Here is a 144,179-nt window from a genome sequence, read left to right as displayed (position 1 = left end):
TAAAGAAACAAGCAAGGTAAATATTTGAGTTAGACATGCCTTGCCTTCTTTTGGTATGTAACATAAGAACTGCTATTCATCTGAAAGAATATGAGACAACAGATTCTCAGTTAATACAAATTCTATGAAATATTTTTTCTGTATAAGGGCTTTTAAATATCTAAACATTACATCTTCAAATGAGTATGACTTATGCAAATGAATAATACTGAGTCACTTATCCACCCAGAGGATGCTATTCTAGACAATATTTGATCCTTCATATAATTTTATTATGTTTACTGAATACTTACTATGTGCAAGGTGCTATGCTCTATACTGTAAGGAATGCAAACCTGAGAATGGGACATGTAAAGGATATAAAAATGAGTAAAGCACAGTCCTGTATTTCTAGTGTGGAGGGATTAAGACAATTGAATACAAATGTGGTCTCTGAGCATTGCAGTCTACACAATATTTAAAGGACAAGAAAGCAGTTTTAATGATAATGATGTGATCTTAGCTCATGGCTATGATAAAGAATAATTATATATTCAAGATGCAAATTATGTCTGGTTTAATTGTCTCTGTCAGTTTGAAGAAGCAGACATTCAGGTGTGCAAACAGATGCTAATACTCCTTTGGGAGAACTTGTGTCTTTTTAGGGGGTTGAGGGATGCCCACTGATTTCAATTGACATGATATTCATTAAGAACAATGTGGCAGACTTTTTCTCAGTCTGTATTCAGTTATGTTTGACCTCTGCCTGAATGATCTTCAGCAGCCACAAAGATGGCCTAATGGATAACAAAATCCGCATCTTCATGTCAAGCTAAATTGGGGAACATTTCATCATTTAGCTTCCCAGTGTGAAGGACATGAATAATTCAGTGGTTTGTATACATTTCCATTCATTCCCCTCGGGAAGATATTTGCACTGAATAAGAATGCTACAGGATGGAGGGGTTGGCAAGACCTGAGTCCTGGGTTGGGATCATGTTTGTGGGGTGTTCCTTTGGAACCCTGTCCCTGTGCCCCCTCTCCTTCCAGAATGTCTATGGCCATAGCAGCAATGGGGTAAACATCTTGTGGAAGGAGTGGTGGGCTTGTTAATATCTATGCCTCTTACTGATAACATCCCTCATGCTAGCTTCATCTGGGTCATTAAATAATCTTTTGTAAAAAAGCTTCTTTTCTATAATTTGGTGTTGGTAAGAATACAGCTTAGTTAAAATTTATTTCTTCTGGATTGAAACAAAGATTTTTTAAAATGCAGATTATCTGAGGGAAGATCCCAGGGATTAGGTCTCTTGGGAACTACCATCTGTGAAAAAAAATTTCTGTGGGCTATAGTCCTGGCAATTGCAAAATGGACTGCCACTGTAAGCCATTTATTCTGTCTCACTGGATAGAATAAATTGTTTCCTAATTGGAGTTATGTCTTGACATGGACTGTAAAATGTGGTAGCAATAATTTATTGTCAGTTTAAAGAAATGATAGAAAATTGTTTGTTTTTCCAAAAAAAATTTTAAAAAAGCATTACTTTTTTCAACTGGACCAGGAGATAATGTTTAAAAATATTACTATTTTTAACAGTAATACATATTTGGTAATATTTTTTTTGTGTATGTGTCTGTGCTTTCGGAAAACATCATTTTTAATAAATAAACCAGAGTTTCTTGAACAATCTCATTTATATTTTATGTCCTATAGACAGAGACATTATTTATTGCTGCCTTTGGGATGAATTCTTTTGGTATAGGAAACTTGCCTACCAGATATTAAAATATATGTAGTAAATACATAACCATGTAATATCTCAATATTAAAAAATACATCAATAAATTTGATAATTTAGTAACTGACAGTTGTAGTATTTCATAAGATAGGACAAAAAAAGAATTATTCCAAATGATGTTATAATAATTGATAATATAGCCTATACTTTTATTTATTTATTTATTCTGGTACCAGGGATAGAACTAAGCAGCACTTAACCACGAGCCACATCCCCAGCCCTTTTTATTTTTTGTTTAGAGACAGGGTTTCTCAAAGTTGCTTATAGCCTTGCTAAATTGCTGAGGCTGGCTTTCAATCTGTGGTCCTCCTGCCTCAGCCGCCTGAGCTGCTGGGATTTCAGGTGTGTGCCACTGGGCCCTGCTATACTTTTTTTTTTAAACTTAAAAACTATAAAAATGCTAGAAAAAAAAGGAATGAAACAAAATTTTATAATTTGGGGATGAGGAAAGATTTTCTCAGTGTAATAGAAAACCTAGAAGCCATAGAGAGAAATGTAATATAGCAAAAATTATAAAAACTGATTCATTTGAAAGGATAAAAATAAAGTTAAAAGATAAGTGAGAATCTGGGAAAAATGTATGCAGCATATGTGGAAAAAAAAGGTTAATACTGGAATGTTTTACTAATCATTTAGAAAAAATACAATCAGCCAGATAGAAAATTGACAAAGAAGGAGCATTTGCCTAGCACATGTGAGGTGCTGGGTTCAATCCTCAGCACCACATAAGAATAAGTAAGTAAATAAAATAAAGGTATTGTGGAAGAAGTGGTGGGCTTGTTAATATATATGCCTCATATATAAGTTCATATAAATATATAAAAATCGACAAAGAATACAAATGAAAAATAAATTCAAGGAAACTGGGCTATAAATGTCCAATAAGCTTCAGATAAAAGGATTCATTTAAATAATAAATAAATGAAAATTAAACAATAAAAATTACCAGTTGGCAACATTTTGGTGGACTGATAACATCCTCAGTCTTTGTAAAGGGAAAATGGGCACTTTCATATGGTATTGGTGGGAGTGAATATAGGTGTAATTTTAATGAGGCAAATTGACATTATCTATCAAAATAAAAACAATACATATGGCCTTTGACCCAGCAATTTCACTTCCAGTATCCAAAAGAAGTACTACTTAAATATATAAAATATTTATGCCTCAGGATGCCTTGCAGTGTTGTTTACTAGTCAAAAATTGAGGGAAAATTCAATTGAGAGAAAAATGGTTGAATCAATTACAGAATATTCATTAAAGGAAATTCATGCAGCAGCTAAGTAGAAAAAAAAACCGATTCATTCACAGTGGTTTGGAAAACCAGATGTTGTAAATACAACAAAAAGCCCTCTGCAAAACCATATTCATAGCCTGATTCTATTTTCATTTGGGAAAATAAAAACAACAAAATGTTTATTACTATACACCTAGAATAAAGGCTAGAAGAATACAAAATGATCTCCTAATCATGGGGGCTAGAGTGGAGGCCAAAGAGTCAGGAGAGAAGGAAAGGAAGAGTTTCTCATTTCATATCTATAAGAAAAAGTGAGATTATGAGTGATACAGGCTTTTTTGTCTTTTCTATTTAACATCCTGTTAGACATGCATAACTTTTTATTTGAAGAACAAATGTCATCTTGACAAGATAATTCTTGAAGGAGGGATTAAAAAGACAGAAGGACTGGAGTCAGGAAGACAACTTAGAAAACTTGAAATGATCTTGGAAAGGGCCTTGAGGGATGAACCCAGGGCTGAGACAAAAGAATGGAGGAGAGGGACTGAGGCAAGTGGCTGGGAAGTGGAATTCAGAAGGGAGGCCAGCTCTGGTACCAGCTGATGACTAATCTGAAGTTGGAGCCCCAACTCCCAGGCCACTGCTCTTTCACAGTTCTTTCCAAAGGCCCACCCAGAAGAGGTATTTATCCCCTCACACAGCTGGGTACCAAGCCTCAAGACCTGGGACTGGGTGTGCGCACATACACACAGCACATTTGTGGAGATGAAAACCATGTTGTTGACTCCTCCTGTGCAGACGAGGGTTTCAGTTTTGATTTCCCATTACATGTTTCCACATGGGACCCGGTAAAAGCAACATCATTTTGCCAAGGGCCCCTTGGGCCATTCTCTGCAGCTTGGTAACCTGAAGGTTATAATGTCATTACATCAGCCCCCTCCTCTGGGACAGGCAAGCAGTTCTCCAGCTCTCTCTGCAAAAGCCAGAATCTCTTCCTTCCATCTGCTTGAAGCCTGGCTGTTGTATGCAGTCTGCACAGCCCTTATAAATCTTTTGGTTCCTGTTTATAAATATGAGACTTAACCCACATGAAATCTGCTGTAAGTCCAGCATCCTTGTCATCCTAAAGGGTCAACCTGATTATGATTGCCTCACTCCTGAGCTCCCTCCAAGCCCCGGGCACACCCTCTGATTTGTAACCAAATGCTCAATATTGGTAGGCAAGGGCACATGATGGATGCTCATTTCACCAGGAACACCTCTGTCAAGGGCCTGATCCCTTTTTATTTGTTTACTCAGAAACAGATGTGTAAACATCTGCTTAAGTACTGTGAAATCTTTCTCAAATTGAACCTTTAGTTCTAGCAGCTTAACTGAGAAAGCTTGTGTTTACTAAAGTGGAGGCAAATTGTATGGTGAAAAGGGGAAATAAGTGGATCTTTTGTAGTATTTCTAAGATCAAATATAATATCAAAAAAAAAAAAGATTTCATGTATTTAATAGGAAATAACTTTTGCCTATTTGAAATTTTCAGATTCATTAGTATGCCATTACCTTGAATCTCTTTTTCATTTTATGGATCTAGTATATACTTGGATACATATAAAACATGGAAAAAAATTTTGAGTATACTTATAGTATATCAGAGAGCTCTGGTATGGTAGAGAATAGTCCTTTTTCTTCTCTAGCAAAAAATTGGATAAGTGTTCTGATTTTAAAGTTATTATACGCCCACATCAACAACATCTCTAGGGAGATGCTTGCTGACCTATGAACATGCAAAGGAACAGTCCTGATGTTTTGCTTCTGTAATGCAATAGAAAAGCATTTGGCTTATACAATTAAGGTAACCTGGTTATATCACAGACCTGCCCTATTTTGAATTTGAGTGATTTCTGTCTAGTCACATGGCTGAAAATAAAATTCTGCCTGTCTTTTAGCAGCAGATAATTTGTAAGTTTTGTTGCTGAATGGCTGACTCTTAGAAGGGATTTTGAAATTGAAACTTAAGACTCCTGTCATTTTGCATATGATAATTGATAAGATTTACTGGAAGTTTTTTTTTTTTTTAAGCAGAAGCATGTGACTAGTTGAAAGTAGAAATCCAGTTAGTGGTTGGCTTTTATTGTTTTCAATCACTGGTTTTGACCAAATTTTCTAATTGTTTAGGCATTTTGTGGAACACGATGGTAATGAAGAAACTATATCTAATTCAATCTGTTATTTTACTGGTCCAGACCACTTGATTTTACTGGGCTCAGTTTGCTTTAGTTATTCTCTCTCTCTCTCTCTCTCTGTCTGTCTGTCTCTCTCTCTCATACACACACCCCCCCACACACACACACATACACACACACACCCACACACACATACACGTACACACTGCTACACTCACAATCAGAATGAAATAACAGACATTGTAGTCTATTTTAGTGAAAAATAAAAAGTCATCATAAAATGTTATTAGAACCCTCTCTTTTGTTTTAGTGAGATGAGAGGCCAACATCATGATGCTTAACTGGTAGCTTGAGGGGTGACTTCTACAATAAAAATGCTTTATTACTCTTTCCATGCAGATATCCAGTGACCCTGAGTCCTAGTTTAACTCTTCAGCAGCTGCAAAAAAAAAAAATATGTATCATCAGATGCAGTTGACTTGAAAGACCTACTCATCTACCATTAGGTAAAAACATAGTCTAGACATTAGGTTTCCTGACCAAAATTTTAAACTTAAAGACCCTGCTACTTAATATTTTTCAAAAGCTATTTACTTAGAGGAACAAAATGAATAAATGTTAAAATCTAATATTTAAATTAAAGAGTAATATTGACATCTTGTAAGTATCTAATATTTATAGATATGTATACAGTAGCCTCACTCCTGGGGAGGGCCAGAGTGTGAGAGAGCTACACCCTGCACATCAATCAGTCTTTTGCTTTGACTGCTTCAGTCTTGGGGCTACAACATTGACCTACCATTCCAGATCTAATGTTCTCTGATATTGCAAAATTTAGTGTCTGAGAAACCTGGACCTCTTCCTATCCTAGGGCTTTTAGAAGATTCCTAGGAGAAGCCGCATTCCAGAGAAATTCTCTACATTCTTTTGGTTTTAGGTCACTCTTGTAATAGGCTCTGAGATCCAAGTAAGGACACCTGCCTATTAGTAAATGTGCCTACCGTGTCCCTGAGGTCAGCAATGAAGTGTTGAGTAACAAACAGGGGATGAAGAGTGGAGGAATCATGAAGGACATTTTCTTACATGGACTTCACTGGAGAATGTGGTTTTTCTTGAAAAATGAAATAGTTCCTATTATGTCTTTAGGGAAATTACACAGATTTTCCTCTGTACATACCTAATTTAGACCAGGAGGTAGGGAGCAAACACTGGTGCTGTAAGCAGCTCGATTATACCTTTGATAAAAATAACTAGGTAATTACTTGTATTTCTTTTGTCTCTAAAACCATTGTCTTCCTCATAGGTCAAACTTTGTTTAGTGGTCAGGGAAAATTTTTATTGAAAGGCTTTTAATTGCATCCATGACCAGTTTGTTCAACTTTAAACATTCTTTGGAAAAACAAAATACCTTCTCCCACCCCAACTCCCAATAACCCAGTTAACTGACATAAAATGAACGTCATTCTTATCTGGTCCCAGAAAAAGACTCTATTTATTTCCTGGCTTTTCATAATCAACAGAACTAACGTGTGTAGCTTCCAGTTATCCATACAATTTCCCAGTTATGCATGCAAAGGGGGAAGTAGTGATGTTTTGCTTTGTCGAAACCGAGTGGTTCCTTTGGTTCATTTTCTAAATTCTTCTGCCAGAACAAGCTGGTAATTCTGGGAAGACTGAACTGCCTACAGCCATATGCACCCATCTGTTCTCTGCAAACACCTTTGTCTTTTGCATTCACAGCCAATGGTCCTGGGGACATCAGTGCAGGTGGACAGGCCAGGTGGGCCACAGTCAGGTAGCAGAGCATTTAGACTTAAATGTGTAATGATAAGAAAGGCATGAAATGAAGAGTTTGCTGTGGCAGAGTTACCTTCTGCCCCTGCCAAGGGTTCACAGTCCTCTGCTGGATTTCTACTCTCAATGCTTTTTATACAAATTGTTTTCTTGTCTTGGGTGGATGTCAAAACAGCTTGTGTGTATGCTCTTTGCATCGCAGATCTAAGGTCGCATCTGTATGTAGTTGTCTAATTTTTTTGCCAAGGACATCAGCTAAGTATCACCCTTCTGTTTTTGTTTTCTCATCTGACTTATATTTCTAAAACTCTTACTGGAAAACATACCTGAATTCCTAGAGTACCCACTACTGCTGGATCACACAGATAAAATCTAGAGACATATATAATGGTATATAAGGAAATTATGTTTTTTCTTTTTTAATAACAGGTCCCAATACTTCTTTTCACTTAATTTATTTCCTTGGTTGTTTTATCTCCAGGTCTTATAGAAACTATATGTGGATTCTAATATTGATTTCCTTTCTACATTTTATTTTGACTAAAAGTTATAAATCTTGTATGAAATTCACCATAATAGGGGTTTATTATAAAGTAATGAGGACCCAGGCTTAAAAGTCATAGAATCTGAGAATGGGAAGCAAGTTATATAGTCCCTTGATTTACTCCCTTCATGTTTCAGAGGAGGAAACTGAGGCTCAGAGAAGTTATGTGATTTAACTTAATGTGCAGCTAATAAAGAACTAAAACCTGGAGAAGAATTCATCACTCAGTGATGTAGGATATTGCATTTGTCTGTTTGCTCAAATATATAAATGACAGTGACTATTTAAAAACAGTTCTGGTGATGTTTGCTATACATGTTATATTTTAAGGGTTTCAAATTTATTCAGATGCCTTTGTATGTCTTGAATGTTTTTATGGCATGAAAAAATGTGTGTGTGGATATGTGGGTGTGAAATTTTTCACAATTTTTAGTGGGTTTAACATTCCCTGAGTCATAAAAATATGACTTAGTTTTACAGTTGAGAAGAATTTTGCATTCTATTGTCATGTATAACTAATTAGAACAAATAAAAAAATTGAAAAAAAGGAAAGAAGAATCTTAAAACTCTTAAGTTTGGTAAATAGATGTGGGTATAAAGATTAAAGATATTCATAAAGTATGTTCATTTCATATGGCTATAAGTTTTGATCTAATTAAGAAAAGTAGATAATAGATCTGGAAAATTCTGGCAAAAAAACCCAAACTATATCAAATTTACCATTTATTTCCAAAACTGAAATTGTTTTGGTTTTTACTTATTTGTAGATTTGTTTTGTAAAATTTCCCCCCACAATGCCTAATTGATCATAATCTCTGAATAAATTATTAAACTCTATATTCTGCACTTCCTCTAGAGATACAGTCATTATATACAGATCTCTGAAATTTAATGGTGTCACTTTCTCAGCAGTTCTATTAAAGTGATTAAGCTATATCAAATTATGTTTTAATATGCTATTGTAAGGTTTAAGTACTTTATAGGACACGGGCCTGTAACGATTACCAAGATTCATGGTCTGAATGGAATTAATATTTTTCTACCTCTGCATTCTACTACATAAGTTAAAAGTTAATTTAATGTAGTAGAAGGCTTGATGGAAACTGGGAACAACCTTTTCTTCCATATATTTGTATGACTCCTGAGTGTGATGTGTCTCTTAGCACTGGCCCTCTGCCTGCCCACTGCCTTTACTAGGACTGTGCTCCATGCAGGACTTTTCCCATTTCCTTCTCTGTGCCTCAGCCTCTTTGCCGTGACTAGCCCAAGAACCCGCCCAAGTTCATGTAGGATGACAAATGATCCCCCAAATATGTCTATGTCCTCATGCCTGAGGCCTGTGAATACATTATCTGAAATGGTAAAAGGTACAGCACAGACGTCCTTAAAGATTTTGAGATGGGGGCCCCATGTCATTGTTCTTTCTAGGAGGGAAGCACAAGAATCAAAGTCAGAAAAAGAAGATATGAAGACGGGACCAGAGGTTGAAAAGATGCCCTTTGAAGATGGAGAAAAGAGTCAGAAACTAAGGAATGTAGGCAACTTCTAGAAACTGGGAAAGAAAGAGAAGGAAACATTTTTCCCTGAAAGCTGCAGAAAGAACCATCCCTGCAAACACCTTGTTTTAAGATTTCTGACTTCAAGAACTGTAAGAGAATGATTTGTATGGTTTTAGGCCATTCAATTGTTATAGGAGCAATAGAGAACTAATACAATCACTCATGAATATAAATATATATGTGTGTGTGTATATATATATGTATATATATATTCGTATATATATATATATAAAATTATCTCAAGATTATAATATATTAGTATTCACAGTAGAACATCATAATATGTTTTATGTCTTTTTCCTTAATACTGTGTTTAAAAATTAAATGTCTTTCTAAAAGTGTATTTTCAAGTTTGTTTTAAATATTTCTTAAAAATATTGTACCATTTCTGTATTTTTTTAATATTTATTTTTTAGGTGTAGATGGACACAACACAATGCCTGTTTATTTTTATGTGGTGCTGAGGATCCAACCTGGATCCTGCCCATCTAGGCAAGTGCTCTACTGCTGAGCCACAATCCCAGCCCCCCATTTCTGTATTTTAAAATTAACAACTTTATTCATTCAGTTTATAATTATTTATTAAACATTTACTATGTGCAAAGGAGTATTTGTTGATGACACAGGAATGTTTAGTACATGAACTTTGATTCCAAAGAACACATAAGGTGAGGCCCTAGGAGTTAAAATACCATATATGCATATATAAATATTGCCCAATGTGGCACACTGTATTAGTTAGGTGAGGCTGCTAAAACAAAGAACCTGACTATAAGTGACTAAAACAATAGAAATATATTTTCTTATACTTCTGCAGACGGAGGTATCCAAGATCAAGGTGTCCATGGGGTTGGTTTCTTCTGGGGCCTCTCTCTTTTGCTCGTGGATGGCATTCTCTTCCTGTGTCTTTATATGGTCTCCTCTCTGTGTCTTACTCCCCTCATGTTACAAGGATACCAGTCATATTGAATTAGGGCCTACCCTACTGACCTTATTTTAACTTAATTATCCCTTTAAAGAGCCTATCCCCAAGTAAATACACATTCTGGAGATTTTGAGGGGGGATTAGAATTTAACCTATGAATTTTGAGGCAATACACTTCAACCCATAATACATACTAAGGGAAAATACATAATACATAATGCATACTTTGGGAAAATTCAGAAAAAAGTGAAATACTCCAGTTAATTGCTAAAAGTAGAACTCACTTAAAAACCAATCAATTAACAAGAACCTCTTTGCCATATATAGTTATTTATATCAAAACATGCTATCCTTTCCATTGCACCCAGAGACGAAATGGAGCAATCCTGAAGAGACATAGGAATTGTAAATAGAACACATTAAGTCCCTTCAAGAAAAGCACTGGAAACTGAGTAAAGAAATCTTTTGGCATGATTCCTCTGTTCCATTCCCAGGTGACAAACAAGCCCAGAGGCTAATGAGTCTTCTGATGACTCTGACCTTTCAAAGTAACCAAATTCACTGTAGGAAACTTCACTGTGCTCCTGGGAATGGTCTCTCCCAGGCTTACAGATGGTGCTGTATTTCATTTGAGACAAATAAAAAAAAAGAGATTGAAAATTTATTGTTCCCATAAAAGAGCCTATTCTAATAGAAAAAGCATGATATATATTTAACATGTTAGGTATGCAAAAGATGCTAAATTCCTTAGGGTCCTAATTAATATATTTACTCTGGAATATATTAATTATATTCCAGAGTAAAGCACCTCACCCCCGCTCACCCAAGTAAGCTAAAATATAATCCTGTTACAAAAGCAGACAACGCTCACATTAATCCTTTCATTTCCTTATCAAGATGAAAATACTCAGATTGGTGGGAACTCATCGAAGCTGGTAATTTTATCAACCTAATTTGGCCTGTCATTGTTAGAGTTCTCTAGATGGAAATATGTGGACAAGGGGCTGATAAATTCCCCAATAGGAAATATAAGATATACATATAACTCACCCATTATAAGGCAGTATATGCAAATAAAACATCATGTAGGAGTCTGAGGATGGATATGAGCTCCTTTGAAATTCTAAGCACAAAAGAGAATAAAGAAATTCTAATTTAAGGTGATTAATCTGCTTGTACAAATATCGTAAGCATTTTTCACTCACCTCTATCATTTCAAACCAATAGTGCTACTAGAGAATTTTGAAAATAACTTAGTTTTCAAACCTCTACACTATTAGAATTGCAAAACAAATGTTTTCACGCAAAGAAATAAAATGGGAAAATGGGAGGATGCTTAGTCATGACAGCTAAAGTGCTGTTTATTCCAACACAGTATTGTTTTACTCCTAGAGTAAATGAATTCGATTGTCTAAAAAGTATTTATTTGCTAGCAACATGTGAATTTATTTAATGATAGTGTACAATTTTTAGTAGGAGTTACTGGAATTTTTCTTAGAATGTGGATTTGCCTCATATCACATTGTTTTCTGGATGCAGTCTGTTAGGTTTTAACAAAAACCTCACAGTTAATCACTGATAGGAAGCCATTGTGCCACACAACTGTTTTCATTGATGGTGTTGGTTTTTGTCTTAGATCAAGCACAACAATGCGCTTCTTAGCAACACACTTCCTGTAGTCAAGGAGACATTGTCACACGCTTAGAAGAAGAGATGGAATTATCCCGAGGGTACAGAGGGTACTTGCAGAGAAGTAACTGGCCTCTATTTTAATCAGATTCAAAGCAGTTTTAATCCAACTTAAATGATTTTTTTTAAAAATTTTTATTGTTGGTTGTTCAAAACATTACATAGTTCTTGATATATCATATTTCACACTTTGATTCCAGTGGGTTATGAACTCCCATTTTTACCCCGTATACAGATTGCAGAATCACATCAGTTACACATCCATTGATTTACATATTGCTAAACTAGTGTCTGTTGTATTCTGCTGCCTTTCCTATCCTCTACTATCCCCCCAACTTAAATGATTGAGGTCGGAAAAATTTTTTTTTGGAAAAAAATTGTTTTCTGTTGGTGAAGATGCCTAAAGTCAATTAGAGGACATGTTACAGATGGAGAATGAGTCACCCTGTGCCCGAGACCCAAATATGTATTCTTTAGAGGAATAGAACCTATTCCAGGACTCTATGCCAGAGTGATGGAGCAGCTTTCTAAATGGGATCTTAAGTGAATCAAGGAATGTAGGAAAAATTAAAAAAGAAAAAGGAAGGAGGAAACTGAAGGATAGAGTTTCGCATTCCCTTACTTATGGGGATCACATGAAGGCCCTCTACAAATGTGTGTGGACCTGTCCTGCTCTGCCAAAGCAGTAGAAAAGCATGTAAAACAAAAACAACTCTCTCCTTACATGTTCACCTAAATGCAGGGAAACTTCAAGAGAATCTAGTCTATTTACATTTTTTATATTGCAGCACATTCAGTGCAGGGGTTACAAACTAACATGTGGTTCCTTCTGGCCTGTTACCTATTTTTGTATGGTCTATGAGCTTAGAATGGTTTTTGTAGATGAACACTTTCAATTTATTTGATATAGGGCATGTTCATTCTGAACCTTAATTAAAATAAATGCTATTATAACCATTACATTCTTCTTTAGTAAGTATGTATTAATATATATATATAATATATTATATATATATAATATATTATATATTATCATCGTATATGTTTATATATAAATTATATATAATCATTATGTTTGAATGCTTTTAAGAAAAATTTTGTGAAGTTTGTTTTCTCCCTTGCTATAGAAGTATAGTAACCACATACTATTTCTCTTTTTTTTCTTGCCTGTTGGTCTGAAAAGCCTAAAATATTTCCTATTTAGGACTCTGCAGAAAATGTTTGCCAACCTCTTTTCTAGTGAAGTAAAAGGAGATTCTGTATGTCATTCCTGCATTTTCTCATGTCTCAGATCTTCCTTAGCTAGTCAGAAAATAATTGGTAACATTTGTTATCCCATCCAATTTAAATATGAGATGTCCTTGACTTTTCAATAGCTACGTTAATAATGAGCACAGCCCGGGGAAAAATTTCATTTTCAAATGGTATTGACAGAGGTCATTTGGGGGTACTCAAGTGGAGGGTGGCTTCTCTCATGTGTGTCCCTTTGGTGGGAGTGATTGGAAGGCTGGCTCAGCTGGAACTATTCACCATGGTGCTTATATAGGGCCTCCCCAGCATGATGGTCTCTGGATAGTTGGATTTTTACATGGCAGGTCAAGACTACCAGAGATGGTAGAAACTCCGAGAATTTTTATGACCAACTCTACGAGTCCCAGAATATCCCTTTGTCGTATTCTATTCTCAAGAATGTCACTAAGATAAACCTAGATCCAAGGAGGGAATTAGATTCCACTTCTCAGTGGGAGGAATAGCAAAGAATGTGTGACCATCTTTAGTCTGTGATGCCCTCTATTCTAGTTTTTTGAAAGAAAAAATTTTAATCACAAATAAGTGTTAAAAATTATTAAATATTTTTCTGCATCTCTGTTATTACATTATCTTTTTTATTTGTAAATCTAACAAATTGCATTCATTGCTTTTCAAATGGGAAACTACCTTTGAATCCTAGAAAAAAATCCAACTTGATCATGATGGACAATACTTTTTATACACTGGTAAATATTTGGTAGTATTTTGTTTAAGACTTTTTTACACCTGTGTTTTTGAAAGAGATTAGCTTTTAATTTTCTTTCTTACAATGTCTGTTTGGCATAAAAACTATGCTGGAATCATAGGTAAGTTGCAGCGTCCCATTTCCTTTATTCTTTGGAAGAGTTCATGTAAGATTGACAGTATTCTTTCTTACCCTCACTATTGAGCCCATTTGTACCTGGAGGGTTTTTTTGTTTTGTTTTGTTTGTCTTTTTGGGGAGAAAATATTTAGTTTTAGATTCAATTTCTTTAATACATATAAGACAATATTTTTTAAAATTTCTTCTTTTTTTTTTTTTCTTGACCCAATTCCTCCAGTATCCTCAAAGCTCTTATGGAAATTCAGGTTACTTGTTAAATAAGGGCCAACGTCTTGACACTCTCAGATTCTGGTTCTCTAGAAGTCGGTAACTGGTGAGTCCTCAAATCTCACATCTTTCCAGGATTGAGCAAAAACCTTAAAATTTCTTCTTGAATAAGTTTCAGTGTACTGGTTTTTTCCTAGGATCTGATCACTTTATTTAAACTTTCAGGTTAGTTGGGAAAATATTATTAATAATGTTCTCATTATTTTATTAATGACTGTGCTTTGTATTGATGTCTCCCTTTTCATTCCTGTATTGATCAATGTGACTTTTTTCTTTTTTTCTTAGACTAGAAGTTTATAAATTTTATTATTACTTTTCTAAGAACTAATGTTGGATACCTGTGTAGGATGACATTTCTGGGTATAATACATTGATACTATACCCACTTTTCTTAGCTTCTGCCTAGAATTTTTTCTTTAGAAACAGTGAAATATATTTTTCCCCCTATTAGTAAGTTCAGGTAAAACTTAAGCACCGGGTTCTATATCAACCTAAGACAGAGAAGATTCTACTTGGACCTTTTCTAATCACTTGCCTCCATTTTTTATAATTATATGTCTTTTCTTCCTCCTCTGAGCCAAACCCACTATGCCCTATTTCTATTACCTCTTTTTAAATTTCCTGAACCTCATTGCTTTCTGGAACTGCAATGTCTTCCCTTGCTTCCTCCTCTGCAGGTCACTTCCTCCTGGTTAGACTTCGCTGTACAACTTCAGAACATTGTCCTCTCAGGGCTCTCACCCCAGTATTATGGAAAATAGATAAAGGATCCACATTCCAAGTTTGCTTTTATTGGTTCTAATGAAGTGAATGTCTTTATTTCCAAAATGAATTGATAGGTTCAGACTTTTAATATTTTTACAATCTACTTGTATTTTTTTTGAACAGAGTAAAATTATTAATATAGTGCTGGGGTACAATGGGATCCTGAGATGCTAAGGAGCCCATGTGTGTAGGAAGTTTCAATAATTTTAATAGTTGCTATTGTATTTTTTGAAAATAAAATTTTATTTCTTGAATAGAATCAAATTTTCCTGATTTTCTTACTGATCTGGCCATTGGCATTCATATTCTAATTTATCACTAGCATTCATAATAGAGTAGGTAAGTTCAAATTTTTTAAACAAATCTATATTTTATTAAGATAATCTTAAAATTAAGATATTATTCTGTGAATTGCTTGAGACATTGTGAACTTAAGTGGCTACACAGTTACAAGACCAAATTATATATTATCAAATGAAATTCAAACATTCCTTTCTAAACAATATCATTGAGAAGGTCAAATATGTCTTTTGTAGTCAGACTTTTCAAAAAGTTTAAAATGAAAGAAATGTGTTTATTATTCAGGTCTTTGGAAAAACTGTGTTATGTTTGTATTATTTTAACATATAAAAAAAGGGTAGAAAAAACTCTAAGAAAATAAACAAAGAAAATACAGGTATATCTTAATGGGAATTCTGGACCTTTTTTTGAAAGAGTTTTGAACATTATCAGGTTTGTAGGATAGAAAAGTCTGTTGGAGACCCTGCGACTAATAGAAGAAAAAGTAGGCTCAAATCTTCATCATGTCGAATTAGGCCCCTACTTCCTTAACAAGACCCCTAAAGCACAAGAAATAAAATCAAGAATCAATAAATGGAATGATTTCAAACTGAAAATCCTTACTCAGCAAAAGAAACAATCAGTGAGGTGAATAGAAAGCCTGCAGAATAGGAAGCAAATTTTTATCACAAGCACATCAGATGGAGCAGTAATTTCCAGGATATATAAAGAACTTGAAAAACTTAACACTAGAAAAACAGATAACCCAGTTAATAAATGGGCCAAGGAACTGAACAGACATTTCTCAAAAGATATATGATCGATCAATATATATATATATATATATATATATATATATATATATATATATATATATATATATATGTTTAACATCTCTAGCAATTAGAGAAATGCAAATTAAAACTACTCTAAGATTTCATCTCACTCCAATCAGAATGGCAGTTATTAAGAATACAAGCAACAATAGTATTGGTGAGGATGTGGGAAAAAGGCACAATCATATATTGCTGGTGGGACTTCAAATTGGTGCAACAAATCTGGAAAGCAGTTAGGAGATTCCCTAGAAAACTTAGAATGGAACCACCATTTGACCCAGCTATCCCACTCCTTGGCCTATACCCAAAGGACTTAAAAACAGCATACTACAGTGATGCAGCCACCTCAATGTTTATAGCAGCACAATTCACAATAGCTAAATTGTGGAACCAACCTAGATGTCCTCCAATAGATGAATGGATAAAGAAACTGGTATATATACACAATGGAATATTACTAAGCATTAAAAGATAATAAAATCATGGCATTTGCAGGTAAATGGATGGAGTTGGAGAATGTAATGCTAAGTGAAGTATGCCCATTCTATAAAACCAAAGGCTGGTGGAATGTGAAGGACATCATTATACAATATATGTATGAAGACCTGAGTTGGGTGTCAACATACTTTATATACAGAGATACAAAAATTGTGGTATATATGTGTATTAAGAATCGTAATGCAAAAAAAAAAAAATAGCAGCATTACCTTATATTAGGTAGAGGGAAGTGAAAGGAGGGGAAGGCAGGGGATGTGGTGATAAGAAAGATAGTAGAATGAAACAGACATTATTATTTTATGTATGTATGTGACTATATGACCAATGTGATTCTACAATATGTACACTCAGAAAAATGAGAAATTATAGCCTATCTATGTATGATATGCCAAAGTATATAAGTGCATTCTACTGTCATGTATAACTAATTAAAGCAAATAAAAAAATTTTAAAAACCCAAAGGCTGAATGTTTTCTCTGAGAAGTGGATACTGATCCATAATGGGAGTGAGGGGGAGCATGGGAGGAATGGAGGAACTTTGGATAAGGCAAAGGGGAAGGAAGGGAAGGGAGAGGGCATGGGGATAAGATGGTGGAATGAGATGTACAGCATTACCTGAGGTACATGAATGGTGTGCCTGTACGTTGTGTACAACCAGAGAAATAAAAAATTGTATTCCATTTGTGTACTATGAACTGAAAAGCATTCTGCTGTCATATATAACAAATTAGAACAAATAAATAAATTTTTTAAAAGTTTCTGTTGACAGTGACAAGGGCTAAAACCTGTCTTGGCAGCAGATAACTCTCAGCTATATGTTAGTTATAAGAAAGAAGAAATCTTTGTTAGAATTGTATATTAATGTATTTGTTAACAATGCCTATCTCTCATAAAGCCTAGGTAGAAATTGTCCTTTTAAGATTTATTATGGGTACACTTGTACATTGCTGGTGGGACTGCAAATTGGTGCAGCCAATTTGGAAAGCAGTATGGAGATTTCTTGGAAAGCTGGGAATGGAGCCACCATTTGACCCAGCTATTCCCCTTCTTGGTCTATTCCCTAAAGACCTAAAAAGAGCATGCTACAGGGACACTGCTACATCGATGTTCATAGCAGCTCAATTCACAATAGCAAGACTTTGGAACCAACCCAGATGCCCTTCAATAGACGAATGGATTAAAAAAATGTGGCATTTATACACAATGGAGTATTACTCTGCATTAAAAAATGACAAAATCATAGAATTTGCAGGGAAATGGATGGCACTAGAGCAGATTATGCTAAGTGAAGCTAGCCAATCCCTAAAAAGCAAATGCCAAATGTCTCCTTTGATATAAGGAGAGTAACTAAGAACAGAGTAGGGACGAAGAGCATGAGAAGAAGATTAACATTAAACAGAGATGGGAGGTGGGAGGGAAAGGGAGAGAAAAGGGAAATTGCATGGAAATGGAAGGAGACCCTCAGGGTTATACAAAAGAACATACAAGAGGAAATGAGGGGAAAGGGAAAAATAATACAAGGGGGAGAAATGAAGGTCAATAGGGGGGGTAGAGAGAGAAGAAGGGTGGGGAGGGGAGGGGAGGGGGGATAGTAGAGGATAGGAAAGGTAGCAGAACATGACAGTCACAAGTATGGCAATATGTAAATCAATGGATGTGTAATTGATGTGATTCTGCAATCTGTATATGGGCTAAAAATGGGAGTTCATAACTCACTTGAAGCAAAGTGTGAAAGATGATATATCAAGAACTATGTAATGTTTTGAACAACCAACAATAAAAAAAAAAAAAAAAAAAAAAAAAAAGATTTATTATGTTTTCCAATTCAAAAAGTTCCTATAGCCAAAATGTCACAGATCTGAAATATCATGCTTTTGCTTTCTTTGCTTTTTCCAATTTGCCAAGTACTCTTTGAACCTTGCCAGACTTCAACAACTATGTCAAGATGATGACCTGCTGCTTCTAGTTCTGATTCTGTTAATTCTAGCGGATCAAAAGTTCATTGTGAAGATGTAAAAAGTATTCTCAGTAGATATATGCAAGTTTTTAATAGTTATTGTTCTGTGTAATTTTATTAAAAGTAAAATTGAAAAAAAATGAAGCTAAGAATTTTCTGGTATGTCATAAATTTCATGAGCACTGGTCTTTCCTAAAGTGCACTCATTATTAATTTTACTTTTGGGCATTCACATCATCCTATCTGTAGCATGGTATCCTTTCTCTAGATTAAAAAACTAATTTCAAAAGCTATTCAAGGATTACTATGGGGAAAAAATTAACAATATATAATTATTCATCCTAGAAGCTCAAGTGGTTGAAAAAAATGGAAGTTTTAAAATATTGAAGATCTTTTGAATGGCAAGACTTAATTAAAGTCTTCAGAGTTTATTTTACAATTTATACTTTAAGATGATACAATATGGTGTATTATCAATGAAGTCAGGTTTTCATTTCCAAAATAAATATTGTAAAACTTAATTTTCTAGTGTTTTAGTTAACTCTTTTTTTTCCTTTCTGGTAAAATTCACTTATGTCTTTTTTTTTGGGGGGGGGGAGGGAGGGGTGGGTACTGGGGATGGAACTCAGGGGCACTCAATCACTGAGCCATATCCCCAGCCATATTTTTTGTATTTTATTTAAAGACGGGGTCTCACAGAGTTACTTAGCACCTCACTGTTGCTGAGGCTGGCTTTGAACTCATGATACTCCTGCCTCAGCTTCCTGAGCCGCTGGCATTACAGGTGTGCACCATTGCACCTGGCCACATCTTTAGCTGTAAGAAGATATTTCTGTACTATATTTCTCCCCTGGGTTGTCTAATGCCAACCAAACCTACTATTATCCCCCTCATTGCATTCATGCCTGGTGTTTTTATTTGTTTGTTTGTTTTTGTTTGTTTGTTTGTTTGGTACCAGGGATTGAATTCAGAGGCTCTCGACCACTGAACCACATCCCCATCCCTATTTTGTATTTTATTTGGAGACAGGGTCTCACTGTGTTGCTTAGTGCCTCGCTTTTGCTGAGGCTGGCTTTGAACTCGCAATCCTCCTGCCTCAGCCTCCCAAGCTGCTGGGATTACAGGTGTGCACCACCGAACCTGGCTTTGCCTGATATTTTTATTTACTCTGACACCCTGGCTTCTCTGTCTATCTGTGTTTCTATCAGTTTTTTAAAAAAATTCTTTTTATTGCTATTGGGACCCAGGGGAACTTAATCACTGAGCCACATATCTAGTCCTTTTTATTTTATTTTGATGCAGGATCTTGCTAAGTTGCTTAGGTCTATCATCTTTTTTACAACAGTAAGCAGTCATATACTGATTCAGTCAACATTTATTGAGCAGCTATTAAACCCCTTTGAATTCTTTGAGGTTGGTGTTGTGTTTTCCTCATAGCACTTAGATCTTCCATAAATAGGTATTAAAAGTATCCCCCAAACCCCACCTGCCCAGCAAAGCAACTTATTGTTATCAACTATTTCCTCTTCATTCTAATGTTTGTATGCAAAGTTCTGGGACTATTCCATGTGTCAATCAGTAAAATATGGGACAACAAATATTGTTCTTAGATTTTCAAATGAAATTTACTACTATGGCAACAAATTTGCCTGAGCACAAGGAACACATAATGTGCAAAAATTGCTTTAAGGCTTTCCTTGCTGTGTTGAGCCAGGTTGTACCTGCAGCCTTTGGTTGAACTGCTGGTTTTCTGGTTAGGGTGCAGGTTGAAGATAAGTTGTAGATAAATCAATCTAGCTTAGGGGACTGAACCTGAAATATGCCTTTTATTTTGTAATCTAGAGACCAAAAAATTAAAAAATATAGAATGTACAACAAAATTATGTTGTGTATCCAAAAGCCCTGCAGTATAATTATATGTATTCATATTGCAAATGAAATAAGATGTAAGATATGTAAAACACATTTGTAAAATTAATTTTCATCTCTGAATAAAGTAATACATAAATATTTTAAGGCTTCAGAAATTCATACCAGAAAAAAAATATTATAAATACTCCCCAATATTTCTTCTGTGAATAATCAAAGTTAAATTGAACTGAGATGACATGTACACATTCAATTTTTTCAATTACTTCCTGACCTTACAAACTTAGCTTAATATAATTTTCGTTTTGGTCAGACTAGCTCATGTAAGTCTGACCAAACTATCTCATTTGTACTTGACATAGTGAGCTTGTGTATTGTATGGCTTTGGTTCATGTTCTTTTGAAATCCCTAAAGTCTCATTCATTTTTTTTAAATGTTTTTATTCTTTTTAATTGTTTTTTTTAAATTTATTTTTATGTGGTGCTAAGGATCGAACCCAGTGTCTCACACATGCTAGGCAAGTGCTCTGCCTCTGAGCTATAGCCCCAGCCCAAGTTTCATTCTCTGTTTTGCCTAATTTTCATGTGAAGAGTGAAGATCCATACTGATTTTAATAAGCCTGCATTTTTTTCTTCAAGATAATATATGATTTAGTCTTCATGCTCTGCACAATTTTGGCTTTTAAAAGATCAGACTAGTTCAATGCCATTTACTTCCTTCCATTTGTTTCTTTTGTGAAGAGATTGTCCTTTTCAGGAGCAAAAGAATTGATAAAAGAAAACTCTCTAAGTCAATTATATTTTGTTTACTCAAGGTGGATAGGTTTAAGAGACTGGGAAGAGAAAGAAAGAAGAGGGAACTGGAACAATCTAAAGAACAAAGACTTGCAACTTGAAATTAAAATATGTCTAAACTATCTTTACATTTCTGACATAATTATCATTATTTTGACCAAAGTTTGTGATCCATAGGAATAAAAATAAATTAAAAATATCATTCAGTTCAGACTTCCACTGAAAAAAAAATTTGTCAACCATCTTCTTATTAAAATGTTTTAGAACTAAATCCACAGCAAAATTACATTTCCAAAAATGTGATTAAGTTTTCTGAAAGAACATCAGTCTACTCAGAAAATGAGCTCAGCATTTTTATGCACGTGTTCACATAGACGCTTTTTTCCTCTGGGCACATGAAGTAGTGAAAAGAAAATGAGATTCTGGAATTAGAATTGGGCATGATTCCCAGACTCTACTAACAGTCTTGTGACCTTGGATAAGTCATTTAATCTGTCTCAGGCTTGTTTTTCTTGCTACCAAATGAAAAATAAATTATGTCCAGCTTTCAGGTCATTGTGCATATCATATAAATAATATATATGAAAATGCTTTGTAAATTGGGAAGTATCGTGCAAGGAGTAGTTATTTTATTTCAGACTAACTCAAATATTGCTCTAAAGTGACATATGCCCACACAAAGCAGATGACTGCCAACACCTACAGTAGCCTTAGTTCTATCTACGAGTTTAAAAAAATTTTAAAGTCATTAGTTATTTGAAATAATTCCATAAAAATACATAAAACTCCTTTAAAGAACATGCTTGATGTTGAATTGTATGACCTTTCTTTCAAATTTGTCTCATTATTAGATTTTAGAACTAACTCTTTCCTCCTTCGGAGAAGTCCCTCTCAGCTGTAGGTTGTATAAGTGAGAAAAATGTATATGTGAGCACATGTGTACTCAGGGACAATGTACTCATCAGACACAGTGGGCACAGTGCCAAGTGCCCATTGTATTTAGGTGTCCACAAAATGTTTTAATTTCTGTTGAAATAGGACATAAAAGCCCTTTTAGGCCCAAGTAAACATTTTTAAATACAACTGTCAACATACTCCCTTATTCCAACAAGTTTTAAAACATAAGTTCTAATATTTATGGTAGTCCTGGGTAATTCAAGATGAATTACTTGAGAAGCCCAATCACCTGCAGTTCAAACCACAACCAGGCACTATTCCAAAGCAGCAGTGCTGCCAGGAATCACAGATGTGGGATGATCAGTTCTATCTCTGAAAGTAGAGAAGACTTGGTAATACCCGAATAAGCAGCAGGTCATTCTAAGAGCTAGTGACATGTCCAGAACAAAGCAAAGTATCCTCTGTATCTGCCACAGGGTAATTCAGACAGAAAAGAAAGAAAAGGAGGAAAGAAGAATGGAAGATGGGCCTGCCAACACACTTGTTATTCTTTTCAAGTTCAGAAAAGAATATCCTTACAGCTAAATCAGATAATCCGGTTCAACTTAAAGGTTTGATATAACCCCCCCCCCCCAAAATCACTGGACTGATTCCATCATTTGTCAGGACCTCTGGCTGAATATTCAGATGATCTAGCACCAAATGTGCAAGCTTTCTGTAGTTCTGCAGTTTTAGTTCTGCAGTAACTTCTGTGCCTTGCTACAAGATTGTTCTTAATAGTGTGTTTCAGGTCTAGAAACTATACCTTATAGTGTTTCTAAAAGCAAATCCATACATTATAGCTTAGTTCCATGGCCCTCTTCCCTTTTATTAACTTTCCTTTACTCTTCAACCTACTTTTCTCCTTATCTCTAAGCACCTGTGAGCAGGGCTGAAGATTCTGTCCCACACAATGCATCAGACATGTCATCTACACTGGAATCTACCCTGATGTCTTGAGACCTGCTTCCAGTGGGCTGGGTTATCCACTGTGAATGGTTGGTGCCTGGATGTACCAGTGGCTACATATTGTCTATACCTTTCCCGCCCATAATCAACATTTGGTTTGATGTCTGGTAGCATCTTTAGGATTTCAGTATGAAGACAGTAAATGATGATTCTTCATGTGGTAAACCATTAGCTCTTTTCATCCTCTAAGGAAGGATAAGACTGGAATTGTTTGTTCAGCAGAAAATGTTATTTTCAACATTGAATTTAATTTCTATCATTTAAAGAGGCAGCCATGCGTGGCTTTAATCAGAACTGTTGACTGATTAGACTCTCAGTATAGGCATGCTAAATGTGTTCAGAGGACAAATATTAAGGACAAACTAGCCATGGTCTGTGCCTGCAAGGAACTTAACAATGTGGGCAGAACCAGGAGGTTCTATCACTTATAATTTTATTCAGAGTCATTCCTCTTTATATGTTTTACTTAAAATTGTGGTAGAATTTGTTGAAATTTTGAAATGTAAGTGATTAATTAGATTTAAATCTGTGAGTATCACAATACTCTTGAAAGGTTCTTGGATAGACCCTCAGAAAAATCCACTCAATTAATCTCTCAAATATTTGTTCATTCATCCACCCATTCATTCATCCCCTATCTCACTGGATTCATCCATTGGACAGGAAATGGGCCTGCAAGTAAAAACAAAAAACCAAAAAACACCCAAAAGTTTTTAGGCTAGTGCAGGAATAAATACACAAATCAGTAATTTCAGTGCTGTTGTGCGTGAACCAGTACAAATTCCAAGTGATATAGTGAAAATGGTCCTAGATTCTGAAGGATTGTACATTTGGGTTTGAATTCTGGCTCTACTGTCACTAAAGTTGAGGCTTTGAGTGAGCAGTTTGACATCTCTATGCCTCCTCATCTATTCCATGTGTATAATGTCTCTTGCCTGACACATAATAGTTGCCCATGTCATCTACCTTCACACCATCTCTCTCTCTGCCCTTTCCTTCATCTCCAGACTTAGATGTCCTTATCTCAAAAATAAAAGTTTAATTTGATTGCTAAGTTATCTGAAGTTCTGTGATTTAAGAATGATTCCTCTAAGCCAGAAAGAAGCATATTTATCACTTATGTTCAAATGTGCAGCATGGTCTGTCAATATAGTTAACCTTAATTAATAACATTTGTTAGTCTCTTTACACAGGGAACTCTTTCTTCATGTCAGGACTTGGCACATCTTGCATCTGTGCCTGGGGGTCTCTCTCCCCTGTGCTTACCTAGCTCACTCCTGCTGATCCTCCAGATGTCAATCTAGAAGTCACTTTTTAAGGGACTATTTCCACAGATAACTTCTAGGAATTCACCTCTAAATTCTTTTTTTTTTTTTTTTTTTTTTTTGTGGGGAGTGGTGAGGTGGGATACTGGGTCAACAAGCATGGTAGGTATAGTTGGTTGAGTGGGAGAGTTAGTATTTTTTAATGGTTTTTGTCTAATATGGTCCGTTAGTTCTCATGCTTGATCAGCAAAATGCTTTATTTTTATGTATAGAATATGTGACTTAATTGTTTTTTTTTTTTTTTTTTTTTAAGAAAAATAAATGCAGGATTGGGGGATTCTAATACAGGCCTTATGCCTGATGTCAGTCATAATGACCAAGTCAAACCTCTAATTTTTTATTATTTGTTCCAGGCAAACTGACAGAAGAAATATGTGCCACCAGAATAACTTCCCTGGCTGCAGAAAGCAGACTGTCAGCCCACTTGGAGTGCCAACTGCTTCCTGGCACTTTTTAAATGGCCTTGGCTTTGGTAATGCTGATCCCGTTATTTCAGGCGGGGGAAATAAAGATTTTCTTCAAAACTGTTAGGCAATAGTGGGTTTTTCTTTGCCACCACCCCCCGCCCCCACTTTCCTCTTTTGACTTTTACTTTTAAATCTTAAATGTTAATATTGCAGGCCATAGGCATGACAGCAATGAGCAGGTGAAGTACCAATGGGAAAGTAGTCAAAAACTCCTGTGTTAGCTAACAGGCTTCTGAATGTGCTGCTGTGGTCCACAGAGAAGGCTGGAGAAGGTAGAAAGGAGATGCTTCTACAACCTTAAAACAAAGTTGGTGTCTCTTTGGACTTAAAATTGTTTCTATGCAACTTGTTTTATTTTTGTTTAACCAAATAAACAAGTGAGTTTTTCCATGGGGGGGGGGGAATAAATAGGTGTATAAATAAAGTAATTTATAAATGATGAAACAATGATTTAAGGAATTTAAGTAAATCGTTTTCACTTACACATATTACTATGTTTTCTAAATATTAAGACATTATAGATTATAAAAATAAAATTAAACAAGGCAAAAAAAAAAGCAACCAACCAAAGCCTCAAAAAACAACCACCAAAATGTTATTGGCTTAGTAGTAACTTTTTAGGGAGAGAAAGAAACATAACCTTCTGAGATGGATCTGAGTGTCAGATGTATTAGAATTGAGGGGTGGTTGGGGCAAGTTGAACTCAGGACTGAGTTCAAAATTTTAAGCATTACTCTATACAGTCAGAAAATCAGCGCTCAATTACATAGTGTTTATCTCATGAAGTGAAGACATTTTTATTTTGAGAATTATGAAAATAAACCTAGGGAGAATATAAATGCAAAAACAAAACAAAACAACAAAAACCAAACAACTTCAAACAACTCGAAACTACTAAATTCAAACTTACCAGCAACATTACATTTGCAAACTTTAAAAACAGTGCAAATTATATAGAATATTTATTAATGTATTAGTCACTTTACTAAATAATGTATTTTATTTAGTCCTCATACCAGTTTGTATAATATAATCCATGTTTTTAAAAATATTTTTAGTTGTAGATGGGCACAATAAATTTATTTTATTTAGTTTTTTTATGTAGTGCTTGGGATCAAACCCAGTGCCTCACTCATGCTAGGCAAGTGCTCTACCACTGAGCTACAACCCCAGCTCTATAATCCGTACTTAATAAATGAGAAACTGAGGTACAGAACATATCTTGCATCTGATACTAATAAAAGGTGGAGTTTGTATTAGACCTAGAGAGACAGATTCAAGAGTCCACATATTATGTAATTGGTAGGAAATTCTAGTTTCCTAGATACTCAGTATGCAGGAACATTTTCTGAATACTTACTAAAGTTCCTAGAGAACACATACACACATACGTACTTATGTATAACTTGGATACACACACACACGTATATATATATATATATATATATATATATATATATATATATATATACATACTCATACATACACACAGAAATATGCACAATTCCATACACAACCATACATACATGTTCACAAATATGTGTGCACAGACACTTTCACATATGGTTTGGATGTGAGGTGTCCTCTAAAAGCTCCTGTGTTAATGCAGAAATGTTCATAGATGAAATGACTGGATTGTAAGAACTGTGTTCTCATGAGTCCATCCTAGTTTGATCGGCTGAGTGGTGTCTATAGGCAGGTGGGGCATGGCTGGAGGAGGAGGGTCACTGAAAGTATGCTCTGATGAACCCAGCCTAATTCCGTCTCAAGATTGGGAGCCACCTCGTCACAAAGCCATGAAAAGTTAATTTCTGTTGTAATATAAATTACTGTGATTTCTAAACTTGTTTGGAATTCCTGCCCATGCCTTGAGCTCACCCATGCCTGGCTTCCCCTGACCAGATAACAACCCTCTCTAAAACCTTAGTGCCGCCTCATAAACCCTGGCTCCCCCTGACTAGATAACAACGCTTTCTGAAACCTCAGTGACGCCTCATAAATTCTGATGTTGGGATCTAAATTTATTCCCTTCCTTGAAATGTTAAATCATGTAGATCATCAACCTACTATTTGCCTTTGTATTATGCTTGTCAAAATCCTGTTATCTGTAAGTTCTCCCCCTTTGCAACTTTTTGTGCTATAAAACCTTGTTCCTGGAAAGCTGGAGTGCTGGTCTCTAGCCCATGTTAGGGGAGACAGTCGCTGATCAGCTCTCTTTGTGTACACAAATACAAGCTTGCTTTAATTTGATTTAAAGTTGGAGTTGGTGGCCTTTTCTTTGCATTGGGGTTCAACATACTCTGGAGGGGTTCATCTTCCCTGTGGCCCCTTTCTTTCTGTTCTCCCTCTGTCTTTTTCATCATGCCCTTGCGTCATGTTGTTCTGCCTCACTTAGGCCCAGAGCAATGGACTTGGCTGACCATTAACTAAACCTTTGGAACCATTAGCCAAAATGAACTTTCTTTCCTCTAAGTTGTTTTTGTCAGGAGTTTTGGTCACAGTACTGAAAATGTGACTAACAGAAATTGGTATCCGGGAGTGGGGTTGTTGCTGTGACTAATCTTACCATGTGGTTCTGGAGCCTTTGGAAATGGTTTGTGGGAGGAGTTTGGAAAAGTTTGGAGATGCAAGCTGGAGAAGTCTGAAAATGTTGTAAGCAGAGAATAATGGGTGATTTTGGTGGATGCTCAGAAGATCAGAATATAACCAATGAAGGTCGTGCTCACGAGGCTTCAGAAGTGAATAAGAATCCTATTTGGAATTGAACTAGAGGCCACTCATGTTATCTTCTGGCAAAGAACTTGTGTACATTTTGCTAATGTGCTGAGACTTTGTGTGAGGCAGAATTTAGGACTAATTATTCTGGCAGAGGAAATTTCAAGGCAGCACCACATTCAGCCAGTGGCATGGATTTGCCAGCAGCTGTTATCCAGGTGCACTGTGAGAATTGGGAGCAGAAAGCAGAGCTGAAGAATTTTTAAAACTTGCAGTTTGACCAGAAATGTGCAGGTAAAACATGGGCCAACAGAGGTGTGATTGTTAAAGAGATTAGAGTCACTAAAGACAGGCTGGCTACTTCAAACAGAGACAATAGGATGCATGGTTTGAGGGCATGTCAGAAATTTGCAAGACCACACCAGAACAGAATGGTATGGTTTGGATATATTGTAGGCTTAAGGATATAGGATGAAATTTTCCTGTTAGAAGAGATTGTGGCACCTTGTTTGCCCAGGGGCTGCCTAGGAAGTTGTTTCACGAAGCTTAGCTGCCTAGGCATCCAGAGGGTACTTGCAGCTATGATTCCATGGGTCTCAGCTACTGCACAAGCTGGAAAAAGATCTTGGCCTCAACTATGTGATGATGGTTCTGCAGGAATTCAGTATGCTGGAGTTAGGGTGTTATGGAGGCTTCCAACGAAATGGAAGGCCTGGGAAGTCAGACAAAGCATAGCAGCATCAGAATCTCTTCTGGCTGCACCTGAGAAGGTGATGTGTGAAGCTGTGAAGGTAAAGCCAAAGCTGGAATGGAGCCTCCTGAAATTTAGAGATGTCAGTAATGTGGACTGTCTCTGTAAAAAACTGCTAGCAGCCTGTGGAGAAAGCAAGGCTAACAGAGAGCCCATGTGCACTAGAACTGGCAAGGCCAAATGGGTAAGACTGCCCAACCACCTGGGGAGAACGTCTCACCACCATGTGTCCTAGATGCTGTACACAGAATTATAGGACCTATTTTCACAGCTGGGTTTTGGTCTTGTTTTGGCCCCATTTCATCTTTCTTTCTTTTTAAAATTTATATATTTATATATTCTAATCAGCTATACATGACAGAAGGATGTTCTTCAATTCATTGTACACAAATGGGGCAAAATTTTTCACTTCTCTGGTTGTACCCAAAGTAGGGTCACACCATTCATGCAATCATACATGTACCTAGGGTAATAATGACCATCTCATTCCACCATCTTTCCTACCCTCATGCCCCCTCCCTGCCCCCCCTTTTCCCTATCCAAAATTCCTCCACTCATCCCATGCCCGCCCCCTCCATTGTGGACTAGCATCACTTATGAGAGAAAACATTCACCCTTTGTTTGGGGGACTAGCTTATTTCATTTAGCATTATATTCTCCAACTCCATTTACCTGCAAACACCATAATTTCGTTCTCTTTTGTTGCTGAGTGATAGTCAATTGTGAATATATACCACAGTTTCTTTATCCATTCATCTATTGAAGGGCATCTGGGTTGGTTCCACAGTTTAGGTATTGTGAATTTTGCTGCTATGAACATTGATGTGGCTGTGTCCCCGTAGTATGCTGTTTTTAAGTCCTTTGGGTATAGACCAAGGAGTGGGATAGCTGGGTCAAATAGTGGTTCCATTCCAAGTTTTCTAAGGAATCACCATATTGCTTTCCAGGTTGGCTGTACCAATTTGCAGCGCCACCATCCATTTCTTCTTTCTATACCCCCATTCCTCCCTTTTGGAATGGAACTGTTCACTCTTTGACACTGTGTGTGTGCGTGCGCGTGTGTGTATCAAATATATTGTTCTTTATCTTTATAGGTACTCACAGCCAAGAATCTCAGGTGAAGATTTCGATCTGAACATTTGGGCAGTGCTGAGACTGTTAAGACTGTGGGTCTCTTGGAGTAAATGTATTTTGCATTATGAGATGGACATGAGCTTTTGGGGGCCAGAACAGAATATCATGGTTTGGATATAAAGTGTCCCCAAAAGTTTCTGTGTTGCATAATGTTTGGAGGTTAAGTGATTACATTGTGAAAACTGTATCCTAATCAGTCCATGCCCATTTGAATGAACTAAGTGGGTGGTAATGGGAAACAGATGGGGGATGATTGGAGGAGGTCGGTCACTGGAGGTGTGCCCTGCAAAGATTCATCTTTCTACTGAACCTTGCTTCCTGACTGCCATGAATGAAGTAGCACTCTTCCACCAAATGCTTCTGCCATGATGTTCTGCCTCATCTTGGGCCCAGAGCAATGTACTTGGCCAATCATGGGCCAAACCTCTGAAACATGAGCCAAAATAAACTTTTCTTCCTCTAAGTTGTTTTTGTTGGGTATTTTGGTTACAGCAACACAGATTTGACTAACACACATGGACACATATACATAAACGCACATATGCACACATAATTATACAGGCCCCTACATATATATACACATACATAAACACATGCATTTATGTATACACACATGCGTATGCATACAAATTGATAGATATTCATATGTACACATACACATGCACACACACGTACACATGCACATGCATGCATACATACACATACATAAACACACAGGTACATATAGATATATATGCACAAAAATATTGCTTCTGTGCTATTTAGGATTTTAGGGGCAATTTGATTTATAACAAGAGATGTAGGAGTTCTGTTAGAATTACTGACTCTCCAATATCCTTGACTAATTGCAAATGATCATTTCCCAGGAAAAGTACTAATTTCTGAGGAAAGGTTATTAAAGCTTGAATCTAAAAACTCCATCTCAAAATTTTAGGAATTAAATCAACATAACTTTCTTGACCAATAAAGCACAGTTAAAACATTTTTGTTTTGATAGTTCTGTTACCACGTCTCTTAGAAGTGATATTTGTATTTACTTTTAATAAAGACCACAGACCAATGTTTTGATTCATTTCAGAAGTCCTCAGATTAGAATGCTGATTCCTTGTTCCCAAAACATTCAATATTGTGATCTGTGGTGAGGTGTGTACACCTGTAAGCTTGGTGGCCCAGGAAGCTGAGGCAGGAGGACTGCAAGCTCATAGCTAGCCTCAGCAATTTAGCAAGGCTTTCAGCACCTTAACAGCTTAGCAAGACCCTGTTTTTGAATAAAAAATAAAAAGAACTGTGTACAGGGCTCAGAGATTAAGCACCCCTGGGTTCAATTCCTGGTACAAAAAAAAAAGTGATCTCTGTGATGGATATCAATACCTAATGTTCTTCACTTTAATCCTGGTGTTTCTCATTCATTAAGCCCAAGCAAATAAATGGAATTCTGATGAAGAAACAGAGAACATGTTCCCTTAGTAGCTCTGAGGATGATTTGCTCTTTGTGGGGATGAGGTCTGTGGATAGAAGCTGGCTCTGGTCTCTTCAATGGTAAAAAGAGGCAGGGAACACTGGTCAGAACTATATCGTGGGTGTTACTGAGGACCCCAGCAAGTATTTGGAAATGAAAGTTAAACCTAGTTCCTGGATTGTGAATGTCTACCAACATTGAGCATTCTCTGATTATTAGAAACTTTAGCCAGGCACACAGTATTGCATCATTTAGTCCCAGGTACCTAAGAGGCTGAGGTGGAAGGATCATTAGTGTCTACAAGCTCTATCCCAGTGTTGGCAACACAGTGAGATCCTCATTCCCTCTCCCCTACTTAGAAAAGGAAAGAAAGAAAAGAAATCTTAACTTGCAGTACCTTTAAAATGGCATGGCTTCCAAATGTCAAGATACTTTTTTCCCCAGGCCACATTAGCTTGGCTTTAGCAGGTGCAAACACTGGATTAGCCCCAAGTGAGGCAGTGGGAGGACCAGAGAACAACAGAGGATTTGGATATCTGGGAAACCATACTGAGGTGTAAAAAATGGGCTAGGGCTCCAAAGATGTGCTCGTGAGTCCTAGCTTTGCTGTATGGGTTTAGGTGTGTTGTTTAGTCTCTCAGAGGCTTTGTTTTCTTCATCGGCAATAGCCCCTGCCTTAAAAAGGCTGTTGTAAAGATTACATAAGTCAATGCATGGAGAGTACTTAGTACAGAGTGCCTAGATCATGCTCAGTGTTTAGTAAATTACACCCTTTTCTATTGTGGCAATATGGTTGGTCCTGGAAAATTTTTATTGGTCGGAAATTACCTTCCTATATGTTGATTTATAAGTCCTAGGATTAGACAGAATAAATAAAACTTTGGAAACTTTTGAATTTGGGCAATATTGTCAAGGATAGCCACCAAATCAGCCTTAATATATACTAAATTGTCTCCAGTGAACTTCACTAGAGATATGCTAAAATAAAAATACTAAGGATAATACTTATTTCATGGGTTTTGCTTATTCAATGCAAAATTTATTTGCCAAGTGCTATTAGTATATGATTTTAAGTACTTATAACAATGGCACAAATTAAATATCATTCATGTTTTATGAATAAAGTAGCAGCAAAGAGATTAAGGACTATCTTCAAAGCCATATGGCTAGTCAGCAAAAGACCTGAGTTTCAAACCCAGGTCTGTTTTCTTCACAGCCTGTATTCTATTATATCTGCTGTGTGCTCAGATGGGGTAGGAAATTTGTCCTAGGAACAAGTGAAGTAAGAATCAATAGTTTGGTTTTTTAAAAGTAATTAATTAATTAAAATTAGGTATATATGACAGCAGAATGCATTTTGATTCATTGTCAATAGGTTGTTTTATCATTCTAGTGAACACCAAATACTTTGCTGTCAATTTTGCAACCTCTCAGGGAGAACCATCAATTCTTCTGTGCTGGAATTCAGAATCCCTTTAGCTGATGAAATTATTTCCATTGATGTGGATTTCAATTCCATCTAATAGCAACAAGGCACTGGCTTGACAAAGGATGTGCTGTTGTTAGGAGTTTTCCTGGAGGGGTTTCTTTTGGAACTTTTCAGTTAGATGAATTTGGAGAATACAATTATTAACATCTGTCCGGTTACTCCAGGAACTGATTTTACTTCTAATGGACCTTGTCATGAGATTGAAAAAAAAAAATCCCAAAGAAAAGAATCAATCACAGTAATAGGAGAATAGATCACAGCATTAGGAGGAGAGATTAAAGATAAATAAGTCATAAGCAATTAGGAGGAAGAAACAGGGCTAGAACATAATAAAGAGGTTAGAGGTACCAAGAGAAATAAATACATAAATATAGTAGGAGCTATGTGAGAAATAGAAAGTCCAGCGGTAGTCCATTTTCAAAATGTAGTATTTAATTTGAAAGTAAAATTACTTGGGGATGTAAGAAAGGCAGCTGGAGGGGAAAGCAGAATGAAAAGTTATGAGCAGTTAACACCAGAGTGTAAAAATTCACAGGTGAGAAGAACCCACTCAGAACCAACTAACAGAGACAAACTGTGTACCTTCCAAAAGGTACTCAATCCAAGGGGACTTTCCCACCACAAGAGAACAAAGGGAGGTGGGGACAACTAAAGGCGTATTTCTTTATATAACCCAATAGGAGACAGTAAAACCTAGGTGACATTAAGGAAGACTGTACATCTCATAATATCAGATAATGAGGAACAGGGGGAGGGATCTTGTGCTGTAGGGATGAAATGCTGATTGTACTCACTCTGGGGTATGCTTGATCTCCCCACAGACACTCTATCTTGTAAGATTGTCAGTAAAGCTTAGCTTTTTGCTATATCTTGTGTCTCTTAGTCTACTCTTTGGATTTGGACAGGTGAGCATGCTTCTTACAGGGAGCGAAAAGAAATGGTAAGTCTATTCGGGGGATTCAGGAAATTCTTTGCAGAGTTGAAACTTGTTGAATTGGTCCTTGAAAGGTGAATAATATGCTTTGAAATGATGGAGGAGAGGAAAGGTATATGCAGTGAAGTTAGATTTCATTTTTTTTAATATTTATTATTTGTCATTGTAATTGGACACAATACCTTTATTTTATTTATTTATTTTTATGTGGTGCTGAGGATCAAACTCAGGGCCTTGCACATGCTAGTCCAGTGATCTACTGCTAAGCCACAACCCCTGCCCTTAGAACTCAAAATATTGGACCACGTGGAGATAGATCAATAGAAATCATTCTAGTGGGGCACAAAACAGAAAACAATCGAAAGAATAGATCTGTTGTGTTGTCTTTTCCAACACCTACCAATTTTCCATTCTTCTATATTAACGAGGCACAGCAATTCGTTCCTACATTATCTATGTGAGTTAGTGCCAGATCCCATAAATTAAAGGGCTTAGTCCCACAAGTCTGCCTCTATTTTGTTTACCAGTTGCAAGTAGGGTCCCCATGCTACCTACACTTCTCAATTAATTCAAAATTCAGGGGTTCCCATGACCCCCCTCCTCAGGTTCAATAATTTGCTGGAATGACTTGCAGAACTCAAGAAAGCACACACACAACTGCTGGTTTATTGCAAAGGATACAACTCAGCATCTTCCAAATGGGAAGGATGCAAATAACAAGGTAGAGTGAGTGGGCTGTGGGAGTGTGGTTATAGCACATCCATGTATTCATCAACCTGAAGCTCTCTTGAATGCTATTGTTCAGGAATTTTCATAATAGTTTAATTACATAGTCATGATTGATTATGTTGTTGGCCATCGATAACTGAGCTCACTCTCCAGCTTCTCTCTGTTTACTGGAGACCGAAGGAGGCTGGATGAAGCTGAAATTTCCAAACCTCTAATCAAATGGTTGATTTTCCGGGTGACCAGCCCCCATCCTGAAGCTATCTGGAGACACCTCCTCACCTGAAGTCATCTTAGCACACAGAGAAAACGTTACCATTTAGAAGAGTTCCCAAAATTTGGAACTCTGTGTCAGGAATCAGGAACAAAGACCAAATACATATTTGTTATTATATTCTACCTATATCCAGCCATATTAACAATTACATTAAGTGTTAATGAACTAAACTCATGTAACCTAATATGGCTGCAAGGGCCACATGTAGCTACTTGAATTTAAATTAATTTAATTTAAATCTGATTTAAAACACAGTTCCTTGCTTGTATGACACAGTTCAGGTACTCAAGGGTCATGTGTGAATGGTGGCTATCGTATTGGATAGTGAAGACAGAGAATATTTCATCTCTGAAAGTTCTGCCAGACAATGTGGCAAACACAGAAAGTGCAAATGGATTTTAAAAAGCAAGACCCCCAATATGTATTGTCCACAAGAGTTACCTATAAAAATAAAGTTATAGAAAGATATACCATACAAATAGTAAGCATTAAAGGAATGCTAGAGAAACTATATTAATGTTTGATAAAATAGGCTTCAAAACAAAGAACATTATTAGAGATAAAAATGAGTATTTCATCATGATAAAAGATTCATTCAACAGGAAGTCATAATAATAATAAGAGCTCATATGCCCAACAACAGAGAATCCAAATGTATGAAGCAAAATTGAGAGGATTTAAGGTTAAATAAATAATTCCACTATCATATTTGGAGATTTAAATATCTCTGTGTTACTAATCAACAGAATAAACAGACAAGAGAATCAGTAAGGACACAGGATTTGAGCAACACTCTCAGCTATCATGACCTGATTGGTATTCATATAAAGCTACATCCAACAGTAAAATGCATGTTCTTTGAAAATGTGCTTGGTACTTTTTGTGCTAGGCTATAAAACAAACCTCAATAAATTTGAGAAGATTAAACTCATAGTTTATTTTCTCCTAACCACAAGGAATTAAATTATGTATCAATAACAGTGACATATCTAGGGAAGCCTGTTTTGGAAATGAAACAGATTTATAAATAACCCATGAATCAAAGAAGTAGTGGAAAAAGTAGAAAATACTTCAAATGGAATGATAACAAAATAGCAACCAACGTTTATGGGAATGCAGCAAAAGCAGCATTTAATAGAGAAATTTAAATCTTTAAATGATCATATGAGGAAAGAAGGAAGATCTATAAACAGCGATCTAAGGTTCCATCTTAAGAATCAAGGAAATGCAATGCAAACTGAAAATAACTAGAAGGAAGGAAATGAAGCTAAGAGCAGAAGTCAAAAAAATAGAAGAACAGTAACAGAGAAATGTAACAAAGCCAAGGGTCAGGAAAGAAGCTGAGTATCAACTGTGAGGATCATGGGTCTGAGGGGCAGAATGCCCCACAATGTCATCATGTCTTTTTAGCAAGCACCTGGTCATGTGAGGGAACTTGCTGACATTATCTTTCTTTTGTGTACAAATGGTGTTGTGAGGCTTGTATTATTTTTAATAGTATTTTGAAATTTAAAATATTAGCATAAACTGATTTGTTCAAGGCAGGGAAGTGGCTCACCACTTTCTTATGCTTCCTTTTTTTCTCCACATATTTTTATTGGTGCACTATAGTTGCATATAATGTTTTTACATATTAGTACATGCACACAATATAACAATACAGTTTGGACAATAACACTCCACAGCACTTTCCTGCAGCCTCACCTGACCCCTGGGTTTTCCTATGCTTCTGATTTATCTTTTGCCCTTATACCACTGTTAACAAGAACCTCTGCCTGATTTCTCACTGCCATTAGGTCTGCTGGTTCTCTGCAAAATGAAAACCCACATATATTCCATCTAAGATGTGGGATCTTTAGTTCTGGGTTTGCCCTTGGTACCAGGTATCCAGCAGTGTTCTACTGTTCTTGTTTCAGTTTAACATGCTGCTAGAATTTGCAAGTGGCATGCACATTGTAGAATGTTGGTTAAGGGTACATAGATTGAATAAGCTCTGGAGATCTAATTATACCATAGCAACCATAGTTCCTATTACCATATGTATATTTGAAACTTGCTAATACAGGAGATTTTTAAATAAACGATTTCTATTTGTCAACTATACCTAAATAAAGCTAGAAGAAAGAGGAAAGTTATAATTAATATATAGAAAATGGCAATTTCATCAATGAACTTTTGTTGTTAGCTCTCATTTGAATTTTTTGTTTAGTTCCTTTTCTTAAGTGGCATTTGTAAAACTAAATAAAAGTTTAGATAAGGTATACAGAAGCAATAAAATTTTATTTTTATACAATTTGATCATGACTTTTTTTGGGGGGGTACTGGGGATTGAACCTGCGGTGCTCAACCACTGAGCCACGTCCTCAGTCCTTTTTTTAATATTTTATTTAGAGACAGGGTCTTGTTGAGTTACTTAGGGCCTTGCTAAGTGCTGAGGCTGGCTTTGAACTCTCAGTCCTCCTCCTGCCTCAGCCTTCCCAGCTGCTGGGATTACGGGTGTGTGCCACCCCACTTTGTTGTGTTCATTGTGCATTATCTTTTTTTTTTTCTCACACAATTAGAAGACAAAACATTTATTTTAGTGGAGAATCTTGGTCTCCAGTGAAAACTAGAAATACTGGAAAACTTTGCTACCTAGTTATTTTTGAGGTATACAGATTTGACCATACCATATGTTAAATGTTATTCTCTGAAACCTAACCATATTTAATAAGAAAGCTTCACGGAAGATGATCTTTGTTCAGTCCACCAGTACCAGCATCACCTTAAGATTCTGTAAGAGGTGGGATGGGAGAGCAGAGTGAACATGTGTTTGAGTCAGAAAGATTTGGATTTAAATACCAACCTTGCCACCTAGTATTTTTGTAATTTTGACTGAAGTCCCTTAATGGGTTTAAATGTCAATATTCTAAGTACATACTTCACAAGGTTACAGTGTGCTTTTGGAGAAATTATGTAAAGTGCCTAGCACTTAGGAGGCCCTCTTTGACTTTAGAATGCAAGATACTATAAATACCAGGGTTTTTGCATATTCAGAGGACTAGTATGACAGGATGAAAAGAGGAAGGTCTTTAAAGTTGCACAAACCAAGCTTCACACTCTGTTGTCATGCGTTGGGGTCTGACTTTGGGCCAAATTCTTAACACATTTGAGTTTCCTTTTACCCAAAGAGGAGAGAAAAGAAAAAACGATTAATCCTCAATCATATCTATAAACACATGAGGATTGAATAGGTCAAGATATTCAAACATTTAAAACACTGCCTGACACAGTAAATGTTTCAGTTACATCATTATTGTGGTACTAAGTTTTTTCTATTAAGGTTTGGTTTTTTACCAGGTTCCCTTTATTTTCACTACGTTCAAACAATCAAAACCTCCAGGAATATGATTAACATTGTTGAGCTTAGATCAATTTCTGATTGAAATGCTAGATGTTTAATTTCATCAATGCCTCTGTTTATGGGATCTAGAGAAGTGAATCTCACTGTTCCACATGCTTCAGAGTAGAAAGATGCTCATGAGCTCATGGAGGTTATTTTTTATAGCTCCAACAACCATATCTTTATGATTGATGACTGTTGCTTTAAGATTTTTTATCTGTAAAATTCATATTTCAGATTATTGATTTCTACTGAACTTGCCTACTTTTCAATGCACCAGAAGCTATGACCAGTAGGTACAATGCAGTATTTATTTGATTAAAATTCCTTTAGCTTAATTTTCTTGTTGCTAGTGGCAACCAACAAAAGAATAGATCTAAAATGACAAGCAACAGTCACAGTGATTGCAGTCCATGTTTTTATCTTTCCCCAGTTGTGGTTTTAAAATAGCCTCTTCAGAGCTGGTAGTCATAAAACCAATTGCTGTATGTACCACTTTAGACATATTGACAAACCATCCACCTAAATAACCCTGTCTCTCTAATGAACCTCTTCCCAAGGTTTGGAGAATCAACCTGGGTCACATACACAATTCCCATACTAATAGTTACAAGGAAGATAATACTGTTCATATTATAGAAATTGTTTCCTAAATTGAATTTAACTTGTAAGTCTTGATAAGCATAATCTCATGTATAGCAGTAGTAGAATTTACATGGTTTGCATCTTTTTAAAAACCAGTTTTTTTTTCTTTAAAAAAATGTATGTAATTTGTATAAAAAACTGGTAGTTCTGGTATAGAGATTACTGAAGTCTCTAAAGGAGACTAAAAATATACCCTTGGCAGAGCTGTTAGACTGCATTCCAAGGGCAAAAGAAGAACATCTTTGTAAGCAAGAAAATATTAACTTTACAGAAGCATGATGCACCTTCAGTGTGCTGGTGGAGTCTTCCAAAAATTGAACCTGATGTGCAGAAAAAAGAAATCAACAAAACCCCACTAGAGCAGCATGCAGCATAATACAATTTCACTCTTCTTCCAACACCTTGTTCATTTGCAAGTCAATAGAGAATCTTCTAGTACTCATCTAATGTCTGCTTGCTCTGATGCCATCTGATTCCTGAAGTTTTATATTTACATGAACAGGACTTCCAGGGAGGTGCCGATTATCAAATTTCAAATAACTCCTGCTGGTTGAAAATCCCCTTTGGTGAGAATTTAGTGCACTAAGCTGTGTTTCTCCAGGCTTAGGAAAAGATCCCCACACACTGCAGGGTAAAGGGTCTGGCTCCTTAGGAGGAGCACCTCAGGCTGCACAGTTGTTGGTCAGAGCATTTCCGAGTCAGTTGGAGTTAATGGAGCCCACTCTGACGTTGGGATGCCCTTGGAAGCAAGACATGACACAGGAGTATGATACAGAGAGCCTCCAGGCTGGGCAAGGGAGGACAGGGGAGCCAGCCAAGAAGAGGCATGAGGACCTTCAAAAACATTGTGTCCACTTCATAATATTTCCTCAGGCTGAAATTCCAGACTATTTCTAATTTAAGAAATTCCTCTGAATGTAGTCTAGCCCAAATCACTAGATACTATAAGCAACTTCATTTCTCCCCAGGCAGTGAAGATCTGCAATTGCCAGCCCTGAGTATTGGCCAAACAGTGCTGCCAGGGCAAAGAAAGAATGAGTAAACCATCAACCAAATCCCAGTTTCTGTTTGTCTCTTTACAAATTGCGAAGACCAGAAGTAAATTAGAGCCTTTGTGTCTCTAGGGCTCATATTGGGTACAGTATTTATTAAAGCAGGGAATAAGTTAATCTCTGGGACTCTTGGCCAAGGCCTGGATCATCAGGGTTCACCCACTGAACATGTGTCCTCGGCAGCTACTCACTCTGCTGGGGGTTCCTTGGGTGTATGACTAGGTCTCTGATTTATTGGGGGCCTATGGGAATAAGTCTTCCAGCTCAGCTATTCCCATCCATGATGGTCAATAAAGCTCAGTCACACTTCTTTCATCGGTTTGAAGTACTTTCAGTTTTCTCTTTGTACTTGGAGCAACCACTCTCAGTATTCCTGGGACTTTTTCAACTAGAATCATTCTCTTGGGATTAAGGGAAACACTGGAGCTAAAGGTGGGGGATTTCCTTAGGGAATTAACTGCTTCTAGACAGGGGACCTTGTTTTTTTTTCTTTTATTTCCTGGTACTGGGGATTATACCCAGGAGCACTCTACCACTGTACTAACTACTCTCCAACACCTTTGGTTTTGTATTTTGAGACAGGGTCTTGCTAAGTTGTCTAAGTTGGCTTTGTTTATGCAATGCTCCTGTTTTAGCTTCCCAAGTAGCTGGGATTACAGGCATGTGCTACCAAACCTACTTTCCTTTTCCTTTTTTTTTTTTTTTTAAATAGAGTTTGAAAAAAATACTATTCAAAATAATTTAGCTCCATTGTCAAAGGTGAGAAAGAAGAAAATCTTGGCCTGAAATAATTCATTTTCTTGAAAAAGTAGAACCTTACACAATGAAATGGTAATGGAAATAGAATAGGGATGTTCAAAGATGCCTAAAGATCAGACGGCACTTCAGGGCTAAATAAATTTATGGAACCTTATAACATGGCCTATATTTTTTTCTTAACCACTGTTAAGAAAATCACATGACAAAAAAAGCACTTGGTAAATATTGTTGGATGAATGAATGAATAAATAAATGAACTTTTGTTTTGTAGTAACATCTCCTTCTCTAGAACCTTCTTATCCAGAGCCTACATTTATTTATGCAAAAATTTTTATTTAATGCCTACTTTATGTTAGTTACTGTCCTGGGTCATGGGTGTGGAAAAATGAATAAAACTTGAAACATTCCCTTAAAGAGATCATGGTTCACTATTTGCAATGCTCAGATCTAAAGAGCAAGGCTATTTGTCTGTACCCTTCATTCATTTCTGGTACATTTTTAGAAACCTTTTTATTTAAATTTAAAACGTATGACATTTCTCCTATCAGTGACCCATTTCTACAAAATCTTTATAAGCCTTGAATACTGAGAAACCTGAGTATTTGTGTGAACCTGCCAAATTAGGTTGCTACTCCCTTTCTTTCTTCTTACTTCCACACTGACCTTTTCAGACATGAATTGTGCATTAGAATCTGTGGGGGTGGGGGAAGTAATTCTTGACTGTGATGATCATGATGAGACTGTATCATTTTTGGACCTCAGTTTTAAAAGCTCAGTGATCTTGTACTAGATTTTTATTGCTGATTAACAAATTACCACAAATATAATGACTTAAGACAATGCAAATTTATTATCTTCCAGCCCTGGAGGTCAGAAGTTTGGAATAGATCTCACTGGGCTAAGATCAGGGTGAGTCAGGGCTGTGTTCTGTTTAAGAACTAACTCTAGGGAGGAATCCACTCCTTGCATTTTCCCACTTCTGGAGGCTGCTCTCATTTCTTCAGTGGTGTCTTCTTGCATCTTCAAAGCCAGCAAAGGCCAGTCTCTCTCTGTGTCACTCTGTTTCCATTATTGCATCTCCTTCTCAGACTCTTACATGTTTGTCTTCCTCTTTGATTCGTAGGACTGTTGTGATTACATTAGACCCACCTGGCCGATCCAGGATAATCCCCTCACCTCAAGACCCTTGATTTAATCACATCTTCAAAAATCTCTTTTGCCATGTGAAATAATACACACACAGATTCCAGTGAATGGGGTGTGAGACCTATTTGGTGATAGTCAGGGGGAGGTCATTATTTTGTTTATCATAGATCTAATTGGGCTCTTAGAGACAGGATTCTTACATTTCCTTCTGGTTGAAAGGTAAACTACAACTACTACATTCTCACTCTCTTTTTTTCTAAATTTTGGTCTAAATCATTGACTGATCTCCCCTGCCTTATGTAATACTTTTATGGAAAAGTAATTTACACTGTACACCAGAATGAATTCTTTATTTATACAAATGGGCAGTTAATACACATTTTGGGGATTTAAAAATAAACTTGGCTTTACAAAATGTCACCTTAAATTTGGGAATTTTTACTATTAGTTTCACACCAGTGGATGACTTTATTAATGCTGTGTGAGTGCTATTTTATATGCTGTAATATTTATCCTCAAACATTTTTTTAATAATTTTTTTTTGATATCAGGAATTGAACCCAGAGGTACTTAATCATTGAGCCACATCCCTAGCCTTTTAAAAAATATTTTATTTAGAGACAGGTTCTTGCTGAGTTGCTTAGAGCTTTGTTAAATTGCTGTGGCTGGATATGAACTTGTGATCCTCCCGCCTCAGCCTCCCAAGCTGCTGGGATTACAGGTGTGATTACTGGCTATCCTCAAATTTTTATGCTACCTCTTCTGTTAATTTTTTTTCCAGAGAAGATAGAGCAACATTTTACCACCTTGTTTTTGATGTAGGTTATAATAACTGAGCTGATCTAATTACCATTATTTTATTGAGGTTAGTTTTAAACCAGAATGGTTTATAAGATATAGCAAATCAACAACATACATTTAATATGTCAGTCTTGTGAGTCCCTAGGAATGAAATGTTACTCCTATCCTTGAGGAATCCAGTGTTTACTAGGAGGAAGAGGACATGCACAGAAGAGATAATTAGCAACTGTGGGAGCAGCACTCCTGGTGGGAAATTAAATAATGGGTATTCAAATCTTATTAGTAAATGACATTTCAGACCTTAAACATTTAAACAAAGATATTTCCTTGAGAACTGGAGGTAAATGTCACTTGCTTAAGTTCATATTTGGAACAAAGGAGGTTAACAATTATGATACATGTTGAAATAAAATTTCTAAATTAAAAAATCTTTAAACTTACTTTACGTATTTCTTCTTGATGCCATATTAGGGTATACGTTGGCATTAATGAATAGGAAACAATATACGGAGCATTAAAATGGGCATTTCAGATGTTAGAAAATAAGCAATTAAAATATATATTTTCATTTGTTGAGATTTTTGCTTATAAGATACATTGAGTAACTATAACTAGGGATTGTGGACATATTTCTGTAATGGAAGAAAAAGGACAAGATAGTTCTTGTTCTTGATGCATAATGATGATGAGTAGATCCACAACAATTATGGTACAGAAATAGTATGCTGTTAAATCTCAGAGATACATACAGTTACTTATAGTATGTGGAGATATTTACATTAGGGCTGAGTCATTGAGAAAGTTCAAAATAGGAGACTAAGACTGATTGTTTAATGACTTCCAGATAATGTCATTTTAAGGCAAATTCTTTTTTAAACATGTATCATAATCATTGACCCCTTTGATGGAGTTGATTTGGTCCTTAAGTACAGTTGTTCAGTAAACAGTATTGATAGATTGGTGACAAGGTCAGATGTTGCTGTTGCTGGCCCATCCTAGGTTGACTTAGATCCTAGCTGTGGGAAGAATCAAGTCAGTCCATGGACACAGAGTTGCTATTTTCTCAGCTCAAAAGATGAAACATTTGCCCTCTAAGGTCAGAATGGAGTTTGGGTCACACTGAATACAGTTATAATGACTGGAGCTAGGGCAGGAACCAAGACCTTTGAGAATCACTTCCCAGGGCAGTGAGATCTGCAGCCAAACCACATTTTATTCCACTTTAAAGCATGGTTGGTGGGTTTAGGTAGACAGTAAAATTCAACAAGAGTGATTTTGATATTCAGCTCTTAAAATTGTATCTATGTGACACCAAATAAACTTACCTCATTTCTCTTTTTCTTGTTTGGATTTGTTATTTTGGATACGTAAAGTTTTAGTAGTCAAACTCATGTTTAAAATTAGCTAACAAGTACTGAAAAGGACTTTTAAAAAATTTAGATGAACCTTTCATTTTTAGAAATGGAAATTATTGTGATGGACTGAAGGACAATGAACTACCATCCTGTAGTGTAAGAGCTGCTGAAGCCCTGGGGTGACATATAAATGCAGGTGGAGTGATAGACTAGCATAGATAAGTCAACAACAGTTATACTGGAGGAAGAGTTTTCCAAGGTATTTAATTTTCTTCCCTGCCTCCTTGTTTTTTTGGTAAAATATGGATAATATCATTGCATATTTTTAAATGATATCCATGTATGTAAAGTTTCTCTTGCTTAATAAGTACTTAGGAAACAGACTAGGATGTATGTTCACCAGGGATGTGACTGCTGTTTCTCTTTGTTTCCCTTTAGGTTGAATAATCAAGAAATGTTGCCAAATAACAGACGACTCAGCTGCAAACACAAGAGCAGACGCTGGAACTGGCTTAGGAAATGCCAGCCAGCTGGCTGCTCTGGAAAAAGTCTTAGGAAAAGAGCCTTCTTCATCTAATAAATGAGAAATTGAATCTCTAGGCTTAACTGGCTCAGTTTTATCTTTGTTTGTTTGTTTGTTTGCTTGAACTATGCTTTACTAAATAACTGTGACAACATAGAGAGGGTTGATGAAGAAAGCCAGGGGTGACCTTTTACAAAACAGCATCAAGACCATTTCTAGGGAAGATGGTGTGGCCTCAGACTGTACAGTTGATAAGCAGCACAAGGACAACCTCGGCTTATCTTATCAGGTGTGTGGGGATGGGATGGGGTGAATGCATTATTTATATATATATATATATATATAAATATATATGAATATTTGTATATACAATATATATGCATGCATAAACAATCAGCATTTATTTCCTCCTTCTTTTATACTCTCTCCAGTATCACAGGGCTGGAAGCCTCAGAATCTCATTTCCCAACTCCTTTACTTTCAGTATTCTGGGTATAATTTACAACTGTCCATGACATGTGTACATGTGAGATTCCAAAGGCAGAACAGAAGTTCAGTGAACACATATATTTAAAAAATAGGAATCCCTTGGAAATACCCCAAATTAATTTCTTTATTGATTTTGTAAGTTTGGGATTGCAAAGAGAGTCCCCTCCACAAACTAATGAATGCCTGTTTGTCTAGCATTTGTTACAATGATTAACTCTTATTAGATAAACAGGCGAATGGATTCTCTCTCCTCCTTTGACTTACTTTTTAAATGTGACATTGTTTGAGAGAATGAGTACAGTGATTCAAAACAGATGACAAGGTTGTCACCTTTGAGTGGCACAAATTTAGTAGTAACAGCAGGGTGTCTTATTACAATTTCTTTGCAGCATGAAAACCAAAAGCTACTCCTCTGTGCCTTCATGATGAAATCACATTAAGAGTCAGCATTTAAGAAGGAGATTGGGCAGGGCAGGTGAGAGTGAGGAGGGCAGCCTAATTTTTATCAGATGAAACAGCGCTAGGTTTGCAAAAAGGTAATTGTATTACTGAACAATGTGATGATTCTCCCACATGAATAGTTCACTTCCAAGAAGTATTCAATCAGGCAAGCTGTCAACAAGCTCTGCCCTTTGATAAACACATCCACTTTAATAGCAGTTCCTGAGATGACAGGTTTGGAATTGTGGCACCCAATCTCTGTAGCCTGAAAACATGAAATAACTTCTCAGTCAGCCTCTTGAAAACCATTAAATTATACAGGATGTTACTAAATGATTAATCTCCCTCTTATTCCTAAAAATGATGTAAGGGGGCTAGCTACATAGTGCAATGGGAAAATACTGCTTCTTGGCCTGATATAAAATGAGGAATTGCCCAAGATGAACTCTGAGGTACCTTCCATATCACATCATTTGTGATAAAATTTTAAAACTTAATTACAATAAGCCATATTAGGATGAAACTTAATAATAAGCCTCTATATGGGGTTTCGATAGACCTTGATTCACCCTAAAATTTAACTGATATTTGGACTGCAGTGATTCTGGAAAAAAAATTTACATATATATATATATATATATATATATATATATATATATACACACACACACACACACACATACATACAGAGTTGATGTCAATTTAATTCCTTGGAAAATTAATGAGATAAGGATTTGTTCTCTTGTTACTAACTTGAGAAATTTGGCAAATGGCTGTCTTTTTTTTCTTTTTTCTTTTTTTTTGGTACCAGAGATTGAAACCAGGGGTGCTTAACCACTGAGCCATATCCACAGCCCTTGTTTTAAATTATATTTTATTTAGAGACAGGGTCTCACTAAATTATTCAGGACCTCACTAGGTTACTGAGGCTGGCTTTGAACTTGCAATCCTCCTGCCTGAGCCTTTTGAGTAGCTGGGATTATATTAATGAGCCTCTGTGCCTGGCTGCAAAAGCTTATCTTTAAATAGCATAAATTTAGTATAGGAGGATGTTTAACTACAATTTCTAAATTACATGTATTCTAAAATTTCATGGCATTTGGAAAAAAATGGTTAAAAGGACAGCAAACTTTTCAGCTAATAACATTTGACTTGTGAGAAGGTAGGGTGGTATTACTGAACAATGTAGTCTTTCTTCCCTGACTGAATGGATTTTCTTTTGAAAGCTAAGGATGTCAGTTTTATTTTGTTAGGAAATTTTTCTGACCAATGTATTATAAGATACGTTTTTAAAAAGAGTTTAAGAGCATAATTCACAATAGCCAAAAGGTGGGACCAGCTCAAGTATCCATAGACAGATGAATGGATAAAGAAAAAGTGGTATTTCTATACAATAGAATATTATTTAGCCTTAAAAGGGAGGAAATTCTGACATATGCTACAACATGGATGAAACTGGAAGACATTATGTTAAGTTAAAAAAAGCCAGTCACAAAAGGACATCTGTTGTTGGATTGCTTTTATATGAAGTACCAAGAAGAGTTAATTCACAGAGACAGAAAGTAGAATGGAGTTGCTGGGTACTGAGGAAATAGAAAAGGGGGAGTTAGTTATTATTTAATGGGCAGAGTTTCCACTTGGGAAGATGGAAAAGTTCTGGCGATGGAGGAAGGTGATGGTTGTACAACAATACAGATGAATTTAAAGCCATATAACTATATCCTTAAGACTGGTTAAAACAGCAAGTTATGTGGTACATGTATTTTACCACAATTGAAAAAGATAAAAGGGCAAAAAGTTTAAGATGATTTCAATCCATCTTCATGGTTATCCCTTTTTCTAATTTAAGAGGGGATAATTTTTATAGATAAAATGATTTAAGATAAACTAATTACTACAAAAATAAAAAATAAAAAAAAACCCTGTCAATACCTTGTAACATTCCGTTGACTTTAAAGTGAAAGCATTTATACTGCAAGCACAAACGCACTTGCAAGTTTCAGGAAGGTTATTAACAGAGAAGTCCTATGAGTCATGAGTAAGTACAGTGGGGGTGGGGATGGGTGGGGCTGGACTCTTAGGATTTAAATACATCTTGGCAGCAGTGACCATGGATTGAAACAAATTCCTTAATTTTTTTTTTCTTCCCAAATCTGTTGTGAAATAGAGAGTTTCAAGTGCTCCCAGGAGGTGATTATTGCAGTGAGGATGAATTCCATGGTGGAAAGGTCATGTGACTGGAGTCCATCAGGAGTCAGCCATTTCCTGTGAGTAGTCTGAATTTCCTTTGGGCCAGTCTGAGTGAATCTCAAGTGCTTTTTCACATGGTGAAAAAGGCTATTCTGTAGGTATGTCCTGTGAAAGTCAACCCACATGTGGTGGGTGAAGGGGCTGCCCTTTGATCCCAACTCCTGAAAGCTTGTGGACTTTGTTTTCATAGCTTCATTGGTAGCAATAATGGACCTGGCCTTATGTGAGGCTATTTGTCATTTTAATTTAAGTGTTTGGTTACAAGTGCACCCTAGACCTTGCCAGGAATGTTCCATATGTGGAATTTTTACCATATTGCTAAATTAAGAATTCTTTGGAATTTCCAAATACCTCTAGATCTAAGGGTTTCAGAAAAGGAATTATATGTCTGTACTATTATAAACCTTGATATTTTGACTACTAAGTAATGATAGTTATTCATTAAGCAAGCATTTCTTATGTGCATATTATGTGCCAAGTACTGCACTAGGTGCTGGCTATATAACAGTGAGGAAAGCATTCACACTCTTTACTATCTAGTTGGGGAGACAGATATCAAATATTGTATGTGCAGCTATATAATTATAATTTGTGTTAAACGGTGTGAATGAAAAGAAACAAGTACAGGTAAAAAATGGAAGAGGATCTGGTTTAGATTAGTGAATCAGAAAAATATTTGAATGGGGACCTGCAGAATTACTAGGAATTGGCAGATAAAGAGGAAGAGGTAAACATTCCATAAAAAAAAATCTTGGCAAATATGGTAGGTGGAAGAAGACCATGCCTGGTACAAGGCAAAGAATAAGGATCTGAGCTTCACAGTAAGCAGAGGCTAGATTATGCTGAGTAGGCCATGGAAAAGACAAATTTCATTTTATTTGCTGGGTATTGCTATGTTCAAATTTAAGTTTAAAATTTTCATTCCAGGATGATAGGAATTATAAGAACAAAATAGAGTTGGGCAAAAGTGGGAGGAAATGAGCTATTTCAGATGAGAGACGAAGGAGGCGTAAAACCATAATGAAGGAAGTAGACCTGGAGATAAGAGATTGATTCAAAATATAATCTGAAGAAAAGATTAGCAGGGTTTAGTAATGGGTTGGTCACAAGAGATGAGGAAGAGACTTCTTATTTTCTAGGAAAATGGAGATAACACTTATGAAGATGGAAATGAATGGAAGAGGAGCATGGTTTGGGCCGGGGTTAGGAGAGAGCAATAGTTTGGTTTTGGACATTATAAAGCTTGTGATATCTGTGGGATATACAAGTGGACATGTCAAGTTGACATTTAGGTAGACAGATTCAGAACTTTATTTGTATATTAATATTTGGAGAATATTAATTTGGGAGTTTTCATATAAATGGATTTGAAACATAGGGATGGATGAGAATATTTTTTAAAGGAATAAAGAGGTCAGAGGTTAACTCTTGAAGAATTGCAACATTGAAAAATCAAGTAGAGGACGGAGAGCTAGCATTGCAGAATAAGTAGTGGCCAGACCAGTAGGAGGGGAACTTGATGAATGTGGTGTCAGAAAAGTCAGGGGAAAGAGATTTTTGAGAAATGAGTGCTCAAGAAAGTTGGATGCTACAGAGGGGTAAGAGGGAAGGAGCTGATTGTGCTCCTTGTTTTTGACAACAGGAGGTCATTGGTAGCCTTGGCATGAACAATCTCTGTAACTGGCTATGGTTGGTAGGCCTCTCAGCAAGGGAGGGGGCTTGTTTTTGGGATCTTTGTTTTGAAGGGGAGCAGAGAAGCAGGATGGTAAATAAAAAAAAAAAAGATGCAGAAACAGAGATTATTTCAGATAGGAGCGATGAACTCAGCTAAATTTTGTCAGGAATGATAAGTATAGGAGATACTGAAGATGCCGGGAGGGAAGTCAAGGAGCCATGGGTATTACACACCAGGGAGTATAATTATGTATCAGGGTGCTACTGGTATTATACTCTTTAATCACTTATAATCCCCACAATATCACTGTGATAAACAGTGATAAGCATCACAGTTGTAACATCTTACATTCCAAATGGCTTAGGAAGCCCAATAAGGATGGCTCCAGGCTTACGTGTCTATTAAGAATATCTTTGAAGTACAACAGAAAAATGCAGATGTTTGTCTACTGTACCCCTTGGTGGCCTTGTAGCTATTGCCAAGTTTATTCTCAGCAGACCCACAAAAATTCTCGTTCCCTCGATTTCCTTCTATCCTCATTTCTACCTCACTTTTGCCCTCTTCCTCAGTCCCTGCCCTCTTCCTCAGACCTGCTTTATGTTAGGAAACTCCTCTCATCTGCACTGATGAGTTCTCATTGTGTTGTATCTGCTCATTCCTGGGAAGTTTCTCATAAGACCAACAAAGTCTATTTTGACACTTCTTACAGTACATCTTGGATTTATTCACTTTCCTGTTCATTTAATTGACTCTGATGTGTTAAGGTACTGTATATGCAGTGGTGAAAAAGCAGACAAGGTTAACTGCTCATGGAACTTATAGTCCAGTGGGTATGTATGTATGGAGGGGGTGCAGATGGTTGACAAGCGAACTAATGATTTTTTTTTAAAGATAATCTCAGGGGATGGGATTATAGCTCAGTGGTTGAGCACTTATCTCGCATGTGTGGGGCACTGCATTCAGCCCTCAGCACCACATAAAAATAAATCAATAAGTAAAAGATATTGTGTCCATCTGCAATTAAATATTTTTAAAAAGATAATTTTAGGTAACATACATTCTATGACAAAAGTAAACCAGGGAAACATGATAGAGAATTATTGAATATTTAGACTGGGAGGTCAGAAAGAATTTCAGTTATTATACTGAAAGATCCCTCCCCCATTAAAGGTGAAGATAAAAACAGAATTTGTTTTGATCCAATAAATAGGATGAGTCAAGGTTGTGAAGAAGGGGGTTTTTTCTTCAGCCACTCTCCTCTTGTTTTATAGATAAATAGCAGGGCCACTGAGCTTGCCCAGTTCTCTGTGACTCAGAAAGGATAAAACAAAGATTCTAATCTCAATCTGTTTATCCTCTAACAGAAGTACCAGTTCTAGGCCTGCAATGGTCTCTGGAAGAACTTGGACAAGGTGATTTACCTGACTTTTCAAGTGAGGCTATTAACAAACTAGTATCTCAGGGCTAACTGATGGCTGTGCAAGAGTGTGGTGAATCTTTTGGGGACAGTGGCAATATCAAATCAGAATTTTGACTGCCATAATATCTCATCATTGCGAAGTGTCATTTTCTTAGACCATTAGATCTGAAAATTCTGCCAGATGCCACTTAGTCTTTCCCTTCTCTTCTAGAAAGGAATGTGCCTAAATTTTCCCAGAATAATGGGTGTTCCCTTCAGAGAAATTGCTCAACCTTGTTTGGTGGCAGCCAATTCCAGAGAATCACAAAAATGAGGACAAAATTTACTTTTTAATTTTCATATCTGGCCAAAGTACTGCATAGAAATCCAAGCTACTGCATGTTGGTTTGCGCTAAACTGAGACAAAAAAAGATCCAGAAGTTGCCATTGCTTGGTTGGTGTGCCAGTGGCCTCCTGACTCTGAAGGGATGCCTTGAGGTTATACAGTGGGGCCTATCTATGGAGCCCGGCCTGGAGAAGGATGGAAAATGCTCCCAGTGGTCAGTCTTTTGACTTAATATTCAATTCAGGAGACTGTAATTCAAACAGTCTATGCAAAACCAGGAACTAATCTAGTTGGTTTAAAAGAGAGTGAAGGTAATAAAATGATAATTCAATGATTAGAAAGTAGGATTTATGAGGAAAAAGTAAAAAAGATGCAGAAGGATGAAAAGAAGGTTGAAAGGGTCAGATCCAAGATGGGTGTCTGCTTCTATTTCCTCCTCATTACTATGCAGGATTTCTGGGGCCTGTGGAAAGCCCCAGCCTCACCTCTGGGGACCTCAGGTGTTATCTCCAAGCCCTGCTTCCTACTTCCGTTCTATACTTTCTTCTCATGTTCCTTCTCCACTTCTTCATACCTGGTTTATTTGTCCCTACTCACCCCCTTAGTTAATTGTTTCATTAAGTTGTGTTATTTTCTGGGTCTCTATACTTTTGATTAATCTCTCCCATCTACTGACCTACTGGAGGAAGACTTTGTTGGTATCTGGCACATAGTTTTTGCTTAATAAATGTTTCTTGAATTGAACACTCATAGTGTCTTTGCTTGGTGCTTTGTGGATGACCGACAGAAAAAGCTGCAGATCCCTCACTATATTCACCTCAACTGCCAGAAGTTGGTTTTAGTTTTCCCATGCTAGCTAGAGTCAGTGAAGATCTTTAGAATAACCTTGGTTTTCTCAGGCTGGTGCATTTTTCTGGTTTGGTTGGTCCAGACCAGAATTCGTTAGGACTTCCTCATTTTTCTGGGAAAATTTAAGAACATTTCTTCCTAGAAGAGAAGGTAAAGTCTAAGCTGTCTTTGGTAGAATTTTTTAAAATTTAAAACAGAACTTCAAAGCTTCAAAGTTGAAAAGTTGTATCAAAAACCCAAAATAAGGGGTTGAAGATGTCCTTAGTGGTAAAAGACTTGCCTAGGATGCATAGGGTCCTGGATTTGATCCCCAGCACTGTAACACAAAATGGAAAATCCAAAGTAAAGTTTTTCACTTATGTTATAGCTTTATCCTGGTTGGTTGAGTCTACTGGGCAGCTCTCTTCCATGTAATAATTTAGACTCTAGAAATTTCTCTTAATCCTTAGACTTCTCCATTCAGTGGGTACAAGGTGAAGGAAGAATTGTGGATGGGAGCCTGTCATGTTACAGGCCTGGAAGTAGTATATACATCTTTCTAGCCACATTTCATTGACCATTACCCAGCCACAGACTACATCCAACTGAATAGACCACTATGACATTTTGTTTAGTAGTATACTTGGGAAGAAAGAAAAAATAGTTTGGTGAAAAATTAATTAGTTACTGGCACAGATGTCATGAGTAAATCTGTTTTTATTAATCAAATGATCCTAGCTAAAGCATCAAGAAAAAACATGGCAGTCTCAAGTAATGTATACAATGTCCTCAAAGATTTTTACAGTTGGAAAACTATTGCATTTTGATATACCGAGTTATGGAAATTAAATCAAATACACAAAAGTATATTGTTTAAGTGCCCTGGGTTTTATCCCCAGTACCCCCCCAAAAAAGATATACATGATTGATATAACAGAATTATGACTCCACCAGTTTTTTTCATGGCAAAACAATCAATAGTATTGCAGTATATATTATAGACAGCTCCATTAAACTTTTCCTACTTTTGTAGGATATTTGGGCCCTTCACATTTCTCTTACTTTTCAAAGGAAGAAAAACTTCCTGATTTTATTTGCTTACATATACAATCATGAAAAAATGAATGAGTAAATGAAAGAAAAGGAAGGAGGAAGGAAGAAAGGAGAGAAATGAGGGGTAAAATCTTATTTAGGACATGAGCAACCCCATGTTTATTTTTCATGATCATTTTAGCTGTTTTATAGTAATCGATCACATGAAATTTTGATGTTCTCTTCCCAACTGTGAAAAAGTAAACACAGAGGTACAGAAGGATGCATATGTTTTTCTATGTTTGTTCTTGCATTCTTTTCTTTTAGTTGTAGCATGTTATCCCCGTCTGACAGCTTTCACTCTAGGCAGGCTTCACTCCTAACATAGGAGCATCATGTGCTTCTGATGAAGTGCACATTAAAAGTAACTATGGCTCAAGTAACTTTATAAATTCTATAGCATGGAGGAGTTTTAAAAGAGAAGAATGGAGAGAATAAATAGAAACAGAAGCAAACCAGGTAAGAAATCAAAGAACCCAACTTCTTAAAACATCTAACTTTACAAAATTTTTATTATGGAAGCTATGTGGACCATTCAAATGGCATTATTGAGAAGGAAGTTAGTGGAGATAGTCAGGGCTCAGTGTTGAACAACAGTGGCCTACATTAACAGTCTGCAGATTTGTTTTTAAAATTTCAAGAAATGAGGCTTAATGTCTTTCTAATTAGCCTGTCTGTCCTTCCTCCTTCCTTCTGTCCCTCCCTCCCTTCCTTCTTCCTTATATGGGGTACCTCCAGTGTGAAAGATGCTATGTTATGCATGATGTTATGCATGATGCAATCAATGCCTCCAGTTGAGGACTATCAATTAACTTTGTCCCGCAGTATTCAAGAACCTCAAGGCTGGAAATAATGGAAAATATTATATGCTCATTGGTAAAAAGGCCAAACAGCTGGCGCATCTGATAGGGGCAGCCTGTGGCAGTACAGACACCTGTGAATAAGAAGAACCACACATAGAGGCTCTAAGTGTTGCTTCTGAATGGAGGGTTGAATTGCCATGGAAGGGAAGTGCACTCAGGGAAGTGTGTTCGTGAACCCCATCCCTTGCTTATCTTCTACATTGCAATCTCATCAATTTAGTCAACATTTGGTGAATCACAAGTGAACAAGATAGTCCTGGGCAATTAAGGAATGTGTGAGACATGACCATGCTTCTTAAGTGTGTACAAAAATTATAGTATAAAATGGTCAGGCCATTCAAAAGGCACAATTAAGAAGTATGGGGGTGCATATCTCTTCTCTGGCAAGACCAGGAAGCTTCAGAGAGGAATCACTAAAATATATTCCACTGCACATTTTAATTGGGTCTCAAAGCATCTCTAATTTACAGGCACTTTAGGATCTGAGATTTCACTCTTGAATATGACTAATTTATTTTACAACTTGTCCTGAAAGTCACAGGAGTGGGTTCTTAACCTATAGTAGAACCAAGTATTCAAAAAAGCTTTGGTGTTCAGAACCACTGTACCTTGTGAAGGCCTCTTCAGAAGTCTTTGGAATTGTCTCCTCTATTAAGTAGAATGACCCCAGTGAATCTAAGTGGCCAGATATTTTAGACTTGCCTGATTCTCCCACAGAAATCTTTTATTGAGGAAAAAGGAAAGGTAAATCTGAGGTCACATAGATTCTTAGAAAAAAAGGTTCGAATAAACTGTTGTTGGAAGACTCATTATAGGATATTTTTCCTTAGATAACAATTTGCGTTTCTATGTGGTCATATAAAAATGTGTATTTCCTGACAAAAAAATGATAATGTGAGTAGATATGTTCAATAAATTAATGCAGCTATGTTTCAGACAGATGGTTGGAGAAACTGTCATGGACCTAAGTATCACTCTTATTCCCTTTTATTGTCATCAAGTTGGGACTGGTCACTATGCTCTGAAGGAACAAGGGCATTGATATTTTTCATTAATATCTAAGCTTAAAATGTCTAAGACCTTTTTCCTTCAAAGAGCCAGGATGGCATCTAAGGAAGTCACAACACTGGCCATCAGAGATCAGCTTCAGGGAATCAAAGTGTTGGTACTGACTCCTGCCTTATCTATTACAGGTTTACCTAGAATCCCCAGATCTTTAGTTGTTTATAACATTTGCAAACTCCTATCTATAGTCACATTTCCATGATCAATTTAGCAGTGGCTGATGTGGAAAATGTATCTTCATGTACTATCACAGTTTACAGAGTTTTCTACTTAAAATGGCTGAGAGCAAAATTATAGGCTAGAAATGATGGAAAATATTATATGCTCAGGACCTTAAGATACTTCCAGCTTTAAGGTCTGTTGTTCTGCATAGTCCTTAGATTTAATGCTTGATTGTGCCCTCCCCATCCCCAGCCCAATCCTCTGTATGGCAAGATTTTTAAACAATCACAGCTGAGTGCTTCAATGTCTGTCACCATTTTATCTGCATTTTCACACGCATTTTAGCAATCATGTGAATCATTTCTCCCTCACCTCCCACAAATAGTGTGGGTTAAAGAGAGCTGTGGGAATTTTTTTTTTAAAAAGTAATAATTTTGACTTCATGATCCTAAAAGACAGAATTTACATTAAAAGTGCGCGCGCACACAGAACGACCTACCAATGCAGCTGCTTTGGAATGTTCCAGAAGGTCATCTGCCAGTGATTTGTGTTTTGTTGTGTTGTGGTTGCTCAGCCTCTTTGATCTTGTGCCGTTTTGGAGGCAGGGTTAAATCACAGAGTGGATCGGGGACTGACCTCATTACATCATATGTGCTGAATCACGGTCCTACAACTGTCATCCCAAAGGCAGGGGCAGAAGTCCGCTGTCGTGGAAATGTGTGTCAGTGCAAATGCTCACATGCTTGTGTGATATTGTTTCTGCCATTTCCCATTAATGTCACATGAGTGTGATCAAGAAAATACTTTCTTCTCTTTCCACTCCCTCACCCCACCCTATTTGTTAAACAATCAATCAAATGCTTTTAAAACCTGACAAAACAGCTTTCATTTTGAGGTTCTGATCTAAGCACTTGCCTTGAAACATCCTCAGTGTCACCACTGTCCTCTAGTGGCTGTTTTGAATCACATTCGGTTTCAGAAAGAGAATTTTATCTTTTTGTTTCTTTTTTTTTTTTTGCTGATTTCTGAATGTAATTTTTATTACAGAAAGCCTAAGTGAAGAAACTTTTGTGGTTTTTACCTCAATTTTAGCATATCCAAATATTTTTTAAACATCTTATTTGAAGAATCTCATGACTGAGTAAAGAAACTGGTCAGTACATAAATCAATGCAGAAAAAAATTTAAGATGTTTACCATACACAGATGCTTATCATTGTGCCCACTTCCACAATAACCTCTTACTTATAAAGACATATTAAATAATTTTAAGTATAAATATACTATATTTTAATTATTAAATATAGTTATACCTAAAAAAAAATTTTGTATATTAAATAAGAACATGTGATGAAGAAATAGGGCTTACCAGTTAAGTTTTAGGCCTGAGTTCAAATAAGAGAGACAAGCTTATATATAATCACATGGCAATCACTACTGAAAGATGTAAGTTACTGGTCATCTTTCTTTTTCAATTGTTTCATCAGGAAGAATCTTTTTCAGGTGATAAAACTTACAAGCTAAATTAAAATGCACTCTACTCATTGGCAAGCTACATGAGCAAGAATAATGTGATCACAGTACTTGGAAGTTTTTGATTTATAACTGTACTATTCTCTACTTATAAGGCTGCAGTCTAGGAGGCAGAGCAATGAATCATTACAATTGTCTATCCGGGAAATGTCAAAAGATTAAGTAAGGGCAGAAGAAGAGAGAAAAGGAAAAAACACACATTTCTGTCCAAGAAATATTCCTCAATTAGTGGAAACATATCAGTAGCACATAAACCCAGTGCTACAGAAATAATAATTAAATTTTAAAAATCTTCAAGTAAAACTACATATATACCATGAAGCTTAAACTTTCTAGTAGAAGAAGAGATTATCCTTACAAGCACTAACAACTAAATTATTCCTTACTCACTGTAACTTAGAGATCTATTCCTGTTTAATGAGTTTGAAAAAGCACACTGAAATTAAAGAAATGAATTAGAAACCTGAACCAATTATTAACGGATCGAGCTTTTTAAAAAAATGAACATAAGTAGTTTAATTGATCCTTTGCCAATACAAAAATAAGCATCCACAGAATGTTTATTTACTGTTTAAATTACTCCACATTTTTACATACTGTGAACAGAAAATATATTTTACCTCACACATAGTAAAAGCAAATAAGTGCAATCTTTCAAACATTAAAAATCATAATCAAATCTGTACAACAGATAAATAAACATTTACCTCTAACAGTTAGCTTATAAAAAAACCAAACAAAAATTATTTATTGCCCAAGTCACCAGTTTACTTAAAATTCTACTACAGTCAAACATCTCCATCATAACAACTTGAATCTTTACTGCACATGTTTAGACTGATAAATATTTTTTTTTAATGGGAGGGATAATAGGAAATACCAAAATGGTTATAAAGAACTTTCCAAACATTGGAAATAATATACAAAAAATTAATTAGGGAGGGGAAAACATTAAACCACAGGGTAACTGGTATTACACTGCTAGAGCTTAAGGAAAAGAAATGGGTGTATGTTTGCACTGAAAAGGAAAATTTGGCCTTTTTATAAAAAGAAGCAATGACAACATCAACAAAGATAAAACCCTGTCATGGAGCCTTATAACAATTCTGAGAGACAAAGGGTACAAAGATTTAGACTTGTATACCTGACAACCACAGTAAGGACAAAAATCATGTCAGCAAACATGAACAAGCAGAACATGAATATATATAAATTAAAATACTGTTCATCATTCCGTGTCATTGCACATAAGAACACAATACTGCAAGTCATTCTTGAGTAGAAAAGTTTTCAATGAAGTAGAAGTTCCACAATGAAGACAGGCACAGACAAACTTATTACCACAAATTTAGTAAATATCAAAACAGTGGTGTCACTAGGCTAATTATATCATCTACACTTTGTACTGGAAAGGTAATCATTTCCCTGCCTTCATATGTTAACTTAAAATCATTATAAATGGAAAATAGCTCCAGTAGAAAAGACTTTTCACATGCACTCCTATGTTGCATTCTGGTTCATCAATTTTTTCTTAGTATTTCACATCAGGTATATACACTGCCGATATATACAACCACACTGTTCAACAGACATCCCTAAACTGTTCTTTTGCCACATGTTTGTATTTACATAGACATTTGTATTTCCAGATAGATCCTTTTCTTCTCCAGACAGATACAAAGTAAGCCTGAAGAGTTTTAAGTTTTTTGAGATTTTAGGAACCTAATGTCTTGATTTATCTTGAATGGACGATAAGATGGGTAGTCCACAAAAAAACGCAGCTATACATGCCAACCTTTTCAAGAGAGATGAGTTATCTTTAGGAATAATAATCTGTGCAAGATCATTAGTGATCTGAGAAATTTCATGTGCCACACAAACGAAGATGAAAGTGCTGACAATGATGTTGAGCATAGGGTTTCCAGGTATGAGTACCAAAATACCCCTTGTGTCGGCTGCCAGCCATATGTGATACTGACAAATAAATAGCTCTAATGAAATTTTTCCAAACCAAGCAAAAAATGAACTGTAAACTGAACGGGCATATCCAGGAATATTCCTTATTAGGATGAAGGCTAAAATCTGCACCACAGAAACAGATGGGTGGAGTTCATTGCACTCTGCTTTGTTTTTACAACTGCTAGCCCAGATGGAATAGGTCAAGAAAGAAACTACTGAAATAAACAATAGAAAGTTTGAAATTTTGTTTGAAAAAAGAGGTTCACCCTTTCCTTCAGAAAGTACTTGACGCTTCTGTAAAGCCAAATAAATAAAAGCAAACAGCATTCCATGGAAGACTACATAACGGTCTAACCGCCATCTGAACCACCATTCATATACATTCCCTTTCAGTTCAAAACACTTGGACAATGGCCAAAGAGAAAAGATCTTCTCAAATGCACCCTGAGAATATGCCAAAAAACATATGCATAACAGCAAAAAGCCTAGTTTCAACAATAAGCCAAAATGCCAGAAACAATTTCCGTTTGCTCTCTTTTGGATAATCTGTGGCCACAGTGCTAAAGTAACATATATGACCATGAACCACACAGTGATCAAGGGAACAAAGTAATAGAATTGATAAGGCCGATCCATTACTATACATAACACCACTACCAGGAAATTGAGACGAAATAAGACCTGACATACTCTATGGATTCCAAAGTCTCCTTTTATCCAAAAATATGAAAAATGTCCATACCCTGTCTGAAACAGATATGCAGCAACCAGAACTCGAATGTGCATGTACACAGGCAAAAAAGTACTTGCTCCAGAGATGTGATAAATCAAAATCACAAGTTGCATCCAGCCCTTCCACTCATCTGTTTGTTCTCTATTTAATACTTTAGTCTCTTTAGTATTTTCATTGTAAAATACTCCCAAAACCAAGATGTAGATAATTGGAATAAAGAAAGACGAATGGGTATAAAACTTGTTTTCCTTCATAAAAAGATTTGCATGGTCACACATGTAGAAGTAAGCCATAATCAGGCCAAGTTTGCAGAAAGATTGTAAAAGTATTTCTAATGGAGATGCAGGGTTATTAATAATATTTTTCTTTTCCTCACCACTTTCCAAATCAGTACATGGCTTATTCTTTCGATGAGCATTACGATGAATTACATAAAAAATTAAATATCCAATAATAGATAAGGTGAAAAAACAAGCAGCTAGTTTCTGTATGAGAGTAAGAGGAGGCTGGGGTTGACAACAGGAACCATCTACAGGCTTCAAAATCTTATTGCAGTACACGTTCATAAGAATCATTGCACTAGTTTCTCTGCTTGATTCAGGAAGATGTAAGCCATCCAAAGATTCCATGATGGTTTCTTGAGCAATTAATTTGGAAACACTGAACATCTTAACATTTGACTTAGAATTTCTGGTGCTACTATTCAAAATACTGACTGCAGCTTCATTGTAGGCATCTATCTTCTCATTAGTGATCATTTTTCTATTTTCACTTAATAGATCTTCATAAACTGGATCTTGTAAGACCCAATAAACATCACTAGTCTTTGCCAATTTTTCTAAAAGCGGTGCTATGGAGGTAATGTTCATTTTATATTGAGAAAGTGCTTCATTGCTACCATTGTGAATCTTGATGGACCATGTGGCAGCTCCTGCTACAATCACATGGGGCTTTGCAACAGAATCCTCAGTCCACACTTTGATACACTGTTTCATAGAACCATTGACTTCTGGATGCCACAGAAAATCCACTTTAACTGATGCAATCTTGTCTTCAAAAGGAATGTTTTCATGCTTATTTCCTTCGTTTTTGAACTGAGGGTTAATTATTTTTACAAAAGAATAAAACAATTGACGAATTCTGGAATCTCCAATAAATGCAATATGTTTATCTACAAGGCAATTCTTCGCTTCACTGATTTTATATTTATGCATCATACAACTGTGGGGTTGCCAAACTTTTTCTCCAAGAAATCTGCCACTTGAGAGAAGGTATTCACATGAATCACTGCCTCGGTAGCGGCGGGAGGCGAGGTGGCATGCCGCGAGCAGCAGCACAGCCACCAGCGCCAGCACCTTGGCGCTCCTCACGCTGAAGTAGTGGTTGATCTCCCGCTTGCCCAGGTTGTAGGCCAGAGCCGCCATCTTGGTTCCTCCATGACAACAGTGCGCGGCGGAGCGGGGAAGGGGCGCCGCACAGGGGCAGCACTGGGGCTGCCGCCGCCAGCCCCCGCGGCCGCCACCCGCGCCTCCTGCCTGGGAGCCTGACCCCGAGGCCGCGGCACCCTCGGCCTCGGCCTGCCCCTCCTCGGCCGCGGCCGCCTCAGCGGCCTCCCCCCAGCCCCGCCGCCGCTGCTCCGCCGTGCCGGTTCCCCAGGCGCCCTGGACGCCTGTCTCCTCCCCTTCCCTATCTTTTTGTTTCTTGACCATGCCGTGTCTCAAATAAAAACTCGTGTGCCTGAGAATCATCCTTTTAAGGATGTGAAGCTTTGGGTGTTTAAAAAAAAACAAGAGAAAGATGATGAATTTTAATTTCCATGGTGCCTCATCTTTGCTGAATATGAAACCTTCAAGCCTCTGAAGAGCTGAATAAATTAACCCACGTCTGTCCTTGCTTCATCCGTGAGTACAATAGTTAAGAGTACTTGTTTTTTGAAGATCCAACTGCTTTTGTCTGCACCACTCAGTTTGAGGGAAAACGACTTCTGGAATCCTGTCCAACCTCTTGATATTCTGAATGATGTCTACTGCCACTCTAATTATCAGCCAGGAGGCTTATTTGTAATCACCAGCTTTCAGTAATTTAAATAGGTAGTGGCTCAGCCAACCATTTCTATTCAAAATGCAACAAAAGCTAAAATTGCTAGTTGAATTTTATCCAGATGCTAGCTTCTTTTAGGACAGGCCAGCTGATGCAGAGCAGTTGTTCATTTTCCTATAATGTGACAGAAGCACATTTTTCCTTCACAAATCTAACTGGCAAGCTACAATGAAGTCTACAATTTATGTATCAGTTCAGTTGCTTACCAGAGCCAGCAGAGGGGACATGTGAAGAATTAATCCTTTGTGCATGTATCATCACATGGACCACACCCAAACCATGTTATCTTCAAAGACTTAGAGGTGGGCTTCCATTGTTTATTCAACTTCAAAGAAACTCACCCCCACCCCACTTTTGTGTATGTGTGTGTGGTACTGAGGATCAAACCCAGGGCCTTCTGCATTGTAGGCAAGTACTCTACAACTGAGTTGCACCTTCAGACCAAACAACATTTATTTATTTTGGTAGTTACCAATAATAATAAAGACTGCTGTGAACAAAATTGTTTATCACTACTTAATACTTCTATGAGACCCCTGAAAGCCTTTTGTCTAATTTTTCCTTCATACTTTTGTGTACAAAGTTGACTAACTTCTTAATCTCAAAAAAGAAAAAAAAAATGTTGAATCAAACAAAATCTGGATTCCTTGAGAACAAATTTCTATTGTATCAAACTTTCTGTAGTCCCCAATAATTATCTCCTCCTGGGCCATCAAAGGAGCTCACTCTAAGTAGCTCTAAAGCTATACAATCGCAAAATTTAAAAAACTAGGTTAAAGATATTTTTTCTCTCCTGTGAAATTTGCTTGAGTTTGCAAGTCCCTGATTTTGCACTGAAAAAGTCTCAGAGAAGGTTTGTGTGTCCTTTGTCTGAGTCTTTGTTTAAAAAGTGTCCACAGAGTGGTTAATTGCTATTAGCAAATGCAGATAGAAAAAGTTGCCTCTGTGCAGCTTAAGGTCCTTTTGCCAATTCCCAGCAGGCTCCCTCTCTTATTTCTCATTGTGGCTTTTCCAAGTCTTCACTCATCTCTGCAAATCCTCCCACAATTTCCCTACACTCACTGTCAGCAGATGACCTTGGCTCTTATATCACACAGGGGACAGATCTATTTACAATAGCTCTTTCAAGTCCTTTCCACTTACTAAATGTACTTACCTCTGCAATTCCACCCTTATCTCCCCTTGCCAGAGTGGGGAGAGGTGACTCCCCTTATTTTCCAAGACCAGTGCTTTCACCTCCCACCCATTTCTTCAGAGCCCTGGCTTCATCTCTTCTTTCTCATGTATCTTTAATCCTCCACTGTCACTGTCTCAATCCCCTTAGCATATAAACATATAACAAACTCTCCTAGAATCTTGACTTAGGGTCTGTAACTAAGCATCAAGTGACAGCTTCCTCCTCAACATAGAGGCTATAAAAGGCTCTTAGTATAGAAGTTGCCATGATTTGGGTTATGTGTCCTCAGCAAATTGGATTGTGGATAGGGGCCATAGACCAGGGTAGTGATACTGCTGGTCATCGGTGACAAGTTCTGCTTCCTCACATGTTGAAGAAGCATGCCAAGGCAAGCATACAAAGCAGGGTTTATTTTAAAAGGGCAACATAGACTTTTCCCAGAAGGGAGAAGGGGGTCATAGCTGGTACTCTGGTATCTCAAGAAGTGAGCCTTTTTATGTGTCCTAGGCTTTGTTCTCCTGCTCTCTTTCCTTTATCTCTCTCCTTCCTGCATAAGTGACTAGGCCCAAGAGATGCTCTTTGGGATGACCCAAAGGTGAGAAGCAGATGGACTGAAGGGATCAAGGTGAAGTGATCTGGCCAGCAAGGGGGTGTAATTAGGAACCTTTGTAACTCCTTCTAGGGAGGGACAATCCCTGGACAGGTTACCTTAGTAACAGGTTGGAGCAGGGCAGGTTATCTTGATAAGGGTGGAGGAAGAATTAACATTTCAATCCCTCCATTCTATGGATTGGACCCTTGCCTATCTGCCTGTGTAATTCTGGCTTCAGTAGCTCCGATGATTGGGTTAAAACTACCTGGTGCCTGAGTTCTGTATGAGCTCCTGTCTGCAAGCAATAGAAAATGATTCTGGCTAATTTTTTTCTCAGTAGGAAATTTACTGGGTGGTGGTCTGTGGCTCACAGATCTACAGGATTTTGGAGGATGCTTAGAAAAGAGATAGAAATCAAAGTCCTCTGGGGGTTTTGCAGGTAGGTGAGCAGCAAAAGTTCCACAGGTGAGAGAGAGGTTCAGCTTGCTAAGCTCACTGCTGCTCCTTCGATGCAGTGGTCCCTGTACTGGTCTGGCTGTCCTAGGCCAAGTGACTTGTTATCCCATAGCCAGGATGGGGAGGGAGAGAAGGCACTGGCTCATGACTACTGCGTGGATCATGGTTCTGTCACTATACTGACATACAGATATACAGCAGGGCATTTCCTATAAAAGAGATTGGACAGTCAATGGGAGTTGGGTGCTGGACACCTTAAACCAACATATGGTGACCACAGATGTTTTCTCTATCCCAGAGAGCTACTCTAACAGTGTGAGAAGAGGGGTGAAAATAGAAGAGGGGTGGGAATCAGTAGGAACAGAATAACAATAGCAGAGAGAAGCAAAGATGAGGTAGATTCCAAGAGAGGTTGTCAGGAAAGTTATATCATGAAAATATTAGTATCTCAAGCGTGAAGCCACAGATGGACTCCCACTCTGGAGAGTGGTGAGACAATGGGTGACCATAGATACTGGGTTGGCAGGACACTGGAGTTGGCTCAGTTCCACATGAGTGTGAAATGTTACCTCATTTATGGGCTTTGGAGTCAGAGAATCATGGATGTCCCTGGAGTACAAATGCACTCACTGGGTGGCATTGGATATGCTTTTTAACCATTATGGGCCTCAGTTTCTTCATCTGTAAAAAATTAACCTATGTATGGTTGCTGTAAGAATTAAATGATAATGCATACTAGCAGAGTTTCTGGCATATCGTTAGCTTTTATTATTGCTATTATTATATCACATTTTCCGTGGTCTTACAAATCCTATTCTATTTTTTTTATCTTCATGGAAAATTCTAACTTATCTTTTAAGATCTAGTTCAGATGTTACCTCCTCTGAAAATCCATCCACAAATCTTCCTTCTGCCCTAAGCATAACTAACAATGCAGTTCATTTCAATTCAGGACAAAACTTATGGAGTTATTATGGTATGCAAGGCATGGTATTTTTCTAGGTGCTGGATATATCAAAGATATCAACGACATAGTTTGATTTTTCAAAAACCTATAATTTATAGTGACAGACATAAACACACTGTTTTAATGTTTTCAGTAAATACCATCATAGCGCTATGACAAAGTAATATGTTGCTTTGCATTTTCCTCCACCTAAATCATATCTCTACTGCAGTGACTATGTCATTATTATTTAGTTGTTTGCTCATCTACCTCTTTTAGTAGGCTGTTATGCATTTTGAGTTCAAGAACATCTTTTTCATCTTTTCATCTCCAGATCATAGAAAGCATTCAATATCTTTGTTGAGTAAAGTATGACTCCAATCTATTTTCATTGAAAAAAATAATTATTAATTTTCAGAGATGTCATTCTTAATTGGTTATTATTATAATCTAAGAGGCAAGGTTTATTCTGAAATTTCACAAATCATTTCCTTACCCATAATTAAAGTCTGGTCATTGCTCAATGTTGGTATCACTAATCTGATTGAAATTTGAATAAAGGGAGGGAGATGGGACTGAGGAATGCCAGGCCAAAGCTGTTGGGTTGCTGCAAAATTCCAAGGGACTCCCTCACATCCAAGATAGAGCACCAAATTTAGGAGAGGTCCATCCATGATGGGAAAACCTAAGACCAGGGAGCAGGTGGAGATGGAGGTAGAAATGGACAGGCCCTTGAGGAGTGGGCATAGTCAGAGAAGGAGAAGAGGAGAGAAAGGAGGCCACTCTGAGCCATGCCCATGTGTGAGGAGGAAGAGAGGCTGGTGTGGGAGGCAGAACAAAAGAGAGAACAGAGGCTAGGTAGGCGGAGGGGGGTGCGGATTGTAGAGGAGCAGGGGCTGATTTCAATTATTAATTTGTTTGAGGATTCTGGAACACTGGCATGCAAAACATATGCTCAGGGAAGGTTGAATAAAATGTCTAATTTTAAGAAGAAAGGAGGCGTGGGAGGGTCAGAATAGTTGTCCTGGGTGAGACCAGGCCACCTGGGTGGTCATCCACCCAGCTCCAGGGGAACCACACACTGAGTAGAATAGAGTGAGGAGTGGATCCAAGAAGAAGGGTTTAGTCCAGACTTTGGTGTTCTTTTCCCACCTGAGTATCATGTTATACAATCCCACTAAAAGTCATGTGGCTCACATGAGATAATCATTCTTCCAGAATTTTAAAATGTCATTTTTTTTTCTGCTTTTGATCTGTTAGGTAAATCTTGCCAATGTCAATTTCCTATGTCTCTTGTTTATGGTTTGTGTTGATTAATGGCCATATATATTTTGAAAGCACAATACAGCATTATATAAATGCTGAGTAACTAGATTATTTTTTGCTTATGTGACTCAGAATTGGCAGGCTTACAATTTGTGTTTTACTTCTTTGACCAATTACCTTGATCAATCAAGCCAAATGGAAGTGGAGCCCACTTTAGGTGGGGGTGGAACATGGGCAATCTGGAAAGTATTTTGTCCAATTTTTTCATTTAAAATGAACTTAGAAGCCAGGTAACTTGCCAGGGCCATACTGTGGGAGGAGGACTAGGAGGTCATGCTTCCTCCTTTCGTTTGAGGAAAGAATCTTCCATATTTGATGAAGACAATAGGAAAACCACTGTTCTCTAGCATTGGGTAAGTGGAGATGGAATTTCTTGGAAGTTTAAATCAGGTTTTATTTACCTGTTCTTCCTGCATAATTGCCATTTCCAAAGGTCTAAGGTCTATTTTGAGAATCAGTAAGGAGTTTGAGGGAGACAGTCAATGATCAGATTATACTGGAGGAAGTTAATCTCATGGAAGTTTCCTCATTATTGTGAATGAGTTAAAAATATATGCTTTAGGGGCTGGGGATGTGGCTCAAGTGGTAGTGCGCTTGCCTGGCATGCGTGCGGCCCGGGTTCGATCCTCAGCACCACATACAAACAAAGATGTTGTGTCCGCCGAAAACTAAAAAATAAATATTAAAAATTCTCTCTCTCTCTCTCTCTCTCTCTCTCTCTCTCTCTCTATGTATATCCTACCCCCATATTCCTTCCCCTCCCTTCATTCCCCTCTGTCTATTCAAAATACCTCTATTCTTTCCCAACCCTCATCTTTATTGTGAATTAGCTTCTGCTTATCAGAGAGAATATTTGGCGCCTGGTTCTTTGGGATTGGCTTATTCTACTTAGTGTGATATTCTCCAGCCCTATTCATTTATCAGAAAATACCATAATTTCAATCTTCTTTATGGCTTAGTAATGTTTTGTTGTGTATGTATACCACTTTTTATTTATTCATTCATCCATTGATGGGCACCTATGTTGGTTTCATAGTTTATCTTTTGTGAATTTAGCTGCTGAAAACATCCATGGGTCTGTACCATTGTAGTATGCTGATTTTAAGTTCTTTTGGTATAAATTAAATGACTGATATAAATGGGTCAAATGGTTGTTCCATTCCAAGTTTTCTGAGGAATTTCCATAAATGCTTTCCAGAGTGGTTGTACCAATTTACAGTCCCACCAGCAATGTATGAATGTATGTTTTTCCCCACATCCTCACCAACATTTATTTCTTGTATTCTTGATAATTGCCAATTGGACCAAAGTGAGATGATGTTTCAGTGTAGTTTTAATTTGCATTTCTCTAATTGCTAGAGCTGTTGAACATTTTTTCATATATTTGTTGATCAATTATATTTCTTCTTCTATGTAGTGTCTGTTCCCTTCCTGAGCATATTTATTGATTGGGTTATTTGTTTTTTTCGGGTGTTAAGTTTTTTGAGTTCTTTATATAGCCTGAAGATTAATGCTGTATGTGAGGTTCAGATGGTAAGGATTTTCTCCAGTTTGTAGGCTTTCTCTTCATGTTCTTGATTATTTCCTTTTTTGTTTAAAAGTTTTTGTTTGATTTCATCTCATTTATTGATTCTTTCTTTACTATTTTTTTAGTTGTAGATAGACACAATACCTCTATTTTATTTATTTACTTTTATGTGGTGCTGAGGATCAAATCCAGGGCCTCACATGTGCCAGACAAATGCTCTACCACTGAGTTACAACCCCAGACCCCAATTATTGATTCTTGATTTTCCTTCTTGTACTTTAGCAGTCTTGTTAAATAATTCATTTCCTAAGCTGCCATGATGGAGATTTGGGCCTACATTTTTTCCCCATTAGATGCAGGGTCTCTGTTCTAGTGCCTAAGTCCTGGATCTACTTTGAGTTGAGTTTTGTGCAGGTGACAGATAGGGGTTTAATTTCATTTTTCTAATTATGGATTTCCAGTTTTCCTATTACCATCTATTGAAGAAGCTATTGTGGTGCCAGGGATTGAACCCAGGGCCTTGTGAAATTGAGGCAAACACTCTACTAAATTAGCTATATTCCCAGCCGCCTCCAATGTATGTTTTTGGTGCTTTGTCTAGTATGAGATTACTGTATTTATCTCTGTGTATTTTATTCTGTACCTTTGATCTACATGTCTGTTTACATGCCAACACCATGCCATTTTTATACCATAGCTCTGTTGTATAATTTAAGGTCTGGTATTGTGATGCTTCCTGCTTCGCTTTTCTAACTAAGGATTGCTTTGGCTATTCTGGGTTTCTTATTTTTCCAAATGCATTTTCATAATGTATTTTTCTATTTTTATGAGGGTTGCATTGGGATTTTAGTAGAAACTGAATTAAATCTATATAATGCTTTTGGTATTATGGCCATTTTGACAATGTTAATTCTGACTATCCACAAGCATGGAAGATTTTTCCATCTTCAAAGGTCTTCTTCAATTTCTTTCTTTAGTGTTCTGTAGTTTTTATTGTATAGGTCTTTCACCTCTGTTGTTAGATTGATTCCCAAAATTTTATTTTACCTTTTTAGGATATTGAGGATGGGGTAGTTTTCCTAATTTTTCTTTCAGTGGATTTATCACTGATTTACAGGAATGCATTTGATTTATAGGTGTTAATCTTATATCCTGCTATTTGCCAGATTTGAATTGTAGAATCTTTGAAAACTATTAGAGGAACAAGATGGGGGTATCCTGGTATGAACCTGAAAGTATAGAGTGCCTATATGTCCAGGGATGGGAATGCAATAGTCAAGGCAGATCCATTCCATACTCTCTTAGATTTAATCCACTCTTGAAAGTGAGATGAAAGAATTTGGACTTTATTCACAAATGAGTTTCATGGTTTGTGCTTTACTGAAATCTGCAGCTGGATAATTCTTGCCTTGGAGCAGGGTAGGAATCTGCCCTCAACAGTGTAGGATGTTCAGCAACATCCCAGGCTTATGCTCACAATGTACCAGTAACACTTTTCAGTCATGACAATCACAGATATTTCCAGACATTGCCAAATATCTTCTGTGGGATGAAATCATTGCCTATTAAGAACCATTATTCCAAGAGCAATAAGGAGTCACTGAAGAGTTTTGATAAGGACTAGAGTTGTAGCTCAGTGGTAGAGCACTTGCCTAGCATGCGTGAAGCACTAGGTTCAATCCTCAGCACCACATAAAAATAAATAAATAAAATTAAGGTGGAAAAACAGTTTTGAGCAGTACCAGAGTCCTGGTTGTAGAAAAATCAGCAGGCTGAATTTCTGCAACCATTTCCTGTGCCACATTTCCTATCTTGATCCCTGCTTGGAATGACTATCTTGGAAGCATGAGAAGCTGTTTCAGAAGTTGGGCACATGACATCTATAATTTTATATACTTGGGAGGCTGAGGTAGATGGATCTCAAGTTCCAATCCAGTCTGGACAATTTGGTGAGACTCTCAAAATTAAAAAGGACTGGGATGTGTAGAGTGGTGACTTGAATCATGGTGATTCTCTCATAGCTGTGCAATTGTGATGGGAATTTCCTGTGAAAAGGTGAAGGCCAAGATGGCCCAGTTGCTATGGTGATGCCCAGACAGAGGAGGCCTACATGCAAAGAAATGTAGTTGTATCAGTTGGAAACTTGAGCTCAGGCACCAAGTCTCCAGGGTAGAGAATTCTGAACATAACAAGGTAACCCTAATGTGTTGCCAGTCCTCCATCCTTCAGATTGCCTGCTTTGCTGATATTTTCTCACAAATAACCTTTTGATGACAAAACTTTTGTAATAAATGTGCCAAGCTACACAATGGAATTTTACTCAGCAATAAAAGAGAATAAAATCATGGCATTTGCAGGTAAATGGATGGTGTTAGAGAAGATAATGCTATGTGAAGTTAGCCAATTACAAAAAAAAACTAATGCTGAATGCTTTCTCTAATATAAGGAGACTGATTTTTACTGGGGTAGGGAGGGGGAGCATGGGAGGAATACATGAACTCTAGATAGGGCAGAGGGGTTGGAGGGAAAGGGAGGGACAGGGAGTTAGGAAGGATGCTGGAATGTGATAAACATCATTATCCAAAGTACATGTATGAAGACACAAATTGGTATCAACATATTTATGTACATCCAGAGATATGAAAATTTGTGTTGTATTTATGTAATAAGAATTGTAATGTATTTTGCTGTCATTTTTTTAAAAAAAATCAATAAGAAAGAAAGAAAGAAAAATGTGCCAAGCTAGCTGGAATAGAGCTTGACTGCCCACCTGGCCCCAGCTCTTTTTCTCTATGTGTGTCTGTCTTTTCTTCATCCCCTATTACCCCTTGTTCAGTTTTAACAAATTGATAACTATGGCTGAAAGCAGAGGTGAGGCCACAACACTGGAATATAGTTTAGAGGTAGAGCACTTGTCTAGAAAAGCCATAGGAGAAGAAATTTGATATGTCTTCCATCTATGGGTATCTTTTTAGAAATTGGAACTAGAAAAAAAATATCACTACATCACTTTCATAGTGCAAAGAGCCCTATGAAGTTTTCCTCATTGCTTTCATGGCCAGAAAGCTAAGTATTAATGTTTCTATTCAGTAGCATCATTCTTTGTTGGTTGGTTTGAGTCAAGGTTTCCTACTGGGGCCATACAGTTGATGTCTGTCAAGAGGAAGGATTGAACCAAAGTGTCCTTCACATCTCTGTCTTCCCTTCGGGGAGCAGCATCTCCTCACTCCAGCTGTGGGGTCACAGCTGGATGCCATAGCATCTTTGAATTATTCAAGAAAAACAGGAAATTCAGATTTCTATGTAAAGTTTCCAAATATTTAAATATGGCAATGAATTCAAATTTGTGTTAGGCATATAGCACCCTAAATCTGATTGTCTTGGGAGCTAGTATGTGAACCCTTAATAATGTTTTGGTTTTGATTCTTTTGTTTTAAAAAATAGATTCCTTCATTTATTTACTCTGATTTTTTCTTTTTGCCTTTACTCATTTTAATGTCAGTTTCTTTTGGGAGGTAATGTGCAAAGTGTGTTCTCTTTATCCTCTGTGGGTCCATCTTCAGTCTTCCTCTCCCTTGCTCTGTGTCCTAGAAGCTATATCAAGCTCTCTTTTTCTGTTATTTGCACTGGGAGGCCCTGACATCCTTCAAGGTAGCAAGGATGTGGGGCTAGAATACATATATCCACAGATCCATTCCCTACTGTTTCTGGTCAGATCAGGAAGCCTTACCTACAGCCACCCTACACAAGCCCTGAAATCTGTCCCCTGCTCTTGTTTCTTCTGGGGCATTGAGTGACAGAGTCTTGGCACCTTCACAATAACATGGTTGGTCTCACTTAACACTCCTTGTATCTTTATTAATAGTCCCTTCATGAAACTTTCTCAATTATCTAATGAGAGTTCAGTTTGCTTCTTGCCAGGGCCCATGACTGATAAAATAAAATAATTCAAGATAGAACATAGGAAGGTTGCAGGGTTGTTTATGTGAATAGAATATAAAGGCTATTTTTGTCTCAGAGGATGAGTATTGGTAATATGGATGGGAAACCATTAGGACAACATTAATAGGGCTCTGGTGTAGACTCCCATTCATCAGATCAAATCCACCTCATGTGACATAATTTTTGAATCCTTCATTTACAGTAGCTTGTGGCACTTTCCCAAAGAACCTGCATTTATCTCATAGAAATAACATGGGGAGCTGCCTTAGAGGTGAACTGAGTGAGAGTTCAACAGAAGCCTCATATGCCTATTGTGCCAACAATTGTTTATTTTCTGTTGCTGGATTAACTTCTCCTTGGCCTTTTACTCATTGAAACACTTTCTGGAAATTACTAGGCAGGATAGAGTGGTGGTTAAAAGCAACTTCTTTTAAATTAGACACACTCATGTTAGAGTCTCACATCTTGTCATTTTGCCTGTGTAGCAGTGGACAAGTGGTGATTCATCCCTGTGAGCTTTAGTGGTCTTCCTAATAATACAAACCTCACTGGGTGGCAGAAAGGATTAAAGAGGAAAATATCAGGAAAGCATGGATGGCTCCTGGCTCAGGGGGTCCTAGTAAATGGAGGCAATTATCAACCACTCAAGCCCTGTGGCCCAGAAAACTGGTAAATGTTAAGAGTTACCTGTGGTAATGGGAATATCCACCCATTTTCCCTGAAGGGATGCACAATTCTGAATCACTCTGCAGATCATCACAGAAAGATTGAGTTATGTTCAGTCTAGTGTTCAATGTATTCTTATTATTTCCACATTTGTAAAATTCTTACATGATCTGTCTCCAGCCATCTAATATCCTTCCTGTTTTGCTTTTCTTGAAGATTTAAGATAGTAGATCTGAAATGACATGGGAAAATCCCACTTGCTATCTGTGATTACAGTCCCCTGACATCTACTCATTGAAAGAAGTGTGTTGCTTCCTTTCTCTTTTCACAGAGTTGGGCCTGGAGTTGCTTTTTGTGTATCAGTGTCTGTGAGAAGTTCATTCTCCCAATGTACTCTTAACTTGTCAGGATTACAAATTTCACCTTAAATTTAGCATGTCACTCATTGCGACCAGAGGGCCAAACATGCTGCCTGGAAAGGGAGGGAAGATCTAATAAAGCTAACACTGTGATAGAGAAAGAATATTAAACCCTCTCTGGGAAGCCATTGCTAACTTTGTATTTATTGTGAGACATGATTCTGTCTTATAAACTGGATTGCATAACCTGCTTCCAAATTACTGTCCTGTAGCCTCCAATTCAGTGGTAGTTGGTACAAATAATCACAAAACAAGATAACAGGTAGTGTCTCTCCTGTGATGTTTCTCTTAGTTCTTTATCCGTCACAAATAAAATCATCAACAAATATGCTGGCATTTGTTGAATACAGATGTCCCTTGATATCTGCCCAGGGATCAGTGCAAAAGAACTCCTACTACACAAAAATTCAAAAATATTCAAGTCCCTGAAATAAGATGGTGTACTTTGCATAGACCCTGCAAACATTCTTCTATATACTTTCAATTGTCTCTACATGTCTTACAATAACTAATAACAGGTAAGTGTGATATAAATAGTTGTTAGAGAATACTGATAAGAAAGAAGTGTATATATTCAATGCAGATCCATTTGTTTTTTCTCAAATATTTTTGGTGGGCAATTGGTTGAAAATGCAGATGTGGAACCCATGGATATGGAGGGCTGACTGGATTTACTATAAACTAGCACTTTTTGAAGAGTATTACTTAATCCCAAGAACAAACCTATTTGTTCATTGCTACTTTCCTGATGACTGACTGAGACTGGGAGAATTTAAGTGAAGATTGGAGCCCCACCACTGAGTAGCATGTGGTGGGCAGCATATTGTTCCTGAGATTACCTCCCTGCACACTCCTAAGACAGAGGACAGGCCCCAGGAAGTCTCACATCACCTAATCAGCACCCTGGGGTGTGAAAAGTTGATGTTTTGTCTCAAGGGAGGTGGTTCTTGATGGAAGGGCAGAACTGGGTGCTGTAGGGTAAACTTCACAAGATGCCTGAGCACCAGGGAAAATGGGCATTCCCAGTAAGTGGGCCACATGTGCAAAGGCCCTAAGATGGGAGTGAGCTCAACATTTCTTAGAAATAGGGAAGGCCAGTTTGGACAGCTGAGTGAGGCAAGGAGATCAGAGAAATTGTTGAGAACTGGTCTTTGTATATCATGAGGCTCAGTGAAGATTTCTGATTTTATTCTGAATGTGATAGCAAACCAACAGGGTTTGAAGATAGTTAATTATAAGGTTTGAATTGTAAAAGGTGATCCTAAATACTATGGAGATTTGCTGAAGAAGGGTAGAAGGGGAAGCAGGGACCTAATTAAACACTGTCACTGACAGAAAAGACATGAGGAGGAGGTAGGCTTGGACCAGCTGGATGCTGTCAGAGTCATGATCTGACTTAAGAGTAGACCTGACAGAATTTGCTGATATGGGAGATGGAGGAAGGAAGTTGTTAGGGGTGATTCCCAGGGTTGGGACTGAGAAATTTGGTGAGTGGGGCTTGCAATGGTTTGGATGTTTTGTTCTCCAAGGGTTTATGTACTGGAGTCTTGGTCCCCACTGTGGCAGTGTTAAGGTGGTAGAACCTTGAAGAGTTGTAGCCCAATGAAGTGTAGTTAGGCCATTGGGGGCATCACTCTCAGAAGGGATCAGTGTAGACATTGTGGGACTCCTGTTATTTTCTGCAAGAACAAATTGTCATCAAAAAGCAAATGGCCCATGAATATCTAATGTTTCTTGTCTCACCATGTATTTGTTCTGCACACACTTCACCATTGTCATGACATGGCCATCAGACCCTCACCAGAGGCTGGACTGATGAGTCTGCCTGGTCCATCTGAAAAACTGTACTGAATAAACCTCTTCTCTTTATAAAGCACCCAGCTTCAGACATTGTGTTATAACAACAACAACAAAAACAAAAAAATCAAACTTGTAGAGGAATATTAAAAACCAAGCAGAGGATTTTGGAATGAGAATAAGAGAGTTCTGTGGGACACATGATGAAAAGGTATTTTTAAGGTTGAAATTCATATTTATATCAGTAGATTTTGAATAAAGCTTATTATTCTCTGTCATGGAAATGGGCCTCATCTAATAAGTGGAAATCCTTAGACGGAGGTCCCCCAGGAAGCAGAAATTTTGCTAGAAATCTGTTTTCAAAGTTGAGCTGCTGTAGCAACTCTTTCCTAGGCCTCCAGTCTCTACTTGCCCTGCAATTTCAGACTTGTTAGCCCCTCTAATTATGTGAGCCAATTCCCTAATATCAATTTCTGTCCATATATGTATGTATGTATGTATGTTTATATATATATACACACACACACACACACACATACACACACACTCACACAGACACACTCACAGTAATAATAGTATTTCTCTGGTGAGCCCCAGTTAACACACCATTCTGAAACTCATGAAAGAGACTAGAGAGAAATTCAGGAGTCATCAACATAAAAGCCAAAGCTATCCACATAAATAATATGTAAAATATTTTAATATAGATTTAAATGTATTCTAGCAATTACATTAAAAAGAAACAGATGACATTAATTTTAACATATTCTACTTATTCTAATGGATCCAAAATTTTAACATTTCAACATGTAATCAACACAAATTATTTATATTTTACATTTTCCTCCGACTAAGATTTTCAAATCCAATACACATTTACACTGATAGTACATCTCGGCCTCATTTCAAGTGCTCAGTAGCCACATGGCTATCATACTGGATAGTTCAGTGCTGGATTGTATTGAACTCTGTGGGATGGAGCAGGATCACTTAAGGTGCATATGCAGATAGAGAAAAGGAGGAAACAGAGCCAAGACTGAGCCCAGGGCTCACTGATATAAGAAGAGGGGGAGGATCCAGCTAAGAGCCTAAGATCAAGCATCCAACGAGGCAAATGAGAAATGAGAGTAAAATCTAGAAGCCAAGAGGAAAAAAAATATTGTCACTGGTCAACAACATGCACTGAGCTACAAAGTGAAATGACTTACAATCCTGGGCAGCATTATAATATCCAAGGAAGCTTTTATAACATACCAAAGATTGGACCCTGCCGCAGACCACTTGAATTAGAATCTCTTTAGAATCTCTGTTGGGTGAAGTCACGGTAACCAGCTTTTTTTTTTTTTTTTTTTGCACCAGGAATTGAATGAAGTGGTACTTTACCACTGAGACACATCTGTGGAATTGGCCAGATAGAGGTCATGGTGACCTTGACAAGAACAATTCAATGGAATACTGAGATGAGATGTTGATAAGTGGAAGGGATGTGAAGAAGTGGAGTCTAAGAGCACAGATGACCCATTACAGGAGAGGAGATTAGCACAGAAGGGAGCACAGCCAGTTGTCATGCCTAGGGAGGAAGTGGGACTAGGACATTGTGCATTTGGGAAGAAACCTAATGTACTGTTTGAATGCCCATGAGAGAGATTTGGTACAGAAGGAGAAAGAATGATGCAGCCAAGTGAGAGGGAACTACTGTGGGAATGAAGCCCTGATCTCCACAGGAACAGGGTGGGATGCAGCACTGTCAACAGAAGCTAGGACACAACACGTGTGCAAGTGATGATGTGACAATTACCTTTTTCCCCAAAGCTCTGTCTTTCTAAACTTGTGCGGAAGGTCATGCTTTCTTGATAGGTGAGCATTTGGAAGGGGAATTTGGGGAAGAGAGGCACTGAGACACATCTCCAGCTCTTTTTATTTCTTATTTTGAGACAGAGTTTCACTAATTTGCTTTGGGCCTCACTGAATTGCTGAGGCTGTTCTCAAAATCTCCCAAGCCACTGGGTTTACAGGTGTGTGCCGCCATGCCCAGCATAACAAGTATTTTTAAATGTCTTCCTTTGGTTTTCCATTGGCATCCAACTTTAGGAAACAATGGACTAGAGGAGTGCGATACAGTGCTGGGTCATGCATCCAAACATTAAATCTGATGTTGACAAAGTTGTTTCTACTGAAGTAACACAACAAGTTTAGGAAGACAGGACTTAGGGGAAAAAAAGCCCTCTGGTCCAAATCAACACTAGCAGTGCCCCCAGTCGGCTTGCCATGATCTCAGCCTTCAGATGTTATGGAGGTAGCTATCTTCATTATGGGATATGTAGAAAAATAGTGAAAACATTATCTTGGATTGTAGCTATCTGAGAGTTACCATTCACCCTGATGAGAAAAATGCAAATCAGGAAAGGAAGGAATAGATTCAAATGTAATACTTCACATATCGTACTTCAGATATTTAGCTAAAGACTGTTTCTGGGTTGATGGGAGATTAGAAAGGAAAGAACTTGAGAAGAAGTGACCTGGTAGCCTAGAAGGAATGAGGCTTTGCTCATCTCAATATTCAGTGCACATTTACTGATCACCTGCCATGTGCCATGCTGTATTTTTTTTTTTTTTTTTTTTACAAAAGTTAAGCATTTACAACATAGTACAGTCCCAGTGGTGTCAGCTCTTCAGGTTTTACCAACACAAGAAAATTGTCAGACCCTCTAAAAGAAATATTAGAAGACCCAGGGAACATAAAGGGGTGCTGTACTTTGTCGAATGCTTTTTCTGTGTCTATCGAGATGATCATATGGTTCTTATCTTTAAGTCTATTGATGTGGTGAATTACATTTATTGATTTCTGTATATTGAACCAGCCTTGAAACCCAGGAATGAATCCTACTTGATCATGGTGCACGATCTTTTTGATATGTTTTTGTATCCAATTTGCCAGAATTTTATTGAGGACTTTTGCATCTAGGTTCATTAGAGATATTAGTCTGTAGTTTTCTTTCTTTGAAGTGTCTTTGTCTGGTTCAGGAATCAGGGTGATGTTGGCCTCATAGAATGAATTTGGAAGTACTCCCTCTTTTTCTATTTCCTGAAATAGCTTGAAAAGTATTGGTATTAGTTCTTCTTTAAAGGTTTTGTAAACCTCTGCTGTATACCCATCCGGTCCTGGGCTTTTCTTAGTTGGTAGTCTTTTGATGGCTTCTTCTATTTTCCTCAATTGATATTGGTCTGTTTAAGTTGTGTATATCCTCCTGACTCAATCTGGGCAGATCATATGACTTAAGAAATTTATTAATGCCTTCACTGTCTTCTATTTTATTGGAGTATAAAGTTTCAAATTAATTTCTAATTATCTTCTGTATTTCTGTAGTGTCTGTTGTGATATTGCCTTTTTCATCCCGTATGCTAGTAATTTGAGTTCTCTCTTTTCTTCTCTTCATTAGCATGGCTAAGGGTCTGTCAATCTTATTTATTTTTTTCTTTGGAACAGAGATCATAGTTTTTATTAATAGTAAAAGCCACACTTTTCCCTTATCCAGTAGCCCTCCAGTGGCACTATATTAGACTATCATCTTGCCTACATGGGGGGCTCTCCTGCATAGAATTCTCCAAATTATTAACATTTAAGGTTGAAGTAGGCTACACATTGCCCCACTCCATTCTTGAGAGAAGGAGAAAAACCTTGACCTTTACAGTACTTTGAAATATAAACAACTGACTCCTTTCACCCACTTTGAAATCTGAATGTATAAGGAAATAAGTCTCTAAATCTCTTCAGAGGTCTCTGAGGCTAAAGGGTCTATTCAATCACCCTTTAACTTCACAGACTTGTCCTTTACCCCAGCGGCCAGTTTTATTTTTCAGAAAACCCTAACTGTGCAAAAACATAAAAATACTTTCTTTATGTTCTACTCAGGCAAAACTCTTAATTTCCTTTGGATAAAACTCCCAATAGAGTTTTATTTTATTTTATTTTTTATTAGTTGTTCAAAACATTACAAAGTTCTTGACATATCATATTTCATACATTTGATTCAAGCGGATTATGAACTCCCATTTTTACCCTATATACATAATGCAGATTCACATCGGTTACACATCCACTTTTTTACCTACTGCCATACTAGTGTATGTTGTATTCTGCTGCCTTTCCTATCCTCTACTATCCCCCCTCCCTTCCCCTTCCTTCCCCTCCCCTCCCCTCCCTTCCTGTCTTCTCTCCCTATCCCATCTACTGTAATTCATTTCTCTCTCTTGTTTTTTCCCCCTTTCCCCTCACTTTCTCTTATATGTAATTTTGTATAACAGTGAAGGTCTCCTTCTTTACCATGCAATTTCCCTTCTCTCTCTCTTTCCCTCCCACCTCTCATCCCTGTTTAGTGGTGATCTTCTCATGCTCTTCCTCTCTATTCTGTTCTTAGTTGCTCTCCTTATATCAAAGAAGACATTTGGTATTTATTTTTTTAGGGATTGGCTAGCTTCACTTAGCATAATCTGCTCTAGTGCCATCCATTTCCCTGCAAATTCCATGATTTTGTCATTTTTTAGTGCAGAGTAATACTCCATTGTGTATAAATGCCACATTTTTTTTTATCCATTCATCTATTGAAGGGCATCTAGGTTGGTTCCACAGTCTAGCTACTGTGAATTGTGCTACTATGAACATTGTTGTAGCTGTGTCCCTATAGCACGCTCTTTTAAGGTCTTTAGGGAATAGTCCAAGAAGGGGAGTAGCTGGGTCAAATGGTGGTTCCATTCCCAGCTTTCCAAGGAATCTCCATAGTGCTTTCCAAATTGGCCTCACCAATTTGTAGTCCCACCAGCAATGTACAAGTGTACCCTTTTCCCCACATCCTTGCCAGCACTTGTTGTTGTTTGACTTCATAATGGCTGCCAATCTTACTGGAGTGAGAGGGTATCTTAGGGTGGTTTTGATTTGCATTTCTCTGACTGCTAGAGATGGTGAGCATTTTTTCATGTACTTGTTGATTGATTGTATGTCCTCCTCTGAGAAGCGTCTGTTCATGTCCTTGGCCCATTTATTGATTGGGTTATTTGTTATCTTATTGTTTAATTTTTTGAGTTCTTTGTATACTCTGGATAATAGGGCTCTATCTGAAGTGTGAGGAGTAAAAATTTGTTCCCATGATGTAGGCTCCCTATTTACCTCTCTTATTGTTTCTCTTGCTGAGAAAAAACTTTTTAGTTTAAGTAAGTCCCATTTGTTGATTCTTGTTATTAACTATTGTGCTATGGGTGTCCTATTAAGAAATTTGGAGCCCGACCCCACAGTCTGTAGATCGGAGCCAACTTTTTCTTCTATCAGACCCAGAGTCTCTGATTTGATATCAAGCTCCTTGATCTATTTTGAGTTAACTTTTGTGCATGGCGAGAGAAAGGGATTCAGTTTCATTTTGTTGCATATGGATTTCCAGTTTTCCCAGCACCATTTGTTGAAGATGCTATCCTTCCTCCATTGCATGCTTTTAGCCCCTTTATCAAATATAAGATAGTTGTAACTTTGGGATTAGTCTCTGTGTCCTCGATTCTGTACCATTGGTCCACCCGCCTGTTTTGGTACCAGTACCATGCTGTTTTTGTTACTATTGCTCTGTAGTATAATTTGAAATCTGGTATCGCTATACCGCCCGATTCACCATGTTGGATCCCCCTTATTTATTTTTTCAAAGAACCAACTTTTAGTTTTGTCAATTTTTTCAATTGTTTCTTTTGTTTCAATTTCATTGATTTCCGCTCTGATTTTAATTATTTCTTGCCCTCTACTACATTTGCTGTGGTTTTGCTCTTCTTTTTCTAGGGCTTTGAGATGAAGTGTGAGATCATTTGTTTGTTGTTTTTTTTTTTTCTTTTTTTGAGGAATGAACTCCAAGCAATGAATTTTCCTCTTAGAACTGCTTTTATTGTTTCCCACAGATTCCGATATGTTGTGTCTGTGTTTTCATTTATCTCTAGGAATTTTTAAATTTCCTCCTCGATGTTTTCTGTAACCCATTGATCATTCAGTAACATATTGTTCATTCTCCAAGTGATGTAGGATTTTTCCTTCCTTCTTTTATCATTGATTTCAAGTTTCATTCCATTATGATCAGAAAAGATGCATGGTATTATCTCTACTCCTTTATAATTGCTAAGAGTTGCCCTATGGCATAATATATGGTCTATTTTTGAGAAGGATCCATGTGCTGCTGAGAAAAAAGTATATCCGCTTGATGATGGTTGATATATTCTATATATGTTGGTTAAGTCTAAGTTATTAATTGTTATTGAGTTCTATAGTTCCTTTATTCAACTTTTGTTTGGAAGATCTGTCCAATGGTGAGAGAGGTGTGTTGAAGTCACTAGAAAAACTAGGGATAACAGGAACTTACCTCAACATTGTAAAAGCGATTTATGCTAAGCCTCAGGCTAGCATCATTCTAAATGGAGAAAAATTGAAGGCATTCCCTCTAAAATCTGGAACAAGACAGGGGTGCCCTCTCTCACCACTTGTATTCAACATAGTTCTCGAAACACTGGCCAGAGCAATTAGACAGATGAAGAAAATTAAAGGCATAAAGATAGGAAAAGAAGAACTTAAATTAGCACTATTTGTGGATGACATGATCCTATACCTAGCAGACCCAAAAGGTTCTACCAAGAAACTTCTAGAGCTAGTAAATGAATTTAGCAAAGTGGCAGGATATAAAATCACCACGTATAAATCAAAAGCATTCCTGTATATTAGTGACAAATCTTCTGAAATGGAGATGAGGACAACCACCCCATTCACAATATCCTCCAAAAAATAAAATACTTGGGAATCAACCTAACAAAAGAGGTGAAAGACCTATAGAACAAAAACTACAGAACCCTAAAGAGAGAAATAGAAGAAGACCTTAGAAGATGGAAAGATATACCTTGTTCATGGATAGGCAGAATTAATATCATTAAAATGGCCATATTACCAAAAGTACGCTATAGGTTTAATGCAATGCCAATAAAAATCCCAATGGCATTCCTCACAGAAATAGAAAAAGCAATCATGAACTTCATCTGGAAAAATAAAAGACCCAGAATAGGTAAAGCAATTCTAAGCAGGAAGAGTGAAACCGGTGCCATAGCGATACCAGATTTTAAACTATATTACAGAGAAATAGTAACAAAAACAGCATGGTACTGGTATCAAAACAGGTGGGGAGACCAATGGTACAGAATAGAGGACATAGAGACCAATCCACAAAATTACAACTACCTTATATTAGTCAAAGGTGCTAAAAGCATGCAATGGAGAAAGGATAACATCTTCAACAAATGGTGCTGGGAGAACTGGAAATCCATACACAACAAAATAAAATTAAATCCCTTTCTCTCACTATGCACAAAAGTTAACTCAAAATGGATCAAGGAGCTAGGAATCAAACCAGAGACTCTGCATCTAATAGAAGAAAATGTTGGCCCTAATCTCCAACTCGTGGTGTCGGGCTCCAAATTCCTTAATAGGACACCTATAGCACAAGAGTTAAAATCAGGAATCAACAAATGGAACAAATTCAAACTAAAAAGTGTTTTTTTCTCAGCAAGAGAAATAATAAATGAGGTAAATAGGAATCCTACATCCTGGGAACAAATTTTTACCCCTCACACTTCAGATAGAGCTCTAATCTCCAGGGTATACAAAGAACTCAAAAAACTTAAACAACAAGGAAACAAATAACCCAATCAACAAATGGGCCAAGGATCTGAACAGATACTTCTCAGAGGAGGATATACAATCAATCAACAAATACAAGAAAAAATGCTCACCATCTCTAGCAATCAGAGAAATGCAAATTAAAACTACTCTAAGATACCATCTCACTCCAGTAAGAATGGCAGCCATTATGAAGTCAAACAATAATAAGTGCTGGCGAGGATGTGGGGGATAAGGTACACTTGTACATTGCTGGTGGGACTGCAAATTGGTGCGGCCAATTTGGAAAGCAGTATGGAGATTCCTTGGAAAGCTGGGGATGGAACCACCATTTGACTCAGATATTCCCCTTCTTGGACTGTACCTAAAAGACCTAAAAAGAGTATACTACAGGGACACAGCTACATCAATGTTCATAGCTGCACAATTCACAATAGCTAGACTGTGGAACCAACCTAGATGCCCTTCAATAGATGAATGGATTAAAAAATGTTGTGTTTATACACAATGAAATATTACTCAGCATTAAAAAAATAACAAAATCTTGGCATTTGCAGGGAAATGGATGGCATTAGAGCATATTATGCTAAGTGAAGTTAGCCAATCCCTAAAAAACAAATGCTGAATGTCTTCTTTGATATAAGGGGGTGACCCGAAACAGAGTAGGGAGGAAGAACATGAGAAGAAGATTACCACTAAACAGGGAAGAGAGGTGGGAGGGAATGGAAGGGAGAAGGGGAATTGCACAGAACATGGAAGGAGATCCTCATTGTTATACAAAATTACATATAAGATGATGTGAGGGGGAAGAAATAAAAGAGCGAGAGAAATGTGTCACAGTAGATTGGGTAGAGAGAGGTGATGGGAGGGGAGGGGAGGGGAGTGGAGGGGGGATAGGAAGGGCAGCAGAATACAACAGACACTAGTATGGCTGTATGTATAAACGTAACTGTGATCCTGCAACAATCTGTTCCGTGGAAAAATAAGAATTCATATCCCATTTGAATCAAATATATGATATGTCAAGGTCAAAAAAAAAAAAAAAAGAAGAAGAAGAAGAAGTCCCAGGGAGCAAAAAGCACATAGATGGCAGCTGTGTCACTCTCACCCAGATCTGAAAAATGATCAAATCATCCTGGATTTGAAATAAAATCAAATAATTCCCAGAGATCTCAACCTGCCAACACTTCAGGGAATGAGCAAGACCCATATGGATCCCATCCTCAGATGCCCTCTGGCCTCTTCATTCATTGGTGGCACCATGTCTGATGTGCCAGGCTTGTGCTGAGAAGAGAAACATGAGGTAGACATAGTCTACCCCTCAGGGAGCCTATAGCTTAGTAGGAAGAGAGCCACAGAGTGGAGTGACATCTCAGAGAGGTTACATTCTTACTTCAACACTGAAGAGAAAACCAAGTGCAACCAAAATCACCCTTGGGGGATGCGGGAATCCCTCATGGAGATGGAAAGCTGGCATCTGAATATTATTTCTCAATAAGCACAGCTCAGCACAGCACAGCACAGCCAGTTTTCCTGCAGCATTGGTCCAGATGGTTGTCTCTGTACCTGAGCACCAGAGGAAACACTCAGGTTGGCTTGCATTTTGAGGACATATTGTACAAAGAAGATGTATTATAGTTTTAAACACTGGTGTGCAGGATGCTCCCCATTTGGACAAGCTCAGAACTGGGTGCAAACATTGGCAGATTCACCATCCTGGGCATATGTTTACTGTGGAATGGCTGGCAGAATCACACACTTTGTATACATTGTTTTTTTTTTTTTAATCTCAAGTTGTCTTTGAGCACCTACAGTTGAATTCACTTAAGCCAAATGTGCATATGATGGGGCTTAACAAAAACAATTAAATGCACTACTAGACAAGAGGCAACACTTATCAATGGAGATGCAATGGGACTCTTTCTTACAAGGGGCTCTGGTTTTTGTGTGAATGCTCAAGAAAGAAGGAGAGCCCCAAAGGCTTCCTGTTGCCCTCCTTCTAAGACACCTCCCTAGGAGAATCCTCTACTGGCTCTGCAAGGAGAATAGAGAAATCTCTATTGACAGTAGAAAAGGCTGCTGGGCCCTGCCTCTGTACCCTCTGTGTACCTCCTTTCCATGTATCTTCTCAGAAGACAACTTCCTTCTAAAAGTAAGTCTGACGCACTGCATGGAAGTTGCTGCTAGAAGAGCCTCCCCCTCTCAATTCCATCCTGGGCCCTGTGAAGTATTTGTGTGGCCTCTGCAAGTCACTGTGGGCCCTCCTCACAGCTATGCATGGGAGCATTCATACCCTGCAGATTTCCTTCTCCTCACCCCCGGATGCTCTCTGAAAATCCTCACTTTCCCCAGTCCCCTCAGCACCCCCTGGAATCCAATGGGTATTTTCCTTCAGGCTTCATGCACTACCAGATTGGAGCAGGAGACAAGGCATTTTTCAGGCTAACTTCAGCAGACACTATGAGACTGGTCAGCCTTGGCTGATTTTTTGTCAAAGAAGATAAGGGAAGAATCCAGAGAGCAGTCAGCTCCTGGAGCTATGGTAGCCCTGATGACTGATTTCATCTCTAAGTCTGCACGCCCTCCCCAGCTTTCTTACCAGTGGTACACACATCATGCCTGTCACTTAGGAGCCACTGTTTAAAAATAAATCAGATATGTCTCCAAACTAAGAAGTTAAAAGGAACAACAGCAACAAAATAGATTAAAAAATACAAGATATACAAAGGAAATTTTACAAAATAAAGTAATTTATATGCATGAAAAAATACCAAGGTAGGGGAAAATTTAAAAGTAGATTACAAAAAAAATGTGGCTAAAGAGAGGGTTCTAGCTTTAAAAATTCAAAATGACTAAAAGGAATGAAACATTAAGGATAAAAGTTAAGACAAAGATAGAAGGAGAAGAAATTCTGAATAATAGTAGGAAATAAGTCAAGGCATTTAAAAATGAATGTGCTTGTGAAACAATAGCCACAAACTTTGAAAAATCAAGACAATAAGTAAAATATTCAATAGTTTACATGTAATCTGGTAATATATTTTCATATAGTACAAAAATAAACTTATAAATCTCAGGTTATAGAACATAAAATGCCAATAAGTTAAAATCTGGCAATGGGAGTTTTTGAGGCTTCTAAATGAGGCCACCATATGTTTCCTGGCAGACATTCTCAGGGACCCTGCCTTGGGCAGCTTGACCTGTTCTTGTCCCTGCTCCTTCTAAGGTGCTAGTAGGGCTGGGTGAGGGAGAGGAGGGACCCAGTCTATAGCAAGGACTGCCTCCCATCACACTGGCTCAAGCTGAGAGTGAGAACCTGTCCTTAGACCTTGGCACTTCCCACCTTTGCAAAATGAAGCCTGAGGACCCCAAGGTTTCCACGGGCTTCTTCTTCCAGCTCACAAACATGGTAGAGGACCCTTTTGAGTTTTAGAAACCAACTAAGAGTGAAAAGATAGACACTAGAGAAGAGGAATAGCATATTGGAAATTAACAAAAAAGACACAAATCCGCTTATCTATAATAAAGATAAAATTTTTCAAGACTATATAACAGAAATGAGATAAGTAAATAGAATGCTAAAGACACTGACAGCATCATTTTTTTTTTCAGAGTAACAGGAATGAGTTTATTAGAAGGGGAGAAGAGAAAAGGGATATACTCAAGGGACAGAGTGGGTCATCTCTGAGAGGAGAGGGACATTGTGCCTTTTTTTCAATCCAGTATTGGGGATCCCAAAGAAATTTCCAGATGGTCCCACCCAGGTCCACTTCTTGACTTTTAAATGACAGCAAGGTGACATTAGACTGTCAAGTCCCCAACATCACCATTTTTAAAAAATAAAAAACAGATTTTAGAAAATAGGCAGTTTTTATAAAAGTAATAGAAGAGCAAGAATGTTTTAATAACATGTATAAAAAATATAACTTGATAAAATATACAGAAGGTGCTTGTGAAACATGATTTTTTGACTTTTTGATGGTATGAAGACAATACACTGTCAGTAGAATCCATAGTTGCAGTTTTGAACTTTAATCTTTTCACTGGTTAGCATTGTGTGGTACCATGCTCTATACCATACTCTAATGTGATGCCCAGGGGTGTAGCAGTGAACAGCCTGCCATCACAACTGATACCCAACAGTAACTGGACTGCTAAGTCATTTGGTAGGTAAGGAGTATTAAAAGAATTTTCAGGGTATTGTCACTGTAGAGTGGGTTTAAGAGGACATCCTACCCAACATGGTAAGTCCAGGCGCATATATGCAAAAGTTGGACCTGAATGGGGGGGGAGAAACAATCAATAATTGTAGTAGGATAATTTACTAAAAACTTTTTAAAGCAGCTAAATTGAGAAAACACAAAGAAAGCAATGATTCAGAATATCTGAAAAATACAAGTAACATGATCAAAATAGTAGACATATAAAACTCCATAAGCAACTTTTGTTTTGATTTTTCTGTGAAACTTTTTTGAAAGATTGTTCATATACTAGGCCATAAGATAATTAATATTATGTTGCAACAATAAATGTCATATAAACTATGTTCTGCAGCCAACTGTGATAAAATTACCAGAACGAAAGGAAGGTTATATAAATCCCACATATCTGGAAACAAAATAACCTATACTAAAGAGCTTTAGGGTTTAAAAACTTGCAAGAAAAATTAAAATGTTCATAGAATTGTACAAAAAATATAGCATATCCAAATATTTGTAGAAACTGCTAAAACCATACTCCAAAGAAAATTTCAATCATTAATGAGGATGAAGTGGATACTTCATAGTTATAAAAGAAATACCACTTCAAGAAGATAAAAGAAATCATGAATGATTTCAATTAATGTCAGATGCTTAAAAGATATTTAGCAATAAAAATGTAATAAGATCAAATTGACAAATTTATAATTATTACAGAAATTTTAATGCATCTTATCAGAAACTGATGTATTATCATTGATTGATTAAATTGTGGTTCACTCATACAATTTTGTCATACTTTGTAATCTTCAATTCACTGTAGCTCTATATTTATATACAACAATATTCATGGCACATTTAAAGGAAAAAAACATAAATTAATGGTACTATAAGTTTATGTGCATATGTATGTGTGTGCATATGTGTTGTATAAACAAAAATCTACCTAGCTAATTGGGATACTAAGGCAGAAGGATCCAAATTTCAATGCCAGCCTGGGCAATAGTGAGAACTTGTCTCAAATTATAAAATGGGGGAATGGTGGTTTGGGGTGTAGCTCTTTGGTAACAGCCCCTGGGTTCAACCCCCAGTACTGCAAAACAAACAACAACTGCAAATACTAGAAGAAATTATAATTTCTTTGTGGTAGGGTTATGGTTATTTTATACTTCCTTCTTTATGTCTTAAGTATATAACTTTTTCAGTGATCATGTATTAATTTTATATTCAGAAAAGAGCAAACAGTAACAATATTTTGGAAGAAAAAAATCAAGACTATTTGTCCCTTCATGGTACAGAATTTCTTTATAAGAGTTTTTTTAAAATTCATAATCTCTTTATAGTTAGAAGCAGTTACCTCATCCTTGTACGCTAATTCATGAAAGACATGAAATTCTTCCCATCCCAATAATTTGGTTATTTTGGGGATGCCATATAAATGGGATCATAAACTCTATGACCTTTTGAGATTGGCTTCTGTCACTTTTTAACAGAATGTCCTTATTTCATCCCAGTTATTGTGTATACCAGTAGTCCATTCCTCTTTATTACTGAGTTGTACTCCATGGTATGATGTACCACAATTTTTCTAGCCATTCACTTACTGATATATACAAATATACATTTTTAACTTATTTTTTTAAAATAATAACATTATTTTATTTATCTATTTTTATGTGGTGCTGAGGATTGAACCCAGTACATCACACATGTTAGGCAAGCGCTCTACCACTGAGCCACAATTGCAAACCCCAAATATCCATTTGTATTAATAATTCTCTCATTAAATCTTTTTTTATGAATTATAGAGTAATCACAAATCTGTATAAATGAAATGAACCAGTTTTTCATTGCAAATTTGCTTTTGTCTCTACTATCATTATTCAAATAATTAATAGATGACATTTCTAGCTAATATTTTAATCTTCCTTCTTCTTATTTAATTTTCTGATTATATTTTAGAAATCTATGCCTATTGTTGGCAAAGTAATGGTGACCCCTGCTTTATTAATGCCTACAAATGGTAAAGATATGTTGTAATAAAATTCTTTTAACTGAGCCTGCTTCACCAAATCGCAACACAGATTCATTTTCTACAAGCCTTTTAGACCTCATTTTATGTTTAAAGACCAAATTGTGTACGCAACATAAATGTACCTGATGATTCTTTATGTTGATTTCAAGATTATCTCCTCTTTCTGGTGAGTGCCCAAGAAGCTGGCATTGCTTATAGGGCAAGCACAATAGGAACTTAAAGATCTACTGCAAAGGAGACTTAAGCATCTACATCTCTGCATTCCAGGATGTTCTAAGGATGCCTTTTCAGAGGTTCTGCTGCAGAAGCACACAAGACCAACATGCCTGCTTGGAGAAGTGTACTCATTAGGAATATTCTTTCCCAGCTGTTAGCACTCTACAGTGGATGGATCCATCTAAAGCATCATGTCCTTGATGACCTTATGGTAGAACTAAGGAATGTCTTCAGATAGGCAGAGTAAGGTAAGAATCCCCTGCTTTATCCATAGACAATAATGAGCAGGTGATGGGAAAGCTCAGTTATCTAAGAGAAGTCATCCAGACCCTGTTCTGGAAGGATTGAGAGATAGCTCCATGGTAAATATTTGGGAAGAAGTAACAGTAGACAAGGGAGAGTTCAGGTTTGCTTGGGGAAGTTGAAGCAGGAAAAGCAATCTCTCAAGAAGTAAGGCTATCCAGTTAGGCTAATGCATTTCTAGAGGTAAACTGCTCAGCATGCCATCAAGAAAAACTCTAAGGACATTCACTTTGAAAGGCAAAAATTATGGAGTGTGGGTAGCCAGCCATAACCAGACTCTGGTTCCTGACTACTGTTAATGAGAAGACTCAAGATATATCACTTGATAATAAAAATCCATACTAATCCTTACTTGGGAAGAATATTGAATTACTTGACTGCTAAGACCCCATCCAACCCCAAAATTATGATTTTAAGATATTAAATATTGACAGACAAATAACATGGACTCAATAAATATTTGCCCAAATGAACATAATTGAATTGAACTCAGGAAACAAAAGGGTCTCTATTTTATGACCTCAGTTTGTCTAATTCTCACAAAGAACTGTATGAGCTTTTCTTTTCTTTGAAAGTCTTACATTTGCTCACTACATTTCCCTGAGAAAATCTTCAAGGTAGAACTCATCCTACTAACTATATTTCAAAGGGCAAATTTCCTTTGGTGGTTTATTTTTTGAGTGTCCTTTCCCTAAAGTTATTATTCCAAATATAAGTTTTCACATCTTTTATCTAAAAATAGATTACCTGAACTTGATTGCATATGGGTTCATAGAATAATGAACATGGATTTTTGCTTAACATATATCCATTTGTTTCTTGCAAAGATACTTTATGATTTATGTTCCTTAATGACCTACTTATTTGAAAAAAATACAAGTCTCAATGACTTTTATGCAATGAGTTAAAATATTATGCATTTCTTTCTTTTAATAATAATTCAAACATCCTTGTCTTTCATCCCAAATCACAGAATTTAGTGAGGAGATAGAAAAGAGAATTGTTATAGAAGATGAATGAACCACATAATGGATAAAGGATCATAGAAATAATACAAAGATTTTTTTAAATTCAAAAATAAGTCTGAAAATGTGAGAATTTTTGGATAATAAAAAAAAATCTTATTTTAGCAGAAATTTATGAATCTAATACGTATTATATATTCTGACCAGAGAAACCACATTTACTTATAATCATGAATCCTCTGATAATATTCTTTCTAATAGTCTTCTGAAATTCAGCAGAACACTTGCTGTTCATAGTTACGCTAAGAATATTATCAAAATATCAAATATTTAGTAGATTTATGGTGCATATTACTTATAAAATTATTTTATATAATACTTGATTTTATCCACTTGTTTGTATCTACAAGATGATCTAAATATTACTAAAATGGATTATATAATCAATATTATTAGCATCCAGAAATGACTTTCTATGACTTTTCATGATTTAAACATTTCAATAAATGAACAGGGCATAAAATTATTGTATTTTTAATAATATGAAGATAGAAAACATAATTACTAATAGATTAGACAACTTACTTTTCTTACCATGTTTGTTTTAGTTTGATAAAAACATTTTTATTGATTTGACAATTTTTGCTAAACTCCTTTAGAGCTTGCTTTCACCTTCTCTTTTTAAATAATGTAGCTATGCCATAACCTAATTAGGAAAACCTCAAAAGATAGTGGTTATTTCTTATGATTAATATGAAGTGAGAATCTTGATTTACTTTCTCAGTTCACAAATTTTTTAAAAATTTATTTACCTTTAACAAGACTGAAAATACTTTAACAGTGATCCTGTTCAAAGTAATGAAAGCTTAAAAGGTATTTCTCCTATATAATTTTTAAAATAGGCATATATAGAAAGTTGCCAAGTCAAAAAGGATTATATGTCAAGTGGGTTGTCTAATAGTTGGAACACATTTTTCTGAGAAACAATGTTGTAAATGATGTTCAGATGTACTACTGATTCATGAATGTGTTTCTCACATGTAGCAATGCTGCAAATATTATAGAGTGTATACTACTACTCTTTTCAGTAAATAAAATTAAAACTAGAAGATGAAATAAAATTTCATTTAATTTATGTACTATGCTTGAAGTAAGTCCAGTTTTATTAGGGATTTTTATCAGTTTAATTTTAAAATACACATGGGTCACTGTCTTTTCAAACATTTACTTTGAAAAAATTCTATACTACATTGTTTTTTCATATAGTAAGTAGTAAACTTCACTGGAGAAAATTGTGGAAGTATGAAAAGTATGAAAGAATAAAATTATGGCATTTTCTTATAAATGAATGGAGTTGGAGAATATCATGGTAAGCAAAATAAGACAATCACAAAACCAAAAGCTAAATGTTTTCTCTTATATGCAGTTGCTAATTCACAATAATGGAAGAATAGAGTCATTTGAGATTAGGTAGAGGGGAGGGAAGGGAGAGAAGGGGAGGAAATATGGGGATAGGAAGTAGAATGAAACAGATATTATTACCTTCTATACATATATAACTGTATGACTGTTGTGATTATACAACGTGTACAATCAGAAAAATAAGAAATTATACCCCATCTATGTATGATATGTCAAAGTGCATAAATGTATTCTATATAATGTCATGTATAACTAATGAAATAAAAATACAAAAGAATTCAAGGAACAATAAATGTTGCTTAGGATGTGGGGAAAAGTGTACACTCACACATTGCTGGTGGGACTACAAGTTGGTGCAACCATTGTTTTTGAGAAATCAAAAAAACTATGAATGGAACTAGTATTTGACCCAGTTGTCCCACTCCTCAGTATATATTCAAAGGAAATAAAATCAGCATACTATAGTGATGCAGCCATATCAACGTTTACAGCAGCTCAGTTCAAAACAGCTAAGCTATGGAACTAACCTAGGTGCCCTTCAACAGATGACTGGATAAAGAAAATATGGTATATATACAGAATGGAATAATATCCAACATTGGAAAAAAATTAATAGAACATTCTTTCTTACATTGAGTTGGAATTAATTGAAATCTGTGAACCAAATTTTATGCCATATACTTGCATAACATATTTTACCTTTAAAAGATGTTTGAAAAGTTATTATTACCAATACATTTTGTCTCAATTGAAAGAAGTCCAATTTTTCTATTCTTTATATACTAAAAATAATCTGATTTGCCTTAATATTAATATTTGCTGAAGTTTCTCTTTAAAATGATGTATTTGGAGTTAAAAACATACAGTAGATGTGAGCTGACCAATATGTGGTAGGAAATTAATTTTTAGGCATGTTACATTGTTAATAGAACTGTAATTTATTTCATATAAGTTGCAATCAATGTCTATTAAAATAGTTGATTTTTGAAATAAGATTTGTACCTTGGTTAAATTTGTGTATTTTTAGGTCAGTTATTGAGCATGTCAACTTTTAATAAATTCTGCTTGTTTTATCTGTTAGTATTTTTGTCATCCATAATTTTTGTTAATACATTTTAGAGTCTATTCAACTTTTAAAAAAATATTGAACAGAACATTTTTAAGAATAGAGCCTGTTCTATTCCTAGAAGAGGTAGATTCCTTAGCTTGTCATTAGTCCTTTGGATGTGACTTTTTAGCTAGTGATATATATTTGAAACTTATCATAATCATCATTATAATAACATTTACCAGATATTTTTAATGTAGGCACTTTTCTAAGTAACTTTGTATGTATTAATTAATTTAATCCTCATAATGCTGTTTTAAAAATATTTATTTTTTAGTTGTAGGTGGACACAATATCTCTATTTTATGTTTATGTGTTGCTGAGGATTGAACCCAGTGCCTCACATGTGCTAGGCAAGCACTCATCCACTGAGCCACAACCCCAGCCCATCCTCATAATACTTTTATAAGGAGGTTTTATTTCCATTTTACAAATGACTAAGCTGAGTTACATATTTTCAAGAATTGTAAAAGTCCTGGCATTTTATAGTACTTGCAAGCTAATAAACTAGACAGTCACTGTTTTATTGCTGTTTGTAGAAGACATAAGATCCCTGGGTCAGAAGCAGAAGATCTTATTACTCACTGTACAGCAGATAGCATGAGCTTCATGTTGAGTTTTGTTCCCTTGACTCCCAAGTCCCTCAGGGGCTCTGCAGAGTAGTTTGGGTTGATCTAAAATGAGAAACCTCCAATTTAGAAAATATCATCTTTTATAATGGACTGGCCCTTGTTCCAGAAGGAGACAATGTCTCTGTATTCCAGGGCTTTGTATTCAAAAAGATACATGCAAAAATAGTACAAGGGCTGGTTTTGTGGCTGACTTAGAGGTAAGACGCTTACCTAGTATGCATGAGATCCTGGGTTAGAACTCAGAACCACACCCACACATGCATACAAGTCAGGAATATCCCTAGATAGGTAGAAGAGTAATGAAGCATCACAAAATGCAGAGTACAGAAGCAATTTTATTATGAGAGAAAGCTTTAGCACACCTGAGAGCATTTTATTGCTTGCTGTAAGTGAAAAATTCACTCTGATAACTTTGCTATTTGTAAGACTAATTTGGGAAAACACAAAATGCTGATTCTCATGTCTTGCCCTGTGTTTCTACAGGTAATAGAATATTTCTGTCTCTATAGGTAATAGAAATCTTTGAATTTATGTGAAGGGACCAAATTACATAAAGCAGAGATTACAATTAGATTCTTTAGATTAAGGCAATGAGAGAGATTGAAAATAATAAAATTATTATTTATGACTATTATTATTTCTTATGGCCTAGGTGCAAGGAGATGAGTGATCACCTGGCTGGAAAGGGACATCTGAAAGCTGAGCACAACAGGGCTCTCTCTCAACCAGTCAGCAAGGCTCTTTTACTTGGTTTGATTGTGTGCCTTTGGGTTAGAAGTATTTTGAACTGTATTTACTTAGAGTGGCTCTTTAGGTAGTTTTTTGTTTTATCCATTTATGGATTATGGTATTTCTTATATTTTTTGAAAGAGCAAAACCCACTTTATAGAGTCTTTCTGGGGGAATGTTTCTGTTCTTATGTTTGATGTATACTTTGTAGATTACACAGTGTTAGCTGGAGGAGATGGGGGAGATGGATGAAAAAACTAAGAATGAGAGTACAGTTATTTTCCCTGATGTTCTTTCTTCTTTGCTATGGGCAAAGCCACAACCCCCAGCCAGGGAATCAACTGTGGGACACCCACACATACACTCCTCCCTTTTTCTTCTTCAAAACACATCTCTCTCTTTTTTTGACAGTATATTTTGTTATGAGAGCTGTAAATTGAACATAATTTCTTTTTTCCCTTGCATTTTTAATCATTTCTGTTGCCATATTCAATATCTTGAATAAGCAATTTGTGATTTTTGATTTTTAACTAACCCATAATACCCAGCCCATATTTTCCCCTTTGAATTCATTTTGAGTTTTCTTTGACTAAATAAAATGTCTTTAAAATGTGAATGCCATTATCATTTTAAGGCTCAGAGGACGTGCTTCTATTTTATAATTTTGGTCTTATTTCTGAAATAACTTCAGAAAATATGAAATGTTTCTGAAATATATGATTTTTTTATTTCTGAATCTTTAAAGTTTTGGTTCATTGGCTCAGGTGGTTGCTGCTCTGTTGAATGAAAGTTCTTTTTATAATCTTATACATAGTACTTTACCAATGTCATAGTCAGAAGGCTTTCAGAAGAGAAAGATTTTTCAATAAAGGATTTAGGAAAAATACGTTCTACTCTCTTTTATAGTTAAGACAACAAGAAATGAAGTACTTATGAGTCAGGACTTGGCTGTCTGAGGAAATACAGACAAGACTGATGTTTTATTACATTAATTTCAATATTTGTATGATCTAAATAACAAAAAGTGAAGAAGAACTAATTTACTCAGGTATGAGGGCTGCTAAGCCACTTATGGCTATTGAACTCTTACAGTTTTCCTCAGAGTGAAGTTCTCTTTGAGTTTTATGAAAAAATGTTAATGGAGGATGAAGAAATACAAGTAGAGGTGAAAATACTGTTTGATGGCAGATGTGATTCAAATTTAAGAAAAATTTAATTGAAAAGCTATTAATATGTACATTTTGTAGACTTTTTTCCATAAAGAACTACACCATATTCTTGTTTTAATCACATTTTCCAACAAGAAAACTTAGTCACTTTGATAGTTCTTAAATTTCAATGTTCAATAGTCAAAGTAAATTTAGTATGTTTTTTTCTTTTTTGGTACCAGAGATTGAACCCAGGGGTGCTTAACCACTGAGCCATATTCACAGCCCTTTTTGTGAGTGTATTTATTTATTTAGTTATTTAGTAAGGGTCCTTCTAAGTTACTTAGGGCCTTGGTAATTTGCTGAAGCTGGCTTCGAACTTGGGATCCTCCTGCTCAGCCTTCCCAGCTGCTGGGAATACAGGTGTATCCCACCATATCCAGAAACTTAGTGTGTACTTTGATGCAGCAGTTCCACTCACCCATGAATAATATCTATGTAAAGTATGACACACCAAGGTAAACATACTATTGATTGAATGAATTATGTGTTACTGCTAGAAAATAAAAGCACTTATTGGAATAAAGAGCACTAATATGTTTTAACTTGGTAATTTTATAAAATGTTAAAGATGATGCTATTGAGAAAATATCTTGAATAAAATTTAAATATGTGAAAAATTCACTCTGATAATTTTGCTATTTGTAAGACTAATTTGAGAAAACACAAAATGCTGATTCTCATGTTTTGCCCTGTGTCTCTACGGGTAATAGAAAATTTCTGTCTCTACAGGTAATAGAAATCTTTGATTTTATGTGTAGGGACCAAATAACATAAAGGATTACAATTAGATTCTTTAGAATAAGATAATGAAAGAGAGAATGAAAATAATAAAATTGTTATTTATGACTAATAAATACAAAACCCAGAGTAAGTGAGTTATTCCTCTTTCTAGCCAGTGGTTTTCTGATGTACCACACTGCTCCTGGTGAACTGGGCATCTGACTCTTCTGAATGCCTCTTAGGTATTAACTGCCTGGGGTGAAAAGACAATTTATTCTTTTTCTTTTGCAGTTCTTTGCAGTGTTGGTCCACAGGTAGAAGCCAAGCAGCGATATTAGTTAATGGAGATGTGGACTTGACAGTGTGGAAAGAGGCTTGGCACCTGATGGATGGAGAGTGAATCCTGAGTAAGTCACATCTTGGCTGCATGACCTAGGGTGCCTTATTTGATTTCTTAACCTACTTTTCTCATCAGTAAAATATAGATGAAAATATCTGCATTTTTGTATGACTTAAAAAGAATATTGGCTGGAGTTGTAGCTCCTTGGTAGAGTACTTGCCTAGCATGTGTGAGACACTGGTTTGATCCTCAGTACTGCATATAAATAAATGCATAAAATAAAAGTTTATCAAGAACAATGACAACAAAAAAGAATATTTGCAAACATCCCACATAGTACCTGCTAACGAATAGATGCCCACAATTCAGTTTAACTATGGATATTTTGGCTTTCTTTTTTCCAGCTTAACCCCCCCTTTTTTTTCCTGTGGAGATGTTTTTATTTGTGTCTTGGCTTTGTTTTATATGTTTTTCATCTTAAAAATTAGACTGCCTTGGTTGGTACTCTAGGATGGAGCAACCCATTTTGCTAAGAGCATCTTCATATCTGACCCTGTAAATTCTGACAAGCTGGAAGTAAAGGGAAATATGCATTTTACCTGAAGCTCATATATCATGTTCCTCATTTCTTGCTCTCTTTGGTTAGGTAGTTATGTTACGAACAACTGATCCAGGAATATTCTTAGGCGGAAAATCTGACTTTGTGGATATGTTCAGAAGTCAAATGTTGTCTCTGCCTGAACCAGTATCTCCTTGGAAACTTGAAACATGAAACTTAAAAGTTAGTTTTTAATTTTGTTTGTGGTATTTACAAGTGAAGGTACAAGTGTTTTTTTATGAAGTTCTCTGAAGCTATTAGATGTGGCAAAACTAGATATCACCCCATTTCATTTTAAGATTTTGTTTTAGCTTTGCAGCATTTTCTTTTATGTTTTATCAAAAGTTGTAGATCTCAATTTGCTTTTCAATATGATGCTTTTAGATTAATAACCGAGTCATTACAATAAAATTATATTTCCTGGAGCAATATGTTTTATAATCAGTTTTATATAATAAATGTAAGATTCCTCCTTCCTGGATATCATTTTGACTCCTGTTAGTACTTTTGCTGCCTTCCATTAATGGCTTTGGATGGAATGATTTCACATCTTTTAAGTCCATATCTTTGGTAATTTCTATCAAGATTCTCTTCTGAGGACCTCTACAGAGGCCTGTAAGAAACTAAGGTGGGAATTTTACTCTTAACTTGGCTACATTGTAAATTTGGGATGCCAATTTTTCTGGCTCTGATATAAAGTGATCTTCTTCTTTTTTAATATATAAGTAAGGCTAATTAATTTTCAGTTTCTACTGAAATTGCAATCTTCTCCTTTCTGTCTAAATGGCCCAGACCATTTTATTCTATGGTGTGAGCTCTTCACAGAGTTCCCCTGTTGTCATTAATACACTATCCTATGTGTGCTGTCCACCACTTTAAACATTCACACTAGGGAAGTTAGGTTGAAAAATTAGAATCTTTCTTACATCTTTCCGACAGAAAGGAAGCACTAAGGAACAACATTTTAAAGACACTTTTACACTCATGTCTTCCCTCTTCTTCAGTGCTAGGAAAATATATTGAATAATTTAGTCAAAGAATTGTAATTCCCTTCCCTTTTGTCTGGAAAAAATAATTTATGAGGAGATATGTGCTCTGTGGAAGAAAGGTTTGACAAGTAATATATATTCTTTAGCTTATTGGTATGGGGAGCATATGCTAGTGATCCTACCATAAAAAACTTATGGTTAAAAAGTAGTTACTGTGTGAGGATAGTAACTATTCTTATATGGTATTGTTATACGGTATTGTGTCATGGGGAGGGCTTCATTTTAACTGAGAGGAATGAATGAATTTAAGTCAATATACAAATTCTGTAAATTATTTTTCTTCAAGGTCTGATCTAGCCCTACAGAATATCTGTTCATTAACTGTAGAATCTTGGGATTCTATCATACATACTTAGAGGTAATCTTCAGTAAAATTCTGAAGTAGATAGTAAAGATAGGTTCTAAGTAATTTAAATGTGAATTTAGAAACTAGAGAAAGATAAAAATAAAACTGCTAATAATTTCAGTGTATTTTGCTCCTTTTAAGTTTTTTCCATAGACTTGCCACACTTTTTAAAAAATATATGTTTTAGTTATAGATGGATGCAATATCTTTATTTTGTTTATTCATTTTTATGTGGTGCTGAGGATTAAACCAGTACCTCACATGTGAGGCATGCACTCTGCCACTGAGCCATAACCCCAGCCCCAACTTGCCACACTTTTTTTACATGACTAAAAAGGAAAAATTAGGTATGAACATAATTGAATGTTTAATAAAATTTTAGCACTGTGATGCTAATTTTCATGATATAGCCTCTTTTTTTTTTGTTTGTTACCTTTAGACCTGGTCCCATTAAAATAAGTGGACTTGAAAAGTGTTAATTACCATTTAGAAAGGAAATTCTATTCAGAAGCAAGCCCCATGTCTAGCACAAAGGGTGTTGAATTTCTGAATGTGTACAAATATGTTCATTCCTTTTTTTTCAAGTTCCAGTACATTTTCCCCTAAAAGCAGCCAGTGTTTTAACTTCTTACTTTTCTTAATGCTTTTTTTTTTCTTGTAAGATTCTGTGATTTCTTTAAAGTTCAAGAAACTATTTTTGTATCTAGCCTAATATTCAACCTAAATTATGGTCCTTACCCACTGTTAAACCAAATTAATTTGTAAAGGATTGATTTTAGAATAAGTATGTTTAGGACTCTATAACAATGCAGAATACTAAAGTGCATTTGCAAATGTTAGAACATAAAATTAATTTAACCTTTTGCACAGAATTTTAGAAGTTGAGATTTTATGTTAAACTTTTCTTGGGAAATTAGAGTTTCTCAGAAGATCAATATTATTTGAAAATTAATTTCTATGTATAAATGTGTATCTAAGTTAAAAATATTTTACATATTGCTTCTTTTCATCTGTTAAATCTAGGTTACATAGAATGATGAACTGTAGCTAATGATATTGGTCTACCTTGTCCTCAGGGGAAAAATACGCCTATACATGTAACATGTGATACAATATTAGAATTTAATAAAGTGCAAAAGAATACCAAAAGTTTTGAAATTTTACTTGCTTGTGTTTTTTTTTTTAATTTGAGGAAATAAACACTCTGTATTCCTCACCTTAATTGCCAATTGTGCCCTAGTGAATTGGACACCAAGGATTTGTCACAATTTTTGTTTCCTTCAGGAAAAGCAGGGCATCACAAAAAACAGTGAATATTTTGTTGTATAATGGTATTTTTCAATATTAATTTATTTAAGCACATTTTTGTTTTTATAAATCAATTTTTTTATTCCAAGATCATGTTTTGTGTGTGTATATACATCCTTAATGTCATGCATTCTGTCTCATCTTTATAATTTGTTCTAGTAGTACAAATAAAAATAATAATTTAGTTTTCTGAAATATAATCACAGTCATTTAATTAGAATGTTGCATGTTGAAACAAAAAAGGAAGTTGTTTTTAAAATTTATTTCTTGTTCTAATTTGTTATATATGACAGAAGAATGCATTACAATTCATATTACATGTATAAAGCACAATATTTCATATCTCTGGTTGTATACAAAGTATATTCACACCATTCATGTCTTTACATGTACTTAGGGTAATGATGCCCATCTAATTCCGCCATCTTTTCTTCCCCCTACCCCTTCCCCTTCCCTCCCACCCAAAAAGGAAATTTTGAAAATTTATCTCTTTATAATATTGAGACCGTTTGGGAGAGTTTATATTGATTTTATGATAAAGCAAGTAGATGAGTCATCTAAAAATTGTACCTTTATGAAATTCAGAACTATTCATCACTGTGGAATTAGAAATGTTGTTTTCTTTATATATTGACTTTTAATTACAAGTGTTAGCCAATGCCTTCATTCTCATTTTAACTCTTTTGTTACCCCCCATTTTATAACAAGTTATAAAAAAAGTTATAAAAAAAGTTATAAAATGTTGTGTTTTAATAATAATATGTAGATATTTTTATTTTCAGTTAACTGATAAATATGTCAGAATATTTTGGGGTTTAATTTCATTTGAATGGAAAACTTGTATTTTAAGATAAAGATCTTCTATTTCCATAAGAGCTGTAAGGATTTGAGCATTTGCTATAGCATGTGGTACATTTTCTGTTCTATTTTGTATACTAGCCCATTAAGAAGAAAAACTGAAATAAGTAATCTAAAAATAACTCTGCTCTTGGCCTAGTTTTTGTTTGTTTGTTTGTTTGTTTTATGGTCAATTAATATTGTTGTCCTAATTTAACAACAACAAAAAACATCTTCTGTGCATGAGTGAAGTTCCACATTTGACTACCCTGATGGAAAAGCTCTGAAGCACTTTGCCACCTATTCACAGAGCAGCATCTTGTTTGGCATCAGCATAATTGGTCAGAGGGCTACTCTGACTTTTTTTTATCATAAAGTGTGCTAGCTTTGTCTGTAGTCCTAACCTTCTTAGTCCAAAGTGACCTTCCTGATGATCACAGTTTGATCACATCTCTAGTTGCATAGACACATTTTTCCAAATCACATTCATTTTCACAACTTACAAACTTGAACTTGAATTGATGTTTTTTAAAAATGATGGAAGAAAAGATATATGCTAAAACTAATCACAAGAGGTATAGCCAATGCCTTTAAAAGTTCAATTATTACTATTTTACCTACACAACTGTTTTTTAAATTTTCAGAGTATTTTAAAAATAGTAGCAACTTGTAAAATGGAATAAAGTAGGCATTTCTTTTCTCCTTACCTTTTCTTTGGTGATATTTGCTGTTTTGTTCATACTGCTGTCCAGATTGTTAATATATGTATACTTTTGGGCATCTTCTTGTCTTGATTATGGAAATAGTATAGAAAACAGAAGCTGGTACAGATATGGTATAGAAACCAGAAAATAGTGGTTCTTTTTCTAACTTTTAAGACTTTTGGACATTTTGTTTGATAACACATTTAGCATTGATTAGAAGTGCATAGTGCCTCAGAAGCATGACTGTGTGACATCAATGGCAGAATGATCCATTTCTTCCTGGTGGGGGAACTACTTGGCCCTGGTGTATTTAAAATCTTTTGCCCTTATGTTCAAAGGAATTTTTATTTCTTCCAGAAGAGCTTTAAGAATTTAATAGTGAGCATTTGCTGTGGCATATGGTGCATTTTAAAGCATGGTTTTCAAAATGGGAAATGTTAATAACTTTCAAAATTACTGAATATGAAGTGTGTGATAAAGCTGAGAATAGATATGATGATCAAAATAAAGATTTAGTGAAATTAAATAAAAAAGCTAAGAATAGATAGGCATGAAAAATGACTGGTTATATGTGAACATAGACTTTTTTGACTACCCCTTTCTTAACCTAGTCAGAATTAAGCTCCGAGAAGACCATGACAGGCTAGAGTAGATAAAGAATGTACAGGAATAAATTTAAAAGAGATAAGCATTTTATAGTAGATCATGTGATAGTTCAGTTTTAATTGACTTCAGGCTTTAATTTGACTAACAGAGTGATAAACCCTAATTTAAATTTTAAGTCTCAATTATGTGTCATTTAAGTCTTTTTTTAGCCAGGTGCTAAAAAAGACTCTGAAACCTGTGTATCACCTGATCCTCATAGTGTGCAAAATACATGTGAAGAGATTACTCATCCACACAATACGCAAATTATAAAAGTTTTCACAGGATGCTAGAGGAAGGAGGAGGAAGAATGAGCACTTCAAAATGGGGGGCAGAGAGAGAAGAGAAGTTTTCCATAGGAGAACCCTTAATTGCTACCAGCAGTTTGACTCACATACAGAGGCTGTTAAGTAAAGATTTTTTGGCTCTTTAGAGCAGTGATTCCCAAAGTGGTTGGCTACCTTTTGGGCAAGCGTTATATATTGGTTTAAATTAATCCTCAAATACAAATCCATTCTTTAATTGCTATGATTGAAAAATATGCATAGGTTTCTACTTTCTTGAACAATTAAGGACTGCATCTTACTAATAACCCATATTTTTTCATTAAGGGTTATTAAAAACAGCAGCTATTTGCAAAACTAAGCTCATTACTGGAGGCTACCAAAAATTCTAATATTCTATCAGAAGTCAGAGTATGAAAAAACCTGGATATGTTGTAGATCTCTAGCTGCTCAGGCCCATGAAATAGCTGGCTAGAATTACTGTCTGTGGCAGAGTATTTTGTTATTGGTGTATCCGCTAGGTACACTTGTGATAGTCAGCTTTCAATCACGATGACAAATACCTGAGTAATCAACTTATAGAAGAAGAGATTCTTCTTAGCTCACAGTTTTAGATGTCTTAGTCCACAATTTCGGGGGACTCTGGTAGTGCCTCATAGGAAGAGTGTATGGCAGAGCACAACGGTTCAACTCAAAGCCTGGAAGCAAAAAGAGAAGAAGGGACCAGAGTTTCATTAACCCCCAACCAGGACATGCCCCAGTGACCTAAAGCCCTCTCACTAGGCCCCACCAATTAAAGTTTCCAACACATCCAAATAGCACCAATATGGGAGACAATGGCCCAGGTATTATTTTGCTTATGAATTATAAATGGTTTAGATTTACCATTATCATTTTTTCAGGATTGCCTTATTTGTCTAATGTGGTTAGTAATTAATATTTGCATTAATATAATTTTGACTCTAGCATGTCTTCAAATATAGTTGGTAAAATCATCATTAGAGCATGATTTTACATACTCTAATGGCTCACCAAAGCATCACCCAGACAGGTTGTCACAAAATAGAGTCCTGGGACACTGATGGAAATTTGAGTTCTCTGGGTCTGTGTGTTATATGTTATAATTAACATTTCTAAGAAACTCCTGGATGACAGTGATGCTACTGATCTTCCAACTACACTTTGGAATTTCAGTGATCAGTGTGTTTATTGCTAAAACAGACACATAGAAAATTCCATGGAAACATTCCTGTATGAAAGAATCAATACTTTTTAGTTCTTTTCTCTGTGAAAGTGGGAATACTTAAGATAGGATGAGAGGGCAGCAAAGTTTCAGTGTTTTGGCCAACTTGAGAACCTGCTTTAAAAAAGAGAACATCTGGTTTTGAGCTAATTCAAAGTTAATCAATGACATGCAAAGAGAAAAACAGGATAAATTAATGTGACTCAAACATTCATGTTAGGAGACTAGAGGGGATAAAGGTGGCTAGGGAAATTTACTGGATTATCTAGGGTCTAGTATGCTATGCTCAACAATCTGAATTTTTTTCCAAGGATAGTAGCAAAGCATTTTAAATTAGGAGATGATATCATCAAGTTATAAAAACAAGAATATGGCAAGAAGGGATGCAGAGATATCAGTTTGGAAGCTATTTAGGTGAGAATAATGAAGGGCTTGGACATAATGGGCAGTGATAATAATGATGAAAACAGAGTTCTGTTAGATGTTATGGAGTTGACAATAATGACAATACCAGCTGATATTTATTCTATACTCACTATGGGATATGGGCTGATCATTTTTTTTAAGTTATTCATATGAACTAACTTAATCCTGCTAGCAGCATTCTGAGTGAAGTGTTATTTTTATTTTCATTTTACAAATTAGGAAACTTGAGTTGCACGGGGGCAGGGGGATAAGCTACTTGTGAAAGGCCACCTGCCTGGTAAGGGCATACCCAGAATTTAAATTCCAGCAGTTCAGATGAACATGTGGACTGTTAAATTGCATAGTATTTTTAATAAGTGGATGCTATAGAGAGGGAATGCATGATAGTAGCAAATAACTAGGCATTACTAGTCTAGGTACTGACATAGGAAAGTTAGGAGGAGAAATGTAGTTGGAGTATAATGAAGTATAGAAATAAATGTGTGAATTGAATATTTGTGCTCCTCCAAAATTCATATGTTGAAATCCTAACCCCAATATGATAGTGTTATTACATTGGGCTTTTGGTAGTAATTAGGTCATGAGGCTGGAGTCCTTATGAGTGGAATTAAGGCCCTTATACAAAAGACCCCAGAGACTTCTCTCACTTCTTTAGCCATATGAGGATATAGGGAGAGACAGTCATCTGCAACCTGGAAGAGGGCCCTCACCAGAACTGGACCACGATAGCATTTCAATGTCAGGCTTCAGTACTATAAGAAATAAATTTATTATTTATCCAGTTTTTGTTTTGGTCATATAGGCCAAAATTGATGAAGATAATGGAGAAAGGAAAAGATAAATTTAGTTTTGGCTATTTTGAGCTTGAGAAATCTGCAGGATTTCTGACTTGACTGTTAAAATATAATGATTAACAAGGAAGTATGTTGTCAAATGGATAAATCTCTATAGTATTGTATTCGGATCTGAATTTTACATGTTAATTTAAACTAAAGTTTATTTGGAGCAACCATGCTGTAGAAGAACTGGGAAACTATGCCATGGGAAGAAAGGAATAAAAATTGGGTTGGTTAATGCAGCATCAAAGGAACCTGGATAGGTTTGGTACTACAAAGTGTTTTATTAAAGAATAGTTAATGTCAAATAGAGAATTTGTCTTATATTATTTTAGTAGTCAGAATGGGACCAAATAAATACAAGTTATTCAAAGATATATGCTAAGAATTAAATTCATATCTAATATGGGAAATGATTGCTTTATGAGGTAGTTAGTGCCTATAAGAACATATTGATATACTGACAAGTGCCCTTTAGTAGGAGCATCATAGTGATAATTCCTATTTTTAATAGATTATTGAGTCTATAGAACTAATAATAATATAAACACATGTATTTTTTTGCTCTGCTGAGAGGGCTTAAAACCTACAAATATACCTAGTGCCTATATATTGGTTTCAAATACAATTCTCTATTTTTTTAAAAGGGATATTTTTAAAAATTGTATTGATTATAGCATCAGTGCAGAAAATATACACTGTAGAATGCTGTGGTGCCAGAAAATAAGGTCATGTTTAGAAAAAAAAAAAACCTATAAAATAAATTTCTATGGGTCCATATCAAAAAAAATAAGTAAAAATAGAAACAAGGGTAGATAGACATTTTATTACATATGAATTCCAAATAATTTATGTAGATACTTTAAGGAGGTGAAACATAACTCCCAACTATTCCACTGTGGGCTGAGCCTGCTGACTTCCCTACAGAGAGTGCAGTACAGAAAGGAGGATAAAGAATTGACTTCACAGTATAAAAACCTGACATCTTCCCTCAGCCAGATCCTTAAGGTCATTGTCAACAGTTAGCTTCATGTTTACCCCCCTGTAGTGCATTCCCTGAAAAATCCCATCACCCCATCTAACCAGGAGATAAACATCAGGCTGGTCTCAGCTGAGGGATTATCTATAAAATACCTCACCAGCATGCCTCAATACTCTCAATATCAACAAAAACATAGTCTGAGAAACTCATAGCCAAGGATAGCCTAAGGGTACATCGGACAGAATGTAGTGTGGTATCCTGTAGCAGCAACCAGCATTAGCTTAAAAACTAAGGAAATGTAAAGGAAGCTTAGACCTTAATTTTGAAAAAAGTTGATTTTGCATTTCTGTGTCTGTAGGCTGAGTGTAGCTACACAGGGGTATATGTATGGAGTTACCAGGGGTTAGCAGGGTATATGTAATTTGGTAATATTGAAAACTAAAGATAGCTAACACTGTAGAGCTTACAATAAATCTGATACTTCTAAAAATTATGTATGTTTATTTTTAAAACAACTCTTTAGGGGGCATAATTATTCTCATATTGAAGTTAAAGTAATGAAATATTGATTATCTTTCCCAAGATCAAACATTGATTCTAGTTTCCAGATCCTGTTCTTATTTTTTAGATTCCACAGGTTCATTCTTGTGACCCAGAGAAGGGTTGTTGTGCAGAAAGTTGCAGAGAACCATTCTCCTTTTATAAGGTTCAGCTTCTGCCCAGATCTGTAAGGTGTAAACCATAATGCAGAGCATTCTTTTACATGTATTAAATAAAACTAGAAAGTTTACTCTTTTGGATTGAAGTTTGTAAACTTTTCTATGCCCATTTTATTGATGCCTTTATCTTTGCATGTCAGGAAGACTACACATTTTTCTATCAACTGCTAGAATGCCAAACTCATTAGTTTTTTGGTAGCTGGGAAAATATCCTACACCAATATACTTAGTCTTCACTTAACGCCTTTGTTATATTATTATTTTTTTAGTCAATTCCTATAATAGCACTTGGATTGGTTGGCTTTGTAATCTTCAAATATCAGATAAAGTAACTGAAGCCTAAGAATGTTAAATCAAGATTGTATGACACTTTGTTTGAAGAGCTGAAAAATGTGTAATCCTGTAGAATTTTGTTTTGCATTTTTTCCATATAGAAATAATAAAGTTAGTTCATAACAATTTCTTAGTTTTATAGAGCTCAGCTGACAAGGAGTTCAGTTTTAGTATTGTATAAAAATTATTATATATTCTCATAATGGCAATCCAAGTAGAGGTGATGCTAAGAAGCAGAGACAAATATCTTCCCAGAAAAAAAAATGTGTTCTGTCAATTGAAATGAACTGCTTGCTCTTGGCTTGAATTCTTTAATGGACTTAAAAAAAAAAAAACAAAAAAAAAACAGGTTTTTGATTTCCACATAGTGAGGAACTAGAAAGACTTACTTATTTTAGATACAGAAAAATTGCCAAAGTATTTCTTTCTTTGTAAACTGTATTACAATTCTGTACTTTAACCCACAGTAGAGTAGTCTTATCATTTTATAGCTGTAGCCATCCTGACATCCTGAATACAATGTGCCACGTCACTGTCAGGTAACTGAGCTGTCATAGTTAAATTTTCTTATCCAGTTAATACTTCTGTGGTAGTACCTCCCAACTATATTTGTGCCATAGCACATGTATAATGTGATGGAGTCTGAACAGTGCCTTTGCTGGTAGCAATTGGTCTGAAGGCCCTGGCTGCCCCAGGTTCCCTCAGCCCCCCAGAGGGTGGAAAGGATCAGCATCTTGGCATACCTGTAACCTGTTGTGACATGCCAATGTTCAGCACCCAGTTGTATGACATGCAGGGTGTCTTACCCAGGTGTATTTAGTTTCCACACCAAGTTGTATAAGATTGTTTGCAAAAGATTTAGGTTGAAATATGACTTATATAGAAAAGATAGCTAATATGGTAAGTTCTTGAACTATTTAAATCTTGCTTCTTGTTGGTTAAGTCACTTTATCACTGAGCTTTACACATGTATAAAATATGAGGTTGTTATAGAGTTTCCAAATATGTGATGGAACTTTACAAAATGTAAAATGCTACAGGTGTGAGTTTTTATTTTTGACAGACTGTTGTTTGCTAATTAGAATTGTTCTTTATCTGTCCCCAGGTTTTCTCTTCTCCAGATGCAACTGCAGTTATGTTTGGTGGTTTTATATGGTTTTGTGTAGGGACTAAGAGACACACACATCAGTACCCTGATATAGTGAAATACACAACAAAGCCTATTAGAGAATACAGGAGGACAGTTCAGTGTACAGTTGATCCCACAGCATTTGTTATCCCAGGGAAACAGGCTTAGGCAGTCACACCCAGAATACAGGTACCACAGAGGTCTCTTACATATACCGAGAAGAAGTCCATAATAATTCTAAAGTGGTAAATAGGGTACACTTTTTGGCTCAAAGAAAACTACCATCACTCATAAGATAATTTGGCACTTGTCTACACACTAAGAATGATTTTTTTTTTTTTTTTGGTACTGGGGATTGAACCCAGGGGTGTTCAATCACTGAGCCACATTCCCAGTCTCTCTTTCCCCTTTTAAATATTTTATTTAGAGACAGGTCCTCAGTGAGTTGCTTAGAACCTCACGAAGTTGCTGAGCTTGGCTTTGAACCCAGGATCCTACTGCCTAGTCTCTCGAGCTGGTAGGATTATAGGATGTACCACTGTGCCCAGCAAAACATTTGGTTTATAAAACACATGCTATATGGAAAAATAAAGTAGTTGATCCTATTGGCCTCCCCTACTCCTGGACTTTCCTGAGTCTGATGAGAAAATACACCAATGAGAGTTAACTCTCACTTGAGTATCTGGGCACAGTGGAGACCTCTATGGGGCAGGGAAAGAGAAAATGGAAGCAATATAAAATTTTCAGACCTGTGTATAATGTCTGAACCTTGTTAACCACACTGACCGCACTCTCACACACTCTCTGAGGATAGAAATGATGGGTTCAAAGGGCCACATGTTGGGCAGGGTTTGTGGCTCAGCAGTAGAGTGCTCACCTAGCATGTGTGAGGTGCTGGGTGCGATTCTCAGAATCATATAAAGTAAAAAATAAAGACATTGTATCCACCTATAATTATAAATAAATAACTACATATATACATAGATAAATAAATAATAAATAAATATATATTTTTTAAAATGGCCACATCATTTTTCTCCAAGAACCATCTGAACTTCATGGATAAAACAAAGACTATTAGCACCATTGATCCTGGGGCCACTTCACACACTTTAAAAACATTCACAACCTATAATATGTTTCAAGATCTGTGAGAGCAAAGCAATCTACTATCCATCTTTAAAATCATTGTGTAACTTTATGATAAGAAAATTAGTTTATGATTTCCTTTAGAAATAATTTTATTAAAGTCTCTATTAAGTCAGGTATGGTGACACATGCCAATAATCCAAGTTACTGGAGAAGCTGAAGCATAAGGATTCCAAGTTTTGGGACCAACCTCAGCAACTTAGACTCTGTCTCAAAATGAAATTTAGGAAGGGGCTAAGGGATAGTTTGGTTGTCAAGCACTTGCCTAACTTTAAAATCTGAAAGCTCTTTCAGTTTTCTTTTCTTTTTAAAATCTTAATCACTAATTTATAAACCTCACATCTGTCCATTTCTACTCTCCTAGATTAGGGTGTCATCCTTAATTGTTTGGATTGTTACTTTATTTGTCCTTATGGCTATAGTTTCTTTCTTCCTTTTTATTTAATTTGTTACACATGACAGTATATTTCTTTCTTTCTGTGAATAAATATTTACATCAATTTTTCCCCTTCTCAATTCTTAAAAACTTTTGGATGACTGAATTATTGAAGTCTTAGTACTGGAAACAGGGTCTGGAACATGGCACACACACAGATATTTTTGACTGAATGATAAGACATTAGTAGCCAAGTAGAAGTCAGTATTAACACCTTCTTAAATACCCCAATGGCACTGAATCTCCCTTATTATTCATGAAATAGTGAATATTTCTCTTGCTGGAAAAAGTGTTGAATCCATCTTTTTATTTCTAGCCACCCAGATCTACTTCTCTTTGTCTTTTTGTTTGAGTTCCAGTTTTTCACCACCTACTTTTAAACATTTGTCTTGATTTCATCCTGTTGTCTTGGAATTCCTAAGTCATGTCATTTGTTATTATATACCATCAATTCCCAAATATGTAACAAGCAATTATTGGCTTAAAAATTTCCATGAAAACTAATACAACTACCTACTACATAGTTTCAGTATGAAAGCAAACTTAAAGGACATTCTGAAAGCTGGAAAAAAATCTGAATTTTATTTTTTAACAAAATGTGCTCTCTAACACACATCCTCTATTCCTTGGGGTCAGAGTAACATGTATAGCTCTAGCCCTGAGTCATCACCAAAAAGTTCTCTTATTCTCCCCCTCTTTTGAATATTTTTATCTAGCCAAAAATTGTATTCATTAAAGCAAAAAGTCATAAGTTATTTTTATCTTTTTCAATCAAATGCATGTGAATATTGGCTGCAACTTCTTGACTTACTTGGTGTATACAAGTATATGTTAGAAATTTTTAAAAAAGGCTAATAGAGTCATGCATAAAATCTGACTTCGTTTTAGCATTTTTATCTTGAGTAAAAAATGTAATTTCATTTAAATTTTTGAAATACTAAGAGTAAAGTAAAATACATCATGGTGTGGTGAAGCTTTGCACAAGGAACACTGGTTTAAGGACTTTTGGTTCTTATACTATAAATTTTATTAACATCAGCAACATATTTTTAGAAAGATTGAGGGATTACTGTGAAGTTAGATTTTCTAATATGGGCTAATTTTTAAAGATTTTAAACTACAAAAAATGTTTTTTTTCCCTATTCATGTATAAGCTTTTAAATTTGGCTTATTTGATTTTACTTTAATTTGTTAAAATAGGTAACATACAACATGCTGTGTCTCTCCAGCCTGGGAAAACTGGTTCTTCATTTGTTCCAATGTGTTATGTAATAATTGATATGTATGTATTGTCATGAAAAGGTTTGGGAAACATAAACTGTTAATTTTCCCTTTTCAGTGAGTAACATAATAATCAGCTTCTTTATACTTTTCTAGAATCAATCAATGCATGTATAATCATATGTGTATACATGTAGTTTTTTCACAAATGGTAACTTAACACAATTGGATCCTATATATTTTTTCAACTTTTAAAGGAGCACCTTAGAAATTGCTCTCTGTCAGTGTATAAAAGTTACTTAATTGTTTTTTGGTTATTAAATAAATATGTCATCTTTGTACAAATGGTAAGTTTTTAGGAAACATGGTTAATGTTTATTTAAAGTAGGTGTATATTGTTTATGTGACGTCTATTTCAACAAAAACAGCTTTTAGAACTTTAAAAAATTACAACTGTTTACGTAACTGGTGTTATTTCCCAGTGCTACAGTTTTCCTGGTTAACAATTTTCTCTTCTTGGCTGAACTGTTGTGTTTCTTAGCTGGGCTTTTATTGTAAAAGTGGGATGTTTTTGATCAGATTGTATTTACATGACATCCTGGAAATGTGGCATTCCCTCAAGTACATTGTACACATTTAAAATATAGTCTAAATATTTATTCACAATATGAATTAGTGTGGCTCAGAAAAGGCAGTTACAACCTATTGAATAAATAATTTTAGTTTTAAAAAATTTGGAAAGTCTTTGAAGGAGTCATAATGATGTCTCATCTCAGTTGTTAGAAACAGCCACTAAATACCTTTTTTTTTTGACTAAATGATATTTTAATTTTTAAATGTTTAAGTAACAAAACAAAGGAAAAAAAGGGGGGAAATTTTTAATCAGTTGACTGTAGGTGTAGACTTTCTTCCTTTCCATTGTCAGATACCACCTTCCCATCATAAAAACAAATAGATAAAAACTTTTGCAAACAACTGTTGTAGCAAGTTCTTAACATTCCTGGATGTTAATACTAAATTTCAGAACTATACAGTTGAAGTTGCAGAAACATTTGGAATAAGTGGATGTTTTACCCTCATATTGCAAAGATTAGTTTTCATAACAAATTTGATATAAATTTTGTTGTTGGAAATCTTCTGTTTAATAAGTTGTTCATTATTTTTAAGTCAGTTTGAAAATGTGGAACTTCATGCTATCTCTGTTCTTTTAAACAGGAGACAAGGTTTTTGGTATTGATGATGGATAATAAATTTAAAGGTGTCTATGTGTACGTATTTTTTTTCAATCATGTGCCAGGTTATTTTATTTATAGTTAAGTTTACTTGAACTCTTCAATTCTTTTACATTTATTAGAGATTGTCTATTTTGAAAAATAAAAAAGTGCAGAAAATAATTTATTTCATGTAATGCTAAGTTTACATAGATGGTGTAGATCTGTAATTGTGACATCTTTTGACAAGCAAATTAGACCATAGAAAGAACATCCAACTTGGAGCTTGGGACATATACTATACTTAAGTATATGTCTAAAGCAAGCCATTCTGGTCAGTAAGGGTTCATGATCAAACTCAGCCTTTGCAGTGTGGAAGTAGCCTCATAAAGGAAATTTCAACCTAAGTAGAAAATAATGTATTGTCTGAATTGAAGCTAAAAGTTAGAGGTAAAAACCAATGCATAAAATTACATTATTTTTAGATCCAAAACTAACTTGAAAATAAATTAAGGAAAACAATTAAGGTGGCAGAAATCAGAAAATGCAGTTATTTTAGTTCCTTATCTCAGAAATTGAAATTATTAAGATTGTGAAAATTTTTCTCTATGTAATAATACTAGATTAAAATTCAGTATCTGTTACCTTATACTATATGACAATGGTAAAAAGGATTGTCTTGAAATGATCAAATGTACACATTACTTTTAGATGGCAGCATTCCTCTTTTACTTTTTTTTATCCTGGATTGATTGGTAAAATAACCCAATATTGCTTTATACAGATATGTAAAAAGATGAGAGAAGATGTATCAATTAGTTTTTAATTGCATTGTCATTTAGAACACACATGTACAAATGGTGAGGTTTTGACTCCCCATCAGAGCACCAATGCCTTTGTAACAACTGTTGTAGATAAACCTCTTTAAGAGTAGCAAAACCTGTTACAGCACCTACTTTTGCATATGCAAATATGTTGTTTTGACCTTTCATTAAGCAAGAAGAGTTAACAGTCTCCTATGGTTGTAAATAAGTCTCAAACATGGCCTACATGGATTGAAATCCTGTAAAAAGACAACTGTGGTTTCTGTTGTATACTCATGGGAGGTTGTTTCTGTTTGGGCTTTGTTTCCAGAAGAGTGCGCCTACTTTGAAGGAAAGGTAGAAAGGCAAGTTAATGTTCAGAGGCAAGAACAGGGAAGGTGTTTGCTGTCATTGACTATGGGGTAGTTGTGAATTTTGACATGCCCTAAAGCTACTGAATGCCATGTTGGCCCCTATATACTGCATACCTCAGTTTTCATCATCTGGTGAGCCTGCATCAGGATTTCCAGGCACTGGAATTAACACCACATCTACTTTCCTTTGGAATTGATTGATTCACAGAACAGGACATGCTTGTGGAATCTTCCTTTGCTATAAAATGATATAAATGATTTAAATGTTTTCTTTTTTATTTTTAGTTGTAGATGGACACAATGTCTTTATTTTCATGTGATGTTGAGGATCAAACCAAGTAACTCACATGTGGGAGGCAAGTGTTCTAATACAGAGCCAAAACTCCAACCCCTTGAAATGTATTCTTTAGAAAAAAAAGAATGTATCATTTGTTTATATACCTTATTGCTTATGGGAAAGAAATTTTCAAATAGTAATGCCAGCAGAGAGTGGTGAAAACTTTTGGATTATTGTGTTGAACTTCAGCATATTAGAAACAAAAGTGAAAAAATAAAATCAGGGGAATAAACGGTGGAAGGATTTTCTTCTCATGTGCTATATATCTTCAAAAAGGATATCAGAAGGACATAATAAAAATGGCCTCTCAGAATTTGCAAAATGACAGGAGATTTTATTCCATTGGAGCAGATTGCTTTGGGGAAAGAAAAAGGAAATACTAGAATTGATGAGCAAATATTGTATACTGTCATTATAAATTATATTATTTTGAAGTTTTTTCTATTTTTTTTTTTTTGGTAAAAATAGTATAAAAAGCATGTGACATAGAAAATAATATTAAGGATCTGTTGTGTTTTATCTTCAAGTGTGTTTATTCTGACATAGATTTACTATGAACAGGATTGAAAATATTTTATAGCTTTGGGAGAAAATTAATATTTTTTCTTATCTTTTAATAAACATTGTCAAATGATTTCCCTGCTCTGACACAGTGCATTACATTTGCAAAGGTTGGAAGTTAACTCTCAAGGCACCAGACATCATTTTTATTGGGATTTTAATTCTCAGAGGTCCTAGTCTTATCAATTTGTAGGCATTTTCTTTTATAGGTCATTCTGATTTGTAGATCTTTCTTTTTATATCAGTATTAAATACCAAACCTTCTATGATATGAAGTTCATTAGAGATATGCCTTTGATGGCATCCTTTTCCTGGCTTGAGTTTCAAAAATACCTTGATGTAAAGTTTCAGAAGTCATGTGTTGTAAGCCCTCCTTGAATGTGCCTTTTTTAGATCTGCATGGTAAATCAAGGAACATAAATAACACGGTAGCAGATAGAAGTGTGGAGTTAAGACCAGTGAACAATTTTATATGTATTTTGTTATGATGTTGACAGGAGCTAAAATTCAGTAATCTAGTTCAATTGATCTATATTTCAAAGAAATCTCATTTAGTAGCAACTTGAAGGTTTGTAGTATAAAATTCTCTTAATGCTGCTTTTGTTGTATTCTTTGCTAAATTATCTGGTCAAGATTTACCTTTGCTTTCTTAAAGCTGCAATCATGTAACAGCAGTCTTAAATATTATGAAGGCATTTATGTCTAGACTATGAACTAAAGGTAATCACATATTCAGCCCTGAATATGGTACATTTTGAAAATACTGTTGTCCAAACTTAAATATCAAGGCAATACAGATAAGGGTGTGTGTGTGTGTGTGTGTGTGTGTGTGTGTGTGATGTGTGTGTGTGTTTCCCTGCCTGGTGGCTCTGAGATATTTGTCTACTTTATAAACAAGCTAATACACAGTTATCTACTATTAAAATTATGCACAAATAAATGGAGGTTTTTTAAAGTATGTATCCATTGATGCTGGTATTAGTTATACTTTTGAGAATGGAAGTTATTAGTTATTACTCCACTTATTGCTTAGCCTGCTCTTCCAGGAGTGGCTCTGGATGGGCTGGAATGCAAACAGTTGTGTTGGGCCCTTGGCCCAGTCTGTCCTGCAAAGCTGGACAGGACCCAGGGGAGTCAGGTTCCTTGGGCCTGTCTCTGGGCTCTGCCCCCCAGTACCATGGTGAGATGGTGAATGGAGAACTGAAGGGAGGGCAGAGTTAAAGGTTCAGACTCAAGAGCTAACCAATTGTGTGGGTACTTTTGCAAAAACATTAACAGAAATTTGGACCAATAATGTTGACCCAAGAGGTATATATACAGCCCATAGCAGAGCCCACTGGCAGAAGCTGCTATGGGGTTTTCTGAGATTCATTTTGTCCTTTGGATTCAGAACACTGGAGCACTTGGAGCAGAAATTGGCTGTTGAGTTTCCACAGTCAGCTGGAACATCCACAGGCAGAACCAGCTATTAAGAGCTGCTTGTCTGCAGAGGCCTGCTATTTTCATGGAGCCCACCCACCCATAGAAGGAATAAACTGTCCATGCACTACAGGGACATTTTATGGAGAGATGTGTACTCATTCATATGGATTAATAACAATGAGATTTATTGATATGGATGGTTAAATGATGAAGTCTTTAAAGTGATGCCTGAATCTCCTTTTCATAGAATCACAAATAATCTTATAGTAGAGTTTAGGATAGGTATCATGCTTCAGAGTAAAACACAGATACATTGGTTTGGTGTTCTTTTTCCTGTTGAAGGATATTTGAAAGGGCACATCATTAACATAACCTAAGAAAGGTAGCAAATTCAGATTTTTGTCACAAAAGCAGAAAGAAGTGAGCAGAGTTTTGGTGAATAAGTTGAAGTGATTGCTGTAATACATATTCTGGTAGTTTGAGAGGAAATGGCATGGAGTCAGGTTTGGTTTACAGTAGGGAGAAGACTTGGAGGAAATTGCAGTTCTCCCCAAAACTATCTTTGGGCAAATACACAAAAATAAAAACAATTGAGATATATTCTAGAGGTCTTCCTGCTGTCACTTGCTTATAGATTGGTTGAGCCCATGAGTTAAAAAGGTGAATTAGGAATAATTTAATTTCTTAATTAATTGAATAAGTTTTAGTAAGAGAAGCTATTTGGAAACTGTTTCAGAGGAAAGTTTGAGAACCTTATTTTGAAGTTTTACATTGGAGGGGATTAAATAGGCAGTTTAATGTTTGTATACAAAATTCAAGTAGTGTTGATACAAATGATATACATTATGGAGGAATCAGCAATGAAATAACAGGTAAAGGGAAAGAACTTGATAAGATCAGGTAAGTAAATAGTATGAAAAAAGAAAAGTACCACAGACAACAACCTAGCCTGAAGTGCATACAATGTTGCTATAGAAAAAAAAACACTAAGAGATACATGGACAATTAGTGCAAAGGAACAAATATTTCCAGGAGGGTAGTATGGTCATTTCATTTTAGATTTCTGACCAAACACATGTCCATTGGAATTGGAAAGAGGGAGTTTATTGTGGGTTCTATGGCAGCACTGTGTCAGTTGTAGTTCTTTTGAGTACTTACTTCATTGTTATTACATATTCTCCATACATCATCTATCTGTGTCTTATTTTCTTATTTGTTGGAGGTTATTGATTTGAAGGAAGTGTTTCCCTCTGAAATAAGAGCATATAAGTAATGTAACTTTGTGTTGCATTCCATGATATTTTAGCAAGAAAATCTCCATGTATATACCACCTATGTTGCTTCCGGTTTAGAGGAAACTTCCCAGTCACTACCCATCCTCCTCATAGAGATATGTTTATTTTTTCTGATTGCTTTTTTTTTTTTATGCAGTAATCCCTTGGGATTTGAAGTGATAATATGTTCTTGCTTGTGAGCCATCTTCCTTTAAAGGTACATTTGTGTCATTCTCTATTGTGAGGTTGTCATTCATCTCAATTTATTTGTGTATTTGTTTCACTGTCTTTTTTTATTTGTCTTTTTTTTTTACCTGAAGATGCTGTAATTTTCTTTTCTTTTCTTTACATCTTCATACATGTATATTGTATAATAAAACTTTTTGGTTGTTGTTCTTGTTGATGTGTTGGGGATTGAACCTGGGTCTTGTGTATGCAAGGCCAGCACTCTACCAACTGAGCTATATCCCCAGCTCTCAATATGCCAATTTTAAAGCTACATTATATTGCTGATGTAAATTTATATTGTTTCTTCATTTCTGAGTTTCAAAAAATAAACTTGTAGTTTTTGGTGCACATATTCATTTCACATATTCAAATGTGAAATTGCTGGGTCATAACTATACCTATTCTGTAATTTAGCAGATGCATTCAAAAACTTTTACATAGAAAATTTTTGTTCTCCCAGTCTTTATTTCTTCCTTGTAAATGAAAGGGGTCCTGTTGTCTCAGTATCTCCTCAATACCTGCTACCATGTTTTTTTTTTTTTTAAATTAGTCATCCTTATGAGCAGTAATGGTATTCCATTATGTTAGTTTTCACTTAGTTGACAACTAATAAACCTCAGCATTTTTCCCTTTTTTCTTGTCATTTGCATATTAAGTTTGTGAAGTCCTCTGGGCATGTAATTGGATATCTCCTTTGAATAATTTGTGATAATCTTAGAACAATTATAATTGTTGATATGAACTATTTGTTAATATTGAGTTAATTATAGGTATTAATACTTGGTTAATATTTGTAATGCATAAAGGAGAAAAAATATTGGCATTTGCATGTAAACAGATGGAGTTGGAGAATATCATGCTAAGTGAGGTAAGCCATTCCCCCCAAACCAAAGGCCAAATGTTTTCTCTGGTAAGTGGATGCTGACCCATAATGGGGGTGGGGGGATCACGGGAGGAATGGAGGAACTTTGGATAGGATAAAGGGGAAGAAAGGGAACATTAGGGAGAGGGCATAGGCATAGGAAAGATGGTGGAATGACATGGACATCATTACCCTAGGTACATGTATGAAGACATGAATGATGTGACTGACTTTGTGAACAACCAGAGAAATGAAAAATTGTGCTCCATATGTGTACTATGAATTGAAATGCATTCTGCCATCATTTATAATAAATTGGAACAAAAATATATTCAATAATTAAAATATTTGTAATGCAGAGATTTTTTTCCTATGTGGATGTATTGCCTATATCCAGTACCCTTGTTAAATTCTTATAATTATTTGTAACAAGTTATCTAAAAATAATGACAATTGTATTTCTTCCATTATCATGATTATATCTTTTGTCTTTCAGGCTGATTTATTTTAATGTCATCATGAGGATATATATGGATCATTTAATCTTTTTTGTTGTTGATTTTACTTTTTTTTAAGTAACCAATTTCTTTATTCAGTAATGCTTCTTGCTTTAAATTCTAAACTATGAATTATTAATATAACTATGGTAAGGTTTTTTGGTTACAGTGTGCTGTTATTTGAGTTTAGATGGTCAGAAAATCTATACTTAAAGTAATGCCTAATTTTATTAGGTATAATTTTAATATTTTTCCTCTTTGTCTCATCCATTCTTTTCATCATTTTCTTTTCTATTTTCTTTCTTTCCATGCCTTGAATCTGTTGTATTTTTCTTTACTTTATATTCAGTTCATTGTGCAGAGAACATATGAAAATCATTTTTTCATATAAGAGATGGAATTATCAAATAAAGTCCTCATGAATGAGAGATGCCATTCCTGACCAAGATTTGATAATAATTTCAAAGATAAAGGGATCACATGGCAAATGGCAGATAGGTATATGTCCAGGTCATTCTTTCCTTTTCAGGATCTTGGCTTTCATTGTGTGGTTCCCCATAGGATTGAGGAAGTATGTTTTCTGCCTCTGTCAATCAGAGGCTAAAGTAAGCACTAGCTGTCAGATTTTGGCCTTACATTTTTGAGTCTGTGATATGAATTCTTGGAGGAAGAAGAAATGTTGAGTTTATCTTAGTATTCTCCTCTTCCTCTTCCTATCTTGTATCTCCAAAGTCCTGGCTATGTTATTTACCCTCTAGTGTCCTCATGAATTAGATTTACACATTATATTTTCTTTTAGTTATATGGGTTAGAAAGTTAGATTCAGATATTCCTTCATGGACAGAAGTTAAATTTGTGTGACTTTATTTTAACTTTGCTTTTAATACGAATGTTTTAGAAAGAAAATATATGACATCATTGTTCTGCTTTTTGTTTGTATGTATGTTTTTGTGAATACACACTTATATAAATTGATGTTAGAATTAATACATGTGCTTGATTAGACCAGCTTTTTATATGTGTGTATGATGCGCTTTTTTTATGTGGGACATCTCTCCTCCCACTCATTGCTTTTCAGAACTAGGAATTTGGTAGCTTCCACCTCTTGGCTGCTTCTTCCCTGCTCCTCAATTTATAATTCCTAGAAAGCATTGTATGAGGAGTCCTAAGTATGCTTATTGGCATTACTAGTAAAGAATTTTATTGGAAAAGGCCAATCATTGCTGCTTTTAGGGAAACAGAATTTATAGTATAGTTTAAACAGACAGGGAAAGGTCAGAAAGGAAGGGACATAGATGTTCAGTAGATGTTTAGGAAACAGTGACCTGGTTGGATGGACAGATCACTCAGTGTTGTATCTTCTTTATGGAAGGTCTGCAAATGTTAATATCTGTTTACACTCATAACTGCAAGGATTTGAATACATTTGTACTTTCTGAATAATTCAGAAATAAACCTGACTTCTTGTATATTATTCCATGCAAGGTGACCATCCACTTGCTTCTTTGCTCCTTAGTATGCAAGGGGAGGAGAGAGGCATTGCCTGCTGGCTTATTTTAATCATAATTCTGCTTGGGAACTAGGTAGGGGAGGGACAAAGAATATGGATTTTTTTAGAGAAAATGGTGTGTCATAATTTTTGTTATGAAATAAAAAACATTCCATCATAAACAAAGGTTAAAAGATTTTGCAACTAGAAATTCTGCACTACCATACATTCTTGGCAAAATATTCCATGAGGAGGACATGAAAAACACCAAAGAGAGGTATTATACTAAAGGAAAAATTAATCAAAGGAGAAACTAATTCAAGTTAAAAACCAAACTAAAAATCACTGGGAATCAAGTCATGTCTCAATAATAACCCTGAATGTTAATATATAAACTCATTATTCAAAACATATAGACCAGCAGATTGAATTTTAAAAAGAGACCCAACAATATGCTATCTTCAAGAGACTCATCTCATAGGAAACGACATTCATAGACTAAATGTGAAAGGTGGGGGAAAAAACATATGACTGATATGGACTGTGTTAGGAAGCGGGGGTCTCCATATTTATATTAAATACAGTAGACATTAAGCCAAAGTTAATCATAAGGGATAAAGAAAGATATCTCATACTGCTTATGGGAACCGTACATCAAAATGACATAACAATTATGAATGAATGTGCCCCAAACAATGGAGCATCTCTGTTCATCAAACAAACTTTTCTTAATTTCAAGAGTCAAGTAGACCACAACACAATAATACTGGGTGACTTTAACACATCTCTTTCACCACTGGATAGCTCTTCCAAACAAAAGCTAAACAAAGAATCAATAGAATTCAATCTATAGAACAATCAATAACTTAGACTTAACAGACATATATAAAATATTTTATCCATGAACAATGAAATACACTATCTTCTCAGCAGCACATGGATCTGTCTCTAAAATAGACCATATATTAAGCCACAAAGTAACTCTTAGCAAATACAAAAAAGTAGAGATACTACCCTGCATTCTATCAGATAATAATGGAATGAAATTAGAAATCAATGGTAAAATAAAGAATAGAAGCTACTCCAACAACTGGAGGCTAAATAATATGCTATTGAAGGAACAATGGATTGCAGAAGACATCAAAGAGGATATGAAAAAAAAAATTCTTAGAGGTAATTAAAACACTGATACAATACATAAAAATCTCTGGAACACTATGAAGGCAGTACTAACAGGAAAGTTCATTGCATGGAGTTCATTTCCTAAAAGAAGAAAAAGTCAACCAAAAATGACCTAACCTTCCATCTCAAAGCCCTAGAAAAAGAAGAACAAGTCAACACCAAAAGTAATAGAAGACAGGAAATAATTAAAATTAGAGCTGAGGTCAATGAAATTGAAAAAAAAAATGACATAACAAAAAGTTGTTTCTTTGAAAACATAAATAAAATTGATAATTTTTTACCCTGCTAATGAGGAGAAAGAATGCCCAAATTATTAAAATCCATGATGAAAAAGAAAATATAATGATGGATACTATAGAAATACAGAAGATAATTAGAAATTATTTTGAAAATTTGTACTCCAATAAAATATAAATTATTGAAGCCATCGACAATTTTCTAGAGTCATACAATTTATCCAAACTGAATCAGGATGATATACACAAGTTAAAAACATTAATTTCAAGCAATAAAATAGGAAACACAATCAAAAGCCTACCAACAAAGAAAAGGCCAGAACCAGATGGGTTCAGAGCTGAGTTCTACAAGACTTTGAAAGAAGAACTAATACCAATCCATCTCAAATTATTCCATGAAATGAAAACTTCAGATCTATATCTCTAATGGACATAGTTGTAAAAATTCTCAGTACAATTCTGGCAAATCAAATACCCAAAAATATATTAAAAAGATTGTAATGAGCTGTGTAATGTTTTGAACAACCAATAAAAAAAAAAAAAAGAGATTGTACACCATGATCAGGTGAGATTCATCCCAGGGATACAAGGTTGGTTCAACATATGGAATAGACTCAAGTCATATGATCATCTCAATAGATGCAGAAAAAGCATTTCACAAAATACAGCACCCTTTCATTTTCAAAACTCTAGCAAAACTAGGGACAACAGGAACATAGCTCAACATTGTAAAGACTATCTACACTTAACCTCAGGCTGACATCATTCTTTTTTTTTTTTTTTTTGATGCAAGTGAGAGATTTAATCAACAGGGATAAAATTTAGAATTACAACAGTGATAAACACACAAAAATTTAATTATTTTATAAATCTAAAGATAATTATGAATTTTAGGGAAAGCAAAATGAGGTTTCAAAAAGGAGATGTAAGAGATTACAGTTTAAAAGCAAATTGCAAATACATAATCATAACAAAAACACTGAATAGTAACCCTATCAAAATATACTGCGAGAATGGAGGAACAGAAGTACAGGGAGTTGTCTAAAGACAGCTATATTCTCATTTTCCAGAGCAAGAAGTCAGCAGACAATACACACAATGGGAAAAGTCAGGAAATAGTGACGTAAGTGTGGATTTAATGGTAAGAAGTTAAATACTGTAAGAACTAGTTAAAATAGTAGGAAAGTGCTTATCTCTGGGAATAGAATATGATGTGTTAGTATAACAAGTTTTTTGTAACAAACCTCAAAGAGCTATTTGACTTTAAAATGTTCTTATAGAACTATTTAACTCTATGCATGGAAAACCAATTAAATTTTTTTTAAAAAAATGTATTTGCAAAAAATAAAAAATAAAAATAGTATTTGCTTTTGAGGATAACTAGATACATGGGTTTGGGATCTATAGAGCTGTCCCAATTTACTTGATTTGAATCAGAACAGAGCAGACCTCCCCCCAAAAAACCACATTAAATCAAGTTCCAGGCTTGTTAAACCACTTTTCTATCCCCTCTGGGTGAGGCAAAAGAACAGACCAGATGAGACTTTTAAGTTCTTTGCCTGCTTTATTCACCAAACCTTATTAAAAGTATTACATTAAACATTACACCATTGAATGCTAGTGTCCTTGCCCATGGATATCACTAGATATCATTTGAAGTATGTTTGCTGGGAGAGAGGGATTTTTCACTTTTTACTTCTTTTGTCCTTACATAGTTTGAACTTTTTTGAGTGTATTTTACAGACAGAAAGATAAACACACGTTAGAATATCCTTAATAATTAGTTTATAATCTGTCCTCATGCATCTTGACCCAATTCAACATACAAGATAAAGAGTAATAAAGAAAACATATCTGCAATAAAATATTGCTTAAATCTCAGTAGATGTATCTAAAAAACAAGAAAATGACAAGTAACTGGTGCTAATTATAATTTTTGAATATTATAAAGCAGAAACCAGTTTTCAAGTTCTCTATAGGTAATTAATATACCATGTAAAGTTTCATTTTAAATAAATGAAAGCATATTCTTTAGATTGATATGATTTCCTAACTTTCTCAGCAAGAAAACTCAAGTTTACCTCTAAACCGCCATGATTCATGTTTCTTTTGTGCTCTACAGTACTAGAAAAAAGCTAGGCCCATGAACAAATATACTAGGAGTTACTCACTTATGTAAATTAATCTAATAAAATCAGCTAGGGAGAAAAAAATCAATAATGTCACATAATAAGCATAAATTTTAAATTTTTCTATAATTCCTTAAACAATATTTTACAAGATTTAACCTGTTGATTTCCTTCTTGCTTTTTGTTACTCTGTAACAGAACTGTGATCTTCTTGATAAAAAGAACTCAAAATAATGAATTCTCTTTCACCAAACTCGGCTTTTGTTAAACTTATCGTAAATCCACTACATCACACTGACTCTTTGATAATAAAATGGGGTAAACCATGAAAACTAAAATCTTAGAGAACTACAATCGGGATGAATGTTTTTCTTATGTCCTCATTTAAATACATATGTTGAAAAGCAATTATCAACTTAGTAAATATTAGTGGCTTTGGAAATCACATTTCAATATTTTTTAATTACATGAAATAACTGATATAAATTCAAGGACTTCAAAAAGTCAAAGAATGAAAAAGAAGAAATTAAATGTTTTCAGTCATCTTTGTGACACAGCCATCACTGACAAGTTTTAAATGTAGAAGCATTAAGAGAGTTTAAACTTAATTTTTTAAAAAATAATTTCCCCTTTATTTAACTCTAAGATTCCAGGAAGAAAAAAGTTCCATCCATTTACCTCAGTAATTGGCTGCCCCTGAGATGTCAAATCCAGTTCTTGAGGGCGTGTCACTTTATCAATATCCAAAGAATCCATGCTGGAGGCTGCAGACGTGATGCTAGAACGTGAGGAGTTACTAATAGAGCGAACTTCAGCATCACTCACTGTGCCTGCTGATGCGGTTCTTCTGTGCTGATTAGTTACTAAGGGCTTAGTATCTTCTAGTAGAGATTGCTGAGCAGCCTCGTCCATGCTCAAGGAGGCCTGTTCTAATTGTGCAGTGATGTCATCTAGAGAGTAGTTAGCATGAGAAGGTTTAGTTATCCTATTAGATGAAGAAGATAATCCTTTCAAGGTGCCATGTTTTGATGTATGTCGGTTAGCAGGTAATTTCTGAGTAGTTTTTGTTTCTGTGACTTGACACTTACTATTTCCTGAACCAATACTGCTGAGCTCCTGCTCTATAGAGCAAAGATCGGCCATCAGGGCATCCAGATCAACAGTCTCTCCCTGATTCAGAGCTTCATTCAAGTTGTATATGGAGAAACGATAAGAAAAATTGGCCATGTTTGTTTCCTGGCGAAGAGGAGATCTTTTCACTGGTTCTATGGGTTTGTCAGAATCCAAAGTCTGAGTGAGTTTGTCCAGTTCCCCAAGCCAGGCTCCAAACATTTTGTCCAGGTCCTGGTCTTCCTTGTCACTGTCTTCTTCAGCACCATGGTCAATTTCTTCATCTGAAAGCTGCTCCATCGCTACAGCCGCTCAGTCCTCCGGCGGCCCCGGCGAACCTCGCGGCCCCGGACAGGGTTGCCACTGCTCGCGCTCCTCCAGCCACCGCCTCCTCCCCAGGCGCGGCGCTCCTTCCCCGGAGACGCAGACATCGCCGGCAGCTCCCGCGCCACGCGCTCCGTGACTGGCTGGCGGACCCACGGACCTACCAGGTGGCGGCGGCGGGGGCGGGGCGGCCGCGGACCTGAGTGCGACCGCATCCGGCCGAGTCGCAGAAGCCTGACATCATTCTAAATGGAGAAAATTAAAGGCATTCCCTCTAAAAACTGGAACAATACAGGGATGCCCTCTCTGACCACTTTTATTTAACATAGTTCTTGAAACACTGGCCAGAACAGACAGAAGAAATTAAAGGGATATATATAGAAATAGAAGAACTTAAATTAGCATTGTTTGCTGATGATATGATTCTATACCTAGAAGACCCTAAAAGCACCACCAGAAAACTTCTAGAACTAGTAAATGAATTCAACAAACAGCAGGATATAAAATCAACAACCATAAATCAAAGGCATTTCTGTTTATCAGTGACAAATCCTCTGAGAAGGAAATGAGGAAAACTACCCATTTACAATCACCTCAAAAAAAAAAAATAAGAAACTTGGGAGTCAACTTAATGAAAGAGGTGAAAGATGTATACAATGAAAACTACAGAACCCTAAAGAAAGAAATCAAAGAAGATCATAGAAGATAGAAAGATCTACCTTGCTCCTGGATAGGCAGAATTAATATTATCAAAATGACTATACTACCAAAAGCACTATACATATTTAATGCAATTCTGATCAAAATTCCAATGGAATGCCCTTTTGCCCTTTTTACCACTTCCATTTAATGTAGTCCTTGAAACTCTAGCCAGAGCAATTAGATAGATGAAAGAAAGGAATTAAAGAAACACGGCTAGAAAAAGAAGAACTCAAACTATCACTATTTGCCAACAACATGATTCTATACTTAGAGGATCCAAAATATTTCACAAGAAAACTTCTAGAAGTCATTCTGAATTAATTCAGTAAAGTAGAAGGATATAAAACCAACACCCATAAATCAAATGTGTTTATGTACCTCAGTCATAAATCCTCTAAAAGAGAAACTAGGAAAACTACCCCATTTACAATAGCCTCAAACAAATAAAATAAAATAAAACAAAATACTTGGGAATAAACAAAAGAGGTGAAAGACCTCTACAATAAAAACTACAGAATGCTAAATAACTAAATTAAAGAAGACCTTAGAAGATGGAAAGATCTCCCTTGTTTTTGGCTAGGCAGAATTAATATTGTCAAAATGACCATACTACCAAAAGCACTATACACATTTAATAAATTTCAATCAAAACCCCATGATATTCCTCATATAAATAGAAAAATACAATTGTGTAAACCATCTGGAAAAATAAGAGACCAGAATAGCCAAAGCAATCCTTAGAAGAGTGAAGCAGGTGGCATCACAATACCAGAGATTCAACTATCCTACAGAGCAATAAAAGCAAAAATGGCATGGTATTGGCACCAAAATAGACATGTAGACCAGTGATACATAATAGAGGACACAGAGACAAACCCACATAAATACAGTTATCTCATACTAGAGAAAGGCACCAAAAACATAATGGAGAAAAGATAGCCTCTTCAACAAATGGTGCTGGGAAAACTGAAAATCCATATGCAGTAAAATGAAATCAAGTCATTATCTCTCACCATTCACAAAACTCAACTCAAAGTGCATCAAGGATCCAGGAATTTGACCAGAGACCCTGTGCCTAATAGAAGAAAATGTAGGCCCAAATTTTCCTCATGTCATATCAGGCCCTGAATTCCTTAACAAGATTCCTATAGCACAAGAAACACAATCAAGAATCAATAAATGGGATGGATTCAAATTAAAAAGCTGCTTCTCAGCAAAAGAAGCAATCAGTAAGAAAAACTTTTCATGTAGGTAACAAGCAAATATTATGAGATGATTTTTGTCCAACTTCTTCATTGAGCATTAGGATATGAATCTGTGGATTCAGTTATTGGGGAATTATGAAATTTTAGAGGTATTGTATTGTCTTGTTTCCTCATGTTGTCTGTGTTGCTATGCTGAGGTCTGTGAATAAAGTTGGATACATTTCTATTCTACTATTATATGTGGATCCTTTTAGTGAACAATTATCTCTTTGGCATGTGACCTGGCCACACTTATATCTCAGTGTTAAAGCCCCAACTGAACAGGACTAAAATGTTAGGTTCACTCACCAGAATCCTCTAAGAGGAAAGAATAACCAGTAACAGTAACACCATAGAAGCAAAATATATCTCAACTAATAATGACTCCATTAATAAAATTGGAGAAGTGGGAAATAACAATATGCACCTGGCTGAAAAAATAAGATTTAGTGACAGTAAATTTAACAACATGTAGTGAAAGAAATAGAAGAAGAAAAAAGTGGTGGCAGGTAACAGAAGAAAAAATGGAAAGAAAAGAAAAAAATGATAAAGGATGAGACTTCATTAGGATATGAGTCTAAAGAGAAAAAACAAAAGAAACAAAAAGATCCCACAAATTAGAAAAAAAAAACATGAGGGACAAATACTGAGGGAAACCCATATACAGTAAGTGACCAAAACCCAAGAACAACAACAAGAAAACTTTGAGATTTTCCCTTGCTGATGTAATTAAAAGGAACACACTTCCATCCAGTAATTTTTTTATTGTATCCATTTAAAAAAATAAATGACAGCAGAATGCATTACAATTCTTATTACACATATACAGCACAATTTTTCATATCTCTGGTTATATATAAAGAATGTTGACACCAATTTGTGTTTTTATACATGTACTTTGGATAATGATGTCTATCACCTTCCATCATCCTTGCTAACCCCCTGCCCCCTCCTTTTCTCTCCAACTCCTCTGCCCTATCTAGAGTTCCTCTGTTCCTCCCATGCTCCCCCTACCTACCCCACTATGAATCAGCCTCCTTATATCAGAGAAAACATTTGGCATTTGTTTTTTGGGGATAAGCTAACTTCACTTGGCATTATCTCTCCAATGCCATACATTTACTTGCAAATGCCATGATTTTATTCTCTTTTATTGCTGAGTAAATTTCCATTGTGTATATATGCCACATTTTTTTTATCCATTCATCTAGCGAAGGGAATCTAGGTTGGCTCCACAGTTTAGCTATTGTAAATTGTGCTGCTATAAACATTGATGTGGCTGTTGTCCCTGTAGTATGCTCATTTTTAAGTCCTTTGTGTATAGACTGAAGAGAGGGATAGCTGTGTCAAATGGTGGTTCTATTTCCAGATTTCCAAGGTATCTTCATACTGGCTGCACCAATTTGCAGTCCCACCAGCAATGTATGAGTGTACCTTTCTTCCCACATCCTCACCAACACTTATTGTTGTTTATATGCATAATAGCTGCCATTATAACTGGAGTGAGATGGTATCTTAAAATAGTTTTGATTTGCATTTCTCTAATTGCTAGAAATGATGAACATTTTTTCATATATTTGTTGATTAATTGTATATCCTCTTCTGAGAAGTGTCTGTTCAGGTCCTTGGCCTATTTATTGGTTGGGTTATTTTTTTTTTGTGCTTGTTAATAAACTCTAGGGATTAGTGCTCTATCTGATATGTGAGGGGTAAGAATTTGCTCTTAGTATGTAGGCTCTCTGTTCACCTCACTGATTGTTTCTTTTTCTGAGAAGAAACATTTTAGATTGAATCCATCCCATTTATTGATTTTTAATTCTTGCATTATAAGAGTTTTATTAAGGAAGTTGGGGTCTAATCCCACATGATGAAGATTAGGGCCTACTTTTTCTTCTATTACATGCTGAGTCTCTGGTAAACTGAGACTCTGGAAAGTCTCTGGTAAATTAAATCTCTAGGTCCTTGATCCACTTTGAGTTGAGTTTTGTGCATGGTGAGGAATAGAGATTTAATTTCATTTTGTTGCATTTGTCCATCCAGGGATTCTAGTTTTAGAATCTAGTAGCTTTGGGGGGTTTCATGGAAGGAACTAGATTTACCTGTTTCTTCCCAGTTGCAGCCCAAACAGGCCAAGCCTGGGAATGGTGTATATGCTCAGCTCCTCTCCTTCTTGGCCCCAAGAGTGTCCTGAGGGAAAGTTGGAAGCTGCATAGGTATAGTCATGCTCAGTATTTGTTTTTGTACCCAGAGATGTGGTCTGTTTCTAACAAGAGCTACCTGATAAACCCTCTACCTTGTGGACTCTGCAGGCCAGGCCATAGTACAGACCTCACTTCTGGAGTCCTTCAGTCAGTGAATTTAGGTTTTTTTTGTGTGTGCAAGAATCTAGGTTCCATGGGGCTTCTTTCTAGTGTCTCTGAGCATGGCAGAAGCAGTCTGCCTGCAGAACTTGGGCTTGGTTGGAGGAGCTATTGGCAATAAGCTTTCCATCAGACCCTGCCCCTTTGCTCCAGGACACTTCTTCCTTTGGAGAACACACAGCTGGTCTCTCACACTGTCATAAGTCTCAGAGTATCCATTTGAAATGGGCAGTTCTGTCCACTGCATTTGACTCTAAACACAGTTCAACAGCCAGACCAAACCTCACATTCCTGGGGCACAATCCTGCCAGTCTCATTCTTGAGCCCAGTCTATGAGGTGGGCAACACAATGACTGTGAAGGGATGTGGCTGCTGTGTCTTGGAGCTAATTTTTTATTGTTTTGCAGGGGTGTCTGGTCTCTCACACAGACATTCCTACAATGGAATCTTTTGAAATGGACTCCCCCTCAGGGCTCTAATGGACTATGCAGGGAATTGCTTGGAACCTTCTTGGTGGAAGTGTAGACAACTTTTCCAAATGCCTCTGAGCATGGTACTGTGTTCAGGAAGGAGAATATTGCTCACATGTGTGGAGCTGCATGTAGTAAATTTTCTACCAGATCCTACCCTGGAACTCATTGTCACATACCTCCAAACACCACATAAATTAAAAAAAAAAGTGTCCTTGGCTTCTATCTCTGAGGTAGACCACAAGAACATCCCTCCAGCTGCTCAGAGCTCTCACAAGATCTGTATCTGACCTTCTTTCCTAGACTCAGCTTGACTCTTGTTGGTGGGAGTCTTCTGACATAGTGAATTCATTTCACAGTTGGGTCTTGGAGATATAAAATAAAAAAGTTTGAAGCTTTTGATCTATCATGAAGAAAGCCTAAAAAAAGACCCCAGTTGGAGGTAGCTCCTGGGGAGGTACTGAATCTGCAGGTAGATTTCACAATTCATCCATCCTCCTTGACATCTCAGGTATAAACCAAGGCTCTCTTGTACTGAAACTATTTGTTAACTTTAGAAGGGTCTGCTTTTCTGTGGATCTCTGTGATTCTCCCCTTCATGCTGTCAGAGGGCAGTTTCCCATCTTCCTCCCAATTAATTTCCCCTAGTCCAACTGCAATCTATTTCTTTTATGAAGACTGTTATTAGTCTAAAAGCCAATCTCTGGATTTTATCTAGCCACTGGTTCTCCATAATCAATTCTAGTGTTTTCCCATAGCCTCTTTATGTCTTTGTTCAGCCTCATACCAAATGATCTGATTCAAACTCAGGAGAGTTAGTAAGCCTTGTGTGCTTATTGCTAAAGTCTTTTCTTTCTTGGTATCCTTTGTTTACTTATTAGGTGGAAATGTTGTATACTCTTCCTCATGTATGTGTGCTGTAATGTAAAAGTCAAATATAGAAACAGTATCTTACTACTTTGTCATGTTATTAAAATAGATTTTCTGTGAATTATCAAAAGGTAGTTGCACATTTTTAAACCCTCAAAGACCTAAATGAAGCATCTGCAATAGTCCGTCTCAGCATGACATAAGTCAAACACTTATCATACAAGTATCTTAACATTAAAACAGTCTGTCAACAGGAAATTTTGAATCTTTAATGCTGTAGAAAGCAATTTTGATTATAAATTTTTTTTTACATTTTTTTCAAATGTCTTATTTTTGGTGGGTATGAAAAATATTGTTAAGTACACTGAGGTTATTTCCTTGTGCACATATGTACATCCATGGGTATCATATCAGTGGATATGCTTATTCTTCCATCCTGGTTTTAGGGTGTGGGTAGCCACATGAAGACATTAGTTCAGCACAGAGGTTCAAGCCAAAGGAATGGACAACCTATTGAATGAAATAATCCTAGAAAACTTCCCAGAGATGAAAGATGGAATGGATTGCCAAATCCTGGAAGCCTACAGGACCCCAAACATCCAAAACTGTAATAGGCCAACTCCAAGACATATAATTATGAAGATAGCCAACATACAGAACAAGGAGAGAATATTAAAAGCTACGAGGGAAAGGAGGCAGATTACATTCAGGGGTAAACCAATTAGGTTAATGGCTGATTTTTCATCACAGACTTTGAAAGCGAGAAGATCCTGGAACAATGTATTTCAAACGCTGAAAAATAATGGATTCCAACCAAGAATACTGTATCCAGCAAAATTAAGCTTCAGATTTGACAATGAAATTAAAATCTTTCACAATAAACAAAAGCTAAAAGATTTCACAGCCAGAAAACCAGCACTGCAAAGCATTTTGGGCAAAATTCTACAAGAAGAGGAATGGAAAAACAGTGCCCAAAACCAACAGCGGGAGGTATCTCAGTAAAGGGGGAGGAAAACAACCAAAAAGTAAAAACTAGCCAAACTAAAATAAATAAATAAATAAACATGACTGGAAGTACAAATCATATTTCAATTGTAACCTTAAATGTTAATGGACTAAACTCACCAATCAAGAGACACAGGCTGGTAACCTGGATCAAAAAAACAAATCCAACAATATGCTGCCTTCAGGAGACTCATATGATAGGAAAAGACATACACAGGCTGAAGGTGAAAGGTTGGGAAAAATCATACCACTCACATGGCCCTCGGAAGCAAGCAGGAGTGGCCATACTCATATCAAATAAAATCAACTTCAAACCTAAGTTAATCAAAAGGGATAAAGAAGGACACTATATCCTGTTAAAAGGAACTATTCACCAACAAGACATAGCAATTATCAATTTATATGCACCAAATAATGGTGCAGCAACGTTCATAAAACAAACTCTCCTCAAGTTCAAGAGTCAAATTGACCACAACACAATAATTATGGGTGACTTCAACACACCGCTCTCGCCATTAGACAGATCCTCCAGACAAAAGCTGAATAAAGAAACTATAGAACTCAATGACACAATCAATAACCTAGACTTAACTGACATATATAGAATATATCAACCATCGTCAAGTGGATACACGTTCTTCTCAGCAGCACATGGATCTTACTCAAAGATAGACCATATATTATGCCATAGGGCAACTCTTAGTAAATATAAAGGAGTGGAGATAATACCATGCACCATATCTGATCATAATGGAATGAAACTGGAAATCAATGAAAAAAGAAGGAAGGAAAAATCCTGCATCACATGGAAAATAAACAATATGTTACTGAATGATCAATGGGTTACAGAAGACATAAAGGAGGAAATCAAAAAATTCTTAGAGATAAATGACAATTCAGACAAAACATACCTGAATCTATGGGACACAATGAAAGCAGTTTTAAGAGGGAAATTCATTTCCTGGAGTTCATTCCTCAAAAAAATAAAAAACCAACAAATAAACGAACTCACACTACATCTCAAAACCCTAGAAAAGGAAGAGCAAAACAACAGCAAATATAGCAGAAGACAAGAAATAATTAAAATCAGAGCAGAAATCAATGAAATTGAAACAAAAAAAAACCATTGAAAAAATTGATAAAACTAAAAGTTGGTTCTTTGAAAAAATAAATAAGATCGACAGACCCTTAGCCATGCTAACGAAGAGAAGAAGAGAGAAAACTCAAATCACTAACATACGGGATGAAAAAGGCAATATCACAACAGATACTACAGAAATACGGAAGATAATTAGAAAGTATTTTGAAACCCTATATTCTAATAAAATAGAAGACAGTGAAGACATTGATAAATTTCTTAAGTCATATGAGCTGCCCAGATTGAGTCAGGAAAACACACACAATTTAAACAGACCAATAACAAAGGAAGAAATAGAAGAAGCCATCAAAAGACTACCAACCAAGAAAAGCCCTGGACCAGATGGGTATACAGCAGAGTTTTACAAAACCTTCAAAGAAGAATTAATACCAATACTTTTCAAGCTATTTCAAGAAATAGAAAAAGAAGGAGCTCTTCCAAATTCATTCTATGAGGCCAACATCACCCTGATCCCGAAATCAGACAAAGACACTTCAAAGAAAGAAAACTACAGACCAATATCTCTAATGAACATAGATGCAAAAATTCTCAATAAAATCCTGGCAAATCGAATACAAAAGCATATCAAAAAAATTGTGCACCATGATCAAGTAGGATTCATCCCTGGGATGCAAGGTTGGTTCAATATACGGAAATCAATAAATATTATTCACCACATCAATAGACTTAAAGATAAGAACCATATGATCATCTCGATAGATGCAGAAAAAGTATTCGACAAAGTACAGCATCCTTTTATGTTCAAAACACTAGAAAAACTGGGGATAACAGGAACTTACCTCAATATTGTAAAAGCTATATATGCTAAGCCTCAGGCTAGCATCATTCTAAATGGAGAAAAACTGAAGGCCTTCCCGCTAAAATCTGGAACAAGACAGGGATGCCCTCTCTCACCACTTCTATTTAATTTAGTCCTTGAAATACTAGCCAGAGCAATTAGACAGACAAAAGAAATTAAAGGCATAAAAATAGGAAAAGAAGAACTTAAAATATCACTATTTGCAGACGATATGATCCTATACTTAGAAGACCCAAAAGGGTCTACAAAGAAACTACTAGAACTAATAAATGAATTCAGCAAAGTGGCAGGATATAAAATCAACACGCATAAATCAAAGGCATTCCTGTATATCAGTAACAAAACTTCTGAAATGGAAATGAGGAAAACCACCCCATTCACAATATCCTCAAAAAAAATAAAATACTTGGGAATCAACCTAACAAAAGAGGTGAAAGATTTATACAATGAAAACTACAGAACCCTAAAGAGAGAGATAGAAGAAGATCTTAGAAGATGGAAAAATGTACCCTGTTCATGGATAGGCAGAACCAACATCATCAAAATGGCGATATTACCCAAAGTTCTCTACAGGTTCAACGCAATGCCAATCAAAATCCCAACGGCATTTCTGGTAGAAATAGATAAAGCTATCATGAAATTCATATGGAAAAACAAAAGACCCAGAATAGCAAAAGCAATTCTAAGCAGGAAGTGTGAATTGGGAGGTATAGCGATACCAGATTTCAAACTGTACTACAGAGCAATAGTAACAAAAACAGCATGGTATTGGTACCAAAACAGGCAGGTGGACCAATGGTACAGAATAGAGGACACAGAGACCAATCCACAAAATTACAACTTTCTTATATTTGATAAAGTCGCTAAAAGCATGCAATGGAGAAAGGATAGCATCTTCAACAAATGGTGCTGGGAAAACTGGAAATCCATATGCAACAAAATGAAGCTGAACCCCTTTCTCTCGCCATGCACAAAGTTAATTCAAAATGGATCAAGGAGCTAGATATCAAATCAGAGACTCTGCACCTGATAGAAGAAAAAGTTGGCTCTGATCTACACATTGTGGGGCCGGGCTCCAAATTCCTTAATAGGACACCCATAGCACAAAAGTTAATAACTAGAATCAACAAATGGGACTTACTCAAACTAAAAAGTTTTTTCTCAGCAAGAGAAACAATAAGAGAGGTAAATAGGGAACCTACATCCTGGGAAAAAATTTTTACTCCTCACACTTCAGATAGAGCCCTAATATCCAGAATATACAAAGAACTCAAAAAATTAAACAACAAGATAACAAACAACCCTATCAACAAATGGGCCAAGGACCTGAACAGACATTTCTCAGAGGAGGACATACAATCTATCAATAAGTACATGAAAAAATGCTCACCATCTCTAGCAGTCAGAGAAATGCAAATCAAAACCACCCTAAGATACCATCTCACTCCAATAAGATTGGCAGCCATTATGAAGTCAAGCAACAATAAGTGCTGGCGAGGATGTGGGGAAAAGGGTACACTTGTACATTGCTGGTGGAACTGCAAACTGGTGCGGCCAATATGGAAAGCAGTATGGAGATTCCTAGGAAAGCTGGGAATGGAACCACCATTTGACCCAGCTATTGCCCTTCTCGGTCTATTACCTGAGGACCTTAAAAGAGCGTATTATAGGGATACTGCCACATCAATGATCATGGCAGCACAATTCACAATAGCTAGACTTGGGAATCAACCTAGATGCCCTTCAATAGATGAATGGATTAAAAAACTGTGGCATTTATACACAATGGAGTATTATGCAGCACTAAAAAATGACAAAATCATGGATTTTGCAGGGAAATGGATGGCATTAGAGCAGATTATGCTAAGTGAAGCTAGCCAATCCTTAAAAAACAAATGCCAAATGTGTTCTTTGATATAAAGAGAGCAACTAAGATCAGAACAGGGAAGAAGAGCATGAGGAAAAGATTAACATTAAACAGAGACGAGTGGGGGGAGAGAAAGGGAGAGAGAAGGGAAACTATGGAAATGGAAGGAGACCCTCATTGTTACACAAAATTACATATAAGAGTTTGTGAGGGGAAAGGGGAAAAGAAAAACAAGGGAGGGAATTAAACAACAGCAGATGGGGTAGAGAGGGAAGATGAGAGGGAAGGGGAGGGGGGATAGTAGGGGATAGGAAAGGTAGCAGAATACAACAGTCATTAATATGGTATTATGTAAAAATGTGGATGTGTAACCGATGTGATTCTGCAACTTGTATTTGGGGTAAAAAATGGGAGTTCATAACCCACTTGAATCAAATGTATGGAAGATGATATGTCATGAGCTTTGTAATGTTTTGAACAACCAATAAAAAAAAGAAAAATTAAGACTAAGAAAATGTTTTTTAAAAGGAAAAAATCAGACCATTTGGCGCACTCCTCTACTCCTAACAAATCTCATCAAGGCTGAGGCAGGAGGATAGCAAGTTTGATACCAGCCTCAATGTTTTAGTGAGATCCTTTCACCAAAGGAAACCTGAAAAAGATTATGTTGCTCAGTGTACAGCATACATTGGTGCAATATGGAGTACAAAGAAAAATGAAAGAAAACAGCTAGCAGAAGTGAAGAAAGGAAGGTGGGAGGGAGGAAGAGGAAAGAAGAAGGGGAAAAGGAAGGAGAAGATACTGTTGAGCCCATATTCCAGGATGTGTGCAAGTCAGGAGGCTGAGACAATAGGATCACAAGTTGAAGGTCATACTGGGATTGCAGCTCAGTTCTAAAGTGTCCCCAGGTTCAACTGTCAATAGTAAGTAGGTAAGTAAATAATAATGAAAACAAAAAAGATTGATAAGCTTTACATGATAAATTCCAGCCTACTTTAAATTCAGTTTTAACCAAGGTATGACCCTGTGCCTTCCCGTTGGGACCTCCCCCCAGTGCCTTTTCCCCTTAGATTTGAAGGTGGCTGCAAAGGGAGAAGGGACCTCTTCTTAGGAGGGGCTATCCCCTGGGGTAGAGGGACAGCTAGGCTGTAAACCCTCTTTCTTTCTTGACCTGTGGTGTGCAGTCCTGGCCTTGAGCAGGCTTGAGACATGAATGGAGGCTTTAGCTGCAATTCTGGGCTGTCTAGGCTGAGAGAGTCCTGGGGCCCAGAAAAAGTGCATGGCAGAAGCAGAACCCTAAGAAAGAGAGGCACCAACAGCACTCTCAGAGACTAAGGGGCTCTTGGGCCTAGTGTCCCCTGGACAGCAAGGCAAGACTGTAGAGTGCAGTAGAGCAGCCTCCGTGCTGCTGAGCGCAGGAAGCGCTGGTCTGGCCTTGCAAGAGCTCAGACAGGTCTTCTCTGCACTGAGCTCAGTACTTTTTTAAAATTTGATTTATTTTATTATTTCATTTTTGGTACTGGGGGTTGAACCCAGGGTGCTTAAGCACTGAGCCACATCCCCAGCCCCTTTTGAAATATTTTGTTGGAGACAGGGTCTCCCTGAATTGCTAAGTAGTTTGGCAACTTCCTGAGACTGGCTTTGAACTCGACATCCTCCTGCCTCGGCCTCCAGAGACACTAGTGCTGCAGCTCGCCAGTTACTGATTTTTGATCTGGCACCAGGAAGCTTAAGTTTCATCCAGTTCCACCTGTGCCAAGCGTCAAGCTGTGCTTGGGGAACTCCTGGCCAGCTCTCCTTCTACAGTTATCTACTGGGACCCTGAGTTGTGCCAGGCTCTACTTCCTCTTCCAGCATGGCTGACTGACTCTGGGACCCCACCTACACCTTCTAAGTGGGCAAAAGAGCCCGCGCTGATTGGAGCTCACGCGGTGGGTCTTGCAGGAGTGCAGTCAGTGCCGTCCGTTAGACAGATCACGTGGCACTCCTGTGCACGTGCATGCGCGTGCACGTGCATGCGCATGCACGTGTGAGCAACAACTGTTTTTGCGGCAGTTGGCGCCCTGAGCGGAGCCGCGTCTGGACCTCAGCAGCAAAGAGGCTGAGAAGCAGCAGAGTGCAGCAACAAGCCTCCTGACAAGTTGGGGGCATCCCTGAGCAGGTTTAGGGCCTGTGCCAGGTCTGCCCCTCTGTGCCTGGATCCTGCCCTACCGGGGACTTGCCTCTTCCAACAGTTCTTCACACAGCAGGTGGCCTCTGACCTCCACCCTAGCCCCTGGAGAAGGATGAACACCTTTCTGAAGACCCTGGGCGCCATCCAAGTGGGAGCTAAGGTCGTGGGCTACAATCCCACAGGCCGCCTACACAAAGCTGCCAGGGATGGCAACTTGGAGGAAGTGAGGCATCTCCTTGTTCAAGGGAGCTGTCATGTCAATGACACAGATAAGAAAAACAGGTAATAGAGTCCAAGAGGCCGGCAGCCCCTGGTGCAAGGGACCTCATGGGGGAGGCAGAGCCCATGGAGAAAAAGCCAGCGTCATCCAGGCCATTCCCTGGAGGATAGGGCAGAAAGGTGGCCTTGTTTTACCTGGATGCTTGGCTTTAACAACCTCAGGGACTCCTTAGCACCTAGTACCATAGACCTTGGGGCAGTCTGACGCCCAGGCCCTCTTGTTAAGCAGCTACACGGAAAAAAAGAAAAAAAGAAAGAAAAAATTAGCCGGTTTCCCTGGTGCGGACATATCCCCTCAGGAGGCTGGCCAGCCAGCACTGCAGAGCTGCTCACCAAGGGGACAGAGCACAGTGGGCGCCAGAACCTCATTAAGGGGGCTGAGAAGCGGCGGGAGGGGCCGGCAGGGGGCGGGATCATGCTTCCTGACACATTGGGGGCATCCCAAAGCTGGGCAGTGTCTGGGCTAGGAGCTTTGCTGGGTCCACCCCTCTTTCCCTGGGTCCTGCCCTAGCGGGGACGTGCATTCTGTTCTAGCCGCCTAGGAGAAAGAGCCAGGGAAGACATGGAAGGGTCAGCGAGAAGGAGCATCTGCCTGAGGCTGGAGGCAGCTGACCTGTGTCTTCACCCAGCCTGGGCCTATGCCACCTTAGCCCTACCTCTAGCCCTAACCCTAATCCTAACCCTAACCCTAATATTATGTCTCACTAAGAAGAATCAATAAAAAATAGAAAAAAATAAAAAGTATATTATAGTCCAGGTGGGAAAGTTCATTATATAAAAAAATCACTCATAATATAATTACACCACTATTCTTTATTGCTGTATACTTATGTTTACATTTTGTCTAATCTGCAGCCTTGTAAGGGTCTTTGATGTGGGCAGATGATTCTTTGTTCTCTGTTCTGATTTTAGGTTTGCAGTTGTTTTTTACATTAGCTTTCTTAGGGTTGCCACTTCTACTCCTCTTTATGTATTTCTTGCTTCTCATATGCTTTACTTACTAGTTCATGTGTTCTCAGTGTCTCTTGACCAATCAACCATTTTCTTAACAAGATTATTGAGAACCCCTGTTGTTGTTTTTTTCTGCAAGTGCTAAGTTAACTTTAATGAATTCTGAGACAGTAGAATAGAAGTCATGCATGGGAGCATTCACATTCTCCAAAGCACATTGTGGGTTTTCAATCTTGTCACCCCTTCACGCTGATCACACTAAGGAAAATTCACTAAATGCTTTAAATGCAAATCTGCAGATTTATGCTGTCCAGGTATCATTTTCTGTAGTTACCCATCCTTGTTCTTTTGTTTATTTAGGCACAGAGATCAGAACATCTGTTCACTGCATCCAATGGTACAGGCTCTCAGTCACCAGGGTCAAGATGACTGCAGGCAGGGTATGCACAGGCTGCACAGACTGTAAGCTGCTGCCCTAGTGCCCCTTCTCTAGCTTGTTCTCAGGACACTTGGAATAGCCAGAGCCTGAACCCTGGTGTGGTGTATTTTAAGAGAAATATTTATTATTACCAAAGTCTGAGCTCTTTCTATGGTTAACAGTTTCAAATAACCAAATAAAAATGTCAGACCTTAATCATTTTTGAGTTCTACATACAAACATTTAGGATAATTATGACACTAAGAAAGTGTTTGTAGTAAAGACTTGCCCGTCTGTGTACCAAATTCCCCATCAACTGTCACATATTGTTTGCCAACAGACAAAAGGCAGATAAATGAGTAGAACAGAATAAAACAAGAAACACCCAAATATCTGAAAAAGTTTAGAATGTGCTACTGATGAATATCATATTCGTAGAAAAATAATTATGTGTCAATGAAATGTGTAATAATTGTTTGTAGAAAACTAGCTGGATTTTTATGTCACAAAAATAATTCCCTGATACAATATGGATTATTAATTTTAAATAATGCAAAATGAGAAAAATATTAGAAGAAAACACAAATCCTTCTGTATACATTTTATGTGGACAAAGTTATTAGAAAGAATGAACTGAAAAACAAGGCTTCCTTTTGTTCTTTTTCTCTTTTAGGTTTTAATTTTGTTCCTGGGGTTTGATCCCATTACCTTGAGCTTTCTATTTGAGTGCTCTGCCATTAAGCTGTATTCCAGAGCCCCTGAACCTTATAATTTAAATTAGGGAAAGTACTTTTTTTTCAGATGCACAAGTGACCTGTGTATATAGGAAAAAGGACTTTGTGTCCCTGGTAAGAGAAGGAATTTAAGTTTAATGATAAATGAAATACAGTTTTTAGCTACAATACTTGTGAGGATGAAGAGTAGTGGTACTTATGTTGCTGCTTAAGGTTTGAGTTCCTTATGAATTCTAAAATAAATGATAGTATTGTACATTTTAATAATGTTTATTTCTGTACATATCAATTTCTTTATACTATATTTAGGATATTATAAAATATGCATGACTTAATATAGCAGTGTGTTAGAAAGGACTCATAGAATTGATTGTAGTAAGAAAATGCAGTGCATTCCTAGCATGAAATATTATGTAACCATTAGAGGTGACAAAGATATAAATGTATGTTGACCTGGGAAGATGTCTTTTTGAATATCAAGTGAAAACGAAGCTTGATAGTACATACACACAAATAGATTGTGGTCTTGTGTTAGGCACAAATATATAAAAAAAATGTAGTAAAATTTAAACACTGAGCCATTATTTTCAGCATTTAAATTATGAGTAAAGATTTCTTTTCCTCTTTTGTTTAATGTTTATTTTATTTCCAATATTTGGCAATTCCTCCTTATCTTTCTGTTTGTTTCTACCTTAGTTTCATTGACAGCAGTTAATATGCTCTGTAGTAATGCAGTATTTTGACATTTTCTGTGTTCTGCTTTTTTTCAACTTCCATGTGGGTAGTTTTGGAAAAATTCCACATTGGCTTCTACTTTTCCTTTTCCTTACCTGTTATTTATAAAATGCATATGTGTAAAAGTTTTAATGAGAACTACTTGTTAATAAAATAATCTTTGGGAGGAGCAGGGAGACGAATCTTGTTTCTGTAGATTGTTATCTTTAGCCAACTTTTAGCCTCTTCAGAAGAAAAGGTAATCTTTTCATCTGTGCTTGTAGATATTAGTGCCTATACATTTCCTATACATGTATGTTTCATTCCATACAGATTTATTTCATAAATGCAATTGTAGGTTTATTGTTTTGTTTTAGTTACATTCTTAAGAAAGTAAAAGAAAGCAAATATAAATATTGTTGAAAGTATTGCTTTAATTTATAAAACTTTTATTTAAAAATGCTGAACTCCCCACCAGGTGCCTTTGTGTAAATCTGTAATCCCAGAAATATGTGAGGCTGAGGTAGAAGGATCTCAAGTTCAAAGCCAGTCTCAGCAATTTAGAGAGGCCCTTAGCAACTTAGGGAGACACTGTCTCAAAATAAAAAATAAAAAAGACTGTGGCTGTTGCTCAGTGTTTAAGTGCCCCTGGATTCAATTCCCAGTAGAGAACGACAAACAAACAAGCAAAAAAACACCACACACTGAACTCCCCAAGTATACTTTATCTGTTCTTTCATTTCATTTACTCACCACTCATATCCTAAATACCTATTCTATATTTGACATATTTTACTATTTCTGAGGTCCTCCTTTCTTAAAAACTTCATGTTTCCCTGACTGGAGATTTAAAACTGAACTAATAGAACTCAATTTGAAGTGAAGAATTTCCTCAGGCTTTTCAAACAAAAGCACTTCTGGAGATAAGAGTTTGTAAACTGCCCATTTGAAAAGTTAAGATCACATTAATACTGATATTAAGTATTGGATATATTCAATTTACTTAAGTGCTACAAATCTAAATACTGAACAATGTGAAACATACTAATTCTTTTGAATCATACATTTCCGTTGGCTTTATGTTTCTTGAAAAAAAAAAAGCAAGAATAACTTTGCTTTAAATTTGGCCTATTGATGTTTTCTTATTCAACCGTCTTTATCTATACTACTTTTTGTAACTAAAACTTATTGAAATGTCACTCATATGACTAGAACTTCCATTGATCAATTGTGTTATCACATTTCACTTAAGGTAAGGCACCATGGATGGGTGATGGGCCTTTCTTTTATGTGTAAATAAACATTTTAAACATTGAAATACTTAGTCCTTAAAATACATCTGAAAAATTATTAACAATACACAACCAAAATCAAGATTCACTGGTGTCAGAAGCAATGGTGCATACTTGTAATCTCAGTCGGTGATTGAGAGGGAAGGTGAGGCAGAAAAATTGCAAGTTCAAGATGAGCCTGGGCAACTTAGTGAGACCATGGCAGAAAGTGAAAAATTAAAAGGGCTCTGGATATGGCTCAGTGTTGAGTGCCCTTCAGTTTAATCCTCAGCCGGGGGGGATGGTGGGGGAGGAAAGAAGTCAGTGGAACAGGCAGCTAGAATGAGCTACTCTTTCATTAATTTAGTAATAACAGCTAATAAAGATTGTTGTTTCTTCTGAAGAAATTGTTTTGAAGGGAGAGGAATTATATGCTATCTAATGTTTGCAGTTGAATGAATAATTGTCTGATTTAAGTGGGAGCTCTATGACCTCCTAACAAATCTTACTTTTGTAGGACTCCTCTACATTACGCATGTGCCTATGGCCAGGCAGAAGTGGTGGCTTTTCTAGTAAAGAACAAATGCGACATTAACCTCTGTGACAGTGACAACAACACACCTCTGATTAAGGTAGATGTAGCAAAGTATTTCTGTGAAGGATGAACTATATTTACATACTTAGAGGAAAAATTGATTACTATCATTTAAATATAACTAATTAGTAAATCCCATGGAATGTTTGTGTTGAATTCTTGAAATTGACAATCTATTTCTTGGTACCAACCCAACAGGCCATCCAACAGCAAGAAGAAGAATGTGCAACTATTCTTCTAGAAAATGGTGCAGATGTAAATGTTCAGGATCCCAATGGTGGAACTCCTCTCCACTATGCTATCTGTACTAACAACACATCAGTGGTAGCAAAACTGCTTTTACATAATGCAAATATTGAAGCTCAAAACAAGGTAAACATCCCCCACCTTTATTTCCAAAATATTTGAAATACATTTATTTTGACAGTGACATAAGTCAACAGATGTTGTTTATAAGCAGGGTTTTCTTGATTAGAAGAGTAGCAAATGTTGGAACTTTTTTATCTTATGGATATATTTACTTAATATAAGTGTACATAAATTGACTCCACATTTAAAATTCAGGAGACTTGTGTGGAAATATGGAGTTCAAGCTTCTCTTGAAGAACCATGTGGAGTCTCCTTTGAACCCATGTTACCATGTGGTATGCTGTGCTCAGGGTGCCCCTTTCATACTTGGCATGGGTGTTCTCCAGATTGTGCTGGATAGCTACAGCATTCATTCACTCAGAATCCCATACTTTGCCCTATAAGAAGTTTTATAACTCCTGTTTTATACTTTATTTAAAATTTAATGGTTTCATGATAGTTTATATTAATTTATAAGATCATGGCTTATGGAATATATTAATCTCTTTGAAATGGAATTGAATTTTAGAATTTATAAATTTATGTTTTTCAAACCTTTTACTTATATGTACGACATAAATTATATTCCCATTAGAGTTTCTATAAGCTTCATTAGGCTACTCATAGTTAGGTGGAGAGCATACACATTGTGCAAGCAGTATTATATCTTTGTCCTCAGCTTTGTCTCTTTAGTCTTTTATGATGCTAAAAATAGTTCATGTAGATCAGTATAAAACTTTTGTTGATACACAAAATTTCTGAATTCTAGTTTGTCTAAAATTATAAATATCTTTAAGCAGCAATTCAAATGGAACCAGAATAAAAAAGAATTTGGTAAAGTGGATGTGCATTATGGTCCCAGGATGATTATTATGAATACATTTTGTATTAACTTTCTAAAATGTAAGATTAATATCTTTCATCTTATAATAGGAGAAAACGCAGGTACCAAATGACTCAAAGTTCATTTGAAGCCTCTCTCTTTTTTATTGGATTATTTATGTATTCTAATTTGCTGTATATGACAGAGGAATGCAAATCATTTCATATTACACATATAGAGCACATTTTTTTCAAAGTCTCTGGTTGTATACAAAGTATTTTCACACCATTTGTGTCTTCATACGTGTACTTAGGGTAATGATGTCTAACTCATTCCACTGTCTTTCCTGCACCCATGCCCCCTCCCATCCCCTCCTTCCCCTTTGTAAAGTTTCTCCATTCCTTCCATGTTCCCCCCACCATCACCATTATGAGTCAGCATCCTCATATCAAAGAAAACATTCAGCCTTTGTTTTTGGGGGGCTTGGCTCACTTCACTTAGCATTATATTCTCTAACTCCATCCATTTTTGCAAATGCCATGATTTTATTCTCTTTTAATGCTGAGTAATATTCCATTATGTATACATTCCAAAGTATCTCTATTCATTCATCTACTGAAGGACATCTGAATTGGTTCTACAATTTAGCTATTGTGAATTATGCTGCTATAAGCACTGATGTGGTTGCATCACTGTAGGATGCTGTTTTTAAATCCTTCGGGTATAAACCGAGGAGTGGGATAGCTGGATCAAATGGTGTTTCCACTCCAAGTTTTCCAAGGAATCTCCATACTGCTTTCCAGATTAGCTACACCAATTTACAGTCCCTCCAGCAACATATGAGTGTGCCTTTTCCCCCACATGCTCACCAACACTTATTGTTGTTTGTATTCTTGATAGCTGCCATTCTGACTGGAGTGAGATGAAATCTTAGAGTAGTTCTGATTTGCATTTCTCTAATTGCTGGAGTTGTGGAACATTTTTTTATATATTTGTTGATTGATTATATATCCTCTTCTGAGAAGTATCTGTTCAGTTCCTTGGCCCATTTATTGATTGGGTTATTTGTTGTTGGTTTTTTTTTTTTTTTTTGGTGTTGAGGTTTTTGAGTGCTTTATATATCGTATAGATTAGTGCTGTATCTGATATGCTTGTGGTGAAGATTTGTTCCTATTCTGTAGGTTCTCTGTTCACTTCACTGTTTCTCTTGCTGAGAAGAAAACTTTTAGTTTGATTCCATTGTATTTATTGATTCTTGGTTTTAATTATTGTGTATAGGAGTCTTAATTAGGAAGTTGGGGCCAAATCCGAGATGATGGAGATTTGGGCCTACTTTTTAGAAGCCTCTCTCTCTTAACTCAAGAGTGCATTTTCCTAGTGGAACGGGAGTGCCTTATATTGTTGTCTAAGATCTTGAACTATATAGAGGAGATTGAACAGGATTTGTGTTGCATGGAGAACCTCCCATGTTATTGGATAACTCTTAGAACTGTATCCCTATAACTCGAATTCTTCATAAGTGAATGTCTGCTATGAAAAAGTGTTGTCAAATTAGTGTTAGCAATGGTACACAGATGTCCTTACTAATGGATGCATAATGCACAATTCTGTGGTATTTCTCTAATAGTGAATCAGTGAAATTTTTTGATGAATCTTGGTACTTCTGTAAAACTGGAAATTCTTTGGAATATTGATTGATAAAGCCAGCTCTAGAGATAAAAGTTTAGCCCATTTATTCAATAGGATACTTAAGCCCTTTTACTACTTTGCTTCGGGTATGGGGTCATAGAGAAAAAAGATATATACCCTGTCCTC

At 36.2% G+C, this 144,179-nt stretch overlaps 2 protein-coding genes and 1 long non-coding RNA gene across 4 annotated transcripts; 1 reads left to right on the top strand and 2 right to left on the bottom strand.

Moving 5' to 3' along the window:
• Positions 1–46,975: 46,975 nt before the first annotated feature.
• On the top strand, positions 46,976–141,560 carry LOC131424369 (uncharacterized). Its single transcript, XR_009227246.1, has 5 exons — positions 46,976–47,145; positions 87,920–88,116; positions 95,250–95,365; positions 141,116–141,230; positions 141,392–141,560. It is a non-coding gene; the product is annotated as an uncharacterized LOC131424369 (long non-coding RNA).
• Positions 56,605–60,506, bottom strand: LOC124095991 (N-acetylneuraminate 9-O-acetyltransferase-like). Its single transcript, XM_046449474.2, has one exon. The coding sequence runs from the start codon at positions 60,489–60,491 to the stop codon at positions 57,813–57,815; it is 2,679 nt and encodes an 892-aa protein (XP_046305430.1). The 5' UTR covers positions 60,492–60,506; the 3' UTR covers positions 56,605–57,812.
• On the bottom strand, positions 101,631–123,716 carry LOC124095997 (ras-associated and pleckstrin homology domains-containing protein 1-like). 2 transcript variants are annotated; one of them, XM_046449479.2, is made up of 3 exons: positions 123,237–123,716; positions 122,827–123,098; positions 101,631–101,767 (listed from the first exon to the last, which is right to left on the bottom strand). In XM_046449479.2, the coding sequence occupies exons 1-3, from the start codon at positions 123,556–123,558 to the stop codon at positions 101,756–101,758; spliced, it is 606 nt and encodes a 201-aa protein (XP_046305435.2). In that variant the 5' UTR covers positions 123,559–123,716; the 3' UTR covers positions 101,631–101,755. The 2 variants fall into 2 exon arrangements, with proteins under 2 accessions (XP_046305435.2, XP_058436941.1); XM_058580958.1 differs by having other exon boundaries at positions 101,741–101,767; positions 122,827–123,710.
• Positions 141,561–144,179: the final 2,619 nt, after the last annotated feature.

This window comes from Marmota monax, unplaced genomic scaffold (genome assembly GCF_021218885.2).
Source record: "Marmota monax isolate L192 unplaced genomic scaffold, Marmota_monax_Labrador192_F-V1.1 WCK01_AAM20220418_F8-fsc00137, whole genome shotgun sequence".
NCBI lineage: Eukaryota > Metazoa > Chordata > Mammalia > Rodentia > Sciuridae > Marmota > Marmota monax.
This window is presented reverse-complemented; position numbering and strand designations above follow the sequence as displayed.

Bases quoted from the DNA above. Each gene is read 5' to 3' on its own strand.
- LOC124095991 (XM_046449474.2), bottom strand. From the start codon at position 60,491: ATGGTCAAGAAACAAAAAGATAGGGAAGGGGAGGAGACAGGCGTCCAG.
- LOC124095997 (XM_058580958.1), bottom strand. From the start codon at position 123,558: ATGGAGCAGCTTTCAGATGAAGAAATTGACCATGGTGCTGAAGAAGAC.